This window comes from Mobula birostris, chromosome 3 (genome assembly GCF_030028105.1).
Source record: "Mobula birostris isolate sMobBir1 chromosome 3, sMobBir1.hap1, whole genome shotgun sequence".
NCBI classification, from domain to species: Eukaryota; Metazoa; Chordata; class Chondrichthyes; order Myliobatiformes; family Myliobatidae; genus Mobula; species Mobula birostris.
Genome location: NC_092372.1, coordinates 50,829,548 through 50,965,902, shown reverse-complemented (window position 1 = coordinate 50,965,902; position 136,355 = coordinate 50,829,548). Strand labels below are relative to the sequence as shown.

The 136,355-nt window shown below is 41.3% G+C and overlaps 1 protein-coding gene across 1 annotated transcript; it reads left to right on the top strand.

Moving 5' to 3' along the window:
* The first annotated feature begins 14,750 nt into the window (after positions 1–14,750).
* Positions 14,751–98,730, top strand: LOC140195666 (melatonin receptor type 1A-like). The gene is made up of 3 exons (XM_072254384.1): positions 14,751–14,844; positions 22,888–23,109; positions 97,862–98,730. The coding sequence occupies exons 1-3, from the start codon at positions 14,751–14,753 to the stop codon at positions 98,728–98,730; spliced, it is 1,185 nt and encodes a 394-aa protein (XP_072110485.1).
* Positions 98,731–136,355: the final 37,625 nt, after the last annotated feature.

Here is a 136,355-nt window from a genome sequence, read left to right as displayed (position 1 = left end):
GAGACCAGAACTAGGAAGATCATATGGTTTAGTACGTGGCGAAGGAGTTGGTGCAGGAGGGAGGACATACAGATTTATGGATTTTTGGGCTCTCTTCCAGGGAAATTGGGACCAGTACAGAAGAGACAGTTTGCACCTAAACTGGAGGGCAACTAATATCCTAGCGGGAATGTTTGTTAATGCTGCACAGTAGGGTTTAAACTAGAGTTTCAGGGGCATGGGAACCAGAGTGCCCAAGAAGTTAGTGAAGAGGTTGTGGGGGCAGATGTTGCTAAGACCTCAGAGAAAGTTTGGAATCAAAAGGTTGAGCATGGTACAACTAGTGTTCTGAGCTGCCTATATTTCAATGCAAGAAGTGTCGTTGGAACGACGGATAATAGTGCTGAAGATGAGGTAGCTGGTTTACAAACAGAGGCAATCTGTAGTGAGGAGAGGCTGTTGACAGGGTAATATTGCAGTCAACAGGATGAGTTGCAACATAGAAGATGGACAAAATCAAGAAGGGTGAATACAGGACTGAATGTGTTGTATTCAAAGGTGTGCAGTATACGGAATAATGTAAATGAACTTGCAGCACAGTTGCAGATTGGCAGGTATGATGTTGTAGGCATCACTGAATCATGGCTGAAAGAAGATTATAGCTGGGAGTTTAATCTCCAAGGCTACACATTGTATCAAAAAGACAGCCAGGAAGGGAGAGTGGGCAGTGTTGTTCTGTTGGTAAAAAATGACATCAAATCATTAGAAAGTGGTGACACGAGGAAATTTGCAGATGCTAGAAATTCAAGTTACACACATCAAAGTTGCTGGTGAATGCAGCAGGCCAGGCAGCATCTCTAGGAAGAGGTACAGTCTGAGACCCTTCGTCAGGACATAGGGTTGGAAGGAGTTGAATCATTGTGAGTAGAACTAAGAAACTGTGAGGGTAAAAAGACTCTGATAGTTGTATACAGACACCCAAACGGATGTGACCTACAAATTACAATGGGAGATAGAAAATGCATGCCAAAAAGGCAATGTTGTAATAGTCATGGGAAACTTCAACATGCGGATAGATTGGGAAAGTCATGTTGGTGTTGGATTCCAAGAGGTGGAATTTCTAGAATGCCTACGAGATAGCTTTTTTGAGCCGCTTGTGGTTGAGACCACTAAGGGATCAGCTATACTGGATTGGCTGTTGTGCAATGAACCCCAATTGATTAGAGAACTTAAGGTAAAAAAACCCTCAGGAAAGGTGATCATGAGAGAGGGCATATAATAGAGCAAACATTAATGGGAAGTTAGAGGATTGAGAAGCTTTTAAAAACCAACAGAAGGCAACTAAAAAGACTTTAAGAAGGTAAAGATGGAATATTTTAGTAAGCTAGCCAATAATATTAAAGAAGATACCAAAAGTTTCTTCAGATACATAAAGTGTAAAAGACATGAGAGTGGATATTGGCTCACTGGAAAATTATGTTGGAGAGGTACTAATGGGGGACAATGAAATGGTGGACAAACTGAGTAAGTATTTTGCATCAGACTTCATGGTGGAAGACATTAGCAGTATGGTAGAAGTTCCAGGCATCAGGGGAAATGAAGTGTGTGAAGTTAGCATAACTAGAGAGAAGGTTCTTGGGAAACTGAAAAGTCTGAAGGTAAATAAGTCACCTGAACCAAATGGTGTATGCCACAGAGATCTGAAAGAGGTAGCTGAAGAGATTGTGGGGGCATTAGTAATGATCTTCCAAGAATCACTAGATTCTGGAATGGTTCCAGAAGACTACAAAATTGCAAAGGTCACTCCACTTTTCAAGAAGGGAGAGAGGCAGAAGAAAGCAAACTATAGGCCAATTAGTCTGCTCTCAGTGGTTGGGAAGATGTTGGAGTCGATTATCAAGGATGTGATGGAGTCACATGATAAAATAGGCTGGAATCAGCATGGTTTCCTCAAGGGAAAATTTTGCCAGACAAATCTGTTGGAATTCTTTGAAGAAATAACAAGCAGGATAGACAAAGGAGAATCGGTTAACAATGTGTACTTGAATTTTCAGAAGCCCTTTGACAAGGTGCTGCACATGAGGCTGATTACCAAGCCATGAGTCCATGGTATTACAGGAAAGATTCTAGTATGGATAAAGCAGTGGCTGATTGGCTGATTGGCAGGAAGCAAAGAATGGGATTAACGGGAGCCTTTTCTGTCTGGCTGCCAGTACTAGTGGTGTTCCACAGGGGCCAATGTTTGGACCGATTCTTCTTGCGTTATATGTCAATGATTTAGATGATGGAATTGATGGCTTTCTTACAAAGTTTGCAGATGATATGAAGGTAGGTGGAGGGGCAGGTAGTTTTGAGGAAGTAGAGAGGCTTCTGAAGGATTTCAAAGGTTTCAAAGGTACATTTGATGTCAGAGAAATGTATACAATATACATCCTGAAATGCATTTTCTACACAACCATCCACAAAAACAGAGGACTTAGACAGATTATGAGAATGGGCAAAGAAAGGGCCGATGGAATACATTGTTAGGAAGTGTATGGTCATGCACATTGGGAGAAGAAATTAAAGGGTTAACTATTTTCTAAATGGAAAGAAAATACAAAAGAACTGAGATGCAAACAGACTTGGGAATCATTGTGCAGGATTCCTTAAAGGTTAATTTACAGGTTGAATCTGTGGTGAGGAAGGCAAATGCAATGTTAGCATTCATATCAAGAGGACTAGAATAGAGAAGCAAGAATGTAATGTTGAGACTTTATAAAACTCTGGTGAGCCCTCACTTGAAGTATTGTGAGCAGTTTTGGGCCCCTTATCTTAGAAAGGATGAGCTGAAACTAGAGAAGATTCAAAGAAGGTTCACAAAAATGATTCCAGGATTGAAAGGCTTCTTATATGAAGAGCATTTGATGGCTCTGGGCCTGTATTCACTAGAATTCAGAAGAATGAGGGGTTACCTCATTGAAACCGATCGAATGGTAAAAGGCCTTGGTAGAGTGGATGTGGAAAGGACGTTTCCTGTGGTGGGAGAGTCTAAGGTCAGAAGACACAGCCTCTGAATAGAGGGGTGTCCTTTTAGAACAGAGCTTAGGAAGAATTTCTTTAGCAGAAAGTGCTGAATCTGTGGAATTCTTTGCCATGGGCAGCTGTGGAAGCCAAATTTTCACAAATATTTAAGGCAGATATTGATGGAATCCTGATTGGACAGGGCATGAAGGATATGGGGAGAAGGCAGGAGATTGGAGCTAAGAAGAAAATTGGATCAGTCATGGTGAAATGGCGGAGTAGACTCAATAGGCCAAATAGCCTAATTCTATTCCTATATCTGCAGTGACAGGGGATTTATTACTTAGGGGAACAGACATGAACTGAAACTCACCTGCCAGTGTTCTGCCTTAAAAATAATCAAACTGCTGGAGAGACTCGGCAGGTCAAGCAGCATTCATTGGGAGAGAAGAATTGCTGAAATTTTGTGCCGAGACCCAGCATCAGTCCATAATACAAGCAAAATGCTCAGAATTCTTATCTATTTCTTCTTCCCTTTCACAAATCCATGATAATTTTACCTAATTACCTTGAAATTTTCTATGGTCCTCTAAAGTTTACAGTAGTTTCCCTGTGAAAGAAGCTACATCAATTGTCCCACTGTTTCCTTTTTTATGAAACCTCCTTTTCTTGACTGAGTTTCATTCAGTTATTTCCAACCTAATGGAACATCTGCAAATCTAGAGAATTTTAGAAAATTAGAACTCTCACTGTAGCCATTTTGTTTTCAAAGCATTGGGATGAATTCCACTGGGACCCAAAAAATTGTCATTGCACAATTTACTCAGTGTTACTTCTCTGGAGTTCATATTATTCCTGAGTTTCTCCTAATTTAGCACGATTTCTAGGATGTCATTCATATAGTCTAAGGTGATGACTGATATAAAATATCTGTGAATTCAGCTGCCTTCTCCTTGTTTTCCATCATTAATTCCCCAGACTTACTTTTGGTAGGATCAACACTACTGTACTTTGCTAACTTTTCTCTTGTTGTAACTCTGTTAGAAGTATATACTCAATGGGCAGCCTTATCACGTATTCCTTTTCCTTCTATGTTGGTGAATTGTTTTCTGTCCAACTCTGCTTCCAATCTAAATGCTGGCACACAACCTATACATTTATATCAGGTATTAGTCATTTTTCATTTGACAGAATATTATTATATTTTGTTCTTTCTGCTTTTTCAATTTACTGTTTCTCAACAAAACACTTAATTGTTTCAACACTCACTGAAGGGCGACTCAGAGTGAAGAATGCTTATAAGCTTGGACAATGTTGTTCACCTCCCAAAAATGAAATAAAATTCAAAAAATGAGTTTTCCATCTGTCTGTTACTTCATTTAATTAACGTTATTGAATTTTTGCTACCTTTTGAATCAGACTGTTTATATGGATATTTTTTGTGTGGATCATATATTTATGATCTGATGAGGAACACAATAGACAAAGCCTGACTGATGCTAGAATTGCAACTGAACTTTATTCTTAGGGCATATAATTTAACAAAACAAACCAAATTGATGAAAATCAAAGACAGTTTATGGGATTTTTTTGAGAAACAAACATTAAAATATATTTGCTAAAATAATGGTAATGCATCTTCAGTACCTGAAACTATTTTGTTTTCATTGGTGAATGATGGAGTGAAAACAAAAGTATTTCTTATCGCTGACAAGGTATTTAAAACAGATAGGGAAAATAAATAAAACAGAAAATAGTCTACTTAAGCATGTTAAAGCTCCATCTGTCCTTGGTTCTATTAAAACTGGCTCTCAGATTGCAGGCAATGGATTCCAGGATGCATACAAAATGGATGTGCCACTGGTGTAGGTATTAACATATTTAGAGCAACAAATGCTCAGCTGTAAGAACTCTATAGGTCAAGCAGCATCTGTGGGGAGAAATGAATTGTTCATATTTCATTTTGGGACCTGACACCAGTCCTGATGCAGGGCTTCAACCCAAAATCTTGATCATTCCTTCCCCCTACAGATGCTGCTCAATCTGCTGAGTTCCTCCGGCACATTATTTGTTGCTCTAGATTCCAGCATGTGCAGTCTCTTGCCATACGTCTCCAGGGAACATATTTGCACTGATAGAAGATTGGCTAACTAGGGAAAGGAAAGGAGCAGGCGTGAATACTTTTCTAGTTAGGAAGATGTAACAAGTAGTGTATAACAGGGGCTGGTATTTGAAGAGATCTCAGCTTTTTACAGTTTCCAATGCTTGGATGAAGTCGCTGTGGTTATGGTTGCCAACTTTGTCATTAACACTGAAATATAGGAAAGTAAGCTGTGAAGAGGACATAATGAGATTCCAGAATGGATGCATTCATTGACTTCAGAAACCGGACTGGGTGTGGTGCACAGGCTCCTGTCTACATCAACGGTGTTGAGATTGATAGGGTTGAGAGCTGCTAATTCCTAGGTGTGAACTCCTGGTCCAACCATGTTGATGTCATGGTCAAGAGAGCTTACCAATGCTTCTATTTCCATAGAGTCTGAAGAAATTGGCATGTGCCCATCGACCCTTACCAATTTTGATTGACGCACCACAGAAAGCATCCTACCTGGACACATAACAGCTTGGTATGGCAGCTGCTCTGCACGTGATCACAAGAGACTGCAAAGAGTTGTGGACACAGCTCAGCACATCACGGGAACCTTTGTGGACCCTGCCTATACTTCACGCTGCCTCAGTAAAGCAGCCAGGATAATCAAAGACCTCATCCACCCTGGACATTCTTTTTTCTCTCCTCTCCCATTGGACAGAAGATTCAAAAGTCTGAAAGCGCATAACACCAGGGACACAGACAGCTTCTGTCGTACTGTTATCAGACTCTCGAATTGTTCTCTTGTATAATATCTGGCTTATTATCATCTTGCATTTTATCATTTACCTGCACTGTACTTTTTTTGGTAGCTTTTATACTTTGTTCTTTGTAGTTATTATTTACCTTATTTTACCTCCATGCACTGTATAATGATTTGATCTTTATAAAAAGTATGCAAGATAAGCTTTTCACTGTACCTTGGTACATGTGACAAAAATAAACCAATACCATTATACATAAGTTAAGAGAGTGGGCAAATATAATGTGGGTAAATAGGATTGTGCATTTTGAAAGGAAATATAATAAAGTATTTTATCAAAATGGTGAGAGATTAAACAGTTCAGACATGCAGTGGGAGACTTGTGCTTGAATGCATGGTCCACACAAGACTAGTGTGCAGGTAAAGCAAGTAACAGGATGTAATAGTTTATTGTGAGAGGAAATGAATACAAAAGTATGGATGTTATGCTTTAGTTGTATAGGATATCGCAAGACCGTATCTGGAATAGTATGTACAATATCTCTCTGTTTATTTAAGGAAGAATGTTAATCTGATGGAAACGATTCAAAGAATTCCATGCTTACATGGACTTTGGCAAAGTCTCTGATAATATGAAAAGGCCAGTCCAGTAATTACTTGGAATGGGTAGATTCTCTCATGAGGCCTGAGCAAATGTATTCTCAAAGGTTGTGGGAAGCTGGGAAAGGAATTGTGGGACCTCTGCACTGATAGCCATGGGTGAGGTGCCAGGAGACAGAGGAGTAGCTAATGTTCAGAATCAGGTTTAATATCACTGGCATACTGTATGTGGTGAATTTATTGTCATGTGGCAGCAGTACATTGTAATACATAATAATAAAAACCATCAAGTAAATATAAAAAGTATTTATATAATATAAAAGTATTTATTTAATATAAAAAGTAAGTATATTATATTAAGTAAATATACAAAAATAAATTAAATAAGTGGTGGAAAAAAAGAGGGAAAAGTACTGAGGAAGTGAAAAAGAATCTATTGTTTTCCTGGTTTATATGACGAATAAACTCTTCTCGGGCTTCCAGCCAGTACAGGTATCAATTATATCCAATGTTTTGATGACAATCTCTGCCATTTTCATCAGGAATGATGTTCATGGATTCATTGTCCTTTCAGAGATATGATGGCTGAGGAGAAGTTGTTCCTGAAATGTAGAATGTATGTCTTCAGGCTCCTGTACCTCCTCCTTTATGGTAGCAGTGAAAAGAGGACATGCCCTGAGTGATGGTATTCCTAAGTGATGGATGCCATCGTTTCGAGGCATCACCTTTTGAAGGTGCCCTGGATGCTGGGGAGGATTGTGCCAATGATGGTGGTGATGGAATTTGCATCTTTCTGCAGCTTATTCCGCTCCTGTGCTCTGGCCCCCACCTCCATACCAGGTGATGGTGCAACCAGTGAGAATGCCCTTTATGGTACGTCTGTAGAAATGTGTTTTCCATCAGGAAAGGTTGCAAGAAAAAACCTGGAAATTACAGATCAGTGTGCCTAACATCAAAGAGGGTGAGTTACTGGAGAGAGTTCTGAAAGATAGGATCTACATGTATTTGCAAAAGCAGCGACTGTTTAGGGATAGTCAACATACGGTAGCTTTTTGCATGTGAAATCATGTCTCATGAATCTGGTTGAGTTTTTTATTGATGAGGTGATCAAGAAGGTAGGTAAGGGAAGTGGAGTAGACATTGCCTATATGGACTTTAGCAGGGTATTTGGTAAGGTGACAAGGCCAGTACAATAAATTAAGTCACATGGGATCCAGGGTGAGTTCACAAAATTGTCTTGATGGTAGGAGACAGAGGGCTGAGGTGGAGGGTTGTTCCTAACTGGAGGCCTGTGACCATTGCAATTGATGTTGGCTCCGCTGTTGTTCATCATTTATATTAATGATTCTGAGGAGAAGGGAGGTCGTGTGGTCAGTAAGTTTGCTGAGGACACTGAACTAGGTGGTATAGTGGACAGTGAAGAAAGTTATCTGAAATTACAACAGGATCTTTATCAACTGAGCCAATGGTCTGCAGGATGACAGATGGCATTCAATTCCGATCAATGCACAGTGTTGCAATGTCATAGAACAAACCAGGGCAGAACTTAAGCAGTAAATAGTAGGGCCTTCGGCCATGTTGTAGAACCGAGACACCTGGGGGCAGTTTAATATTTCCACAAAAGTGGCAACATGGATAAACAGAGAGTGAAGAAGACATTTTGACATGCTTGCCTTCATCAGACAGAATGTTCAGTATAGGAATTGGGCTGGCTAGGGACAATTGTATGGCTAGGCTACATTTACAGTATTGCATACAGTTCTGATTGCCGTGTTATAGGAAAAATGTCATTAAACTGGTGAGTGTATGGAATGAGCTCACTGAGGTGAGTACAATTACAATACTTAAAAGATATTTAAACGGGAATGGCTTGGAGTGATATGTGCCAAATGCTGACAAATAGGAATAGCTCTGTTAGGAAACTTGGTTGATGAAGATCAGTTAGGCCAGAGGGCCTGTGTCTGTGCTTATAAATCTATTTCATGACTCTGTGAGGCGAGATTGGATAGAATAGGCTTTACCATTTGAACTTTAACACAGTGAAAGGGGATAATTGAAGCACATAACATCCTCAGGGGTATTGGCAGGGTGGATGTGGAGAAGATGCTTTCCCTTTAGGGAGAATCTAGAACTAAAAATGCTCTTTCCTCATAGAAATGTAGAACATTTTAAGATTAAGGATGAAACATTTTATTCCTCACTCAATCATAGAGTCATACAGCATAGAACAGGCTCTTCAGCACCACTGCCCATGCCAATAGTGTACGCCCACCAGCTAGTCGCATCTGCCTATACTTGGCCCGTAGTCCACTAAACCTCTCATATCATCTACTTATCTAGATGGCTTTTAAATGCTACTAATGTGATCGCTTCCATCAGAATTTGTAGAAGTTCATTCCAAATACACATCACACTTTGCATGAAGAAGCTGCCTCTTAAGTCTGATTTAAATCCTTCATTTCTGATCTTAAACCTATACCCTTTGTTCTAGTGACCCTCCTGGGGTGGGGGTGGAGTGGGGGGAAACTATATACTTTCACCCAGTCACGATCTTATATACAGTACCTCTATCAGGTCACCCCTCCATCTCCTATGTTCCACGGAATAAAGTGAAATTGTGGAGCAGGATGGCCTAATCCTGTTTCTAATTCATATGTTCATACAACTGTATGGTGGCATGGTAGTGTAGTGATTAACACAACGCTTTACAGTATCAGTGGCCTGGGTACGATTCCCACCACTGCCTGTAAGGAGACTGTACATTCTCCCTGTGTCTGTGTCGGTTTCCTCAGGTGTTCCAGTTTCGTCCCATAGTCCAAAGATGTACCAGTTGGTAGGCTAATTGGTCATTGTAAGTTGTTCTGTGATTAGACTAGGATAAAATAGGGGGATTGTTGGATGGCACAGTTCGAAGGCCCAGAAGGTCCTACTCCACACTGTATGTCAATAAATAAATAAAATCCGTTGTGCAAAAAAAACAGAAATAAAAAAAGTAGTGAGGTAATATTCGATGTCCATTTAGAAATCTGATGGCAGAGGGGAAGACGCGGTTCCTAAATCACTGAGTGTGTGCCTTCAGGCTTCTGTACCTCCTTCTCAATGGTAATAATGAGAAGAGGGCATGTCCTGGGTGGTGGAGATTCTGAAGGATGGACGCCACCTTCCAAACGCGCCGCTCCTTGAACATGTCTTGGATACCTCGGAGGCTAGTATTCATCATGGAGCTGACTGATTTTACAAGTTTCTGCAACTTACTTCGATCTTGTGCAGTAGCCCCTCCCCCCCCATACCAGACGGTGATGCAGCTGGTCAGAATGCTCTCCCTTAGAAGTTTTTGAGTGTTTTAGTTTACAAACCAAATCTCCTTAAACTCCTGATGATATATAGCCACTGTCTTGCCTTCTTTATAGCTGCATCAATATGTTGTGTCCAGGTTAGGTTCTCAGAGATATTAACACTCAGGAACTTGAAATTGCTCACTCTCTCCACTTCTGATCCCTTTATCAGGATTGGTATGTGTTTCCTCATCTTACCCTTTCTGAAGTCCACAATCAGCTCTTTGGCCTTACTGACGCTGAGTACAAGATTGTTGCTGCAACATCACTCAGCTAACTGATAAATCTCACTCCTGTACATCCTTTCATCACCATCTAAAATTCTGCCAACAACATAGGTGTAGAGAGAGTAGAGCAGTGGGCGAAGCACACATCCCTGTTGTGAGCCGGTGTCGATTGTCAGCGAGGTAGAGATGTTATTTCCAATCTGCACAGATTATGGTCTGGTTAGGAAGTTGAGGATCCAGTTGCAGAGAGAGGTACAGAGGTCTAGGTTCTGTAATTCTTCCATCAGGACTGTATGAAAGATGGTGTTAAATGCTGAGCTACAGTCAATAAACAGCATCCTGACATAGGTATTTGTATTGCACAGGACTCATTCCACCGAGATGCAACACAGAGCGTCATAGGAAGTCATTCCTGCCTGTGGCCATCAAACTTTACAACTCCTCCCTTGGAGGGTCAGACACCCTGAGCCAATAGGCTGGTCTTGGACTTATTTCATAATTTATTGGCATAATTTACATATTACTATTTAACTATTTATGGTTTTATTATTATTTATTATTTATGGTGCAACTGTAATGAAACCCAATTTCCCCCGGGATCAATGAAGTATGACTATGACTATGACTATCCAAGGCTGTGTGGAGAGCCATTGGGATTGCATCTGCTGTAGACCTATTGTGGCGACAGACAAATTACAGTGGTCCAGCTCCTTCCTGAGACAGGTGTTGTGTCATATAGCTATGACCAACCTCTCAAAGCATTTCACCACCATATATGTTAGTGCTACCGGGCGACAGTCATTGAGGCAGCTCATGCTGCTCTTCTTGGGCACTGGTATAATTGTTGCCCTTTTGAAGCAAAGTGGGAAATTCTAACAGCAATGAGAGAATGAAGATATCCTTAAATATCTCTGTCATTTGGTTGGGACAGGTTTTCAAAGCCTTACCAGGTATTGCAAAGAGCCCTGCCACCTTACAAGGGTTCAACCTCTTGAAAGACAGACTGACATTGACCTCCGAGACAGAGATCGCAGGGTCACAAAATGTGCAGGGATCCTCATAGCTGTGAGTTTATTCTCCTTTTTAAAGTGAGCATAAAAGGTATTGAGCTCATCTGGTAGTGAAGCATCGCTGCCATTCATGATGCTGGGTTCTGCTTTGTAGGAAGTCATAGCCTGCAAACCATACTAGAGATGTTGTGCATCCAAGATTGCCTCCAAACTCTCATGGACTTGTTTCTTGGCTTTTGAAATAGCCCTCCACAAGTCATACTTGGCTTTCTTGTGCAGACCTGGGTCGCCAGACTTAAATGCCACAGCTCTAGCCCTCATCAGACTACGAACCTCCTGGTTCATCCATGGCCTTTGGTTTGGGAATTTACAGTAAGCTTTTGTAGGCACACACTCATCCACACAGGTTTTATTGAAGTCAGTGACAACAGTGGCGTATTCATTCAGACTCGAAGATGACTCCCTGAATACAGTCCAGACTACCAATTCAAAGTTAAAATCCTCCAGAGTGATGGTGAAGGCATCAGGATGTGCTGTTCCATGCCTGTTTATTACATCACTCAATCTGTCTAGAGCCTGACTGACGTAGGCCTGAGGTGGAATGTACACTGCTACTAAAATGATCGCTGAATCTCTTGTGTCGGGTAAAATGACCGGCACTTAATTGCGAGGTATTCTGCTGAGCAATATTGGGATGCCACCAACTCATTAGCACACCACGAGGAGTTGATCATGAGGCATACACCCCCACCTCTGTTTTTGAGAGACTCTTGATGGTGTGTTGTGAACCTGTCAATCTGAATCGTTGCATCCGGAACGGCAGACACCCTTTTGAGAGTAAAAAAGATTTTTCCTATCTACTTTATTATCTATCCGCCTTATAATTTTATATCCCTCTATCAGATTACCCCTCTGCCTCCTCTGCTTCAGCGAAAATGAACCCAGCCTATCCAGTATGTCCTTATAACTGAAATATCCAACCCAGGTAACATTCTTGTAAAGCTTACTTTCACCCTCTGCAGCACAATCACAGCATAACACATCTCAAAATATGGAAACCAGTAGTCCAAGTGTGGCCTCACAAAATGTTTGTTTATGAAGTTGTGGCATGATATCGCAGCTCTTACATTCTATGCCAAGGCCACTGAAGGGCCACATCCCATATACCTTCCTCACCACTTTATCCACCTGTGCTGTCGGAGATCTGTGGGGTTTACCTCATGGCCCCCCTGCTCATCAATCCTCATTAGGGCCTTACCACTTTAATTGTATGTTCTATCATTGTACGGCTTCCCAAAATGCATGCCTCATTTTTTTTTAACATTAAATTCCACTTACCATTTGACCATTCAACTTTCAATTTGATCTGTATCACACTGTTGTCCAAGACAACTTGTTAAACAACATGGCCTGGTCAAAGGAACTGATTGACACTATTTTGGAGATGTTAGCCTTGGAGAGAATGCTGACAATGGTTTTGAAATTGAAATTGAAATTGATTTGGATGGTTTGTAGAAAAACATTTTCGAGGTATTTCTCTAATACTTTGAGTGCCAGCTGTAAATACAAAAAAAAAGACACAGGATATAGAACCTATATCCAACTACTTGGAAATCCCAATGGTTTGATATTTGGCTCACCAGGTGATGCTGGCTGCACTCCCTTCTAACTGATTGTGGCCCTGTTTCCCCTGCTGTATTCTGAGTCCGTGGGGCCTTGGTTCCTGTGCTCCCTTCCAAATATCTAGACCTTTCAAAAGTCATTCTTAGTCTGTGACATGGTGAGAAGCAGGAGGGGGTAATGTCAGAATGGATAATAAATCAAGGTAAAAGAGACAGCAATAGAAAAGTCATAAAAGTGGGACATTGATCTGGAAAATTATAAATGGAAAAGAAAAAGAATTTTGAAGTTGCCAGAAGAAAGTGTGAGCTGGAAATGTGAAAGGATGTAATTGATATGTTAATTATCTGAACTTGTTGTAATTAACATTGTTACTAACGTGCATTTCCTTAAAATTAGCAAGAGCATCCACAAGGGAATAGGTTCAGGAGTAGATATCCTAGGGGCAAGTGTAGATATACTAGGAGCAGGTGTAGATATATTAGGAGAAGGAGCAGATATCTTAGCCCTCTAAATCTAACCCTCCAATCACAGTGATCTTAGCTGCCCTGCCAAAGGCCTCAAATTCCCTTCAGTGTCAGTTCCACATAACCCTCAAAAAAGTACATATGCCTTTTAAAATCCTTCCAGTGCTCTTGCCTCCACAATGCTGTGGAGTAGAGAATTCCAAAGATTCCCCACCCTCTGCAAGAATTTGTTCCTATATGTCTCAGTTTTAAATGACTGCTCCCTTAGCTTGAATCCACATCCCCCTGTTCAAGATTCTCTCACTAGTGGAAACATCTCCATCTCTACTTTGTCACGCTTCCTTAGCATCATATATTTTAACCAGATTTAACCTTCTAAACTCCAATATCCTAACCTTTTAGCCATTCGAGATAGGCCAATCCTTTCATTCTTGGTATTAACCCAATGAATCTCTTCTGGACAGTCTCCAACATCAGTATATCATTTCATAAACAAGAGGACCAGAATAATATCGAGTCCTTCAAGTACAGCCAAATCGTAAGTTATTACAATACTTACTTACTGTACAATTGCACAATTGCAACATCCTAACAATAAAGGCCAACATACAATTTTCCTACTTAATTACCTGTTGAGTATGTATTCCAGCCATTTATGTTCCATTCACAAAGACACCAAGATCACTCTGGTCTCCACTCATTTTCAGTCTTCCTTTTGATTCCACCCATGGAAGTGCATCATTCATTCCTACATTAAACTCCATCTGTCAAGCTTTCGCTCACTCACTCAACTGAGCTGTTCCCTCACAAGCAAATAAAAATCTGCTGGAAAGCCAAGCAACACAAGGAGAGGAAGAAACACAAGGTGATAGGTGAAACCAGGAGTGGGGAGAGCAGAGAGGAGTGAAACGAAGAGCAGGGACGTTGACTGGTGAAAGAGATACAGGACTGGAGAAGGGGAAATCTGGTAGGAGAGGACAGAAGGCCATGGAAGAAAGAAAAGGGAGGTGATGGACAGGTAAGGAGATAAATTTAGAGAGGGAAAAAAGAATGGGGAATTGTGAGGCGGAGGGCATTACTGGAAGTTCGAGAAGTCAATGTTCATGCCATTAGATTGGAGGCTGCCCAGACAGAATATAAAGTGTTGCTCCTCCTCCTGAATGTGGCCTCATCGCAACAGTAGAGGAGGCCGTGGACGGACATGTTGGAATGGGATTCTCCAGCCCTGTATCTCTTTTACCAATCAACTTCCCAGCTCTTTACTTCACCCCTCCCCCTCCCAGTTTCACCTGTCACCTTGTGTTTCTTCTTCCCCTCCCCCCACCTTCTAACTCTGACTCCTCATCTTTTTTTCTCCAGTCCTGATGAAGGGTCTCAGCCCGAAACGTCAACTATACTCTTTTCCACAGATGCCTGGCCGGTGAGTTCCTCTAGTTTTTTTGCGTGTGTTGTTTGAGCTGGTCCCTGTTGGGAAGGTCCACACATCCTCATTGCAGCATGCCCTTGCACCCACATCAGTAAATTTTGGATATATTACACTCCACACATTCCTCCAACTGAATACAGATAAAAAATAACTGATCCTTGAAGTACTCTGTTCATTACATCTGTCCAGTCTGCAAAAAATATCCAATTATTCTGACTCTCTGACCTGCATATGATAACCAGTCTTCACTTCATGATTTATATCGATGATCTGGAGGATGATGCAAAGTGTAAGGTATTCAAGTTTGCCTATATGATGGAAGCAGGTGAGAGCACATGCTGCGATGCTAGCCAGTGGTGTACTGGCATCCACACCAGACTCTGAGGTGAGTGGTCCCGGGTTTGAACCTGGCCAACACCTTGCACACTTTCTATCCGTGCTAGATTGAGCATCAAGCTAGCAACTCAGCCTTGTAAAAAACAAACAAAACATGTAAAGAAATGGCAAGGTTGCCACCCGATGTGCCACAAGGCATGGAAAGGAACAACACCAATGCTGTGATGTGGAAGCATCAACACCACAAAGGGTAACAGAAAGAGTAAGTGAGCAGGTGAAAACTAAGGCAAATGGAGTTTAATGTAGGATCAGGTATTTTATTCAGACAAATATAGTATACACAAGCAATCATCTAAATGGAGAAAGTTTGCAAATGAGCAAAGTGCAAAGGCATTCTTGTACACAGGCTATGGAATGTTAGCAGGCAGATGCAGCAAGTAGCTAGGAAGGCAAATGGGTTATAGGCCTTCATTGCAAAGTGTATAGAGTTTAGAAACAGGGAAGTAATGTTGCAATTGTACAAATGACTAGTGGCACACATTTTAGTCCCCTTGTAAAGAGGATACATAGAACATAGAACAGTACAGTGCAAAAACAGCCCCTTCAGCCTATGATGCCTGCGTTGAACATGATACCAAATTAAACTAAAAGTCTTAGGAATTTAAGGTGGGGGGTTATACGGGAGGCAGGGTTTGAGGGTCGGCACAACAATGTGGGCCGAAGAGCCTGTACCGTGCTGTACTATTCTATGTTCTATGTTCTATGTCTTCTGCTAGCACATGATCCTTATCTCTTCATGCTCTGCAAATCCACGTATCAAACAGCCTCTTAAATGCCGCTAACAAATCTGCTTCCACCACTACCCCTGACAGCCTGTTCCAGACAGCTACCACTCTACATAAAAAAACTTGTCCTGCATATTTCCTTTAAACTTTCTCACTCTCACGTTAAGTACACATCCTGCAGTACTTAATGATTATCCACAAAGAAAAAGATTAATGGATATTTTCCAAGAAGACTTAAAAAGTGTAATATCTCCATCAACCCATAGAAATCACAGGCCCATGACCGCTGAAAATAGTGAAGGGCCATTCAGGATGGCATTGAGCACCACAAGTGCATTTGGTGGTCTCACACAGAAACCACTGGCAGCAGTGGAAGGAGAACCGGCAACATGGAGCCCCGCTACCCACCTGTGTCTGAGCTTGCTGGTTCCACACCTCAAAACCCATAATAAAGGGAAAAAAATTATATTCAGAAGCTGGAAAAATAAAACAAAAATAGAAAAGGCTGGAGAGTCATTGACATCGAGATATAGAGTCCTACAACACAGAAACAGGCCATTCACCCAATTGGTTCATGCTGACCAAGGTTCCCATCTAAACTGTCCCATTTGCCTGTGAATTAGAGGGGAAGCAAAATATCCTCAACTCAGAGGGACTGACGATTCACTCTGTTGTTTCTTCTTATCTACAAACGGCTGAATTGCATGTGTCATGTGAATTCCAGTTCTGGCTACATTTTCAGACCCCTAGGAGGAAGAGTCCTCTTAAAAGATACATGGGATGCACACGATCACACTTCACAGAATAAGGGCTCAGTGCAGAAAGCTAGAACTGCTAGCCTTATTGACAAAAACTTCTTTTTCACAGGCTTAATTTAGTGGTTCTGCAACCTCATTACTTATTGAGCATCTAAAACATGGGACACATTTTCTGTGATCTGTGACGTATGTGTTCTTATGCAGGCAATCCCCATGGGGATGAGATAGGTTGGCCTATCTGTGCTCTGGACATCTGTGCTACCTGGTCAAGCCACACATGGCAGCATGTTTAATACTGGTGTGAACAAAAGAATTGGTACACTTCTGTTGGAATCCACTTAAATAATTTTATCATGAGATTACTCCCTCGATTGCAGCTGGTTTTTGTATAACGTACCAGAAATCAGTCCAGGAAGAGTCCTTGAACAAATACGCAGCCCTCGTGTGAGCACAGCCTATTGTATGTTCATCAGTCTGTTATGGTCCAAGATAGACATTGTCACACAGGTTATAGCATTTGTGCTCCTGGAGTCCAAAGGAACAGTCACAGATTCCTCACCTCTCTGGCTGGGAGTTCCAGATGGGCTCTGCTGCCTCAGTGGTGGATGTTAGCTGCCAGGTAAAAAGTAAGTAAAGGACTTCATTTGATCTGATTTAGGGAATTCTTCTGTTTGAATGTTTTGAAATATGTTTATATGTTTAAACCTTATTTAATGTTGACATTATCTTGAATCGTTGGCAGGTCCTGAGTATTGTGGCAGTCCAAGACACTCACAATTTTTTTTTAGTTAAACAGCAGGTTTGATCACAGGTGAGCTTGGTGGCGGGGTGGGGGGGGTGATGGGTGTGGTTGGAATAGGTTAGAGAATTGGGGGATGTGATGGGATTGGTGCAGGCCAACACATCACGAGTCTCGGTACCCATCTTCTCTCTGCATTTAAGTATATCACACGGCCCTGTAATGGCCTGTATGTCGTTGCTGTGCTGAGGCCTGAGCTCCTGGCAATAGGTGACATGCTGGAGTACACGAGAGGAAGAGTGCATTCCTGGTAGCGGACAGCCAGTGAAGCCTCTGCGAGATTCCCATGCAGATCCTCCTTCATCGAACGCAATGCTGCTTGTCCGGTGTGGAATATCTGGGGAAATATGGAGGGCTATGTGTGAGGGCAGGGTAAGACTGATTTTGGAGGAAATTAAAGGTCAGCATGATATCATGTGCTGAAGGGCCTGTACTGGACTATATACTATATTCTATGTATAAAATCCCCTCAAACCCTATTATGTAGGCCAACCATTAAATGTACCCAACTCTAGAATGTAGATGATTTGCTACAAATTCTACTTCCTGGTTAGTGATGCTTGGCTCAAACAAGTATGACCTCAGCACAAAACACACTTTCCTCAGACGGTCTCCCTTCAAAAGGTGTAAGCTTGTTGCAACTTGGACTGCTGCTCAGCATCAACAGTGGCAAGACAGCAGCACGTCACAACATATTGATCAGACACAAGAAACAGGAGCAGAAGTAGGCGTCAGAGGCTTAGCCTCTGTGTGAGAGTGGAGGGGTAGACTGACATTAGTGGATTGAAGTGGGTGCATGGATAGGAATGGTGGTGCATGGACAGGAAAGGTTTAGGGAGATATGGGTCAAACATGGGCAAGTGGTACTAGCATAGATGGGTATCTTGGTTGGCATGGATGAGTTGGGCCAAATGCCCTATTTCTGTACTGTTATGGTTCTGTGACTCTATGTAACTGATGGTGCAAGAATTGGGGATTGTGAATAGAGTAATGGGTTTTATGGTTAACCATTCACCTGAGTGAGGAATTGTGTCCATGTGTGTGTCTGGACAAATGTGTAAGGTGCAGTAACTTGTAGTAAAATGTTTGTCATTGCTCCATAGCACTGGAGTTTCCACACCTGCAGGAGCAGCCTCTGCTTTGCTCTTATATTAGTGGTGTGACAGGGTCTTCTGCCTGACCAAGGGCGCTTTCTCCCTCCTGGTGTGTGTTTCATGCATCCAGACTTTGCAGAGCCTTTCTTGGAGTTCTCTCCACCGAAAAGGAGCCTTGCAGCTGTCTGACTGCCACAGGCAGTGTGCCTTTAAGAGATGATGCACACGTTTCCCTCATGATTGCACAGTAAAGTGCGGGCAGCTGTGCTCATTTGAAGCTGGTTACCTCTGGAACTCTGTAGGTACCAATGATACTGCTTCTTTCTGGATGCGAACAACCCAAAACTGTTCCCTACTAGTTGATTGACAATTTTGTTCATTGTTTTACGGGAGCCCTATTTAATGTTGGTGCTGCACAAAACAGTGCAACAGAAATAGGTAAAATCTAATTGCATATGCAGGTGAGCTGTATTTCTGCGGGAGATAGGGAGGCTGGAAGCTTCAATCCAATGTGGGATCATGGGTTATTTTGTATTTAGAAACCTTTATACTTCAAACTAAACTTTATTCATAATAATAAATGCCTACAAAGAATAAACAAAGCAAAACCTTTACATTTATGGACAACATTTTCAGTAGTGCTAACTTATTTTTTAACACATAGCACCACTCATAAAAAATTACCATAAGTTATAGAACATAAATAAATAGATCGTTCAAAAGAGGAATAGAGAGATAGTGTACATGGACCTCTTTTAAGGTAGCGTCAATAGGAATGGGTTGTTAAATAAGAATACTATTTAAAATAGAAACAAAATTCTCTTGAGCACCTGTGCTGTTTCATCTGACAGCAATGGGTAGCAGATAAAGATATGTTACCGCTTGTCAAAATAGCAGTTTGCATTTAGTTTTCTGTTTCCTGACTGTGAGGAAACTAACCAGCTTCTGAACAACAAACACAAAACCTGATGGAACTCAGCAACAGAGCACTTAAGGGAGATCTGGAGAGCTAAAAGAAGACATGACAAGGTAAAGGAGAATCCCAGCGGCTTCTTCACATGTATTAAAAGCGAAAGGATAGCAAAGGACAAAATCAATCCTCTTAAAGATCAGTCTGGTCATCAGTGCAGGCCTGGATGGAGGCCCATGACTGGTGGTGTGCCACAGAGATCGGTGCTGTTGTTACCAATAGCAAAGATCTGGATAATAATGTGGTAAACTGCTCATCAGAAAATTTACAGATGACACCAAGACTGGGGGCAAACTGGACAGCAAAGAAAGCTATCAAAGCTAGTATCAGGATCTGGGCTAGCTGGAAAATTAGGCTGAAATTGGCATGTGGGGTTTAACGCAGACAAGTGTGAGGTGTTGCACTTTGGAGGACAAACCTAGGACTTACACAGTGAACTGAGGAGTGTGGTAGAATGGAGGGATCTGAGAATACAGATCCATAAGTCCTTGAAAATTGTGTCACAGGTAGATAGGGTCATAAAGAGAGCTTTTGGCACATTGACCTTTAGAAATCAAAATATTAATACAAAAGTTGGGCTGTTATGTTGAAGTTGTTTAAGATGCTGGTTGGGTCTAATTTGGAGTATTGTGTATAGTTCTGGTCACCTACCTACAGAAAAGATATCAATAAAACTGAAAGAGTGCACAGAAAATTTACAAGGATGTTGCTGGGTTTGAGGACCTGAGCTATAGGAAAAGTTTAAATAAGTTAAGGTTGTGGGTTAAGGATGAAAGGTGAAATGTTTAAGGGAAACACGAAGGGGAACTTCTTCACTTAGAGGACAGTCAGAGTGTGGAATGAGCTGCCAGTGAAAGTGACAGATTCAGGTTTAATTTTAGCATTTAAGAGAAGTTTGGATAGGTACCTGGAAGGGAGCACAATGGATGGCGATAGTCCAAGGGTGGGTCAATGGGACAAGGCAGAATAAAAATTTGGCAGGAGATATGAGCCAAAGGGTTTGTTTCTATGCTCCACGGTGCTATGTCTCCATGATTCTGTGCCAGACATCTGTGAAGGAAATGAACACTGTTGATGTTTCAGGCTGGGATATCTCATCAGGACTGGAAATTGGGGGGGGGGAGGGGAAAAGCAGAAAAATAAGGCAGGGGAGAGGGGATGGAGCACAGGCTGCCAGATGATGAATGAGACCAGGTGAGGGCAAAAGTCAGTCAGAAAGGGGCTATGAAGTGAGAAGCTGGGAGAGCATAGGTGGACCAGGTAAAGGGCCGAAAGAGTAACTTACTTGGAGAGGACAATGGAAGAAAGGGCAGAAGGCAGTCAGAGAGGAATGATGGGTCTCGGCCCGAAATGTCGACTCTACTTTTTTCCATAGATGCTGCCTGGCCTGCTGAGCTCCTTTGTGTGTGTTGCTTGGATTTCCAGCATCTGCAGATTTTCTCTTGTTTGGGAATGATTGGCAGGTGAGGCAAAGAGAAGCAGTAAGATGGTAACCAAAATGAAGAATGGTAAAAGGGAAAAGTATGTGTGCGTGTGTGTGTGTGTGTGTGGGGGGGGTAGAAATTACCAGAAGTTAGAGAAATCAATGTGCATTTTATTAGTTTGAAGACAAACAAAAGATGAGGTGTTGCTCCTCCAACCTGAGAGTAGCCTCTTCGTGACAATAGTGGAAGCCATGGACTGACATGTCAGAATGGGAATGGGAAGTCTAATTGAAATTGGTGGATATCAGGAGATCCTCCGTTTTGCGGCAGTCAATCAAAGGTGCTCAGCAAAGCAGTTCCCCAATCTGCACCGATGTCGATGAACCTGCACCGGGAATACTGGATGCAATTGATGCCTCTGACTACCGCATCACTACCGCAGTTGGTATGCTCTACAAAAGATAATGATTCACTCTATCTGCAGCTGCATGAATTTTTGCAAAAAAAGTTGCTGCAAGGACCTAATCCATTTATTAAGTGTGTGTGTGTGTGTTGGAAATGTGTACATGGACAGGTAAAGAAGAACTTAGGAATTGAACATAAGACTTAACCAAGCAACTTATACACAAATCTCCTGCACAGTAGTTTTGAAGAAAGTTTTTATTTGGATTTCCTGGGCGGAAACAAACTGTTTATTTGGTATCTTTATTTTATGATTTGGTGACTCCAGTTAAAATGGGATCCTTACCAAAATAAATCTGCATAGCATGAAATGGCAACTTGTTCAAAATTAGCGCAGATCGAGTGAATAGTCGAATAAACTAAATTAATATGAAAGGTCCCGATGAAGACCACTAGATCATAAGACATAGAAGTAGAATTAAGCCATTCAGCCCATCGAGTCTGCTCCTCCATTCCATCATGGCTGATCCTGGATCCCACTCAACCCCATACACCTACGCTCTCACCATATCCTTTCATACCCTGACTGATCAGGAAACAATGAACTTCCACTTTAGATATATCCATGGACTTGGCCTCTACTGCAGTCTGTGGCAGAGCATTCCATAGATTCCCTGCTCTCTAGCTAAAACAAAATTTTCCTTACCTCTGTTCTAAAAGTTTGCCCTTCAATTTTGAGGCTGTGCCCTCTAGTTCTGGATACCCTCACCAAAGGAAACATACTCTCCACATCCACCCTGTCTAGTCCTTTCAATATTCGGTAAGTTTCAATGAGATCCCCACGTATTCTTCTAAATTCTAGTGAGTAAAGGCCCGTGGCTGTCAAACATGCCTCATATGTTAACCCCTTTATTCCCAGAATCATCCTCGTGAAGCTCCTCTGGACTCTCTCCAATGATAACACATCCCTTCTGAGATACAGGGCCCAAAACTGTTGACAATACACCAAATGCAGCCTGACTAGTGTCTTATAAAGGCACAGCATTATCTCTTTGCTTTGATATTCTATTCTCCTTGAAATAAATGGTAACATTGCATTTGCGTCCCCCCCCCCCACAGACTCAATCTGTAAATTAACCTTCTGGGAGTCTTGCACGAGGACTCCTAAATCCCTCTGCACTACTGATGTTAGAACCTAATCTAAAGCGTCCAGAGAGATGTTGTTTGACTTGCTGAGATCCCTCCAGTATTCTTTTTGTGTGTTGCTCAAGGTTTCTTCAGAATTTCTTGTGTTTGTGTTATGTTTATTGCCTCGATAAACGAATGGCAATGGAACAAAGGCACTTTTATATGTATGTACATGTATGAATGAACAGCAAATGCAATGAATGAATGAATAGCGAAGGCTGCAGGCTGGGGCAGCGCTGAGCTGTGATCTGTGAATCCTGCAATGTGACCATAAATCGAAGCTGCTCCTTCCCTCCACCACCAAGAGGCGGTCTTTCACACGGCCTCGCCGTAAGAAGCGCGTCACGGGATGAAAGAGCGGCAGCAAACGCGAAAATGCCACTAACTAACATTGTAATGAGGAGACCGAGTGATATAAAAGTCCAGCGTCTTAAAGATTAGGCACTTCCACAAAAAAAAAGTTAGATCGCTCTAGTTTTTAGTTGAAAAAATGTAAGTTGAATCATAATAGAAACAGATGGAGGTTACCTTGATCAATTTCATTGCCGGTGGCCAATTGTGAATCTGAGCCGGACAGGGTTCAGATTGCATGGTTGCCCATTTTCCTCCTAGAATCTGAAATCGTCGTGTCAAGTCAAAATCCAACCAAAATGAATCGGAACATAAGCCGTTTTAACAGTTCTAGCTCGGGACCCGATGCGTTCAATTTCGATCGCCCAGCCTGGGTGGCGAACACTCTAGCCGGACTGCTCATATTTACCATCGTGATTGATATCCTGGGGAATCTACTCGTCATTTTGTCAGTTTACAGGAACAAAAAACTGAGGAACGCCGGTGAGTCGGAAGTTATTAATGCGTTTTCTATTTTAAGTTTTAATTTATATTTTAAAAGAGCCCCGTATGTTGTTTGATCAAAACTGTGCTGCCCATGTTTAGGTGTTTTTTCGGACGGGGAAGTGGGTGTAGATAGTTGGGGTTGGTGTTTGATTAAACAGCGCGCGTTTCCCAGGTACCGGGAACGGCAGCAGTGTTTTATACATTGAAATACTGTACCACAAATCATTACAGAAATGGTAGCAGCCAACTGATGAAACATCACCGTGATGAGCGGATCATCCCGCTGACCCATTCCGACATCAGGGAAATATGAAGTAATATAGCATAGGAAGGATTACCCCGCTGACCCACTCGGACATCAGGGAAACATGCAGAGGAAGAAGCAATTAGCCTTTCCGTATTGGTGCCACCAATTAACCATACTCTCTGGAATTCTCCCCTCCCCTCCCTATCCTCTTGAAAGTTATGAGAGTCGATTTCCACCACATTTTCGAGCGGGATATTTCAGATGTCTTCCGTTTTTAAAGTGAACTTTTCTTTCCAAACTCTTTTCTCTCCCCTCCCCTCCCTCTCTCTATCTATCTATTTATCTATCTCTCCATCTAACTATCCGTCTGTGCGAGTGAGATAGAAAGAACGTTAGGGTAGTGATTGCTTCGGCATTAGATGACACTCCCGAAGTTGCCTCCTCCTCCGTAATATTTCCCTTTTTTCAGTGGTGATGAGATTGATTTTAAAGTTGGGGTTGCAGCTGAGCTTGACTTTGCATCTTTACACCCCAGTCAGTCCAGGCGCAGTAGTTCAGAGTTTGAGCACTGCCTGATAAATGATAAATGAGACCTGTCGTTTCACCGTGTTAAGCACTCAACAGTACACCGGACGTGGTGCGTAATGCCGCGGTTCGGCTCCAGGTTAAACACCTGTTGATGCTGAATAGAACAGTTGATTTCAGGTAATCCCATGACAGAAGTGCTTGTATTGATGGAACAAGCAGCAGGTATCAATAGTAGAGGGCTGTGTTAACGCCCATACTTCTAGCGTCAAGGACCGCGGGTGCGTTTTCGAGCGAGATGTCGGGGGTGGTATGAGTGATGTTCTGGTGTCCTTAAATCTCTTGCACTTCCTAAGGAGAAAAACTGTTATACAGTCAGCTTTGGATCCGGTTGGAAACGATACTAATATATTTCCCTCACCGTGTTATTATCTTCATTGGAACAATTTGTGGGAAACAAAGAAAATTAGCGCACATATTTCAGAATACAAAGGCAGAAAAGTTTAATGACCCGTTCTCCCCGGATCCACAGACTGTACCGTGTTTGGGGAAGGAGCACCGCAAGCAGCATGCCTTCCCGCAGCCTTGCAATGTTTTTGCGGATTTATCCTTATCTATAACTGTTCCGTTTTTATTCACAGATAATGAATGTTGATGGTACTATTTTTACTTTTTCAGTGCAGCTATAAATATTTCTTGAGTAAAATTCTTCCCTGTGGTGATGCTAATCCTTAGTGAAGTTTGTAAAGAATTCATCGGTAAAAACAATACTGCTGTTAAGGAGCACTGCCTCTGGCATATTTCAGCTGACCGTTTCTTGTAAATGCTGTAGTCTGCACCCAGTGCTGTCTTTAATTCAATTATTGGCACAATTAGTAAACAAGTACCTTTAAGAGATTAAGCTGTACAATATAAGGACATGAAATATATCTGGATTAGCCCTGATACTTCAATTTTTATCCAATTATGCTTTGGGGGGGGGGGGGAGGATTTATTTCTGCAAATTATCCAGTAAAAAGGTAATCAAATGAAGGATCTCAGAAGAGACTAAGCAAACTCTTCAGAGTTTGACCAAAATGAATCAGTAAGCTTCTTGAAGACATCACCACATACAGTATATTAGCATCATTCAAACCTAAATTTCACAATTCTTCCCTCTGAGTGGTATGAATATCCTTATGGGCAAAGTGTGATGTCAGGAAGTTACTAAACATCCCAGAATGATCTAATTTTAAGAATTAGTCTTCTAATTTAATATATTTGTAATAAAAAAAACTTATGAATTTTCCAAATTCACTGCTAAACCATACCAATTGGCTCAAGAATGTAGCCTACACAGAGTTCTCTAAGCAACTTATGAAAGAGAAATATACACAGGCTTTGGAAGTGCAGTTAAAATGTTATACATTAATAATGTAAAGAAAAATGCAATGTTCTTTTCAATTTCAGATTTCCTTTAAAGTTCAGTTAAGGCAATTGATGAAAAATTAAATTCGCAGATATATTTGAACAAGCTATGAATACATATTTCATTTTAATATTCCTATGGGTACTTAAAGGTAGACAATAAAAATGAGATACTTTTTTGTTAATGCAAGGAATAACAATCCATAGATTGGACGTTAATGTTTAATGTAATGTGCTTTTAAAAGGAGCTTTGAAAACTCTTCATAAATTTGAAAGAATAATAAGAAACAAGCGTAGATTTTAATCAAAGATCCAGGAGATTGAAAAGTTCGTTTAGGCATGGTAAAGAACTAAGTAATCTAATAATATTATGTTTGTATTATTTGAAGTATATTCTATATCTTGCTTGAGCTTATCTAGTAATTAGAGGTGTAGCAGAGCATATCATACGGGGGAATGCCCGTCTTGACTCCGGATGCTTTCTGTGCTCTGGACAGCCACAAGTGTAAGCATCTCGAGGAGTTTAAACCCTAGGTGACATTAGCACAGTCTACCTTTGATGCAGAATGTTTCATAGATAGAGCTTTTTAAGAGGTATTCCTGCCACATCTCAAGTGAATGCAGGCAGAAAAATAATGCTTAATTCCCAGAAAGATTAAAAAAAAAAGGACAGGCAGGTACTCCTGGAGACTTCTGAGGGCATCATAGATTAAATCCTTGGCATGAATGGGGAGTACACCATTGTACTGGATGTGACACAAATGCACAGGAAGAGAAAAGTGTCAAGAGGTTGATGGATATAGAGCGTACTATAGTTAGTGGAATACATAGGTGTTTCTGTGGTTGCAGAAATAATCCTGGCTCTTGAACCAGAGGTATTCGATCAACTTCACTCATCCGAACATTGTGCCAATTCCGCAACCTAAGAACTTACTTTCAAGAACTCTCCATTTCATGTCCTTGATATTTATTGCTGTTTATTTATTATTATTATTTTGTTTGTTTTTTGTTGTCTTTTTGTTTGTACAGTTTGTTGTCTATTGGACATTGGTCATCTGTCCATCTAGTTTTTCATTGATTCTATTCTGTTTCTTTGTATTTACTGGGATGGTACTTAAAAAAATGAATCTCAGGTTAGTATATGGTGACATATATGTACTAAGGTAATAAATTTACTTTGAAATGTGAACTTTAAACTTTGTTATGTTCCTTGCCTGGTAACATGGTTAAGAATATCACAAAGTGACTAGGGAAAATCTTTGGTGGGCAGTGGAGGAAGGATGAGCAACCGAAAATCATGGTCTACATCATCACAAATGACAAAAGTAGATAAAGAAATCTACCCTGCAAGTAGATTTTATAGAATTATGAAAATGATTAAAAATCAGCATCTCAAACATAGCAATATCCAGATTACTCATTGTGCCAAGCACCAGTGATTTTAGAAATAAGGTTGTTGAGGGTGAGACTTGCAGTGCAAAGGAGGGAGATTTAGGCTAGTTTTTCAGGGAAATGGACAAAAGAAAGTAGAAGTGAAAAGGAGAAAAATGCTGCAAACAATGATCAAGGGAGATAACTAGCACCAGAAGATGAAGCAGGAAGCTTTTACATAGGGTCAAACTGAGCAAAGAGTACAAGGCAGTATAGGGTGTGCTTACTGTGCATGCAGGTAAATGTGAGAAGCATGCGAAACGAGGTTGGTGAGCTGCAAATGGAGTTGACCAAATGGTATTAAAAAGTTGTAATAATAGGAACACAGCTAAAAATGGGGATGACAAGTTCTTCTAAATATTAATGGATGCAATTTATTCAGGGAGGGTAGAGAAAGGGAAAATGCAGTGGCAGAGGCATTGTAGATTAAGGAGAATGTTACAGTACTGGGGAAAGAAGATGTTCTGGAACAATCAAGGACCTAATCTATGTGATTGGAATCAATAACTGAAAGAGATGCAATTATACTATTCCACTACTACACTCAGTGGCCACTTTATTAAGTGGCGGTGGGGGTGGGGGGTTGTTGGGAGGCAACTGCACAGGATCAAAAGAAGCAACAGAAAGTGTAAAATTAGTCAGCTCCATCATGGGTACTAGCCTCCATCATATCCAAGGCATCTTCAAAGAGTGATGCCTCAGAAAGTTGGTGTCCACTATTACATTCCCATCACCCAGGACATGCCCTCTTCTCATTGCTATCATCAGGGAGGAGGTACAGAAGCCTGAAGGCACACACTCAGTGATTCAGGAACAGCTTCTTCCCCTCTGCCATCCAATTTCAGAATGGACATTGAACCCATGAGCACTATCTCACCACTTTTTTATTTCTGTTTTCGCCTTTTTATTTTTAACTATTTATTATACATATACATACTTACTATAAGTCATTTATTTATTTTTTTCTGTTTATCCTGTAGTGCATTGTATTGCTGCTGCTAAGATATCAAATTTCACAACATCAGAATGCCACCGTGATATTAAACCTGACTCTGATTCTGAATTAGAATACAACAAGTGTCATTTCCTTCATAATTGCACAATCATCCATAACTGTTGTATTCAGTCCAGCAGTTTGAAAGCTTCACATAAATCACCTCTCAGGGTACAAACACTTTTAAAGTAATGTGGCACAAGAACAATGACTTAAAGAATAGACCATAAAATATAGAAGCAGAAGTGGGCCATTCGGCCCATCGAGTCTGCTCCGCCATTCAATCATGGGCTGATCCAATTCTTCCAGTCATCCCCACTCAGCTGCCTTCACCCCATACCCTTTGATGCCCTGGCTAATCACAAACCTATCTATCCCTGTCTTAAAAACATGCAACAATTTGGCCTCCACAGCTGCTCGTGGCAACAAATTCAACAGATTTATCACCCTCTGACTAAAGAAATTTCTCCGCATCTCAGTTCAAAAAGGACATCCTTCAATCCCGAAGTCTTGTCCTCTTGTCCTAGAATCCCCTACTATGGAAATATAGGGAATACTATGGAAATGTATACTGTCATGCTATGGAGATAACTTTGCCATATGTAATCTGTTCAGGCCTTTTAACATTCAGAATGTTTCTATGAGATCCCCCTCATTCTCCTGAACTCCAGAGAATACAACCCAAGAGCTGCCAGATGTTCCTCATACGGTAGCCCTTTCATTCCTGGAATCATTCTTGTGAATCTTTTCTGAGCTCTCTCCAATGTCAGTATATCCTTTCTAAAATAAGGAGCCTAAAACTGCACAAAATACTACAAGTGTGGTCTCATGAGTACCTTATGGAGCCTCAACATCACATCCCTGCTCTTATATTCTATTTCTCTAGAAATGAAGGCCAACATTGCATTCGCCTTCTTCACCAATGACTCAACCTTGAGGTTAACCTTTAGGATATCCAGCAGAAGGACTCCCAAGTCCCTTTGCATCTCTGCATTTTGAATTCTCTCCCCACCTAAATAATAGTCTGCCCATTTATTTCTTCCACCAAAGTCATGACCATACACAAGAAGCATGGCAAAGCAGGGAATTCTGAAGTCTATGTAGAACATACAGTGAAGCTGAAAAAAACAGTACATCCCGTGATGAAATAACAGGAGTTCAAGAAATTTTTGATGCATGAACCCAATCGTTTGGCTGCCCTTCTTCTATCTGCATACAGACAGAGGCTAAAGAGCAAAGCTCTAGAGATATGAACAACAAAGAGATGGTAATAGGAGGCAGATGTGCAGCTATGGAATTGCTTCAAGTTAGTGGACTGGGCTGTGTTCAAGGACTCCTCTGTGAATCTATATGAATACACCATGGTTGTCATGTAATATTAAAACAGTTGTAGTTGAGTCAAGATCATTCAGTCTTCCCCAAACAGAAGCCCTGGATGAACCATGAGATCCACAATCAGAGGCATTAAAACCTGGTGACCAAGAAAGTTACAAGAGGTCCAGGTACAATCTTTGGAAAGCCATCTCATGGGTGAAGTGGCAATTCCAAACTAATCTTGAATCAGTGAATAGTTTGTGGCAGGGCTTGAATATTGTCACCTCTTATGCAGTAAAATCAAGTGACATAGGCAACAACAGGGCTTCACTTCCAGATGAGCTGAATGCCTTCTATGCTCACTTTGACCATCAAAATATAGAGGAACCATCTCTAAAACTCCAAACAGCAGCCCCCGACAATCCTGTGATTTCAGTCTCTTAGGCCAACGTGCGAGCGGCCTACAGGAAGATGAACCCACAGGGTATCTGACCTGGTATTACAGACCTGTGCTAGAGTGTTCACGAGTCTCCACTTGGCAGTGTATGGAGTAAGACATTTTTGTCATAGCTCCATCTTTCACAACTTCCTTTCCACTGCTAGTTTCGTTTCAAGTTCGAAGATTTATTATATCTGCTGAAGGACTTACGATTTAATTACAATGGCTGATACTCGATCTGGAACCCAATTAAGAAGTGGCAAAACTCTTCCCGAACCTCAACAAACGAAGAAATCAGAGGAAGTTTTTACTTCAGAAAGAATGCTCTCTTTAATAGAAGCAATTAATGTGAAGATCAGTGTGGTTGATACCGAAATTGATAAATTGTTGAACGCTAATGAAATACTTGAAAAAACCATTCTCGCTGTTCAGGAATCTGTGAAAAATCTGGAAGATCGATATCAGATGCTTAAGCAGAGCACTCATAGAATTGAAGGGGAACTGGAGTTAATGAATCAAACCATTAAAGAGCAGGATTTGAAGATGTCTTTTATGGAAAAGAAAATTAATGAGACTACTTCGGAATTATCAAGAATTAAGAAGAAAACGATTGATTTGGAAAGCAGAAATCGCAGGATGAATTTACGCATACTGGGTTTGCCTGAAAATACAGAAACCGGTGAGCTATTGAAGTTTATTTCAAACACGTTATATTCACTTTTTAGTGACATTCTTGAAGCCTGTCTGATATTGGACAAAGCCCACCGAATTTGACATCCTAAGCCTTCAGCTGAAACTAAACCATGTCCTGTAATTCTGTGTTTGCATTATTTTACAACCAAAAAAGCTATTCTTTGGAATGCAAGGAAAAGGGATAAGCTAATTTACAGCGAAGTTAAGATTTGTATAGTTGAAGATTTTACCCCAGAGATTTATGCTGGAAGAATTAAATATTGGGAAGTGATGATGGAACTTTTTAAAATTAATTGTCGCCCGTCTCTGCATTATCCGGCTCGTCTGATGATTATTCCACCCAATGCTCATCTAAAACGGATTGACTCTGCAGAGATGGTTGGAAATTTATAAAAGAGTTTAAGTCCACTTTGTAAGCAATTTGAAAAGTTGATCCTTACCTGGCAGTTGTTTGTAATGCCGTCGATGAAAGTCCACTCCACGTTTTATAAATGCCCAGACACGGACTTGGCTGACTCATTTAGATCCGTTGTTGTTTGCTTTAACAGTTAATGTAGTTTTAAATTTAACATATATATATATTTACTTATTTTTTTCTTTAATTTGCAAGTCTTTAATATTAGTTGTAGTATATTAGTTGATTGGATTTATCCTTTTTTTGAATACATGGCTGCATTTTTTAAATAGATTTAAGATGGCCATTGTTAATTCGGTCTTAACTATTGTTAGAGATAATATGAAAATACTTGGAATCTGTTTACTTGTTTATGTATTCTTTGTTATGTCTTCTTCGTGATGGTAACGTTTTACTTTGTAAGCAGGGGCTGCTATCTGGAGGCAGGGGTTAAAGGTTATTAGAATAGCATGCTGTCCGCCTGTTGGATGGTTTCTGGGTTTCCGGGGGAGAAAGATGGATCTATTAGACTAGTTTAAAAAAAAAGAAAGAAAAGAAAGAAATAGTGTTCACTAAGATCTTTAACTTTACGCTTCATCAGTCTGAGGTCCCCTGCCACTTCAAGCAGGCTTCAATTATACCGATGCCGAAGAAGGACGTAGTAACTTGCTTCAATGACTATGCCCAGTAGCACTTACATCCACAGTGATAAAGCATTTTGAGAGGTTGGTGATTAAGCATATCAACTCCTACCTGAGAAGTGACTTGCACCTGCTCCAATTTGCCTACTGGAGCAACAGGTCCACAACAGATGCCATCTCATTGGCTCCTCATTCATTCCTGGAACACCTGGACCGCAAAGATGCATACACCAGGATCCTCCTTGTTGAATACAGCTTGCCATTCAGTATGATCATCCCATCAAAGCTAATCAATAACTTCAAAACCTTTTGTGTCTATATATCCTTTTGCAATTGGATCCTCAATTCCCTCACTTGCAGAACCCAGTCCGTTTGGATTTGCAACAACATCTCCTCCATGGTCTCCATCAGCACAGATGCACCAGAAGGCTGTGTGCTTAGCCCCCTGCTCTACTCACTTTACACTTATGACTGTGAGGCTAAGCACAGCTCCTATGCCATATTCCAGTTTGCCGATGTCACCACTGTCATAGGCCAAATCAAAGGTGGTGATGAATCAGCATATAGGAAGGAGATTGAAAATCTGGCTGAGTGGTGCCATAACATCTACACAAGATATTGTCGCAAGAAAGTAGCATCCATCATCAGGGACCCCCATTATCCAAGACATGCTCTCTTCTCACTGCTGCCAATAGGAAGAAGGTACAGGAGCCTCAGGACTTACACCACCAGGTTCAGGAACAGTTATCACCTACCTCTCAGCAAACAGGATCTTGAACCAAAGGGGATAACGTCACTCTACTTCACTTGATCCGTCATTGCAATGTTCCCACAACCCATTGAACTCTTTATTTCATGTTCTCGATATTTATTGCTTATTTATTTACTATTATTGTTTCTTTCTTTTTGTACTTGCACAGTTCGTTGTCTTTTGCACACTGGTAGAACTCCCACGTTGATGTGATCTTTCATTGATTCTATTGTGGTTATTATTCTATTCTGGCCTTATTGGTTTTGTCTGCAAGAAAATGAATCGCAGGGTTGTTTATAGTGACGTATATGTACTTGGATGATAAATTTACCTTGAACTTTGAACTTTTATTCAGCTTCTAAGATGCTTTCTTTGTATTATATCACAATGAAAAACACCTTGTTGCACTGCATATCCTGTTCTGAAATTATCTTTCTTTGTGATAGTATTTCTTGATTATTTGAACTAAGTGTCCCCTCTTTAAGATGGATTAGTGAAAAGGGATGTTTACATTTGTTTTCCAAATTGGATAACATTTACCGTATTGAATGACTGTTTCAAAGTAAAGGAGAGAATTTTAATTTTGTATTTTCATCTTTTGGTGAATGAGCTCAAATTTCAGCCATCTGTATAATTGTTTTTGTTATTTCTGGTAACAGGCTGGGCAGATGAGATTTCAAATAAGCAAGGATAAAAAGTATCTGTAAGTCTACCTGCAGCGCAGCTTCCTATAATTTTGTACTTTTCATGTAATTAAATAATAAAACTTTATAAATGAATGTGATCCTTTGCAAGAACAAAAACATATTTGTATCATAACATTTTTCAACACAGGACCATATAAACTACAGTAAGACAAATCTCACTGAAGAGCTCATTCATAAGTTAATGCAAATATTCATATTAATACTAATCTACTATAGGAAGCTCATATCTGTAAACTAATAAATAGAAAGTACAGATAAACCATTCACATAGCAAGTCACAAAAATTTCAAAACTCACCATTCTTAGTCACCATTTGATTGTTGCTATTGTTGGGGAACTCTGAATTCTGACTCACCGTGAAACCACAAGTGTATCTTTTGTTGGTTGAAGGCAGGTGAAACCAGGAAAGGCACCCCAATAAATACAACTTTGACAAGCACCCATGGAACAGGCAAACACTTTGATCTTTTGTCCCAATACAGCCTGTACTTTTTCAAATACATCCCATGTCCATTAACACAGTGTTCAGCATACCGTCATAGATCAATTACACATTGTGATGGTCACTCCCCATTGTCCTCTAGCACACAGCATTGCTCTGCACTTACAAAAGGACATTAACATCTACACACATAAAAGATAAGCTCGAATGCAGACACTAAGAAAGAATCCATAAACCTAGCTCTCAAAGTGACCAACAGACAGTTATTTACTGAGGGACAATAATGGACCTACTGTGTTTACCTCGTACAGACACTTCACAAATATTACCCACTAACAGACCCCACATGCAGCAAGAACAGAAAGGGCTAAATTGTCATTTTATCCTCCAGACATTCAGCCGATGTCTTACAAAAGTTAATATGACACAGTAAGCCACATCTATCAGCAGCTAGCCCAGGTGTCCTTTTAACTTCAAACAGATTACTGCTTACAATTTAGAGTACATTAAGGCTCAAGGCTGATTCTTACTTACGACAAGAAATTCATCACAGAATATTTGTTAGAAGTTTAACTTTGTCACAAACAATTCTGACCCTTTGGAAAGGTCATGCAGAAAGCTGAGGTTAGCAATAAGCCTCTCGGGCCCTGGAAGGTGAATTTCCATCATAGCAAGAGACTATGTTTTAATATCTGCAGATGGCAAAAGGCAGTATTAATATCATCTGAATAATTTTAAGAGGCTTACTATTAAGTCAATATATTTATCCAGGAAATCCAACAAGCAAAGTGAGATCGCTGAATTTAGTTTTATGGCTTTTATTCAAAATTACTTGTATCTTCAAGACAATGGTGTAACTGTAGTTTAACAGCAAATTTAATATACAAAATACAATGTTGTCCTTGGTATAATTCATAAAAAAGAGATTAATATAAGCATCCAGGGTTGACAAAAATACCTTATCAGATTCCTGATTGCTTTGCAGACTTTTTTTAATAATGCAGTCAATGGCATTTCAAAAGAAGTTTGCTAAATGTAAATCCTATTAATTAATGCATTTGATATTTAACAGATTATCTTGCTGTGATTATAGAATATTGTTTTTGAAAATAAGGGCGATTTGACTTCTTTCTTACACATGTCGTATCAACAATCAATGTAATAATTCTGATTCCACTAATTTTACAAAACCAAATTCATCCAAAGAGTATATCTAGAGAATATCAAGTAAGTTGTTAAACTGAAATATAAATATAACAGTTCACATTTTTCTTTTCTGCTTCCTTTGACAGATGGTATTGAAAAGAAGAATTTCAAAGAATATTAAATGTACTTAATTTTCATGTTTTTTTAGTAACCAACTGATTGTTGGCATTTATTGTCTTTCCTATTTCCTTTGAACTGTGTGATTTGCTGGGCCACAGGACAGTTATGCAGCACCCACATTGTTGGATAAGGGTATTAGATCTCCTTAATTTTTATCTCCATAGGAATATGTAGGTGTTTGTTCTGTATTCCACATTTAATGAATTCCCAACATCCTGTGATGGAATGTAGACTCACGCCTCTAGACTATTATTCTAAGATTCTGTATTAATATCATACACAATATGGTTAATGTCAATCATTCTTATGACTATTGGGAGTTGACATGAGTTAGCAAAGTTGTTAAACAAAGGCTCCATCTAGTTTTTCAGGAGGATGTAAAAGAATCATAACACTATTTTAATGGATAACAGGAGAGTTCACTCAGTGCCCTAGCCAATATATATCCTTCCAACAACGTTATTAAAAGTAAATAGTACAACAGGTTATTATCTCCTTGTTGTTTGTGAGTCTTTGCTATATTGAAGTTTGATTCTTCATTCTATATTACAACATCAAAATGCACTTCTCCAGTTATAAAACACTTCAGAATACCTTGCGGATATGAAAACTAATATGAAATTTATTTTTCCCTTTTAGTACATATTTTCCCACTGTGCCCATTATAATCCACAAAATTAAATATGATGTGTTGCAGAACTTTAAAATGATATGGGGAAACTCAGCAGGTCAGGCAGCCTCTATGGAAAAGATTGAACAATCAATGCATTCATTCTCAGGCAGATGTGCTGGTTGGATAATAAAGAAAAAGTACTCTACGCATTTTGTACTTTGCTTCTGAAATTTATTTCCACTGATTTCACTATCTATGATATTTTTAGTAATTCCAGTCAAAGATGAATCTATACCAAAAAAGAAATGGACATTGGAATATTTAAATCAATATAGAGAGAAACATAAGAAACGGGTTTACAAGAGACAGACAGAAAGAAATTTAGGATGAAATTCCATGTTATTAACTTACTTGAACATTAATCTGCAACAATAGTTAAACCACATTTTTAATGTAACTTAACAGTAATAAAAATGTAAAGGTTAAAAATATCACTTTTATTGAAGAAACTAGATTCTATCATTTTCTCATTTCATAAGTGGGTAACCAGTATGTCAGTACTGTAACTCAATGCTGTTACATGTCTTTCAATGACAAGACCATTAGACAGGTTCAATTATACTGTGGCCTGTTTAGATTATGAGAGTGAGACTTCAGATTTTACTCATTTGACTCGCGTGCATGGATTTTTATTATTGACCATCCCTCCCCCGCAAATGATAATCACAAACTGTTTCTATCGTAAAATCCTGCTTGTTTTGGTCATTTGCTAGGATATTCTTAAAGAATTATAATAGCTTGTTATATCAATTTTTTAAATTCAGTTGGCTATATACTCTGGTAATAGTGGGAAAATAGCTTATTGACAGTGTTCATTTGGTTATTTTTCTGAATATGACTGTACTGCATATGATAATATTGTCATTGCTTTGACAACTACTGTATTTTCTTTAATATATATTTCTTTGCGTCTACAAACTCTAATGGAAATTTGTTAGTCAACTATGCAGTAAACACAGTCTGATATGAAACAAGCAACACACACAAAATGCTGGAGGAACACAGCAGGCTAGGCAGTATCTGTGGAAAAGAGTAAATAGTTCACATTTCAGGCCTAGACCCTTCATCAGGACTGGAGGAAAAAGATGGGAAGTCAGAGTAAGAATGTGGGGGGGGGGGGGAGGGGGAGGAAGAAATACAAGGTGGTAGGTGATAGGTGAAACCAGGAGAGGGGAAGGGGTTAAGTAAAGAGTTGGGAAGTCGATTGGTGAAATGGATAAAGGGCTGAAGAAAGAGGAACCGTATTGCAAATCATGAGAAATTTAATTAGTTTTTTTCCCTTGTCTCTGTGTATCAAAATACTACACTCCATGACAACTATAGCAGAAGGCAGAGTCGTCACCCCGGTTTTGTTTTTAATTAAAACCTAACAGGGGCGTTGCAGAATTGAGACCTTTGTACTGCAAGTTGCTCCTAGCAGTCACCTTAAGCTATCATAACTGAAGTAAGAGACATCTACTGTACTTGGACTCAGAAGATAAAAGGGACAGCTTTCTAGCAGTCAGATAACAGCTACACAGAGAATCTAGGACTAGGTCATTAATTAGTCCAGGGTGTGAAATTCTAGAGATATGATTTTCAATTAATGTATTATTTCATTTTGCTTTGTTATAAAAATAAAATCCAATCACAAGCTCTTTCAAGTGCATTCTCCTTTGGGCAAATAGTTTATTGTGAAGGATAAGTTGCACCAGTGTGTGGCAGCTGCTGTCATTGTTGCAGACCCTACTCAGTTTTGCCTGAAATGGTGTTCATGTCATGTATGTCAGGTTAATGTAATTAAATAATCCTTCAGTGCCACGAAACAGAATGATGCTACCTGCATAAATATTATTCCCCAAGATCACAATTGTGCACTAATTTGATTAATTCCCTTGCTGCTATATTCATCTTGCCCCGATTGAGTGTAAAGTTCATTTGTATGTCTGGGCTCTCATCCACTAGATGTTTTGCTTATAGTTATGGTGGCCCCTTACCATGGTATTTGTGAGATGGGTAACATTTATGATGGAGATTGAAGAATGAGGTAAGGTTTCTGCTCTATATTGCCTTTCTCTCAGAGCACCTATTGTACAGGATGCTGAAAGCAACAGAAATAGGGGAAGGTTAATTGCTTCTGAAAGAATAGAGAATGCCACATCAACCATATCTATGTGTTATAAATTGAGTGAAAATTGGCACTGCTACTTCTGAGCCTTCATTAGTTACGGCCCATTGAATAGGGAAATGGTCAGTTGCTGCAATGGTTTAAAATGGATCTCAATAAATGTCTCGGGGTATTTTACAAGGTTGAATGATCATGAACTTAATTTCCTTAATGTTAGTCCCTCAAGCATCTTTGTTCATTTAACAACAATTCAATAAATATTTTTATGTGTACTCCTGCCTGCCATGTAGCTGAGACAATGGCTGGTTATGACTGACATTGAGCAGCAGTCCAAGCCATTCAAAGTCTTTTGCCCAACCAGAGTGGAACTGATGTGAAATCTGCATTCTATGTGGCTGCCAGAGTACTGCAGCTCATGAGGGAAGAACGGGATCTTGTAGCAAGCCATTTAAATTAAAAGATTGGTAAATCATTTACTGCTGTGTTATTTTCTGAACAGTTGAACTACAAATCAAAATGTAGAGGAATTTCTGTTTGCTTTCCCTCTGGGATACTCTCACTACCTGTGTATACAGCTTATAGGATGATTCAGTAGGTTCCTGATGAAAATTGTCACTCTCTAAGCCCTTGTGGATGTTTCCCTTACTCCTTCACTTTGTACAGAAATTCATCTTCGGATATTCAGCTGGGTTTCGCTCATCCTTCTGCCCCTCATGCAGTGCTATATAACCCTCAAGCTCAGGATCTGCATATTGCCCTTGCGTGGCACTAACCACTGTCTGGACATGCAACATAAAAGTTGAAGTCTTGTCACCTGCTAGGTAGGCAGTGAAAGGCACCTCCAGAATGATGCAAGCAATGAAGTCTTATTTTAAAGAGACCAAAGTTGTTTTCCAACATGATTGGGCTCCTTGATCTCATTGTATTTGTGCTTGGCGGCTGTGGTGTAAGACGAGGAGGTCAAAGCCAGGGCCCATCCCTTTTAATTCATAACATCATTTCCAGTAATGCAATGAACCAGCAGAGTCATTATTGGGGAGTATCTCAGAAGTAAATATTGGAGAAAATACTTTCCCCATAAGTCTCCAGATGTCAGCAGACTGAGATTTGAAAAGCAAAAAGCTAGAACTATGTGTTCCTAATAGGTGTGAGTGAATTGATGACAATCATAGTGTGGAATTTAGCCTCCAATTTATGATGTACTGTATATAGCAAGGGTGTATTAAGCCATAATATTACTCAGTGCATGTCTGACACCAGGAACAGGTCAGCTGTACAAATATGGATCAAAGCAGAAGAGCTTGATAAAATTTTGAGTTGGCATGACTGAAAGGTAAATTCTGCATGAAAGTGAATGTTACACTATTAAAAAAATGGATATGCAATCAATTTTTGTTGACTAAATTGATAATTATAATTCTAAGGTTACTGTTGTTTAAGGCTGCTTAAAATTTTTCTAAGCTTCAGGACACCAGAGCAAATATGTCACAAGGCTCTGAAATACATGACCACCTCAGTTTATTGAAGCTTGTTAACATTTAAAAAAACCAATGATTTAAGGCAGGTAGCTGAAAGCAAAGAAAATAAAAAGATTCGGAAACAGAGTAACTCATAGTGTTCAGGTTACTTGACGAAGGATAAGCATCAAACACTAATCACGATTGTGGGTCTAAATATTTTGCTTCCATGCTGTAATTTCTATGTAGTCTCTTCAGTCTGCTTTCCCCATAACCTTAGTGAAACTCGATAGAATATTTACTTTCTCATTTTCTCCACTAGCCTTCCTGAGCTACTTGTACTCTGCTAGACCTCATGTCAGAAAAAAAAGTGCATTGATACTCATTTCACTTTGGGCTCCAGCAGATGTACAGCTCTTTGGAGCAAAGCCAAATCTCTGCCCTGACTACATGAAACCAGTATTTCTGTATGCTGTTCCACTTAATATTTCCTTACTTCAACATAAATTATTATGGTAAGGTACATTATAGAAGCAACTCATTTTAGTTGCTTACCAGCCATGTAACGAAGTTCTGATTTTCTGAAATTCCAGAGAATCATGAGAATCCCAACAGTACTTCATATGCAGCAGAAGTCAAATCTTCAGTTATTTTACAATATTATTCTTCATGTTAAACACAACTTTATTTTTAATAAAATAATGTACCATCATGCACCACACACATCTGAACTTTTTGAACAAGGTACCAAAGTATAACGTAATTTCTAAGGGTAGAAAACTCAGAGATTTGTGGTGCTATGCTCATTCCACACTAACATATGGAAGTGAATGTTGGGCAATATCAAAGCAAAATGAGGGAAGACACAAAGCTGCAGAAATGTGGTTTTTGAAAAGAATGATGGAAGGGCAGAGTAAAAAATGAGGAAGTGTTGCAAAAAGCCTGAATGAGAAGAGGGCTGATATCATCAATCCGGAAATGGCAGCTAGACTTCCTGGGGCATATACTGAGGAAAGGGAATCACAAACATCATGCAGTGATGGGAAAAACTGATGGAAGAATAAGTCGCAGTCAACAGCACATGACATTCATGAGTTACATTAAGTGACAGACAGGCAAAAGTTTGAAGAGCTTATTAGAACTTTTCTGATTAAGGACAGATGGAAGACCATGATCACCCACATCAAAAAGCACAGCACATAATGACTGACTGACCACCATGCATTTATTGATATTGAGTTTTGCCATTGCTCTTCCATCTCAGCTCTCTTTGGTCTTATTTTGAGTCCTATTTATCACATGGAACATAGATACTCCAGGTTACTAGTGTATACCTTCAATTAGCTGCAATGTTTTTAGTGTTTTTACAAGCAGCCTTCTGTTCTCCAGGATAACAACCACTGATCATAATGAGCTCAAAGCTAATGCAATAAAATCATGTTTTTTTCCTTATTGTGTACCAAACATAAGCATTGTTCCTCACACACTATATCTCCTGCAGGTGTTTCTGAGATGTTATTCCAGAGTATTTTAATCTGTGAAAATTGGAAGGAGAAATATATATAATTTAAAATGTAATATTCTGTTTAACATGAAATTGTTATGCCAGAGAAAAGCTGCCTGATTCTCTAATAACTCTTGATGTTTGATTACATAAAATGAACATTCTGAACATGTCTTGGGGAATGAAAGCATATAAGGAAAAACTGGTTAGAATATCTTTCTTTCACTTCTGGCTGTCAAGAGTAGGGATAGGCTGGAAGGAAGGACTGGATAAAATATTAAACACAAGAGATTCTGCTGATGCTTGAGCAAAACACACAAAATGTTTCACAAACTCAGCAAATCAGGCAGCATCTATGGATGGAATGAACGGTCAAGATTTCGGGCTGAGACCCTTCATCAGGACTGAAAGTAATTGTTTTTCTTGCAATGGTGGAAATGCACCAAGTTAATCCAGTCCTAAAAGAGATCCACAGCATGAACTATTAAGCTCCAGTGGATAACTTGACATTTATTTTCAATAATTGGACAAACAACAGATTGAAAATGTTGTTGGTGTGAGAGCTGTTTAAGGAAATACCCCAGGGAAAATACGCAAACATTGTTTTGTGTAAGGCAGTGAGTTCTGAGCTTTTGCACACATTTGGTGACCATGGAATCATCTGAAGTGATGCACCGTGACTTGAGCCCACTACCACTACAGTGTAAAATAACTTGTTCTGGAAACAAAGGTGAACAATCCTGGAAATGATTGCCAGTTTAGGCAGCATCTGTGGAGGCAACTGGCAATGTACTGTATCTGAGCACTCAGCTTCAAAACTGAACAAGCACAATCCTAACACAAACAGCATCTTAGAAGTAGAACATGAGGGAAGGAAAAGGACAAACAAAAGGCAAGTTAAGAATAGAATATCTGCAATACGCTTGAGTGTGGTATAGAACAGACATAACGTAAATATGAGCTAACAGAAGACTTAAAGAGGGAAAAAAAGATATTATGATTCAGAATATTTAAACAACTTAAGTATTTGAAAACTGATAAGTTGAAGAGGAGCGTAAAAGCCTGACAAAGCTAAGAAGAAATTTCAAAAGCATGCAATGCAAGTTCCTCTTTCCAAGCACTGACCTAATCCATCCCTGGAAATGTCAGCACATCCGTTCTGCATTTCAAAAACTATTTCAAGAGAGAGAAAATGGGATTTTTAATTCAGGCCAGTTTGTTATTAATAATGCTAGAAGGCATTAGAACGTTACTAGAAAAAGTTAATGGATTTTTTCTGAAGCTTGAATTTCACATAATTTGATTAGCGGTGAAATCCAGATGTAGGCAGATCAAATTTAGAATAGGACAGAGAATCATAGAAACATAGAAAATAGGTGCAGGAATAGGCCATTCGGCCCTTCGAGCCTGCACCTCCATTTATTATGATCATGGCTGATCATCCGACTCAGAACCCTGCACCAGCCTTCCCTCCATACCCCCTGATCCCCGTAGTCACAAGGGCCATATCTAACTCCCTCTTAAATATAGCCAATGAACTGGCCTCAACTGTTTCCTGTGGCAGAGAATTCCACAGATTCACCACTCTCTGTGTGAAGAAGTTTTTCCTAATCTCAGTCCTAAAAGGCTTCCCCCTTATCCTCAAACTGTGACCCCTCGTTCTGGACTTCCCCAACATCGGGAACAATCTTCCTGTATCTAGCCTGTCCAATCCCTTTAGGATTTTATACGTTTCAATCAGATCCCCCCTCAATCTTCTAAATTCCAACGAGTACAAGCCCAGTTCATCCAGTCTTTCTTCATATGAAAGTCCTGCCATCCCAGGAATCAATCTGGTGAACCTTCTTTGTACTCCCTCTATGGCAAGGATGTCTTTCCTCAGATTAGGGGACCAAAACTGCACACAATACTCCAGGTGTGGTCTCACCAAGGCCTTGTACAACTGCAGTAGTACCTCCCTGCTCCTGTACTCGAATCCTCTTGCTATAAATGCCAGCATACCATTCGCCTTTTTCACCGCCTGCTGTACCTGCATGCCCACTTTCAATGACTGGTGTATAATGACACCCAGGTCTCGTTGCACCTCCCCTTTTCCTAATTGGCCACCATTCAGATAATAATCTGTTTTCCTATTTTTGCCACCAAAGTGGATAACTTCACATTTATCCACATTAAATTGCATCTGCCATGAACTTGCCCACTCACCCAACCTATCCAAGTCACCCTGCATCCTCTTAGCATCCTCCTCACAGCTAACACTGCCGCCCAGCTTCGTGTCATCCGCAAACTTGGAGATGCTGCATTTAATTCCCTCATCCAAGTCATTAATATATATTGTAAACAACTGGGGTCCCAGCACTGAGCCTTGCGGTACCCCACTAGTCACCGCCTGCCATTCTGAAAAGGTCCCGTTTATTCCCACTCTTTGCTTCCTGTCTGCTAACCAAATCTCTATCCACATCAATACCTTACCCCCAATACCGTGTGCTTTAAGTTTGCACACTAATCTCCTGTGTGGGACCTTGTCAAAAGCCTTTTGAAAATCCAAATATACCACATCCACTGGTTATCCCCTATCCACTCTACTAGTTACATCCTCAAAAAATTCTATGAGATTCGTCAGACATGATTTTCCTTTCACAAATCCATACTGACTTTGTCCGATGATTTCACCGCTTTCCAAATGTGCTGTTTTCACATCTTTGATAACTGACTCCAGCAGTTTCCCCACCACCGACGTTAGGCTAACCGGTCTATAATTCCCTGGTTTCTCTTTCCCTCCTTTTTTAAAAAGTGGGGTTACATTAGCCACCCTCCAATCCTCAGGAACTAGTCCAGAATCTAACGAGTTTTGAAAAATTATCACTAATGCATCCACTATTTCTTGGGCTACTTCCTTAAGCACTCTGGGATGCAGACCATCTGGCCCTGGGGATTTATCTGCCTTTAATCCCTTCAATTTACCTAACACCACTTCCCTACTAACATGTATTTCGCTCAGTTCCTCCATCTCACTGGAATCAAAATGATCCAAAGTTCAGTATCATACTTAGAGACAGAAAAGAGCTACTTCACAACACAATCAGTTGATATGGGGTTGATCACCCCATAAAGGAGGACAACATCCCAATGATTGTGGATTTGTTCTGTATATTACAAAATGAACATTTTTGTGCTTGCATCTGAAAATGCCATTGGGAACGTTGATAGAAGGCTAAGTCATCATAAAATTAAGGTTGCTTGGGACACCTAAATAAGGAAGGGAAATAAATTTGGTGGCTGATGGTACAGTAAATAGTGGGAGGACAAACCATATCATGATTCTCAGCAAGGATGCATGAAGAAGGAAGCACAGGTGATGGTAATGACTCGGATGAGGTCTTGTCTGCTATAAAGATGCAAATTCCTAACATTGGGATAAATGAGCACACTGAAAGCTCTGATACAAAAAGCTTTTCTTAATTTATTTATGATGTACAGGCATTGCTGGTAAGACCATCATTTCTTGTCTATTCCCAGTTACTCTTTATAAAGTGATGAACTTTCTCCTTGAACTGCTGTCGTCTTTTGGTGACCATTGTTTCACAGTGGGCAGGCTGTTCCAGGATTTACACAGACCACCAAGAGAGGAACAATAATATATTTTGATATCATTATTATTAAATTAAAGTCTAATTAGCACATGGTGGTATCCCATGTGCCTGCTGCCCTTCTTGATGGATTGAAATATGCAGTTAGACTAGGCAAGAGCAGTAGCTGATTTATATTTTGTACATGGCATCCACAGTGGAGCCATAGCACTCTTGGAGTCCAAGGGCCTACTGAACTATTTTGGAGGGAATTTTTCACTGTAAGAACAGAAGAATACTTTGGTAATATTACCGCAGATATTGGATTCCTCAGAGCTGCCATGTTAGAGAGATTACTTTAATCATAAAGAGCAAGAATTTGCATATATACAATGTCTTTTATTACCTTAGGTTATTTCAATGCAATGTACAGCAAATGAAGATCTTTTGAAGCATAATACTGTTGTGATGGAACATCAGTAGCTAAATTGCGCAAAGTAAATTCCTAGTTTAATGATAATGAACAGATAAAATACCTGTGTAATGTTGAATGAGGAATAAACATTTGCTGGATACTGCGGATACTTCTCCTGCTTTTCTTTGCGTTAGTACCTTGGAATCACTTACACCCACCTGAGAAGGCACAAAGATTATGATCACAACTGAAAGATAGCATTTCCATTAACGTGTTTATTCAATGCTGCACTGTATCAGTCTAGATTTTTTCTGCACTGCTTTTTAGTCTGCGATTTGAATTCACAACATTTAGTTCCAGAAGCAGACAGAACCATTGCTGGCACAATATGACATTGTGCCATCTAGTACTTCGTCAGCAATGTTCATAATTGCTCATCTCATTTGCAGTTTCTCCAGTTTCCTAGTCATGCCTTTCTGGGAATAATTGTTCATGCATCCGTATTTAAACTCTGCAGGTAAACTTTCATGTGGATTTTGCTGCTTATCTATTGTAATTTAAAAGAATGAGCTAAAATCTTCTTTCAAATTTAACCCATCCAGCCATGGCTTCTGCTATTATTTTGTCAAGGGTACAGGAGATTTCCCTATGGAAATTAATGCCATATTCTTCCTCCCCAACCATTACTGCCTCCATTGAATGTAATGTTTCATATTACTGTGCATAAGATACCCTCTGATATCTTCCTCAATCGATAGGCCTCAATCGATAGGTCATTACGAGTCACATTATAGCAAGTGATAACAAGTGCAACCTTAGCAGCCAGAACTAATCCTGGTGATGAGTTTGGACTGTTAATCTCAGAATGAGTATTAATTTCACTCTGACAGGCTGACAAACTCTGGTGAAATGCCAGAGCTTTACAAGAATATCTTAGGCTATCTTGCACTAAATAAATGCAGATGAGATATTAAAATATCTTGGATGTTGTGTCTCTTTGGTTGGATAAATATTTTCTAAGTGCTGCAGAATATAACTATTTCTGATATGTAAATGAAGTACACTATTTAAAAGGCAAAGGTTCAAAACTAAGTCAGCAAAGGTGGTTTACAAGGCTGATCCTCAATAAATGAAAACTGAGCTACTTAAATGTCAACTTGAAATAATGTGAGAATTAGGAGCAAGATTTTGCCCAACGGCAACCCCACCAAACAAACAATATCATAACTGATCATAAGGTTGGTTCCCTTGACTTCCTTCTTAATCCCTCCAAATCTTGCTTTTGCTATAGTCCAAAAAATGTACCTGTCTCATCCTTAAAGCCAGAATAAGGGGCACAATAACTAGTCAAAGGAATAGTAAATGTGGACTATTCCCGCAATGAGCTCCTGCATGTAAATGAGAGATTTACTGTCAATATCAAGAAAATTTACTTCACGATTAGCATTGTGGGTTGGAAGTGGGACACAGTGAATTGAGAGATGGGTTGAGGGTCAGTATGTATTATTGAATTAAGTAATTAAGCAGTGATAGTATCGGATCACGGTTGTAAAGGGACAAGTGATAAGGACTATTTGGTCATTGGGTTCATGGGGGTAGTAAGGAGGTGGTTTACTCAGCAAATCAATCTACAATAATGGACATGAAAAACCGAGTCAATATCACAGATGGAAGACATAGCAGAAATAGACAGTTCTGATACGGCTTGTAATGTGACCAGATAGTAAATGAGTTGCCATTCCTGAACTTCAGTCTGACCTTATTGTTACAGTGCAAGAGGCCACAGGCAGGCAGACTGGAGTAAGATTGGGTTGGTGTATCAACATGCAGGCACCTGGAAAGGCAGGGTCACTGCTGTGGATTGAGTACAGGTTCTTTACAACGTGGCTCATAAGACCAGAGGATACAGGAGCAGAATGAGGCAATTCTACCCATCAGATCAGCACAACCATTCAATTATGGCTTTTGCAAATTAACTCTGGTCTCTTGTCTTCTGCCTATGACTCCTATTCCTCTCAGCAATCAAGAACCAATCAACCTCTGCCTTAAGTATACCCTGTGACTTGGCTTCCATGCAGGCCAAGGGAACAATAACTCATCTATTGTCTGGGTATACTGCGGCCGTTTCCAAATTCAATTAAATCGCTTTCTCTGTCTGTGTCAGATCTGCTCCTTTTCTGCTCTGACTCGTACATCTGTAACATTGACTCAGTTTTACTCTCTCCATTAATATCTGACCTGTTGGGCATGTCCCTCCATCCTACCATTAGCAACACATTATGCTTTTCAGTTTTATCACTTTCTATCTGCCACCATTAATCCATTTGATTGGATGGCCAATGCAATTCATCTCTATGGCAGCCCTGGTCTTACCCTATCATAGATGCTCCTTGTTTCCTATTCAGCCCTCTCACCAACTTAAAACTATCACTCTTTACGACCTCTTTCCCTTTTCTGAGAAATATCCTTCAATTTGAAACATTAACATGGAGGACCAGAAGTTTGCCAAGGTTTTTGATGACATGCTGAATCTCCGCAGACTCCTGAGGTGCTGTTGTCCTTTCTTCACAATTATATTTATATGATGGGTCCAGGACAGGCCCTCTGTGATAGTGACACCCAGGAATTTAAGGTTACTGATCATGTCCTTCCCTGATCCTCCAATGATTATTAGCTCATGGACCTCTGGTTTGCAAGCAGAATAAGTAGAGCTTTGTGGCAGATTTCTCCAGGTTGGACGGTCGACGCCAGGGAGTGCGTAAAAAGAGCTTGCTTTCGATCAGGAGGATGATTGAGATTTTAAAGGCAGTTTCACAGCAGTTTCTCTGAGTTGAGGAGCAACCAATCGGCAGGAAGTAGTGCAGAAAAAGAGCTACCTTTCAGTCAGGTCCACACTCAAGGTTTAATAAGCAGAGCGTCGAGGCAATTTTCTCTGAGTTGGTAAATCGATATCAGGAAGTGCATAAAAAGAGCTTGCTTTCAATCAGGGCAGTGATCGAGATTTTAAAGGCAGAGCACCTCGGCAGTTTTACTGAGTGACCAATCAGCAAGTGGGATTCATTAGAAAGGGCCAGTAAAAATAGTGTAAGTGCAAGCAGAGCGGCCCCTGGCTGATCAGGCTTTTAAGGTGGCCTTGGCTAATCAAGCTTTCTGTTCATATTTGTTCATCGTTATCTGTTATGGCAGTGGTCTAGTGAGAATGGTCCAGAGACAGTGTTTTGTACTGTATGTGGAATGTCATAAGTCCAGTCTCCCAGATGAACACGCCTGCACCAGGTGCACCAAGCTGCAGCTCCTGAGAGAACGAATTCAGGAAATGGAGCTGCAGCTTGATGACCTTTGACTCATACGAGAGAATGAAGAGGCAATAGACAGGAGCTACAGGGAGGTAGTCACCGCTAGATTGTAGGAGACAGGTAACTAGGTGACTGTTAAGGTAAGGAGGAGAAATACACAGTCAGTGCAGAGTACACCTGTGGCTGATCCACTCAATAATAGAGATACAACTTTGGATACTATTGAGGGGAACGGCCTATCAGGGGAGAGCCACAGATACTAGGTCTCTGCATTGAGGCTGGAGCAATGGTGCAGAAGAACAGAGAGGTGAAGAGGACTGCAGTGTTGGTTGATACAAGATTCCCTAGTCAGAGGAACAGAGATAAAGTTATGAGGGCACAATAGAGACACCCGTATGGTATGTTCCTCCCTAGTGCCAGGATCAGGATGTCTTGGATCAGCCCACGACATTCTCAAGAGGGAGGGTGAGCAGCCAGATGTCTTGGTGCATATTGGCACCAATAACATAGGCAGAAAAGGTGAAGAGGTGCTAAAGAGAGATTTTAGGAAGCTAGGTAGAAAGCTGAGAAACAGGACCTCCAGGGTAGTAATCTCTGGATTGCTGCCGGTGCCATGCTCCAGTGAGTAGGATTAGGATGATTTGGCAGGTGAATGCATGGCTGAGGAACTGATGCAGGAGACAGGGGTTCAGATTTATGGATCACTGGGATCTCTTCTGGGGAAGGAATCACCTGAACAAAAGGAACTGATTGCACCCTATATTGTAGGAGACAGGTAACTCGGTGACTGTCAGGAGAAGGAGGGGAAATGCACATCCAGTGCAGAGTACACCTGTGGCTGTTCCCTTCAAAAATAAATATACAATGTCCAATGTCCTTGCGGGTGGGTTGGCTAGAGTTGTTTGGGTGGGTTTAAGCTAATTTGACAAGGGAATGGGAACTGGAGTGATTGTGCTGAAGATGAGGTTGCTTGTTTACAAACAGAGGCAATGTGTAGTGAGGAGAGGCTGTTGATAGGGCAAAATTGCAGTCAAACTGATAAGTTGCAAAGTAAAAGGTGGACAAAATCGAAAAGGGTGAACACAGGACTGAAGGTGTTGTATCTGAATGTGCGCAGTAAACAGAATAAGGTAGATGAACTTGCAGCACAGTTACAGATGAGCAGGTATGAAGTTGTATGCAACGCTGAATCATGGCTGATGGAAAATTATAGCTTGGAGCTTAATGTCCAAGGATACACATTGCAATGAAAGGATAGGCAGGAAGACAGAGGGAGTGGCATGGCTCTGTTGGTAAAAATTTAAATCAAATCATTAGAAAGAGGTGACATAGGGTCAGAAGGTGCTGAATCATTGTGGATAGAGCAAAGGAAATGTAAGAGTAAAATCTCCCTGATGGGAGTTTTATACAGACCTACAAGTTACAACGGGAGATAGAAAATGCATGCCAAAAGGGCAGTGTTACAATGGTCATGGGGGACTTCAAGATGCAGCTAGATTGGGAAAATCAGATTGGTGCTGGATTCCAGGACAGAGAATTTCTAAAATGCCTATGAGATGGCTTTTTAGAGCAGCTCGTGATTGAGCCCAGTAGGGGATCAGCTATTCCACATTGGGTGTTGAGCAATGAATCAGAATTGATTAGAGAGCTTAAGCTAAAAGAACTCTCAGAGTCAAGTGATAATAATATGATCAAATTCACCCTGAAATCTGTATCAGTATTACAGTGGGAATTACAGAGGCATGAGTGAGGAGTTGGCCAGAATTGACTGGAAAAGAACACTGGCGGGGATAATGGCAGAACAGCGATGGATGGAATTTCTGGAAGCAATTCTGAAGGCGCAGGATATATACATCCTAAAGAGGAAGAAATATACTAAAGGCAAGAAGACACAACCGTGGCTAACAAGAGAAGTCAAAGCCAACATAAAAGCCAAAGAGAGGGCATATAATAGAACAAAAATTAGTGGGAAGTGAGAGGATTGGGAAGCTTTTAGAAACCAACAGAAGGCAATTAAAAAAGTCATTAAGAAGGAAATGATGGAATATGAAAGTGAGCTGGCTAATAATATTAAAGAGGACACCAAAAGTTTCTTCAGATAAATAAAGTGTAAAAGAGAGGCAAAGGTGGATATTGGACCACAGGAAAACAGTGCAGGAGAGATTGTAATGAGGGACAAGAAAATGGTGGATGAATTGCATCAGTCTTCACTGTAGAAGACACTATCAGTATGGTGGAAGGTCCAGGTGGCAAGGGTCACGAAGTGTGTGAAGTTACCATTACTAGAGAGAAGGTTCTTTGGAAACTGAAAGGTCTGAAGATCGATAAGTCACCTGGACCAAATGGTGTACACCCCAGGGTTCTGAAAGAGGTGGCTGAAGAGATTTAAAGCATTAGTAATGCTCTTTCAAGAAATACTAAATTCTGGAATGGTTCCAGAAGACTGGAGAATTGCAAATGTCACTCCATTCTTCAAGAAATGAGAGAGGTAGTAGAAAGAAAATTATACGCCAGTTTTTAAAAAAAATGGCCAACCAACTGGGAGCGAAGGAGCTGAAGACAGTCCGTCAGCTAGCACACTATAAAAGAGTTTTCGTCTAGCGAAGCGGCCATCATCGTAGCGGCCATCGTTGGAGTGGACTGAGTCAGAGTGGGACAGCTTTGGCTCAACAGGCTTCGGTGTAAACAGGCAGAGGCAAGAGCAGGTTACAAATTTCAGTCCTGAGGTGTGACTCTAAACTGCATCCGGTTGGGGACTTTAAGAGCTTTGGGGAAAGTGGAGTTACCCCTTAATCATTCATTGCTCCCAGGGCAACTGTGACCCGGAACGGTAGCATCTGCAAGGGTTCCTGCTCAGGATACGAGCAAAGGCCAATGGCAGATCTGGCAGGTTCAGTAACTGAACTTATGATAGAGAAGGTGGATGAGCTACGACCTCAAATGTCAATGGCTATAGTACAGTATAGGTGGATGAACATTTGGGAAGAGAAATGGCGATTTCTTTAGTTCGCCCAATAACAGGCAATATCAAACCACCATTGCTATTTGCTAAGAAAACCATAGTCAAACTCACAAAATGTGTCACACAAAAACAGCGTCAAGAGGAAATTCAAGACAATTCTGAAGATGTTTTGCTCAGTACAGTTGATTCTGGGCAGCAGGGGATCTCCAACCGTCATCAAGCTACTGCTCATAAAATTCAAGCAACACAAAAGAAAATCCTTTCCACTTGGAATGTAAGAACCCTATATCAAGCAGGAATATTAGACAATGTGATAAATGAAATGGAAAGACTAAAGATTAACATCATGGGAATTAGCAAAGTTCGTTGGATGGGTGCTGGAACATGTCAGATTAGAAATAAAACACTAGTTTATTCTTGTGGAACATCCCATACTAATGGAGTAGGAATTCTTATGGATGAAAACATGGCAAAAAATGTTTTAGGACATTGAGCAATATCAGAAAGAATGCTCCTTGTCAGATTCAGAGGACAATCATTTGATTTAGCAATTATACAGGTATATGCACCAACAACAGATGGAACAAATGAGGATATAGATAAATTCTATGAAGAGCTTGAACAAGCAAAGAATGGATGCAAATCTCAAGATATTGTTATTGTCATGGGAGATCTAAATGCTAAAGTAGGACAAGGTGCTGATGGAAATACCATAGGAAAATTTGGACTAGGGGAAAGAAATGAAAGAGGTGAGAAATGGGTAGAATGGTGCAAGATGAATAATCAGGTCATTATGAATACCTACTTTAAAAACTATCCAAGACGCTTGTGGACCTGGAAAAGTCCAGGTGATAACACCAGAAATCAAATTGACTTTATTACCATAAACCAAAGATTTAGAAACTCAGTGACTCAATGCAAAACATATCCAGGTGCAGACTGTAATAGTGACCATAACCCAGTAGTATGTCGTGTAAAAGTAAAACTTAAAAAACTAAAGGAGCAAAAACCTGAACAATCCCTTGACTACTTGCAATTCAGTAAAGAAGAAAACTTAAGACAAAAATTTATAATTGAAGTAAGGAATAGATTTCAAACTCTAGAAATAGAATCTGTTGAAGATGATAGCAATCATGTAGAAATGAAATTTAACTCTCTAAAGGATGCCCTGGTAGAGTCAGTAAAGTCAATGATTCCTAAAAAAGAAAAGAGCATAAAGAATAAATGGATGACAGATAAAATCAAAAATCTAACGGAAGAAAGGAGACGGAAGAAAGCAAATCCTATAGACTATAAGTCCTTAGATAAAAAAGTTAAAAGCTTATGTCAAAAAGTCAAAGAAGAATGGTTAAACCAGGAACGTGAGCAAATAGAAAGAATCCCTATTACTGATCCAAAAAGGTTACATCAACAAATCAAGAATATCACTGGTAAAAAGCTCCTCTGTTCTTCAGGTGGATGTTTGAAAACAAAGGACGGTACCATTATCATGGAAAAAGATGAGATTATGAACAAATGGACTGAGTATATTCAGAAATTGTTTGAAGATGATTGAGGCGAAAAACCAGAAATTAAGAAAAACACTGAAGGTTCAAGTATTTTAAAATCTGAAGTTCGTAATGCAATAAATAAGATGAAGAAAGGAAAGGCAGCAGGTCCTGATGGATGGAACAAATTATCACCCTTGAAGATTATGGAACTGAAAAACTTACTGATTTAATCAATGACATTTATGAGACTGGAATAATACCAAAAGAGATGAAAAAATCAGTATCTATCGCTCTTCCTAAGAAAGCTGGAGCAATAGAATGTGAATTACATAGGACCATAAGTTTAATGAAACACTCACAACATGCTGGAGGAACTCAGCAGGTCGGGCAGCATCCGTGGAAACGAACAGTCAACGTTGGGTCATATCACCAAGGTACTTCTAAGAATTTTGATGACAAAAGCTAAAAGTAAGATACAAGCTGAAATAGGAAAAGAACAATGTGGTTTTGTGAAAGACAAAGGTACAAGAAATGCAATATTGATGTTAAGGATACTATCAGAATGAGCTATTCAAGTGCAAAAAGATTTGTTAGTTTGTTTTATTGACTACACAAAAGTATTTGATAAAGTGAAGCACAATAAGTTATTTGAAATATAACAGAAAACTCTAGATCTAGATTCGAAAGACCTCCGCCTAATCAGAAATCTGTACTGGGAACAAACTGCCGCTGTAAGAATAGATGGAGAAGTGAGTCAGTTTACGAAAATCAAGAGAGGCGCTAGACAAGGGTGTATTTCCTCCCCTGATTTATTTAATGTGTACAGTGAAACAATATTACAAAAAATAAGAGATGTCTTGGGAATCAACGTTGGCGGTGAAAACATCAATAATTTCAGATATGCAGATGACACTGTGTTAATTGCAAGTACGGAGGAAGAACTACAAACCTTAATTGATATAATTGTTGAAGAAAGTGCAAAAATGGGTCTATCTATCAACTGCAAAAAGACAGAATGTATGGTGATATCCAAAAAGAAGGAGAATCATTTCTGCAGTCTGAGAATAAACGGGGAAGACATAAAACAAGTACAGAACTTTTGCTACTTTGGAAGCTGGGTGACATCAGATGGCAGGTGTGACTTGGACATCAAAAGAAGAATAGGGATGGCAAAAGACACCTTTACGAGAATGAAGAGTATACTGACCAATACTAAACTAGGCATGACAACCCTCCTCAGAGTACTGAAATGTTGCATTTATCCAGTTATGTTATGTGGCTCAGAATGTTGGACAACATCTAGTAACATGAGGAAATGAATTGAAGCAGCAGAGATGTGGTTTTTGAGGAGGGTGCAAAGAATATCATGGACGAAACAAATATCTAACGAGGATGTCATGAACAGAGCAAACACAAAAAGAGAAATAATGTATGAGATCATGAAAAGGCAACGTAACTTCATTGGACATGTGATTAGGAAAGAGGAGTTAGAATGCACGGTAATTATGGGAAAGATTGAAGGAAGAAAGCAAGGGGAAGACAAAAACGTATGATGATGGAGACAGCAGCCAGAGAACTGGAAATGAATACCAATGAATTGATCCACTTGACCCGAAACAGGAGTATGTGGGCCATGGCAGTCAAAGCTCAAACTGGGCATGGCATCTGATGATGATGATAAGCCAGTTAGTCTGACCTCTGTGGTTGGGAGCATGCTGGAGTCGATTATAAACTATGAGGTCTCAGGTTACTTGGAGGCACATGATAAAATAGGCCGTAGTCAGCATGGTTTCCTCAAGGGAAAATCTTGCCAGACAAATCTGAATTTTTGAAAAAATGACAAGCAGGATAGACAAAAGGGAATCCATTGATGTTGTGTACTTGGATTTTCAGAAGGTCTTTGAAAAGACGCCACATATGAGGCTGCTTAACAAGCTGTGATTCCATAGTATTACAGTAAATATTCTGGCATGGATAAAGTAGGGAGTGATTGGCAGAAGGTAAAGAGTGGGAATAAAGAGAGCCTTTTCTGGTTGGTTGCCAGTGACCAGGGGTGATCCACAGGGGTTTGGGTTGGGACCAATTTTTTTATGTTATATATCAATAGTTTGGATGATAGAATTGATGGCTTTTTTGCAAAGTTTGCAGACAATATGAAGATAAGTAGATGGGAAGGTAGTTATGAGGAAGTAGTGAGGCTACAGAAGGACTTAGACAGATTAGGAGAATGGGCAAAGAAGTGGCAGATGGAATACAGTGTCAGGAAGTGCATGGTCATACACATTGGTGGAAGAAATGAAAGGGTTGACTATTTTCTGAATGGAGAAAAATATATAAAAACTGAGGTGCAAAGGGACTTGGGAGTTCTTGTGCAGGATTCCCTGAAGTTAATTTGAGTGTTGAGTCTATGGTGAAGAAGGTGAATGCTATGTTAGCATTAATTTCAAGAGGACTAGAATATAAAAGCAAGGATCTAATGTTAAGACATTATAAAGCACCGGTGAGGCCTCACTTGGAGTATTGTGAGCAATTTTGGGCCCTTGTCTTAGAAAGGATAGAACATAGAACATAGAAATTTACAGCACATTATAGACCCTTCAGCCCACAATGTTGTGCCAACCGTGTAACCTACTCTAGAGACTGCCTAGAATTTCCCTAGCACATAGACCACTAATTTTCTAAGCTCCATGTATCTGTCTAAGAGACTCTTAAAAGTCCATATTGTAACCAAATATATCAGATGTGCTGAAACTGAAGAAGGTTCTTGAAAATGGTTCCAGGATTGAATGGCTTCTCATATAAAGACTGTTTGATAGCTCTGGGTCTGTATTCACTGGAATTCAGAAGAATGAGGAGTGACTCATTAAAACCTGTGGATTGGTGAAAGACCTTGATAGGGTGGACGTGGAGAGGACGTTTCCAATGGTGGGAGAGTCTAAGACCAGAAGACATAAGCTCAGAATAGAGGGGCTTTTAAGAATAGAGGGGCTTTTAGAGTGGAGATGAGGAGGAACTTCTTTAGCCAGAGAATAGTGAATCTGTAATTCTTTGCCACAAGTGGGTGTATACTGAAGGCAGAAATTGATAAATTCTTGATTGGTCAGGGCATAATGAGATACAGGGAGAAGGCAGGAGATTGGGACTGAGAGGAAAATTGTATTAGCTATGGTGAAATGGCCTAATTCTGCTCTTATATCTTATGGTCTCATGGGCTTATGTTGTGCAATTATATGGGGAAATGAATTATTATCAATTGGTACATGGTGTTTTATTGATTATCTTTGACTAATTCTAGCTGTTTTGGTTACAGTAACTTCCCGATAGCTAACAAAGTTACATTCAAGGTGTTTAACTGATATGAGTTGACTGAGCAGTCACTGGAATTGCTGGGCCATGTGCTGATGGCTCACACTTTTGGCTGCAAGGCACTGAGTTGACCTGAACACATGCTAACTTCACTTTCTAAAGCCTTGACCTAAATATTAGACCATCCTCCATCATCAAATTTATATTTATCCTGACAATTCCCTTAATATCTTGAAAAGTTCAAACAGCACCATTATTCAGGGACTGTAATCCTTGTCTGTGAGTTCTGTCCTTAAAATTCAATGGTAGGCTGGTATATTTTCTCACCCTCCTCATGCCTGAACAGAAGAGTACTTCTAGTGGTAGACTAAGACAACTGCACTGTTCCGAAGAATGCTATAGAGGCCATTCTTACCCTCGGCCATTAGGCTCTATAATGAGTCAAACTATAGCCAAGGAAGTGATGATCCCCTCCTGTTAGACTGTTTGAAGGTAGTATATTTTGTATTCTTTCTTACTTCTCTTCTAATATTTGTATATCTGTGCACTCGTAATTCTACCATGACACTGTAATTTCCTTTGAGATCAATAGCGTATCTATATATCTCTCTCCTTCCTGACAGCACCAATAAGAAAAGGTTATGTCCTGGGTGGTGGATATCCTTAATGATGGACAGCATCTTTCTGAGGCACCGCTCCTTGGAAATGTCTTGGATACTACGGAGGCTGGTACACATGATAGAGCTGACTAATTTTCCCACTCTCTGCAGTTTACTTCAATCCTGTGCAGTAGACTCCCCCTACTAAAACACTCCTTCCCCCATACCAGAAGACATCCAAGAGCTCGAAATTGCTCACTCCCTCCACTTCTGATCCCTATTAATTATAGTAATTAAATAATAAATTCGAACTATTAATTTGCTCTCTTCCTTTTGCTTGTTGCATAGTTATCATAACCTCTATTTATATCATGCTTACTTTGATTTATTGGTTCATTTTTATTACTGTTGTCACATGTCGTATTATCACAGTTGAAAGCTTGTCTTGCATACGGTTCAAACAGATTCAATTATTAAGCAGTGCGTTGAGGCAGAAGGTAAAACAATAACAGAATACAGAAGAAAGTGTAACAGCTAGAGAGAAGGTGCAATATAGATAAAATATAAGGTAAGATCATAACATGGTAGATTATGATGTCAAAAGCCCATCGGGTACCTGTTTATTGTCTTATGACAGTAGCATAGAAGCTGTTCTTGAGCCTGCTGGTACACACTTTCAGATTTTGTATCTTCTGCCTAATACAAGAGGGGAAAAGACAGACTATCCAGCGAGGGTGGGGCCATTGATTATGCTGGCTACCCTACTGAGGCAGTGAGAAGCATAGAAAGAGTCCATTGAGGTGAGGATGTTTTCTGTGTGTTCACAGCTCTTTGCAGTTTCTTTCGTTCATTTACAGAAGAGTTGCTGTACTAAGCCATTTTGCATCCAGACAGAATGCTTTCTACGGTATATTGATAAAAATTGGTGGAGTCGAGGGGGACATGCCAAATTTCTTTTGCCTCCTGAAGAAATAGAGGCTTGCATGGCCGTGACAGTTGTGTGGTTGGGCTAAGACAGACTATTGGTGAGGTTCACACTCAAGAACTGGAATCTCTCAACCTCAACAATGTTGTTGCAGACAGGAAGGTGTGCACTGTCTCCACTTTCTGAGGTCAGTGACCAGCTCTTTTGTTTCGCTGTCTTTGAGGGAAAGGTTCTCATCATGACACCATGATACTAAGGTTTCTTCCTTTCTGCACTCAGACTCATTGTTATATGAGATATGCCCCATTACGGTGATATCATCTGCAATCCCCTTCCCCACACGAAACCACCACAGTGGGCTTCACAGCTCTACAGGTGCGAAGACAGCTGACACGTCTCAACCCAAGCAAGGCTGCAGGACCGGATGGTGTCAGTACCAGGGTGCTCAAAGCCTGTGCCCCTCAGCTATGTGGAGTACTTCACCATGTCTTCAAACTGAGCCTGAGGCTCCGGAGGGTTCCTGTATTGTGGAAGATGTCCTGCCTCGTCCCTGTGCCGAAGACGCTGCACCCCAGCGGCCTCAATGACTACAGACCGGTGGCATTGACCTCCCACATCATGAAGACCCTGGAGAGACTTGTTCTGGAGCTGCTCCGGCCTATGGTCAGGCCACATTTAGATCCCCTCCAGTTCGCCTACCAGCTCCGACTAGGAGTTGAGGATGCCATTGTCTTCCTGCTGAACCGTGTCTACGCCCACCTGGACAAGCCAGCGAGCACTGTGAGGGTCATGTTTTTTGATTTCTCCAGTGCGTTTGACACCATCCGCCCTGCTCTGCTGGGGGAGAAGCTGACAGTGATGCAGGTGGATGCTTCCCTGGTGTTATGGATTCTTGATTACCTGACTAGCAGACCACAGTACGTGTGCTTGCAACACTGTGTGTCTGACAGAGTGATCAGCAGCACTGGAGCTCCACAGGGGACTGTCTTGTCTCCCTTTCTCTTCACCATTTACACCTCGGACTTCAACTACTGCACAGAGTCTTGTCATCTTCAGAAGTTTTCAAATGACTCTACCATAGTTGGATGCATCAGCAAGGGAGATGAGGCTGAGTACAGGGCTACGGTAGGAAACTTTGTCACATGGTGTGAGCAGAATTATCTGCAGCTTAATGTGAAAAAGACTAAGGAGCTGGTGGGGTAGACCTGAGGAGAGCTAAGGTACCAGTGACCCCTGTTTCCATCCAGGGGGTCAGTGTGGACATGGTGGAGGATTACAAATACCTGGGGATATGAATTGACAATAAACTGGACTGGTCAAAGAACACTGAGGCTGTCTACAAGAAGGGTCAGAGCCGCCTCTATTTCCTGAGGAGACTGAGGTCCTTTAACATCTGCCGGACGATGCTGAGGATGTTTTACGAGTCTGTGGTGGCCAGTGCTATCATGTTTGCTGCTGTGTGCTGGGGCAGCAGGCTGAGGGTGGCAGACACCAACAGAATCAACAAACTCATTCGTAAGGCCAGTGATGTTGTGGGGATGGAACTGGACTCTCTCACGGTGGTGTCTGAAAAGAGGATGCTGTCTAAGTTGCATGCCATCTTGGTCAATGTCTCCCATCCACTACATAATGTACTGGGTGGGCACAGGAGTACAATCAGCCAGAGACTCATTCCACCGAGATGTGGCACTGAGCATCATAGGAAGTCATTCCTGCCTGAGGCCATCAAACTTTACAACTCCTCCCTTGGAGGGTCAGACACCCTGAGCCAATAGGCTGGTCCTGGACTTATTTCATAATTTACTGGCATAATTTACATATTACTATTTAACTATTTATGGTTCTAGTACTATTTATTATTTATGGAGCAACTGTAACGAAATCCAATTTCCCCCAGGATTAATAAAGTATGACTATGACTATGCCTAATCATGTAAATGGTGATAGAGCAGAATCTGGCCACACAGTCATGAGCTCACAGGGATCAGAGTATGGGGCTGAAGATGCAGCCTTGAGAAGCACCAGTGTTTAGAATAATTTTGGTGAAGGTGTTGCTGCCTATCCTTATGGATTGCAGCCTGTTGGTTAGGAAGTTGATATTAAAGTTCCACTATTTTAGTTTTTCAAAGATTTCAAGTCTGTTTATTTTTTTTATTCTTTTCTTGACTTGTCCATGACATTTCAATGATCCATGGCCTTGCATCTCCAAGCCTCAGCTTTCAACCATTTGGAGTATTTGTTTATGTCCAAATTATTGATTCTCCCATCTCCCTTTTCCCCAGCTGAGTCCCTTCCAGCTGAAATGTTGACGGAGTATTCTGTCACCTTAAGTCATTGCACACACTCATCCATCCAACAGCTGCATGTGCTAACCATGTTATATTTATTATGTGCTTGATGTACTTAGATTGAATAATTCATATTTCACAATGATTTGAAGAGCACTCCCTGTGCCATCAGTTCTCAATGAAAAGTGAACCCTCACATTTAAATCTTGTTATAAACCATATTTTGATTTCCTCAACTGGAAACTTCTGAATTGTTTCCAAATTAAATAATGACTGAACATTCTGCTTGAGTTCTACTTTCTAGATCATAACCGAGAAACTACTTCATCTGCACTAATGGATGAATAATTTAACCACTAACTAACATTACTTGTTTATTATTTCAGTTTAGTATTAATTCACTTCAAATAGCTATGAGAACTGTCATACAAAGAAGTTAAATAGCTGTCCATCATGAATGCTTATACAAACAATGTTGCAGAGTTTCTTGTACCATAAGCAATATCAATAAAGAAGCCTTTTTGTTTTTTGTTAATGCTGATTAATTATCAAACTATTGGGGTAGATATAAGGGAAGTGCATATTCTCGGCGGGGGGGGGGACTTAATAAAATGGGAACTAGGACATATAGGTTTAGCAGATTATGGAATGAAGGTGGAGAGGGCCAGTAGCTTTAATTTCCACGGCGTTAGTATTCCAAAGGATTTGTCCTAGGACTGGCAGATAAGTGTCATCATAAAGAAGGCACAAGAGAACCTCTGTTTTCTCAGAAGTTTGCGTAGATCCATCATATCACCAGGAACTTTGACAAGCTTCTATAGGTGCAGAGTGGAGAATATCCTAACTGGTTACATCACAGCCTGGTATGGAAACACCAATACCTAGGAACAGAAAAGGCTACAGAAAGTAGAGGACACAGCCCAGCCCATCGCAGGCAAAGCCCTCCCACCAATGACTACATTTACACGGAATACTATGTAAACAGCATCTATCATCTATCCCCCACAATCCAAGTCATGCCCTCTTCTCGCTGCTACCATTGAGTAGTAGATTCAGAAGCCATATGCTCCACATCATCAGGTTCAGGAACAATTATTACCCTACAACCATCAGGCTCCTGAACCTGTGTGGATAACTTCATTCACCACTACTGTAACCTATACGAGTCTGTGGTGGCCAGTGCTATCATGTTTGCTGTTGTGTGCCGGGGCAGCAGGCTGAGGGTAGCAGACACCAACAGAATCAACAAACTCATTCGTAAGGCCAGTGACGTTGTGGGGATGGAACTGGACTCTCTGACGGTGGTGTCTGAAAAGAGGATGCTGTCCAAATTGCATGCCATCTTGGACAATGTCTCCCACTACATAATGTACTGGTTGGGCACAGGAGTACATTCAGCCAGAGACTGAGATGCAACACAGAGCGTCATAGGAAGTCTCATTCCTGCCTGTGGCCATCAAACTTTACAACTCCTCCCTTGGAGAGTCAGACACCCTGAGCCAATAGGCTGGTCCTGGACTTATTTCCTGGCATAATTTACATATTACTATTGAACTATTTATGGTTTTATTACTACTTAATTATTTATGGTGCAACTGTAACGAAAACCAGTTTCCCCCGGGATCAATAAAGTATGACTCTGACTACGACTACTCACTTTCAAGGAATCTTTACAAATTATGTCGTCAGTATACATGAGGAATTCTGCAGATGCTGGAAATTCAAGCAACACACATCAAAGTTGCTGGTGAACGCAGCGGGCCAGGCAGCATCTCTAGGAAGAGGTACAGTCGACGTTTCGGGCCGAGACCCTTCGTCAAAACTAATTGAAAGAAGAGCTAGTAAGAGATTTGAAAGTGGGAGGGGGAGGGGAGATCCAAAATGATAGGAGAAGACAGGAGGGGGAGGGATGGAGCCAAGAGCTGGACAGGTGATTGGCAAAAGGGATATGAGAGGATCATGGGACAGGAGGCCCAGGGAGAAAGAAAAGGGGGAGGGGGGGAAAACCCAGAGGATGGGCAAGGGGTATAGTGAGAGGGACAGAGGGAGAAAAAGGAGAGAGAGAGAATGAATGTGTGTATATAAATAAATAACGGATGGGGTACGAGGGGGGGTGGGACATTAGCGGAAGTTTGAGAAGTCGATGTTCATGCCATCAGGTTGGAGGCTACCCAGACAGAATATAAGGTGTTGTTTTTCCAACCGGAGTGTGGCTTCCTCTTTACAGTAGAGGAGGCCGTGGACAGACATATCAGAATGGGAATGGGACGTAGAACTAAAATGTGTGGCCACTGGGAGAATGTGTTGTCAGTATTATTTTTATTTGCACAGATTATCTTCTTTTGCACAATGCTTGTTTGTTAGTCTTTGTCTGTTTTTGTCTAGTTTTGCATTAAAAGCTATTGAATTATATCATCTAAATTCCTGCAAGAAAATGAATCGTAAGGTAGCGTATGTGCTGTCATAATAAATTTACTTTAAACTTTGATTTAGATGGGAAATCAGAAAGTGTTTTGTCATCAAAATCATAATAGAAATCTAGCAGTATTTCCACCAGTACATTGTTATTGATGGGAAAGCATTCAAGGTTTAGAATCATAAATTTCTATTGAGCAAGGTCCCTATGGTGCAAACATGATTAAGTATCTAAGTATTGATCAACCACTATCTGACTGAAAGTGGTTTGCAGGGCTGAATGGCCCACACTGCTCCTGTGATTGGTAGATGTTTGATAAATGCAAGAAGTTGTTAAATAGAGCATAATAAGTTAGTCTCCCAGTGAAAGCTATGTCATCTGTATTTTGAAAGCACTTAGAAATCTTAGCAAATTGTAAAACAGCTGTCAGTAGACCAAAGCACTTTCCCTAACACTGAGAAAGCTTTTTTTTGGTGCAGCAAAAAGGTAGTGCTCCCATGATAGAACCTTAACTATTTTCACTGTCCAAAGATGGAATAGTTGTCTCAGGATCAAACAAAATATTTTAAGCACAAAGACATTTTTTTTTACCTCCAAAAACTAATTGAAAGAAAAACAGAGGAGCTGGGATGAACTTGTCTAAGCAACACACAAAATGCGTGAGGAAACCAAGCAGCATCCATGGAAAAGAGTATAGAAGACTTTTTGGGCTGAGACTCTTTATCAGGACTGGAGAAAATAAGATGAGGAGTCAGAGTTAGAAGGTGGGGGAGAGGAGGAAGAGATGCAAAGTGATAGCTGAAACTGGGAAGAGAGGAGAGGTGAAGTAAAGAGCTGGGAAGTTGATTGGTGAAAGAGGCACGGGGGGAGAAGGGGGAATCTGATCGCAGAGGACAGAAGGCCATGGAGGAAAGAAAAGGGGGAGAAGCACCAGTGGGAGGTGATGTGCAGGTAAGGAGATAAGGTGAGAGAGGGAAAAGAGAATGGGAATGGTGACATGTGGGGGGAATTACTGGAAATTCAAGAAATCAATGTTCATGCCATCAGGTTGGAGGTTACCCAGACAGGATATAAGATGGTGTTCCTTCAACCTAAGTGTGGCCTCATCACAACACCTTATATTCTGTCTAGGTAGCCTCCAACCTGATGGCATGAACATCAATTTCTTGAATTTACGGTAGTGCTCCTCCCCCTTACTCTTGTGGGATAACTCCTTTCCTGACTGGGTTGTGGGGGTGGGGGGGTCACTGTACTTGTCAGGTGAGACTTTTGACTGTGAAACAATCGCAGTTTCTGAGGTCTCCTCTGTAGTGGTTGTAAGAGTTGACTCTGGGACTGCAGGAAGTGGTTCTGACAGCTCTGGCCACCTTTCTTTCCAACTATTGACTCTGCTCTCCTCAACTGATTGATGTGTTGTCTCTAGGTGACATCAGATGCAATCTCCACTGTGTAGGAAAGTGGTCCAGTTCTGTCCTTAATCTTATCAAGTACCCACTTTTGATCATCTCTGTAGTGCCTCACCAGGACTGCTTGCCCAGGAGTGAAACAGTAAACCTCTTTGTTTGAGGAGCCCTCAATTTGTCTCAGATGTTTGCCTTGCATACTCCTTCCGAGATTGGGTTTCTTGAGATCCATGCAGGAGCACAAGGGATAATCCAGGAACAACATAGCTGGTGAGTTGTCGGTTGTGCAGTGTGTTTCATTGTGAAATGCAGAAAGGAAACTGGCGAACTTCTGAGTCACTGTAGTGTGTTCTGCTGACATTGCTCACAGTACATCCTTTAGCATCTAGACAAAGCCTTTTTGCCAAGTCATTTGCAGCAGGGTGGTACAGTACAGATGTAAAATGTTTTATTCTATTCATTTTCAGGCATAACTGAAAATATTCTGCAACAAACAATGGTGCATTGTCACTGACTAAGTGTTCTGGAGTGCCAGCCCTTGAGAAGAGGCTTCTCAACACATCAAGAATATCCGAAGCTATAGTGGAGGCTATAGGGAGAACTTCTGGGCACTTTGTAGCTACATCCACTACCACCAAGAAATTTGTGCCCATAAGTAGTCCAGCAAAATGTACATGAATCCTCTGCCAGGACAACGCAGGCCGTTCCCAAAGATGGAGAGGCACTGCTCTTGGCATGGCAAGGTGCTCAATCTGCTAAACTAAGCCAGGCCACTATACAAAGCTTCAAGTTAATGTTTTCATTATATGACCAACATGTAGCTCCTTCAACACTTTAGCTCTCAGCTTGGATGATACAACAACTCTCAATCCCCACATAGGGCCACCACATCAAGGGCAATTTCATCTCAGTGCTGGTATAAATGGGGGACCTAGAATTTCTTCTGTGCATTCCAGTCATTTTGTGTTGCCATGTAGACCTGAGTCAGTGTGATATCTTTTCTGCTTTCCCTTTGGATCATCTTTGCCATAATAGGGAGACTTTCAAGTTGCATTACGGAGAATATATCAAGAGGAGTGTCCACCTTTGAATTTTTCAGTTATTTCCTTTTCCAAGGGTTATTGCAATAATCCATCAGCATTTCCATGATTAGTTGCCCTTTTGAATTCAATCTTGTAATTGTGTCCTCCAAGAAGTAGAGCCCATCTTTGTATTCGTTCTCCTGCTATTAGTGGAATACCCTTCTGTGGATTGAAAATGGACACCAGAGGTTGATAATCAATAATGAGGGTAAACTCCCTCCCACACATTGTGCTGTGAGCCCATAATCTTCTAATCTTTTTAACACTGTTTTAAGATTTTGAAGATATTCTTTGTCATTGTCACTGGTAACAATGACGTCATCCAGGTAACACTGAGTGCCCTGTTGCACTTGGTCTTTAGCTTTCTGCCAGAGTGTAGGTGCAGATGCAACTCCAGAAATAAGCCTATTATAGCAATAAAGCTCTTTGTGAGTATTTGTGGTTAAAAAAAAAAGCACTTTGGACTCTTCTGTCGGTAGGCCTCAGCTAAGTACACATCGCTGAAGTCTTTCCCTCCAGAAAGGTTTGCAAAGATATCTTCTATCCTGGGCAGAGAGTGTTGATCTACTTTCAGTACTGGGTTGATGGTGACCTTAAAATTACCACAGATCCTGACAGACCCATCCTTGTTGGTTACTGAGACCACCAGCATTGCACATCGGCTCTACTCAACCTTGGAAAGAATTCCCTCAGCTCCATGCAGACTGGTCCCATTTGCCGGCATTTGGCCCACAACCCTCTAAATCTTTCCTATCCCTGTACCTATGTCTAAATGACTCTTAAGTGTCATAATTGTACCTGTCCAAACACTTCCCTTGGCAATTACCCACAGCCTACTGTGTAGGAAACCTTCTCCCTCAGGCCATTTTAAAATCATTCCTCTCTCATCCGAAACCTTTGTTCTCTAGTTTTAGGCTGCCCTACCCTACAAAAATGACAGTGACCATCCATTTTATCTTCATGATTTTATCAGTCTATATGAGTTCGCCCCTCAACCTCCTTCACTCCTGAGAAATGAGAACCAGTCACTCCTTATAACTCACAGTCTCCTGGCCCAGCAACAACCTTCTGGATCATTTCTGCATCCTCTCTAGCTAAGTCATATTCTTCCTATAGTATGATGAGCAGAACTGCACACAGTTCTCAAGGTCCCATCTCACTATCACCTTGTACATCGACATCTCCTATAGAACTGCTGGGGCGAGAGTTCCAAATTTTAGTCCCAGTGGTAATACACTTATGAAGGCTTTTGAACCTGAAATATCGAGTGTTTCATAGACACTGCCTGTCCAGCTGAGTGTTCTGGCATTTTTAGTTTTACTTAAGATTTCCACCATCTGCATTTTTTAAAGTTTCCTTGTTAATCTATACCTCTTCTCAATCCCCAGTCCATTTGCAGAGAGAATAATAAGTGTTTAAATCTACTCATTACAAGAAGGTTGTGATTGAACAAGAGAGAAATCAAAGGGGATTTGCAAAGATATTATCAGGATTAGAAAATGTTAATTATGACAATGGTTTGGAAAGGCAAGAGATGTTTTATTTGGAGCTGTAGAAGTTAGGGTAAGTCTTAACAAAGAAACATAGAAACATAGAAAATAGGTGCAGGAGTAGGCCATTCGGCCCTTCGAGCCTGCACCACCATTTATTATGATCATGGCTGATCATCCAACTCAGAACACCACCCCAGCCTTCCCTCCATACCCCCTGACCCCCGTAGCCACAAGGGCCATATCTAACTCCCTCTTAAATATAGCCAATGAACTGGCCTCAACTGTTTCCTGTGGCAGAGAATTCCACAGATTCACCACTCTCTGTGTGAAGAAGTTTTTCCTAATCTCGGTCCTAAAAGGCTTCCCCTCTATCCTCAAACTGTGACCCCTCGTTCTGGACTTCCCCAACATCGGGAACAATCTTCCTGGATCTAGCCTGTCCAATCCCTTTAGGATCTTATACGTTTCAATCAGATCTCCCTTCAATCTTCTAAATTCCAACGAGTACAAGCCCAGTTCATCCAGTCTTTCTTCATATGAAAGCCCTGCCATCCCAGGAATCAATCTGGTGAACCTTCTTTGTACTCCCTCTATGGCAAGGATGTCTTTCCTCAGATTAGGGGACCAAAACTGCACACAATACTCCAGGTGTGGTCTCACCAAGGCCTTGTGCAACTGCAGTAGTACCTCCCTGCTCCTGTACTCGAATCCTCTCGCTATAAATGCCAGCATACCATTCGCCTTTTTCACCACCTGCTGTACCTGCATGCCCACTTTCAATGACTGGTGTATAATGACACCCAGGTCTCGTTGCACCTCCCGTTTTCCTAATCGGCCACCATTCAGATAATAATCTGCTTTCCTATTTTTGCCACCAAAGTGGATAACTTCACATTTATCCACATTAAATTGCATCTGCCATGAATTTGCCCACTCACCCAACCTATCCAAGTCACCCTGCATCCTCTTAGCATCCTCCTCACAGCTAACATTGCCACCCAGCTTCGTGTCATCCGCAAACTTGGAGATGCTGCATTTAATTCCCTCATCCAAGTCATTAATATATATTGTAAACAACTGGGGTCCCAGCACTGAGCCTTGCGGTACCCCACTAGTCACCGCCTGCCATTCTGAAAAGGTCCCGTTTATTCCCACTCTTTGCTTCCTGTCTGCTAACCAACTCTCCACCCACACCAATACCTTACCCCCAATACCGTGTGCTTTAAGTTTGCACACTAATCTCCTGTGTGGGACCTTGTCAAAAGCCTTCTGAAAATCCAAATATACCACATCCACTGGTTCTCCCCTATCCACTCTACTAGTTACATCCTCAAAAAATTCTATGAGATTCGTCAGACATGATTTTCCTTTCACAAATCCATGCTGACTTTGTCCGATCATTTCACCGCTTTCCAAATGTGCTGTTATCACATCCTTGATAACTGACTCCAGCAGTTTCCCCACCACCGACATTAGGCTAACCGGTCTATAATTCCCCGGTTTCTCTCTCCCTCCTTTTTTAAAAAGTGGAGTTACATTAGCCACCCTCCAATCCTCAGGAACTAGTCCAGAATCTAACGAGTTTTGAAAAATTATCACTAATGCATCCACTATTTCTTGGGCTACTTCCTTAAGCACCCTGGGATGCAGACCATCTGGCCCTGGGGATTTATCTGCCTTCAATCCCTTCAATTTACCTAACACCACTTCCCTACTAATATGTATTTCGCTCAGTTCCTCCATCTCACTGGACCCTCTGTCCCCTACTATTTCTGGAAGATTATTTATGTCCTCCTTAGTGAAGACAGAACCAAAGTAAGTAATTAAAGGAAAATAAATTTGTGAGGGCATGGATTAAATGACTAGCCTTTCATAGTTAAGTTATTAATTAGGGAGCACAGATTTACTGCAAGGTCATGGGCACAAAAATTATCAGGAACCCGAGGGAAATATTTCACTGAAAGAAAGGTCAAAGTGAGTGGAATTCATTGCCTGAAAGAATGGTAGAGACAGAAACGTGACCTACAATTAAAAAGTACTTGGACATGCATTTGAAGTCCTGTGAATTACTAGGCAATGGAGTGAAAGCTGGGGTGCATTTGGCTGGTCTCTATTCCTTATTAGCTGACAAAGACATACAAAGCTGAATGGAAACCAGCAGTACTGTGAATGTCAACGATTCTAGCCTAGCAGTGTCTTGCTATTGAACTTTCAAGGGGAGCATTTTACAATGGAGTGTAATATGCAACATCAGTGTAGATAGCTGCCAGATTCAATGAAACTACATTTATTAATACTTTATTAATACTTAATACTTTATACTTTATTGTTGCCAAACAACTGATACTAGAGTTTACAATCATCACAGTGATATTTGATTCTGCGCTTCGCACTCCCTGGAGTACAAAAACTCGATAGTAAATATTAAAAATTTAAATTATAAATCATAAATAGAAAATAGAAAAGGGAAAGTAAGGTAGTGAAAAAAAAACGAGAGGCAGGTCTGGATATTTGGAGGGTATGGCACAGATCTGGGTCAGGATCCATTCAGCAGTTTTATCACAGTTGGAAAGAAGCTGTTCGCTAATCTGGCCGTACGAGTCTTCAAGCTCCTGAGCCTTCTCCTGGAGGGGTGAGTGATGAAAGGTGTGTTGGCTGGGTGGGTCGTGTCCTTGATTATCCTGGCAGCACTGCTCCGACAGCATGCGGTGTAAAGTGAGTCCAAGGATGGAAGGTTAGTTTGTGTGATGTGCTGGGCTGTGTTCACAATCTTCTGCAGCTTCTTCCGGTCTTGGACAGGACAACTTCCATACCAGGTTGTGATGCACCCTAGAAGAATGCTTTCTACGGTGCACCTATAAAAATTAGTGAGAGTTTTAGTGGACAGGCCAAATTTCCTTAGCTTTCTCAGGAAGTAAAGGCACTGATGGGCCTTCTTGGCAGTGGACTCTGCTTGGTTGGACCAAGTCAGGTCATTTGTGATATTGACCCCGAGGAACTTAAAGCTTTTGACCTGTTCCACTTGCGCACCACTGATGTAAATTGGGTTGTGCAGTCCGCTACTCCTTCTGCAGTCAACAAGCAATTCCTTCGTCTTGCTGACATTGAGGGATAGGTTATTGTCTTCGCCACCAGGTCATGCCACCATGTTCTTAATTTCCCCTCCGTACTCAAACTCATCATTACCCAAGATTGTGGTGTCATCAGCAAACTTGTATATTGAGTTTGATGGAAACTTGGCTACACAATCATGGGTGTACAGTGAGTACAGCAGGGGGCTGAGTACACAGCCTTGTGGGGCACTGGTGCTCAGAGTGATTGTAGAGGAGAGCTTGTCCCCTATTTTTACAGCCTGGGTCCTGTCTGTGAGGAAGCTGAAGATCCAACTGCAGATCTGAGTGCTAAGGCCCAGGTTCCGGAGCTTAGGAATCAGTTTATTTGGAATGATGGTATTAAAGGCAGAGCTGTAGTCAATGAAAAGGAGCCTCACATATGCGTCTTTATTCTCCAGGTGTTCTAAGGAGGAACGTAGGGCCAGAGAGATGGCATCTGCCGTTGACCTGTTGCTCCGGTAGGTGAATTGCAAAGCGTCGAGGTTGACCTGTAGGCTGTGGTTGATGTGTGCCATAACCAATCTCTCGAAGCACTTCATAGCAATTGATGTCAGAGCCACAAGTTGATAGTCATTCAGGCATGCCATCTTGCTCTTCTTCGGCGCCAGGATTATCATTGCCTTCTTAAAACACGAGCGGATCTTAGACAGAAGCAAGGAGCAGCTGAAGATGTCAGCAAACACTCCAGCTAGCTTGCTTGCATAGGCCCGGAGAACCCATCCCGAGACACCATCTGGACCCATCGCCTTCCTTGGATTTATCTTCAGGAAGGCCCTTCTAACGTCCTCCTCGGTGACGATGAATCTCGATGCCACCAGGTCCGGTTCATCCGGAGGGAGCGGGACGCTCCTGTTCGAATCTTGCATAGAATTCATTAAGTTCGTCAGGAAGAGAAGCGCCACAGTTATTGATATTTCCAGCCTTTTCTTTGCGCCCAGTGATCTCATTTAGACCCTGCCATAATCTACTGGCATCCCTCTGGTTAGCCTGGGCTTCCAACTTAGCTTGATATTGCCTTTTGTTGCCCTTAATGGCTTTCTGGAGTTCACGCCTGGATTCCGTGTAGCGACCATATCCCCAGACCTAAAAGCCTCAGTTCTAGCCTTCAAAAGGGACTTGACCTCATAATTCATCCAAGGTGTCCAATTAGGGAATACCTGGATCATCTTGCAAGACACACAGTCTTCTGTGCATTTCCAGGTAAAGTCCGTGACAGCTGAGGCATACTCATCGAGGTTAGCTGCCGAGTCCTTGAATACTAACCAGTCCACCAATTCAAAGCAGTCACAGAGGATCTCATCCATTTCCTCCATCCAACACGACACTACTTTTGACACCGTGACCTCTCACTTCAGTTTATTATCAAAGAATGTATAAATTATGCAACCTTGAGATTAGTTTGCTTACAGACAGCCACAAAGCAAGAAATCCGAAAGAACCCAATTAAAAAAAAGACCAACCCCTATGCAGAGAAAGAGAAAAATAAACACAAATCATGCAAACAATATAAGCAAGCAAAAACAACAGCATCCTGCACCTAACTAAGTCCTTAGATCAAAATCCCTGGAGTTGTTCTATGGTATATTGTTCTTCCTTACAGTGTAGGGAAGCGTATTGTCATGCACTTTGGTAGAAGGAATAAAAGTGTAGAATACTTTCTAACTGGGGAATTAATTCAGAAATTGGATATGCAAAGGGACTTGGGAATCAAGGTGCAGCATTCACTGAAGGTTAACTTGCAGGTTGAGCTGGCAATAAGGAAGACAAATACAATGTTAGTATTCATTTCAAGAGGACTAGAATATAAAAGCAAGGATATAATGGTGAGGGCTTAGAAACTTTGGGCCCCATATCTAAGAAAGAATATCCTGGTATTGGAGAGGGTCCAGAGAATGTTTATGCAGATAACGCAGATAAGGGTTAATGTATGAAGAGTGTTTGATGGCTCTGAGACTGTACTCACTGGAGTTTAGAAGAATGAAGGGGATCTATCTAATACTGAGGGCTTACAAGGCTTTGGTCAGACCATATGTGGAATATTATGTGTAGTTTGGGCCCATATCTAAGAAATAATTTGCTAGTATTGCAGAGGGTCTAGAGGCGAATTATGAGAATAATGCTGGGCATAAAAAGGGTTAACATATGAGAAGCACTTGATGGCTCTGGGCTTGTACTGACAAGCGTTTAGAAGAATGAGGGGACATCTATTTGAAACCAAACAAATGGTGAAAGGCGTAGATTAGTGGACTTGCAGAGGATGTTTCCAGGAGTGAGAGAGGCTTGAATCGAAGGGCACAGCCTCAGAACAGGATATTTTTATAGTACTGAGATGAGGAGGAATTTCTTTAATCAGAGAGTAGTGCATCTCTGGAATTCATTACCACAGGTAGCTGTGGGTCCAAGTCATTGAGTATACTTAACGCAGAGGTTGATAGCTTCTTGATCAGTCAGATGGTCAAAGGTTGCGGGGAGAAGACTGAAGAATGGATTTGATTTGGATAATAAATCAGCTATTATGAAATGTCAGAGCAGACTTGATGGGCCAAATAGCCTAATTCAGCTCCTATGAATTATGGTATTATGGTCTTATTTAGTGAAGGTATCACAGGTTACAGGGAGAAGCCAAGAAAATGGAGTGGAGAGGAAAAATAAATCAGCTGTGATCAAATGGAAGAGCAGACACAATGGGCTGAATGGCCTAATTCTGTTCCCATGTCTTATTGCCTTATGGAAATCACCAGAAAAGGGAAAAAATAGATGAATTATGGCAATCAATTCAATATCATTCAACTAGAGCAAAAATTACATAATTGAACCCATCAGAATTGTTTGATTTCTCCTTTTATCTCTAAGCATGTCAACAGCCTTATGGAATATACACAGCCAGCTTTTACTTTCCATTATATTTATTGGAAGGAGATAGTGATGTACTACTTTCTTGAACTACTGTAACTCTTCTGATGAATGTACTCCCATAGTGCTGCCAGGGTAGATGTTCAGGATTTCGTCCGGTGAAGGACTGGCGATATATTTCTAAGTCAGGATGACTGTGACTGGGAGGAAATGGGAGAAGGCAGTAATTTATGTGTAAGCACAACTACATGGTATGGGTTGAGACTCTATCGAACTGACATAAGTAGGTAAATCAGTACAAGTTGTAACAGGTACATTTGTTGTTTGTCCATCGTTGACGTCGAAGAGGACCTCGACACCATAGACTAGCACGTGATTTGGATTTAAGTGAGGGAGAGCTGCGCAGCGTCAGCCTCACTCTCTCTTCCCAATTCCCATCTGGATCCAGTGGCAAGACAGAGTCTAGACGGCTGGAGATGGGACTAGGCGCAGTGGATGACCAGGACGTTTTCTGTGTCTTGTCCTGCTCTACACGTTCCACGACGCTTGCAGAGACTGCCTTCTTGACCATTGGACCTTCCGCTGGTCTCGTCCACTCATCCGCCAGAGTCTGTCTTCACATGCTGGGATAGACAACTCCCTATCTCACCGAGGGTTTGAGACCCGTCGGCTACCCTCACCTGGTTTAGCCGGCTTGTCGAAGCCGTTGCCCGGGGTGTGGCCGCTGTCGCATGCAAACAGCTACGGGGAGCCACAGGTGAGAGCTGAGTGCCAGGTGGGGACCAAAGGTGGACTAACCGCCCTGAAAAGGACGCGACATGTTCCCCCACCAGAGGTGCTACCCCTCCCTGACACCCCATATACCCCAACAGGTACATACAGTGACAGCTGTGGAGAAAATGATTGTTCAGGGTTTAGCATAGGGTGCCAGTCAAATTGGCTGTTTTGTTGTGGATGATGGCTAGTTTCTTGAGTGCTTTTGTGGAAACAAGAATGGTTCCTGAGCATCACACTCACATAATTGTCCCCCTTGCACCGTCTCCTCTGGACACCATCTCAATTTTGAGTATAACTTATGTAACGCGCTGTAAGGTTTCACTGCTAATATAATAGCCTCTCTATAAAGTTTCATTGCTAAGGTAATGGTTTCTCTGTAGCAGCAATGTTTGGGTTATAACTAGAGATAACAGCGGCTTTGGAATGTATGCTAGCCAATGAGTGGCATGATGTTCTTTCTTGTGGGGCTGGGAGCAGGTACTTGGTGGCCTTTTGTCGGGGAGAGATGAAGAGAGGAGACACAAATGGAAAGAGTTGGTGGCACGGCGGACGGAGTGGACTCAGGGCGAGGGTCCGACGGTCAGCGATGCTCGGAGGAGGTTGATGGGGAATGAGTGGACGAACCTGTGAGCTCCAATGTGCACATTAGATTGGTCCATTAAAATGGGCCCTTTTTCTTTTTATTTTCTTTACTCACCCTATAGTCAGATTAAAATTTATAAAGTTCAGTCGTTTAATTGCATAAAGTGTACTGTCTGATATTTTTCCTCTCCACTCCATTTTCTTGGCTTCTCCCTGTAACCTGTGATACCTTTACTAAGTAAGACCATAATACCATAATTCATAGGAGCTGAATTAGGCTATTTGGCCCATCAAGTCTGCTCTGACATTTCATAATAGCTGATTTATTATCCAAATCAAATCCATTCTTCAGTCTTCTCCCCGCAACCTTTGACCACCTGACTGATCAAGAAGCTATCAACCTCTGCTTTAAGTATACTCAATGACTTGGACCCACAGGCATCTGTGCGGTTACCCTCCCTTGGGGAAGAAAGGAAGGGGGAGAAATGGGCAGGAGGTGGAGAGTATCTTAGCCCGTCGGAGCCCTTTGGACCAAAGTGGATGCAAAATATGAAGATGCCTTTCAGTCGTTGAAGGAGCTGCTGACTCAGGCGCCGGTGCTGGCTTTTGCGGACCCCCGATTGCCGTATGTACTGCACATGGGCACCAGTCGAGAGGGCCTGGAGGGGCATCCTGTCTCAGGATCAGGTTGAGACCCATTGCATTTGTCAACTGGAGTCTGTCACCCTCCGAGAAAAACTATCCCACGCACAAGTTGGAGTTTCTGGCGTTGAAATGGGCTGTGGTGGATAAACTGAGTGACCACCTCTAAGGGGCCAAGTTTGAGGTGAGGAAGGACAACAACCCACTAACTTATATCCTTACCATGAGGGACTGGTCAGGGATGAGGAGTGGGAGGGTGTTCCTGCCCCGGGGGTGAAGGCCATGTGTCAGTTTGCCATCACTGTGAGGGCAGAGGGAAAGGAGGGGCAGGATCAAGTGGTGGATCAATTAGGAGCTTCTGATGACGCCAACCCCCAATTTTACTCTAACCTGACTGCTCTGAAGACAAATCAGCTGCCGGAATCGAGCTCTGGGGAAATGGCAGCTGCTCAGCGAGATGATCTGGGCATTGGTACCATTTGGTCAGCAGTCCAAAAGGGAGACATGGCTCAGGCAGAGAAGGCGAAACACGCGTCGGTGCCTCCATTAGTGAGAGAATGTTCTCAGTTGGAGTTGCGGAACCAGATCTTATACCCGGTCACGTCATCCCCAGACTGACCTCGGCGTTGCCAGCTGGTTCTGCTGGAGAAGTACTGGAAGATTGTATTGAAGTCACTTCATGATGATTCTGGACATTTAGGGGTAGAAAAGACCTATGGATTGCTCAGAGACCAGTTTTATTGGCCCCAGATGAAGTCGGAGATCGAAGAATACTGCAAGTCGTGCATTTGATGCATATGGTGGAAGACACTGCCTATGCGGGCAGCTCCCTGGTCCTACCTTCAGAGTGTGGGGCCTCTGGACCTGGTGTATATGGATTTCCTGTCAATAGAACCTGATGCCAGCAACTCGGCAAATGTCTCAGTCATCATGGACCTCTACACCAGATATGCTCAGGCTTTTCCTACCAAGGACCAGAGGGTGTCGACAGTGGCCAAAGTGTTATGGGAGAAGTATTTCATTTATTATGGCCTCTCCAGGTGGATACATAGTGATCAGGGATGGGGTTTCAAGAGCAGACTCATCCACGAGTTACTGGGTATGCTTGGAGTTGAGAAGGCGAGGACCACGCCCTATCACCCGCAGGGTGATCCCCAGCCCGAGAGGATTAATCGGACCTTGCTAGACATGCTCAGGACCCTGGAGATCAGCAAGAAGAGCAGGTGGAGTCAATATATTGGACATCTGGTTCACAGTTACTACTGTACTCAAAATGATGCCACTGGGTACTCGCCATATTATCTGATGTTCGGGCGCGAGGCGAGGTTGCCCATTGACCTTTGTTTTGGGACTGACGAGGATAATCTACCACTGAAGACTTATCTGAAGTATGTGTGTGACATGAGAAGAGAGCTGAAAAAGGCTTATGAATTAGCTGGGGTCGTGGAGAGGAGGTATGATCAAAAGGTGAGGTTCTCCCAACTCCTGCCAAGAGACCGGGTCCTCATAAGGAATTTGGGGCTACCTGGGAAACATAAGTTGGCGGACCGCTGAGCGACTAAGCCCTCTGTGGTGGAGAGTCAAATGCCAAACCTACCAGTTTTCTGGGTGAAACCAAAGGATGGGAATGGGCCTGTCAAAATTCTCCACTGGAACCACCTGCTGCCCCTGAGACAAGAGGTGCTGGTAGACCCAGAGCCCGACTTGGAGCCTACACCTAGTAAGAGGACTCTGTGGAAATGTGGGGCAACTACAGAGCCCACAGCAGGAGAGGTTAGGCCAGCCCCCACCCCTGAGAGCGATACTGATTCAGAGGATGAGGACCTGGATAAGTGGTAGATGCTGCCTTTTGCTAACTCCCCATTGATTGAGGAAGAGACTTCCAGTCCTTCTCCCACTGAGTCAGGTGAAGTGGGGGAACAGCCTGTGTTGCAGCGGGACCCTGCAAGGAATGAAGCGGGACTTGGCTACGGGACAGAGGGGTCCAAGTTGCAGCTGAGCATGAGTGATAGGTCGGGAGAGTCATCACCAGGTAGACCTGAAGTATCCCCAGTAGTGTCAGAACCTGAAGAGTTAGGTGAGGGGGTACAGAGGTTGCAGAGAATTGCCATTAAACGAATGAACTTTCTAAATCTTAATCTGACTATAGGGTTAGCAAAGAAAATAAATAGAAAAAGGGCCCACTTTAATGAACCAGTCTAATGCGCATGCTGGCACTCACGGATTCGTCCATTCGTTCCCCATCGACCTCCTCTGAGTGTCGTTGATCATCAGACCCTTGCTCCCAGTCCACTCCGTCCGCTGGTCTACCAACTCTTTCCATTCGCATTTTCTCTCTTCATCGCTCGCCAACAAAAGGCCACCAAATCCCTGCTCCCAACCCCACAAGAAAGAGCAACATGCCTCTCGTTGGATAGTGCACATTCCAAAACCCCCATTATCTCTAGTCATAACCCAAACATTGCTGCTACAGAGAAACCATTACCTTAGCAGTGAAACATTACAGAGAGGCCATCACATTAGCAGCGAAACCTTACAGTGCATTACACTCTCCCCCCACCAACTTTAGTCATGTCCTCATGATATTGAGATAATTCATCAACCCTTCCTGCAAAACACAAAGTCCAACCCAGGTGTAAAAGGCAGTGACGTAGCTCCCCAAAACAGTATGGGTCACACTTTGTTCCCCTGGCGCTACGTAGGCCAGCCTTTCTGACGCACTACTCCCTAAGTTTATTCAACTTATTTCTACCTTGTGTAGTAGCAACACCACTCCCCCCCCACTCCATACCAGGTAGTGATACAGCCAAGCAGAATGCTCTCCACAGTACATTTATAGAAGTTTTCAAGTGTCTTAGTTGAAAAACTAAATCTCCTCAAACTCTGAGTGAAATACAGCCGCTGCCTTGCCTTGTTTATAGCTGCAGGTCCTCAGAGATACTGACACCCAGGAACTTGAAATTCCTCACTTTCTCCACTTCTGATCCCTCTATGAGGATTGGTTTGTGTTCCATCATCTTACCCTTTCTGAAGTTCAAAATCAGCTCATTAGTCTTGCTGATGTTGAGTGCAAGGTTGTTGCTACAGCACGACTTAATTAACTGGTATATCTCACTCCTGTATTCCCTTTTGACACCATCTGAAATTCTGCCAAGAGTAGTTGTATCATTACCAAAATAATAGATGCTGTTTGAGCTGTGCCTAGCCACAGTGTCATGGGTGTTGAGGGAGTAGAGCAGTGGGCTAAGCACACAATCCTGTGAGCGCCAGGGATGCTGGAGATTGCCAGAGAGGTGGAGATGTTATTTCCAATCCACACAGATTGTGGTCATCCAGTTAGGAAGTCGAGGATCCAATTGCTTGGAAGTACAGACCCTGGGTTCTGTAGCTTTTTGATCAGGACTGTAGGAGTGACAGTGTTAAATGCCGAGCTATAGTTAATGTCTAGGTGATCCAAGGCTGCGTGGAAAGCCATTGAGATCATGTCTGCTGTAGACCTTATTGCAGGGATAGGCAAACTGCAGTGGGTCCAAGTTCTTCCTGAGACAGGGGTTGATTCTAGCCATAACAAACCTCTCAAAGCATTTTATGACTATTGATGTAAGTAGTACTGGACATTAGTCATTGAGGCAGCTCATGCTGCTCTTCTTGGGCACTGGTATAGAACATAGAACATAGAATAGTACAGCACAGTACAGGCCCTTTGGCTCACAATGTTGTGCCGACCCTCAAACCCTGCATCCCATATAAGACCCCACCTTAAATTCCTCCATATACCTGTCTAGTAGTCTCTTAAACTTCACTAGTGTATCTGCCTCCACCACTGACTCAGGCAGTGCATTCCATGCACCAACCACTCTCTGAGTAAAAAACCTTCCTCTAATATCCCCCTTGAACTTCCCACCCCTTACCTTAAAGCCATGTCCTCTTGTATTGAGCAGTGGTGTCCTGGGGAAGAGGCGCTGGCTATCCACTCTATCTATTCCTCTTAATATCTTGTATACCTCTATCATGTCTCCTCTCATCCTCCTTCTCTCCAAAGAGTAAAGCCCTAGCTCCCTTAGTCTCTGATCATAATGCATACTTTCTAAACCAGGCAGCATCCTGGTAAATCTCCTCTGTACCCTTTCCAATGCTTCCACATCCTTCCTATAGTGAAGTGACCAGAACTGGACACAGTACTCCAAGTGTGGCCTAACCAGAGTTTTATAGAGCTGCATCATTACATCGCGACTCTTAAACTCTATCCCTCGACTTATGAAAGCTAACACCCCATAGGCTTTCTTAACTACCCTATCCACCTGTGAGGCAACTTTCAGGGATCTGTGGACATGTACCCCGAGATCCCTCTGCTCCTCCACACTACCAAGTATCCTGCCATTTACTTTGTACTCTGCCTTGGAGTTTGTCCTTCCTAAGTGTACCACCGCACACTTCTCCGGGTTGAGCTCCATCTGCCACTTCTCAGCCCACTTCCGCATCCTATCAATGTCTCTCTGCAATCTTTGACAATTCTCTACACTATCTACAACACCACCAACCTTTGTGTCATCTGCAAACTTGCCAACCCACCCTTCTACCCCCACATGCAGGTTGTTAATAAAAATCACGAAAAGTAGAGGTCCCAGAACAGATCCTTGTGGGACACCACTAGTCACAATCCTCCAATCTGAATGTACTCCCTCCACCACCACCCTCTGCCTTCTGCAGGCAAGCCAATTCTGAATCCACCTGGCCAAACTTCCCTGGATCCCATGCCTTCTGACTTTCTGAATAAGCCTACCATGTGGAACCTTGTCAAATGCCTTACTAAAATCCATATAGATCACATCCACTGCACTACCCTCATCTATATGCCTGGTCACCTCCTCAAAGAACTCTATCAGGCTTGTTAGACATGATCTGCCCTTCACAAAGCCATGCTGACTGTCCCTGATCAGACCATGATTCTCTAAATGCCTATAGATCCTATCTCTAAGAATCTTTTCCAACAGCTTTCCCACCACAGACGTAAGGCTCACTGGTCTATAATTACCCGGACTATCCTTACTACCTTTTTTGAACAAGGGGACAACATTCGCCTCCCTCCAATCCTCCGGTACCATTCCCGTGAACAACGAGAACATAAAGATCCTAGCCAGAGGCTCAGCAATCTCTTCCCTCGCCTCGTGGAGGAGCCTAGGGAATATTCCGTCAGGCCCTGGGGACTTATCTGTCCTAATGTATTTTAACAACTCCAACACCTCCTCTCCCTTAATATCAACATGCTCCAGAACATCAACCTCACTCATACTGTCCTCACCATCATCAAGTTCCCTCTCATTGGTGAATACCAAAGAGAAGTATTCATTGAGGAGCTTGCTCACTTCCACAGCCTCCAGGCACATCTTCCCACCTTTATCTCTAATCGGTCCTACCTTCACTCCTGTCATCCTTTTTTTCTTCACATAATTGAAGAATGCCTTGGGGTTTCCCTTAACCCTACTTGCCAAGGCCTTCTCATGCCCCCTTCTTGCTCTTCTCAGCCCCTTCTTAAGCTCCTTTCTTGCTTCCCTATATTCCTCAATAGATCTATCTGATCCTTGCTTCCTAAACCTCATGTATGCTGCCTTCTTCCACCTGACTAGATCTTCCACCTCATTTGTCACCCATGGTTCCTTCACCCTACCATTCTTTATCTTCCTCACCGGGACAAATTTATCCCTAACATCCCGCAAGAGATCTCTAAACATTGACCGCATGCCCATAGTACATTTCCCTGCAAAAACATCATCACAATTCACACCCGCAAGTTCTAGCCTTATAGCCTCATAGTTTGACTTTCCCCAATTAAAAATTTTCCTGTCCTCTCTGATTCTATCCTTTTCCATGATAATTGTTGCCTTTTTGTAGTTGGTGGGAACTTCTGACTGTAGCAGTGAGAGATTGAAAATGTCCTTGAGTAGTCCTGCCAGTTGGTTGGCACAGGTTTTCAGAGCCTTACCAGGTACTCCATCGGGGCCTGCTGCCTTGCAAGGGTTCACCCTCTTAAAAGACAATTTGATGTCAGCTTCCAAGACAGAGATCACAGGGTCAACAGATGCTACAGGGAACCGTATAGCTGTGGTTTTATTCTCCGTTTCAAAGTAAGCATAGAAGGCATTGAACTTGTCTGGTAGTGAAGCATCACTTCCATTCATAATGTTAGGTTTTGCTTTGTAGGAAGTAATGGCCTGCAAACTCTATCAGAGTTGACGTGTGTCTGGTGCCACTGCTAACCTTATTTGCTATGAATGTGTTTTGACATTAATTCCCACAGTTTCAAACTTTTCTAGCACGACTCTTTTAGACAATCTTTATTTAAGAAAAAAAAATTAGTAAAATATTATTCAAGTTTATTTAAATTGAAGATCCAGAAAATGGATTTTCTTTGTTCAAATACTTCAATTTATTCCTGATAGCTGCTGCAACATTTTACTTTGTGTAGAACTAGGACTGAGAAGTGGTAACACTAATTGGTATGTTTCCGGCTTGTAAAACTTGCATTCACTTTTTCCTCATCCTCATCTGACCTATTACTGCACTTTCTGTGAGATATTGCTTTCTTACAGGACTTGGAATATAGAACTGTTTAGCACAATACAGGCTCATGATGTTATGCTAACTTTTTAACTGGCTCCAAGATCAATCTAATGTTTCCCTCCCACATAGGTCTTCATTTTATTTATTTATTTATTTATTTTGTTATTGAGGTACATCGTGGAATCAGCCCTTCAAGCCACACTGCCTGGCAGTCCCCCAATTTAATCCTAGCCTAAGCATGGGACAATTTGCAATGCCCACTTAACCAACCAACCCAAAGGTCTTCGCACTATGAATGGGAACTGGAGCACCCGGAGGAAACCCCTATGGTCATGGGGAGAATGTACAAGCTTCCTAAAGGCAGCAGTGGGAATTGAACCCGTGTCTCTGGTACTGCAAAGCGTTGTGCCAACAACAACACAACTGTGCCTATTTAAGAGTCTCTTAAATCTCTGTAACCACCAGCCCAGGTAGTGCATTCCACGCACTTACAGCTCAAAGCAGTGGTGGAACTGGGCCTTCAGCTGTGACCTTTATCTTTAACTGTGCCTTTATCTTTGGTCTCAAACTGCAGGTACATTTCCCTGGCACAATCTAACATTCATATTTCTTTCTCAGCTTCCACTCATTGGTATCTTTGAACTTTTTCACTCCTTATTAACTTGTTAGTGAAAACCATGGATTTGTGACCAATGACAAACTCACAGGCTTCTGGAACTACGTTGACCACATCCTCTCCTGTTTTGCTTCTTGTAAAGACTCCTTTCTGTTTTTCTAGTGTTACTGGTTCCATCATATCAGTTCTGGAGACCACTTCCACTCCAGTGCTTCCAACAAGTCTTCTCTTCTCTTCTCTTCGGCTGTAACTTTCCCTCCTGTCTGGCTGACAGGATTCTGAATGGCATGTTCATTTCACTGTACTTCTACTCACAGTTCCACTTTGCCCAGCAAGAACAAGAACAGGGTTCCTCTTGTCCTTATCATCTACCCAACAAGTCTCCACATTCAGTGGATTAACTGTAATTTTCACCACCTCTAATAGGATGCCAGCATCAGGTAATCCATTTCTCCCCTCCCCATACCATCCATCTGTGTTTCATTAGTTCACTTTTCCACTCTTAATAATGCCGACTCCAGTTCTCAATGGTCCTTCCCACGTAATCAAAAGAGATGTAGCATCTCTCCTTTTACCTGTGCCCACCATTCATAGACCTGGAGAATCCTCCCAGGTGAAGCAATAATCCTTCTTTTCCTTATAATACCGTGTCTCTCCATTGTCATGGTGAGGTCAAACACAAACCAGGACAGCACTTGGGTAGCCTACATTGTGTTTTCCAGTTTCAGGTAAGCAAGATTCCCTCTGTTTTTCCTACTTCCACGAGTCCACCGGAATTCACAATTCACATCTATCATCCATCCCCCAACCTCGTTTACAAGACTCATTACTGTCATTCACCTGGTTCCATATCACTATCACCCATATACATATCCATCTGGGATCCTCCTACCTGAACTACCCTTCCTATTCTCTTCCCCCTCTTGTTTGATCTGCCCAACCTCCGCTTCTCTACATTACTCCTTTTCCTCATCATTTTCTCCAATCTCATCGCCATCACCTCCAATGTCATATTCAGATTTGCTGATACTACCACTATCAAAGGCTGAATCAAAGGTGGAGATGAATCAGCATGTAGGAGAGAGATTGACAATCTGGCTGAATGGTGCCACAGCAACAACCTCTCACTCAATCTCAGCAAGACCAAGCAGCTGATTATTGACTTCAGGAGAAGGAAACCAGAGGTCCATGAGCCAGTTCTCATCAGAGGTGGAGAGGGTCAGCAACTTTAAATTCCTTGATGTTATTATTTCGGAGAACATGTGCTGGGCCGAGCACATAAGTGCAATTATGAAGAAAACACAGCAGTACCCCTACTTTCTTAGGAGTTTGCAAAGATTCAAAATGACATCTAAAACTGTGGCAAACTTCCATAGATGCGTAATGGAGAGTATATGGACAGGCTGCATCACAGCCTGATATGGAAGCACTAATGCCCTTGAATGGAAATTTCTCCAAAATGTAATGGATACAGCCCCAGTTATCTCGAGTAAAGCCCTCCCCACCATTGAGAACAATCTATGCAAAATACTGTCGCAGGAAAGCAGCATCCATCATCAGAGACCCCCACCACGCAGGGCATGCTCTCTTCTTACTGCTGCCATGAGCAAGAAGGTACAGGAGCCTCAGGACTGACAACACCAGGTTCAGGAGTAGTTATTACCCCTCAGCCATCAGGCTCTTGAGCCAAAGGGGATAACTTCACTCAATTTCACCTGCCCTATCATTGAAATGTTCCCACAACCTATAGATTTACTTTTAAGGTCGCTTCATCTCCTGTGATCTTTATTGCTTAATAATTCATCATTATTATTATTATTATTATTATTATTTCTTTCTTTTATATTTGCACATTTTGTTGTATTTTGCACACTGGTTGAACACCCAAGTTGTTGTGCTTTTTGACTAATTCTTTTATGGTTCTATGGATCTATTGAGTATGCCCCCAAGAAAATGAATCTCAGAGCTGAATATGGTGACCTGTATGTACTTTGATAATGAATTTACTTAGAATTTTGATCATCTCAGTTGTTAAATGGGTACATTACAGTCCTCATGTTTCCACATTGAATTCAACAATTTCAGATAAGCAGCTTTTCCAGTACTGCCAACCATCACAGACAGTAGATCATCAACCATATTATTCCCTCCACAGATTCTTCACGAACTGTTGAATATCTCCAGTATTTATTTATATTTCAGATTTCTAGCAATTGTGCCATTTTCTATTCCTCTGTCCCAGCATTTAAAAAAAAAATTCTGTCTTTTGTTGTCAGTCATTTTTATCTGTTTTTATCTCCTCCAAGCAGATTATTTACAATTAATAAATCTTCACACACTTTCTCATCTGATGATATGGCACATGTATCATGTATTTTCTTCTTGGTATTACAATGCAATACATGATAAATAAATCGAGAAAAAAACTGAGTTACATTAAGTATACATATGTCTATTAAATAGTTATGTCACAGATATTCTCTTTGTTCTCTCCAAAAACCTGTCCCCACATGACCCCAGCCCTTGGTGCAACTCAGCATCGCACTGAGACTTTCTATTGTTTCCTAATTCTGGTGCAAAGTCATCAACCAAAAATTTTAACACTGCTTCACACTCTACAGGTGCTGCCTGACATGTTGAGTAATCCCAGAATTTTCAGTTTCTCTTGCTAATTACCTAGACTTTGCTTTATATTGGTCAATTTCTTCATTGTTGTCTTCTTCGAGATTGATCTTAGCCCATTTCCATTATCTTGATACATTCTTCCTTTAGTAAACTTCTTCAGTTACTGTTAAGAATCACTTCACTTATCTCTTTTTTAAAGAACTTATGAAAGTCATGGACCACATAATTTACGGATAAATTGTTTTCATCTTATTTTTGCTTCGTCATTATTTTCAGTCCGAGATATCCCGCTTACACAGCACTTTACATTAAATGGTGCTCCACATGATCAATTCAGAAAGAACGTCTTTGCATTTCTCTTGAGGTCCTCTTCCCTGTACTTTCTCCATCACAGCCAGATTTATGTTGAATAAAGGAAGTTGGCTTATAGGTAGACTATTGTCAGCTGTTTTGAAAATGTCCGCTTCTTCAATAGTTTGTCTTTTCAAAGTTTGAAATCACAAGAGTCATAATGGGGGTGGGTCAGTTTAAGATCTAGTCACCCCTATAGTGATAGGCTATTTAATTAATTTACTTTATACTTTATTGTCGCCAAACAATTGGTACTAGAATGTACAATCATCACAGCGATATTTGATTCTGTGCTTCACACTCCCTGGATTACAAATATTAAATATCATAGATATTAAAAATAGTTAAAATTAGTAAAGATTAAACATTTAAATTATAAATCATAAATAGAAAATAGAAAAATGGGAAGTAAGGTAGTGCAAAAAAACAGAGAGGCAGGTCCGGATATTTGGAGGGTACGGCCCAGATCCGGGTCAGGATCCGTTCAGCAGTCTTATCACAGTTGGAAAGAAGCTGTTCCCAAATCTGGCTGTACAAGTCTTCAAGCTCCAGAACTTTCTCCCAGAGGGAAGAGGGACAAAAAGTCTGTTGGCTGGGTGGGTCATGTCCTTGATTATCCTGGCAGCACTGCTCCGACAGCGTGCGGTGTAAAGTGAGTCCACGGACGGAAGATTGGTTTGTGTGATGTGCTGCGCCGTGTTCATGATCTTCTGCAGCTTCTTTCGGTCTTGGACAGGACAACTTCCATACCAGGTTGTGGTGCACCCTAGAAGAATGCTTTCTACGGTGCATCTATAAAAATTAGTGAGGGTTTTAGGGGACAGGCCAAATTTCTTTAGTTTTCTCAGGAAGTAAGGGCACTGGTGGGCCTTCTTGGCAGTGAACTCTGTTTGGTTGGACCAAGTCAGGTCATTTGTGATATTGACCCCAAGGAGCTTAAAGCTTTTGACCTGTTCCACTTGCGCACCACCGATGTAATTTGGGTCGTGCGGTCCGCTACTCCATCTGAAGTCAACAACCAATTCCTTCGTCTTGCTGACGTTAAGGGATAGGTTATTGTCTTCACAATATGCCACCAGGTTCTTAATTTCCTCTCTGTACTCAAACCCATCATTACCCGAGATATGGCCTACAATTGTTGTGTCATCAGCAAACTTGTATATTGAGTTTGATAGAAACTTGGCTACACAATCGTGGGCGTACAGTGAGTACAGCAGGGGGCCGAGTACACAGCCTTGTGGGGCACCGGTGCTCAGAGTGATCGTAGAGGAGAGCTTGTCCCCTATTTTTACAGCCTGTGTCCTGTCTGTGAGGAAGTTGAATATCCAGCTGTAGATCTGAGTGCTAAGGCCCAGGTGCCAGAGCTTCGGAATCAGTTTATTTGGAATGATGGTATTAAAGGCAGAGCTGTAGTCAATGAAAAGGAGCCTTACCTATGCGTCTATATTCTCCAGATGTTCTAAGGAGGAATGTAGGGCTAGAGAGATGGCATCTGCCGTTGACCTGTTGCTCTGTAGGCGAATTGCAAAGCGTCGGGGTTGACCTGTAGGCTGTGGTTGATGTGTGCCATAACCAATCTCTCGAAGCACTTCATAGCAATTGATGTCAGAGCCACAGGTCGATAGTCATTCAGACATGCCACCTTGCTCTTCTTCGGCACTGGGATTATCGTTGCCTTCTTAAAACACGAGGGGATCTTAGACTGAAGCAAGGAGCAGTTGAAGATGTCAGCAAACACTCCAGCTAGCTCACTTGCACAGGCGTGGAGAACCTGTCCCGGGACACCATCTGGGTCCGTCACCTTCCTTGGATTTATCTTCAGAAACGTCCTTCTAACGTCCTCCTCGGTGATGATGAATCTCGATGCCACCAGGTCCGGTTCATCCGGAGGGAACGGGACGCTCCTCTTCTGTTCGAATCTTGCGTAGAATACGTTAAGTTCGTCAGGAAGAGAAGCGCCACAGTTATTGATTTTCCTAGCCTTTTCTGTGCACCCAGTGATCTCAATTAGACCCTGCCATAGTCTACTGGCATCCCTTTGGTTAGCCTGGGCTTCCAACTTGGCTCAATACTGCCTCTTGGCGCCCTTAATGGCTTTCCGGAGTGCATGCCTGGATTTCGTGTAGCGACTGGTATCCCTGGACCTAAAAGCCGCAGCTCTAGCCTTTAAAAGGGACTTGACCTCATAATTCATCCAAGGTTTCCAGTTAGGGAATACCCGGATTGTCCTGTGAGACACACAGTCCTCCGTGCATTTCCAAATAAAGTCCGTGACAGTTGAGGCATACTCATCGAGGTTAGCTGCTGAGTCCTTGAATACTAACCAGTCCACCGATTCAAAGCAGTCACAGAGGACTTCATCCGTTTCCTCCGTCCAACACGACACTACTTTTGACACCGTGACCTCCCGCTTCAGTTTCTGTTTGTAAGCCGGGAGGAGGAGTACGGTCTGATGGTCCAATTTTCCAAAGTGAGGTCGTGGGACGGAACGGTAGGCATCCTTGACTGCTGTGTAGCAGTGGTCAAGTATATTCGGGCCTCTAGTGGGGCAGGAGACATGTTGGTATTACTTTGGCAGTGCCTTTCTGAGGTTGGCCTGGTTAAAGTTCCCGGCTGCAATGAGCAAAGCCTCCGGAGACCTGGTCTCAAGTTCACTGATGTTGGCATACAGTATGTTCAGAGCACACTCAACGTCCACCTGGGGGGGAATGTAGACCGCTGTCAGTATGACCGAGGTGAATTCCCGTGGCAGATAGTATGATGAAACTGCATACCTCATCCTAAGCCTGTCTGCCATGTACAGGTATAACCCTGATTGTCTAGGTTTCCTGGGCCTACTCTTGTGGAAGGATAAACACCTTTAAGGCAATACATGGACTAGAGGAGCAAGAGTGATTTAGCCTAACTCCCAAACATACCTTTGCATTCAAAAATCACTTCACAACACCACTCAATTCCACCTTTTCAGGTGTCCTCCGCTTTTCGAACGTTCATTTTACGAAACCTCACTGTTACGAAAGACCTACATTAGTACCCTGTTTTCGCTGTTACGAAAAAAAATCAGCGCGCGATAAAAGGCAGCGTGCCCCAAGCAGCCGCTCTCCCCTGGATTGGGAACTGCTTTGCTTTAACACGTGCCTGTGAGCAGCCGTTTGCAAGATGAGTTCTATGGTATCGGAAAAGCCTGAAAGAGCTCGTAAGGGTGTTACACTTACGGTAAAACTAGACATAGTTAAGCATTTTGATCATGGTGAACGAAGTAAGGACAACGTGAGTTTGGCTCGTGGAAGCTGACGAACATGGTGTTGAAGAGGTTTTGGCATCCCATGACCAAGAACTGACAGATGAAGAGCTGATGCATTTGGAAGAAAAAAAGATAACAATCGAAACCGAATGAGTGTACGACATTAATTTTGAAAGGGTACGTAGGTTTAGGGTATATTTGCAGGATGGTTTGAGTCCTTATTAAAGAACTGTGTGATAGAAAAATGCGCGAGGCTCAGCAGTCAAGCAAGCCTTCCACATCAGCCACAGCAGACGACGAACCTCAACCTTTGACAGCGAGGCGGGCAGAGATAGAGGATGAGCTGCCTGCTCTAATGGAAACAGATGATGAGATGACACCCCAGTGTCCCACCACCCCAACCCCCAGGCCACGGACAGATACCGATTCGCGGAGAATGCAAAGGTAGCCGGGAGGCACACAGCACATCTTTAAGAAAAAAGCCGAAATAAACATACTAATTAATTAGGTGCCGCCGAATCGTAATTGTCGGCCCAGATCAGAAACGACGCAATCGGAAATCAGTACTAATCTGCCCTGACAATTACGGGCGGCACCTAATTAATTAGCATGTTTGTTTCAGCTTTTTTCTTAAAGATGTGCTGTGTACCTCCCAGCTACCGCTGTCCCCCTGCGTTCTTTGCGGCAATGTATCGCTCAGCGGCCTGGAGGGTGGGGGGCCACTGCATCACCCAAACTCCGACGACTCAGTCTAACACACCATCATCAGTGTGCTTGCTGTCTTCCCGATTCCGGTAACTGATACTACACTGTACATACATTATTTCTACTTTATATAGGCTGTGTATTTTTACGTGTTATTTGGTATGATTTGGCAGCTTCATAGCTTAAAGGTTACTGCAGAGTGTTCTTGCCAACAGCGCTTGTGTGAGATTTTTTGCCGACAGTGCTTGCGCGAGATTTTCTGCCGACGGAGTTTGCGCGAGATTTTCGCTACGGAGAACAGTTCAGCAATGATTGTGGTAAAGTATTTCTACTTTATATAGGCTGCGTATTTATCATATCGTTCCTGCTTTTACTATATGTTACTGTTATTTTAGGTTTTATGTGTCATTTGGCATGATTTGGTAGGTTATTTTTTGGTCCGCGAACGCTCACAAAATTTTCCCATATAAATAAATGGTAATTGCTTCTTCCCTTTACGACATTTCGGCTTACGAACCATTTCCTAGGAACGCTCTACCTTTGGATGGCGGGGGAAACCTGTATTACTATACTGTTATCGTATCAGTCTTCTCTCTTAGGGATTGAGGATCAGACTGCCTCTTCAGAATTGAACCGCCTCAACTCACAATCTCACCTCTTTTCCCTCTAATGTTCCCTGTTCAACAGCAAAGACAGTCTTATAAAGTTAAGTCAGCTCATTAACTCCCTTCTCTCCATGTTACCAGCACCCCCACTGTCCTTCCCAGGAACGCAACCCACTCAACTCATTATGAAGTATTAATTCCACTATTTTTTTTAACTCTTATTTCAAGTTAGGGGAAATCAATGTGAGAAAGTAATACTTCATTAAGAAGCACTTACATTCCACGTCTGGTGTGGGCCTTGTTGAGTAATGCATCTGGTGGGAAGAGGTATGTGCTGGTGTGATAGCTGTGCTGTGCTGGCCAGAGTACAACTAAGCCCAAAGGTTTCTACAGAAAGGATCCAAAAAAGAGCTAATCCATCAGTTCTCCTGTTGTCACATAAATAATCCAGAGCTTTAAATATAAAAAGCCATAATGTACAAAATGTTAAGACGATGTTTAATCAGAGTCAAACACTTTTCTCTGGACAGATAGCTGTGAAAGGGATATTTTGTTGCATACATCACTCAACACATAACTCGAATTGCACATCCCTGGTGATGCTCAATGAAATCTAGAAGAAATTGATTTCCCTTTTACCCCGATCTTAGTGCATTGGTGGAGCATTATTTAATTTCCCTTTAATCTTTAGTCCCTGGGGAAACTGTGTGCCATAAGGACGCAAAGACTGAGGTAATCCATTTTGCATAGGATCTTTAGAAATTGTACTCAGTGGACCATGCATTAAATTCTAAAAACAAGTCCAAATACTTCATTGTCATATACTGTATTGGGCAGACAAAAAAACTGCAAAATTAGGAGGACTCTTCAAAAGCTTGGTCAAAGAGATGGATTCTCAGGAAAACCTTTCAAGAAAAGTTGTTAAGGGAACGGTCTGCATTCTCTATTCCTTGGCTGTGCAGGCATCTTTTTAAATGCCTTTTAAATGTTGCTATGATATCTGCACCTAACACATTCACTGGCTGTGCCAATCTCTGAGGAAGAAAAAAATACTTGCCTCATAAATCTTTTAGGATCTTCTCTAGCACCTCGTGCCTCAGAAAAGGTAATCCAATTTTGTTCAAACTCTCCTTATTGTGAATACTCTTTCATCCAGACAACATCCTGGTGAACCACTTCTGTAACCTCTCCCAAATCATAACATCCTTCATGTAATGTGGCAACCAGAACTCCACATAGTACTGCAAATGTCACCTAACCAATATTTTAGACTCAATGTTTGGTCTATTGAAGGAAACCCTGGATTTGCACCCCAAGATCCCTCTATATGTTAGTGCTTCTAAGAATGCTGCCATTTTCTGTATATTTTTGTCATACATTTGATCTCTTGAAGTGCAAGACCTTTCACTTATTCTGTGTAAACTGCCTTTACCTTTTCTCTACACAACTCCACAAATAGTTCTGCTTTCTGAAAACTTACAAGTACCTTACCTACATTTTTATCTAAGTTATATCAGATGCAACAGAAATCCCAGAACCACTGGTCCCAGATCTTCCAAGAGAATAACACCCCTCCACTACTAGCCCCTGTCTTCTATGACCAATCTAGTTATTGTATCCAATCTATTGTCACCATGGGTTCCATATATTGAATCTTCTGTATTAGCCTACCATGAAGGACTTGTCAAAAGGTTTACTAATGTCTGTATTTATAACATCCAGTGCATTACCTCATCATCCTGGTCACCTTCTCAAAAACTCAATCAAATTTTTAGGACATGATCTTCCCTGCACAATTCCAGTTTGACTATATAACAAATCTATTGAAATATGTGTAGAATTGTCTCCAATAATTTCCCCACCATAGATGTAAGACTCACTGGCTTACAATTTCTTGGTTTGCCTCTATTGCCCTTTTTACACAGAGGAGCAACACCAGCTATTCCCCAGTCCTCTGGGACTTCATTTGTGGCCAAATACCACTGTCTATTCTCTTCTCTTGCCTCTTTCATTAAGCTGGGATAGATTCTATCAGTGGCTGGGAATTTTAATGTTCTTCAAGAGATCCAGCATCTCTTTCTTGATATCAACATACCATAGAATATCAGCATAACCCTTTCTGATCTCATTATTTCAATAGCTAAAGTACAAATGCCATTCTTGTGGAATGGCATGCAGTGCAATGTACCATTTATGAAATATGCTGCTATTCCCATAGCACATCTCAAGCCCACACACTTTGCCACCAAGAAGGACAAGGGCAAAAAAAGCATTGGAACATTACCATTTACAGCCTATTCAAGTCTCATATTATTTTGACTTAGAAATTTGTCCCTTTCATCATCACTGCATCTAAATCCTGGAGCTCCCAATCCAATGGTTCTTCACCATAATAAGCACAGAGGTTCAGATCTGATTGAAATTTATTACCACCTTCTCAAGGGCAATTAGATATGTCAATGAATTTGCCCTTGCTTGCAACGTAACAGTCCTGAAAATAAATTATTTAAAAAAATGAAATTCTCATGGGCATTAGGACACACTGTGATTTAGTGGGATGGAAAGGCATGTAAAACAAAGATTATGTTAATAATCAATCTAAAACGAACAAAGGGGAAGTAGAATTTATACTCCAGGCAGGGCAGATAAAGAGTTAACTACAAAGTACAGAGTACAGGGATAATTCTAAGAAATGTGAATTATGCTCTTCAGGAAAATATCAAAAGGCAAGTCTGCTGTGAAAATAATACTGGATAGGACATAATAGAAACGATCTTTTTCAAGCGCATGAGGGAGAATAGATTAGAGGCTTACGTTGATAGATTTAAGTGGAAGGAGACTTGGGTGGAGCATAAACGCAATATGCACTGGTTGGTTTCCTTCAATCCTACCATGTAATCTCATATAATTAAATTTTGAGAGAAAAATAAGAAGTATGTGGGTAACAAAAGCACTAAATTTAGATTATTCCTGAAGAAAGCAATGCATTCTGAGATGTACTACTTACAGCTTTCTAAATAACCATTACTGTTACCAATGTACTAGCGGTCCAATCATAAATAGCTAAGGAAATTAGATCTATATTCTTTGGAATTAAAAAGAATGAGGGGTGATCTCATTGAAACATATAAGATCCAAATAGGGCATGATAGTGTAGATGTCAAGCTGTTTCCACCATTGGGAGACTCGTGAATGATGAGACATGATTACAAATTAGAGGGTGATCATTTAAGCTGAGGTTTACGGGAACATCTCATAGAAGATGGTAAATCTCTGGAATTCTTTACCCTAGAGAATTGTAAAGACTAGATCATTGAGCGCATTTAAGAAGGAAGTTGATACATTTTTGAAAGATGAATGAATTGAGACAATGTGTAATTATAACCAAAGAGGATATGACGTTTGGGGCAGATCGATCATAACCATAATTCATAGTGGTGCAGACTTGACCAGCTGAGTGGTTTAGTGCTGCTCCTGTTTTCTTGTATTCCTATGTATGATAGATTTGATGATAAAATGGCATCATTGTTGAGGGAGAATAAAAGAGACCAGCAGACAAAAATACTTATAAATATGGAATTAAGAAATAGAAAATTATTTAACACAGGAGCAAAAAATTGTGTCTGGGCTTCTCTAGCAGTTATAAGGTGCAATAATGCACGAGCAGGGAGTAAAGTCAAATCTGCCTACAAATTCATCCTCTATTGATAGCACTGAAAGCTCTATATTGTTGCATTTCTGCATTATACACTCCCTTTAATGCTCATTACATTGACGTCAGTGCACTGACCCTGGCTCTGCCTCATGGTCCTCTCTCTATTAGCCCCACTGTCATGCTGAAGTTTTGTGACCACATGGCCTTAAGCGCAGACCTGCAGAGCTGCGGAGCTGCTGTGACACTTCCGTGAGGCTCAGCAGGCAGCAAGCGACAGCCTGGATTCATGCAGCAGAGATAAAGGCCACGTCTACCTTATGCTGACCTCCTAAATGATTGTGCTGTTCCAGGTCTTTTCACTGTTTCTATATGTCTCCGGTTGTTAGAGGTATTGAAAAATAACTTTTAAATGATAAATTTACATAAAAGCACATAAAACCTCTGCGCATTAATTGAAAAACATAAACAAACAGTGAAATTAAGAAAAGCTGAATTCAAACCATAAAACCATATGACATAGGAGAATTAGAGACATTTGGTGTACTGGGTCTGTCCACCATTCAATCATAGCTGATTTATTTTCGCCCTCTCTGTAATCTTTGACCTCTTCCCTTGTACCATCTATGACTTTGGTAAAGCTGAAGGTTCTGATACGAGGCATATCCATTTTCTCAGATCAGCGTCTTAAGGAACATCCATAGACCAAATGATGAGTGCCAGAGACCAACTGTGTCATCTAACCTCCAGTAAGCTCCTGAATTCTGTGCTGTGGTGCACAGGCATGGACTTTTGGGAGGTGCTGCCACAGGATATGTAGCTTGCTGGTTCTTCTCTGTGGATATTATTAACAGGATGTCAGCATGTTTCAGACCAAAGGAAATGAATTGCATTAGAGCAGAGAACTCACTGAAGCAAATACACAGGATTTCTACTGCTAACATTCAGATTGAATTAGTAGAGAAATAGATTTGACTTTGATGTAGATCAGATTAAGAAGACTAACTCATGGCATAAATCTTGTGAGGACCTTAAGGACTCTCGTCACACAAAAAGATGAACAGAAGGACTTCAGTAGGATGGTCGGAGAAAAGGTGAAATTATTTTCACTTAGAGGATCATGAGTCTTGGGAATTATGCTTTCAGTGGACAATGGAAGTATTAAGCTCTGGCTATTTTGCTTCTTGGAGAGCAGGAACTTTGTTAAAAACGTGGGTTATGACCTTTAATTTAACCAAAGAAAAAAAATCGCTGGAGCCACTTAGAACTTTAGTACACGAGTGTTTATTAGCTGCATCAAAGATTAGCAAAAATAGTGAAAAAAATGCCAATATTTACAAAAGGTTTTCTACAAGAAACACAATAATAGCTTGGTATTTATTCTTGTCCGGTGTGTACTCCTGGTAGTCCCTATCTCTCTCCCTCACTGAGGGTGCTGAGATCCTTTTATAGGCACTAGGACAAATTGTCTTTAGTTACTATCAAAGTTAACTTTGCACATGAATTAACTGCACATGATTTAGAATATGATGCACTCCACAACATAATTACAATCATATGTCTACATTAAATATAGCATACAAAACAATATATACACGTTTATATACCCCCATTACTAAAGAAATGGAATATTGTGCCATATACGGTGGGAGAGGTACCATAGAGTATCCTGAGTGCATTAGCTCAGTTTAAGACCCAGCAAATGTCACGGAACTGCATGAAACAGCAGAATGCTCAACACAATTGTTTATCTTACAGTTAAGTACAAATAAAAAATGAAATTAAACATCTTCGGTGTTTGACTGAATGTAAGTAGCAATGTAGAGTGAAAACAGTGGGTTAATTATGAATATACTAGGGAAGACATTGAAATGCATCCACTCCCCACAATGGTGTGTGTGTGTGTGTGTGTGTGTGTGTGTGTGTGTGTGTGTGTGTATGTGTATGTGTGTGCATGTGTGCGTGTGCGTGTGTGTGTGTATGAATGCGTGTGAGTAAAGAGAGTGTTTACCGAGTGCGCTCTGTCATATTACCACCCTCCTCTCATGTGGTGATAACTTTCGACAGCCAAGACATAGTAACAGTCTGTGGTAACATTTCCTTTCCCTGTTTTTTTGCGGGACATAGAATTTGAAGGCTGGAGCTCCAGGTACCACTGTGTCACTCTGACATTATAGTCCTTCATTGTCTGAATGTATGTCAGCGTCGGCGGTTGGTGTAAATGTTAAAACTCCTTGCCAATGAGGTACTATGGGAGGCTGTCAAAAGCCCATTTAATGTCCAGACACTCCCTTTCAATAGTGGAAAACCAGATTTCCCTTGGGAGGAGTTTTCAGCTCAGGTAAAGGACAGGTCCCTCATCTCCAGGTTCTCCTTGGGCCAGCACTGCTTCAGTACCTACTCCTGAGCATCCACCAGGACAAGGAACCATTTGTCAAAGTCTGGGCTCAGTAGGACAGGTGAAGAACACATGTGGGCTTTCAGGGCTTGAAAAACATTGTCATATTCACTTGTCCATGTCATTGGGTTGCTTACAAGCTTCCCAGTAGGATTAGTCAGAGGTGTGGCCAGAGTGGTGAATTGGGGAATGAGCCTGTGACACCACCCTACCAGACCCGAAGGATTTCACTTCCTTCTTGGTTTGAGGTCGAGGACTGTTGCAGATCACTTCCACTTTGTCCAGCTATGCTCAAGCCTCTCCATGTCCATATTTAGCCAAGATATTTGGTTTCCCTTTTTGCCTACTCATAGTTTTGTAGATTAAGGATGAGACCGGCAGGATGAAAATTCCCCAGGATCTGCGCATATGGTCCAGATGTTCTGACCACATCTGGCTGTAGATGACCATGTCATCTAGGTAGGCCGCACTGCAGTCCACACAGCCTTGGGGGACCCAGTCCATCAGTTGCAGGAAGGTTGTTGGTGCATATGAAGATGAAAGGGCATCACAGTGAACTGAAACAGACTCAGGGATGTGCAGAAGGCACTGAAGGCTTTGAAAGGTCATCTAGGGGAACCAACCAGTAGCCCTTGCAAAGGTCCAGTGTAGTAATGTACTTTGCCCATCCAATCCTTTCTAGTAGATCATCAATGCAGGGCTCAGGCTGGGTGATAGCCTCAATAGATATCCACAGGCTTTGGAATTCCTTTCTAAAAGCATTATCTCTCTTCTACTGGGCAGACAAAAAATCTCTGAATAGTTTTTCCAGGAAGGGTTCAGAGGTGGTGACACTTAAAGGCCATTCTGCTTCTGCCTTGAGTTTGGCCCTGGGCTGAAGTTCTTCCTCCTCTGTGGTCCTCATTGTTTCCGGACATCTGCTTCACTTTTAGCCTGGGAGGTTTCCTGACTTGGGATTGCAATCCCACTCTTCCTCAAGTTGAATGCACCCCTTTGCAATTGGCCATCCCACCGCTGCCACCAGATGTTACAAAGGTCGGTTATGACCTTTAATTTTACCAAAAAAAATTGGCTGCAGTCACTTAGCTCTTTAGTACTCAGGTGTTTAATAGATGTGTCAAAAATCAAACTTACAAAAATTTGTGAAAATAGTGAAAAAATGGCAATATTTACAAAAATGGTATCTACAGGAAACACTTACTGTAGCTCTGTATTTATTCTCGTCCAGTGAGAATTCCTCGCAGACCCTATTTCTCCTTCATACTGAGGGCAATAAGATCCTTTCATAGGTACTAGGTTATACCATTTTTAATCACCAACAAAGTTAACTTAAGACTACACATGAAATAGAATATGTTGTGCCCCACAGTGTAGTTATAACTCTATAACAAAATAAACAGAAGTATCTACATTAAATACAGTATACAAACAACATATGCACATTTACAGATCCCCAATACTAAAGAAAAGGAATATTCCATCATGTATGGCAAGAAAGGCACCTTAAAGCCAACCTGAGCACATTAGCTCAATCTAGGACCCAGCGATAGCCACAGAACTCCCAGGATTCAATAGCATGAAACAGCAGAGCGCTCCATACAATGGCACACCCGGGGACAAATAAAAAATGAAATTAAACTAAACTTTGGCGTCTGACTCTGAATGTATGTAGCAATATGGGGGTGGGCGGGAAGTGGGGTGAGAACAGTGGCTTAATTATGAGAATATATCAGGGAAGACATTGAAGTTTGTCTACTCACCGCAATGACGGCAGAATGACAGGGCAAACACGAGGAATTCTGCAGATGCTGGAAATTCAAGCAACACACATCAAAGTTGCTGGTGAACGCAGCAGGCCAGGCAGCGTCTCTAGGAAGAGGTACAGTCGTCGTTTCGGGCCGAGACCCTTCGTCAGGACTAACTGAAGGAAGAGCTAGTAAGAGAGCAATGTTTTTGTGCGTGTGAGTAAGGAGTACTCTTCATGATAATCTTGGAGTGTGATACCCTGGAATCCTATTGGTAGACTAGGTTTTCAGGAAAGGAACAATTCTCTTCCCTTTTGAATCCTTTGGCCAGTCTACCCTCCCTTGGGGTCCTTTCTTGTTCTTGGTCATGTAAACATAAACCTATCACTGCACTGATATTAAATCAAGGTTACTCCGTTTCCATTAACCAGTTCTGAAACTAGTTGCTGCTGTACCACCATGGCCATGCATCAAAAATCACTTGTGCCTGACTCCTCAAGGCAGGTACAATGATTCATTTAATATGAGTATATTGCCTTGACATTGGCAGGGAGATGTAAGCAACCTCTAACATTTAGCAACAACAGCAATCTTTATGAACAGTTTAGAAGTTACAGACAATTGTTACTTGTTCCCAGCTGTACTCCAACATTGGGTTCCTCATAGGATGCATCAATGGAACAGGAGCTGTAATAATTCATAAACACGTACAGTGGGGAATCTACTCAAACAACTTGCACCAGGTCCAAGAGCTTACCATCCACTTCAACCATGTGCTTAATTTAAATCTGAATGTTTTAATAGTTTCAACTGTTTTAATAGCTTAGTTTTATCCCTTATTAAATGTTTCTGAAGATCTGAAAAATTAATGGATACTTTTCAGCTTCCTGCAGGCATGAATTGCTCTGCCCCCAGCAATATTGGGGAAGACAGTGTCAATGTCTTCAAAACAGAATCAAGTTTGCTTCAAGCAGCTTCAGTTTGAGAACTGCACTAAATGTATGTGAACCTCCATCACGTGGGTAGCTCAGGATCCGTTGCAAATCCAGGGCCTGTGAATAGTCCCTGACCTTTCCCTTGGGAGAAATACATGATAGAATTTCACAGGGAGGATGGCAAAGAAGCACTGCATGGTCACTTGCAGCAGAGACACTGGAGACAGGCAAGAGTCAGTAAGATTTTAGGAAGCCATGCAAGGATGCTGTTTTCACTTGGTCTGTGTGATGTATGACCCAATATGGAGGTTTAAGATACAAGCACTAACTCATTCTATTTTCACCTTCTATTATTGTAAATTGTAGCTTCTGACAGTTTAATGTTTGAAATGCATAGAATATTGATCAACAACTGAAAGAGGAAAATTGATTGACATCTGGTTTAATAACCCTATTAGAACTTGGTTCTAAGATTTTATTCCAAAGAGAGTATTCTCTGGTATCCGTTGAGTATTTAAGCTTGAATCAATATCAATAAAAGAAAATTAACTGGGCATTATCACTTTGCTATGTGTGGAACCTTCTGTTTGCAAATTGCCATTGCCTGCTGTGTTTTCAAGATTATAACAAAGATTAGAGTTTAAAAATGGATTTTGTTGGCTGTAAAGTTTATTGGGATGCAAAACAAAAATATTTCTCATTCATTTATGTTTAATAGTATAAAATCAGTCATAGATATTTTTTAAGAAATGTTCATCAAATCTGCTTGTGGTTTAATATAAAAGCAAAGTACAGTGGATGTCAGTAAAGTAAAAACAGTGGAAATTTTCAGCCTCTGGGGAACAAGACAGAAGTTTTGGAGTGATGACCTTTTATCAAAATTGTTTATCTGTTTTTCTCTTTTTAGCTGCTATCTGACATGCTGCATATCTCCCACAACTTTTGTATGTTATTTAGTTAATTAATTTGTAATATTCTAACAGTACTTATAATTGTCAAATGAATAACTATTCACAGCCTTACATAAATCTCTTTCTTTGTTTAAACAGGAAATATATTTGTTGTCAGCCTGGCCATTGCAGATCTTGTAGTGGCAATTTATCCATATCCCATGGTCTTGACATCAATATTTCATAATGGCTGGAACCTGGGCTATCTGCATTGCCAAATCAGTGGTTTCCTGATGGGTTTAAGTGTGATTGGATCAATTTTTAACATCACCGGCATTGCCATCAATCGATACTGCTACATTTGTCACAGCCTGAAGTACGACAAGCTCTACAGTGATAAGAATTCTTTGTGCTTTGTAATCCTCATCTGGGCCCTGACATTTATAGCTATCGTCCCAAACCTGTTTGTGGAATCTTTACAATATGACCCGAGAGTCTACTCTTGCACTTTTGTGCAATCTGTGAGCTCTGCCTACACTGTGTCAGTGGTCTTTTTTCACTTCATTCTTCCCATCTCTATTGTCACCTTTTGCTACCTGAGAATATGGGTCCTTGTCATCCAGGTTAGAAGACGAGTGAAGCCGGACATGAGACCAAAATTGAAGCCTCATGATTTGCGAAATTTTGTGACAATGTTTGTGGTTTTTGTGCTCTTTGCTGTCTGTTGGGCACCGCTTAATATTATTGGTCTTGCAGTTGCCGTGAATCCAGATACAATTGCCCCACGAATTCCAGAATGGCTATTTGTTGCCAGTTATTTCATGGCATATTTCAACAGCTGCCTTAATGCGATAATCTATGGACTTTTGAATCAGAATTTCAGGAGAGAGTACAAGAGGATTATTATCTCAGTGTGCACGGCACGGATTTTCTTCCTTGAGAGTTCCAATGATGCTCCTGACAGAATGAAAAGTAAACCTTCTCCTTTAATGACAAACAATAATCAAGTAAAAGTAGATTCTGTCTGAATGGTTTTTGCATTCACTCTATGTGCCAGTCAAAGAAGCTACAGAGAAAAGCACATTATACAGAATCGATGGAGCATATAAAATGTATATTCAAAGTTGCTAAACATAGGATTGCATTTATCAAGCGTGTTAAAGTATGAAGAAAACAATTCATTTATACACAGAACTAATATTCAAGAGAAAGTCTTCATTTGATTATAGTCATATTCCTACAGAAATGCTGTATATAAGGAGAAAGATTATTTTTAATAACTAACAAATCCTTAAAAAGGCTTAGCCTGCATGTAATGGAACTTGAAATATAACATTTGGCAATTTACTAATTTTAAAAATGAAAATGAGATAATATTTTATTGGCAAAATATACAGTATCTTTAAAGAAACTTGAAAAGGTAAATTGCTTAGCCCTAGCACATAGGGTGGACTATACATTATCTTGGATAGGGTGCATGCTCTCCTTATATACAAATACAAACTTATTTTTCTAACAGTGCTTTCATGGTGCTTGGTATGATATCTTTGGTTTCAATGTAAAGATATGTGAAGCTCTACAACTTGCATAATGCTATTGATTTTGAAAATCAAGAGTCTATGAATGTGAATGTTTACAGATCAACTTATCCCATGTGTAACAATTGAGCTAAAGCATTTAATTCAGAAGTTAATTATATGGATAACTGAATGATTGGCAGAATTGTGTCTATGTTGTGCAAGATTAGAACTTTGCTTTTTATGTGTCAATCATCCTGAATATATCACTTTGCTTAATGATATTTTACCAGTACTTATGGTAATTATGTCAAACGATTTTCAACTAATTTGCTTTTAAGAGATTAACTGTTCTTTATTTAATTAGAAACATGCAGGATAAAAATTCAGCAGTGTTCTCTTTGAAGTCTATCACATTGCAAGGTAGCTGCACCCTCCCATATTGAAGAATTGCTGCATGAGCAGCTGTGATTGATAACTATGACCTTGAAGCTGGATCTGAAGCTTCTCTATTAGATAAATAACTACTATAACTGTAAAGATTAAGTTAAAATTCTGAGGTTTCCCCCAGTGATTTCCAGTCAGAAGAGAAACATGCATTCATAGATCTTCAACTCCAATAAAAACCAAAACTCTAGCAGTGTAAAGTGATTCACTTCATGTTGGATTGGAAGCTCGTGAGCAGAGTCAGGAACTTTTCCTCGATGAGAGCTCTGGTTTTGTTGTCTAAGCAGTTAATTCTACAGTGGTTTGGCATTACTTCTAGACATGCCTCTGAAGTATTTCATGATAGCCAAACTTATAATTAAGGAGTAGAATAAAGATGAAAACTGGTTCTACACAAGTGCTCCAAAGTCACCCAGTAAGACATAGATCTATGCTGGGCCAGAACAATTTTTTTCTTCCATTTATGGATCTAAAAAGTGATTTAGTCATGCTTAGAGTCCAATGCTTTAAAATTAGCATCGTGTATCCACAGAATAAATTACGGGGCATTTGTCATGTCTTACTTTTACAAACCAATGTCATTTATTTAGAATTATCAGTAGAAATAATGCTGTTACAGAAAACATCAAATTGCATTATAATAAAATCATATAAAGCTGAATATACTATGTACCACAGGCAGCATCTGCGGAAAGAAAAACAGAGTTCAGGGGTTTGAATTGATTCAGGATGATTTGTTGTGATCAAGGCATTTTGACCAGAAATATGTACAGTTGCTACCAAAACACCTCAGTACGACCAGAATTTTTTTTTATTTTGTTTCAGAATTCCAGCATCCCCAGTGATTTATTTGCATTTGAAATAATATTACACAAATGGTTTTCATATTTTAAAGTTATTTACTCACTGAACTTGGATAATATTAAATGCAGTACATATTGCCTTAATTATGCATATCACACTAACATTTTTGTTAAAGTCCTTATCATCAAGTGGCATCATAAAACCCACTAGAGATAAGTAGCATTGTCTAATTTCCTTCTCTGTAGAAACATGTTTCCCTCATTGGAGGACAGATAGTCTTGTGTGTATTGTTTTCAACCAGGTGCATTGTGACTAAAATTGTAGTTGTTTTCATTGGTATTGTATACCCATATACTCATTATTTACCTTACACTGGGTAAACAAGCATCATTAGGACTATATTTAGTGTGCAGTATACACCTGTATTTCTAGAATAAATAGCTCAGTACATATGGGATTGTGTCTTTCTTATCCATTCAATTATTATGGGAGAGATTATGACTTGATAATTTATGAATAGTAAGGTTGACTTAAAAATATGCCAAATTGTAGGTTTCAACTAAGTGGCCAGCCATTTTTTTCTTGTTTTAAGTATATGTTGATGAATTCACAAGTGAACTCTGTCTCCAACCATTCAGAACATGCCCGTATTCTTTTTCACTTTTCACAGAAAGGCATTGGTATGAGGTGAAACCAATTTTGCCTCTGGCGTGGGGCTGATTACCACAATTTTAATTCAGGTCAGGAGTCACGTGAACAAAGTGAACAACTATCTGTTAAGAGTGTCAGATATAAAGTTCAATAGATCCCAGCAAAGCAAGCAACATGTCTCCTATTTTATTAAACAGATAAGATGCCTGGGGAGATGGATTGAAAATAAATCTAAAGAGGATTCAGCCATTTACTCCAACCTTTGTTATCTGCTTCAACTTCCTTTGGGTTGAAAAGTGGCTGATGAGACTGTGTCACAACAATAACGAGTATGTTTAAAGAAATATTGGAAACGAAATTGCATGAATTTTGTGTAAATTTTGGATAGGTTGTATGAGTTTCTTATATTCAAAGATGTATTTAATTTAACTGATCATATTTTAGCAGTGTTTGACATGATATGTTTGGCTTTTGTGCAATCATAAGCAAAGTTCGGTATTGTTTGCACAGTGCAATTTATTCTGAAAGTCAAGTTTATGAACATGAATGTCTAACGCATTTTATACACTGTGTACAGAAATGTAGAAATGCCCCAAGGAATATCTGCCCCCAGATCTATTTCAATTTCAGTGTCCTTTCTGCTGCAATAATTATAAATATGACCTTCATGCTTAAAAGTGATTTTCCCCCATCTGTTAGATTCCTAAGCAGTTCCTGCAAATTGTTGGCATTTGGTTTTATCTTATTTTTGTAGTTAGGAAGAACAATCTAATTCACCAGTGGCGTTGCCAATCATATCAGCCAATGCATAAGGATACGAGAAGCAGGAACAGAAGGCCAAGCTCCCTCGAGCCCTCTCTGCCATTCAAATGGGCCACTAATGGTGTTCCTCTTCAGCTCCACACGCTGTCCCATTGTACACCCTTTAAGACCCTTAGCACCTAAAAATGCGTCTCTCCCAACAATGAACAAACTCGATGACCAAGCACCGACTTGGTTAAAGAACTTCAAATATTCACACCTTTCTAAATGAAGAGGTTCTGTCCATATTCATTTGTATGTTTTCAGTGTCATCTTGAGATCATGACTCCCAGCTTTAGGCACGTCAGCCAGGGAAAGCCTCTTACCAAGTAACCATAATTCCCCGCAAAAATCTCAATTGTTTCAATGACAACATCTCTTGCTCTTTTAAACTCATGACAATACAGATCTGTGAGTCTTAGAACAACTACTTCATCCCAGGAATTATCCTGAGCCTTTCCTGCACTCCTTTTGAGAAAAGGCCCCCTTTATTCACACTACTTGCCTCCTGCCACTCAACCAATCATCTATCAATGGTAGTATATTTCCTGCAATACCAGGGGCTCTAATTTAGCATCCTCGTGTGTGGCACCTTGTCAAATGCCTTCTGAAAATTCAAAATAGACAACATCCACTGACTCCCCTTTGTCTACTCTGCCAGTTATTTCCTCTATGAATTCCAACAGATTTCTCAGGCAAGATTTCCCCTTAAGAAAACCATGCTGACTTTTTCCTATTTTATTATATAACCTGAATCTTCATCTTTAATAATGGACTCCAACATCTTACCAACCACAGAACCCAGGTGAACGGGCCTATAATTATCCTGTTTTTCTCCCTTCTTAGAGAGTAGAGTGAGATTTGCAATTTTCCAGTCCTCCGGAATCAGTCCGATATCCACCCTCACCATTCTTTTACTCTATCTATCTGAAAGATTTAGTTGCCTTCTGTTGGTTTTGAAAAGCTTCCTAATCCTTTAGCTTCATACTAATTTTTACAAGATTATATGCCCTCTTCTTTTGCTTTTATGCTGTCTTTGACTTCCCTTGTCAGCCACAGTTGCCTCATCCTCTCTTTAGAATACTACTTTTTCTTTTGGATGTATCTATCTTGTGCCTTCCAAATTGTACCCAGATACTCCAGCCACTGCTCTTCTGCCATCATCCCAGCTACTGCCCCTTTCTATCAACCTTGGCCAGTTCCTCTCTCAGGCCTCTATAATTCCTCTTACTCCACTGTAACACTGATACACCTGACTGCATCCTCTCCCTCCCATTATGATGACTAACTCCTAAGTGTTACTTTACCTTAAGCTGCCTAATCAAATTTGGTTCATTACACAACACCTGCTCCAGAATTGCTTTTCCCCTCGTGGGGCCAGCCATAAGTTGCTCTAAACACCATCTCATAGGCATTCTACAAATTTCATCTCTTGGGATCCTGCACCAACTTAATTTTCCAAATCTATCTGCATATTGAAATCCCCCATGACTATCATAATAATGCCCTTTTTACATGCCTTTTCTGTCTCCCATTGTGTTTTATATTCCACATCCAGGCTACTATTTTAAAGGCCTGTATATAACTCCCATCAGGATATTTTTACCCTTGTAGCTTTTTAACTCGATCCACAAGGATGCAACATCCTCTGATCTTATGTCACCTTTTTTTCTAAGGATTTGATTTTAATTTTTACCAACAAATCTACCCTATCCACCCTGACTGATAAGTCTCGGCCCGTAATGTCAACTGTTTACTCTTTTCCATGGATACTGCCTGGCCTGCTGAGTTGCTCCAGCATTTTGTGCATGTTACTTGGATTTCCAGCACCTACAGATCTTCTTGTGTTTGTCACTCTGCCTACCAGTCTTTTAGATGCAATATGTAGCCTTGGATGTTCAGATCCCAACAGTGATCTTCTTTCAGCCATGACTTAGTGATACCCTCAACATCATACCTGCCAATCTCTAATTACGCAACAAGATCATTTACCTTATTCTGTAAATAGGACTCCTTCAGTCCTGTATTCATCACCCTTTTCAATTTGCGCCTGTGTTTCATGATGTTAAATTTTTATCCCTTTCTAAATTTTTTGTCTTTTTATTCATCCCGGAGACTTACATAATCTTTCCTCCAATCCCATTCCCTTTTACTTTACCCTCACTTTTCCAAATTGATAAACTGTTTAACATACTATTTAGTTTAAAGACACACTTCAATCCATCCCACTGACTGTAATTTTGCCCAATCATCAGCCTGTCCTTCCTCACAGTCTTATTACACACTGCACCTACTTGTATGCCAACTACTCCATCCTCTGCTCTATCACTCCAGTTCCCATCCTCCTGCCAAATTAGTTTAAACCCTCCCAAAAGCTCTAACAAACCTTCCCGCAAGGATATTATTCTCTCTAGAGTTCAGGTGTAACCCATACTTTTTATACAGGTCTAATCGACAGCTGATTATTACTTCAATATTCGTTTCTCGATCGAACTTGAATTTATAGCACAAGCCCCTCCCTCATAAATAGCTGAAGCCCAAACACTGATCATTGCAGGATTCTATTAGTTACCTTCTGATCTGCCATCAGGAAATGATGCATTTGTTTTTTCTTCTGTTCTGTTCTTCAACCAATGACCAAACCATCCTGTTATCTCTGCTCTCATCCTGTGATCCCCAAGTATGCAAAAAAACCTGTGCAAAACCTTGCCTTGTTAAAATCAAAATAGACTAAGCTATTTATACTGTCAGTAACACCCCTCAACATAAATAAAAATCAGCAGAAACTACAGATGCTGGAAATCTGAAAGAGTAACCAGAAGACAGAGACATAACAGATTCTGGAATCCAGAGCAAACAGAAACACTGTTGGGGGAATTCAGAAGGTCAAGCTGCACCTTTCCAGTTAAAGAGACGGTAAGCATTTCAGATTCAGGCTCTGCACCAGGATTGAGAGTGCAGCGAGGAAATAGCTAGCATTTAGAATTGAGAGGGAGGGGTGAGAGAGGGACTGGTAGGTATTAGGTGGAACCCAGTGAAGGGTAGGGATGCTGGACAGATGAAGTCAGGTGAAGGAGGACGAGGTAAGGAAGCACAGAGGCTGCTGGGTGACAGGTGGGAGCAGATAAAGATCTCACCCGCATTTCCTCCATTTCCCGCACCGGCCCTCACCCCATCCTCCCGCCACCACAACAGGGACAGAGTTCCCCTTGTCCTCACCTACCACCCCACCAGCTTCCAGATCCAGCACATTATCCTCTGCAACTTCCGCCACCTTCAACAGGACCCCACCACTAAGCACATCTTTCCCTCTCCACCCCTCTCCGTTTTCCGCAGGGACCGATCCCTCTGCGACTCCCTGATCCACACATCCCTCCCCACGGATCTCCCACCCGGCACTTATCCTTGTAAGCGTAAGTGCTACACCTGTCCCTACACCTCCCCTCTTGCCACCATTCAGGGCCCCAAACAGTACTTCCAGGTGAAGCAACACTTCACTTGTGAGTCTGTTGGGGTCATCTATTGCATCCGGTGCTCCCGGTGTGGCCTCCTCTACATCGGTGAAACCCGACACAGATTGGGGGACCGCTTCGTCGAGCACCTCTATTCCATCCGCCAAAACAGACAGGATCTCCCAGTAGCCACCCACTTCAACTCTGCTTCCCATTTCCATTCAGATATGTCCATACATGGCCTCCTCTACTGCCATGATGAGGCTAAACTCAGGTTGGAGGAGCAACACCTCATATACTGTCTAGGGGTCTCCAGCCCCTTGGTATGAACATAGAATTCTCCAACTTCTGGTAATTCCCTCCCCCCCCCCACTTCCCCTATCCCTATTTCACTCTGCCCCCTCCCCCAGCTGCCTATCACCTCCCTCATGGTTCCGCCTCCTTCAACTACCCATGGTGTTTTCCCCTATTCTTTCTTCACCTTTCCTGCCTATCACCCCCCTGCCTCCCCTCCCCCACCCCTTTATCTTTCCCCTTACTGGTTTTTCACCCGGAACCTACCAGCCTTCTCCTTCCCACCCTCTCCCCCCCCCCAACCTTCTTTATAGGGCCTCTGCCCCTTCCCCCTACAGTCCTGACGAAGGGTTCCGGCCCGAAACATCGACTCATCGTTTCCACGATTGCTGCCCAACCTGCTGAGTTCCTCCAGCATGTTGTGAGTGTTGATTTGTTCATCAGGTGGTAGTGAGGAGGGACAAAGATGGAATGAATGGAATGGTCTAAAGGAGGGATAATGGATCAGGTTGACGATAGGTAGGGAAGGTAAGCCAAGGGAGAAGAAGCCCAGGTGGATAGGTTTGTGGGTGATATACAGATAGAAACAAGTGGGGGAAGATAGCAAGTATGGGTAACAAGGATGGGGGATTGAAAAGTTAACAGAAAATGCTGGGATTACTTAGCTAGTCAGGCAGCATCTGTGCAAAGAATAAAAGGGCTCTATTTTATGTCGGAGATCCTCATCAGAACTTAAAGATCTTTTTACCAAAATGTTATGTCAGCTTCCTCTTCCACAGATGTTGCTTGATTTGCTGAGTATTTCCAGCATTTTCCATTTTCAATCACACCATCAAATAGGAATATAATGTGGAAAAATTTTAAATTGTTCATTTTGGTAAAGGTAGGTTGTCATGGACTGGTTTAATATGTTCTGAGTGACCCTAACATGTCAGGTCACTTGTCTGAGTGCGACAGGTACCATGTAACCCAGCACTACCTGTCGCATGGGTGGGTGGTCGGCGACTAAACCGGCTCCCCCACCAAGCTTGCCTGGTGAGGAGGGTGGCTAGACACCCGGCAGGATGGAAAACAAGACCTGTCAAAGGGTGGATGAACCCTCTCGTGGGGTCAACGGCCATCTAGCAAACACGTGGCATGAAGCACGGAAAGGGCATCCCTTGCATCGAAGCTTGGTCTGGCTGTGCACTGCAAACGAACCTCCCCCAGCCGCCTTGGACCCCACCATGCCGCTGGATCCGGGAGGGGATGTCGAGAGGGTGGGTCTGGACCTGTGCAACCCCCTACTCACCTAAAATCCATTCACGCACACGCTGTTCCTTCCTGAGGAGTGGGGTATAAATCCCACTAACTGACTGAAAGGAACCATCCTATGAGATGGATAGCCAGAAAGAAAGATGTTCTGAATTCATTATTTTGTTTTATAAGACAATATTTACTCATTTCTCTGAAGCCACGTTATTTAATCTCTCCTGGGAGGCAGCACTATCAAGTCATTTGCCAGTGCAGTCTGAGAGAAAGGAAACTAGCTGAGCCTCAGTGGAGCTGGAATGTGGCCTGTTGTCTTCTTTCCCCGGTGCATCAACAGAGAGACGTCCTACTCTTCCCAGACCTTTAAATGTAAAGACTTCTGAGTATTTTTTAAATATCAAGTGTAAGTCTCTTGAAAAGCCATCGTGTCGCCACTTGTGCCTGCTGGAGTTCAGCAGAGACACGTCTCAAACAAACAAAAACGACAATAAAAGTGTCAAGGTTCCATCTCATACAGATATAGATTTCTGACAGTGTCAGTCAAAATATGACCAGTCATTTAAAGGATGGTTTGACAATCTATTACACTAATGTTATGTGATCTTGTGCTCTGGCCCTTTATAGTCTTTGTTTCCAAGTAGATGTCAAGTTCCTATTTAAAAGATTCCCATTTAAAAGTTCCTATTACTTAGAAAGGAAGACATAATGAGCAGCCTAGTAGAACAGTCCATACACCAGTCACTACACCAGTCCATATTTTTTGGCAAAACAGTTAATGTTTGGGATGATGACTTGGAAAATAAAAGCTCTGTAGAAAGGTCATTAGACCAAAATATTACTTTTATTTTTCTCTCCACAGATACCTGTTACATGTCTCCAGCACAATTAGTTTTTAACTCAGATTTCAAGCATCTGCAGTTTTTTGGTTTTGTACAATCAGGGACTATAATGTGTTTTAACTCCTTCTCCTTTTTATCATTCAAGAACCAAACACACCATCCACAATTATTTCCAAGCCCTTTTTGACATCAGCCTCTAACACTTAGCCCATGCTGTCAGAAGTTCTCCTATCCTTGAACCATCAGAAAGAGTGCTTTGTCCTGTCAAAGAAGCATGCATCCAATGTGATTACAAGGTTTTTGTATTTGGTTATTTTTGCATTTGTATATATTTGTATGATAAAAAAAAGACTCAGTTTGTTGTCCCAGTGACCTTGCTGCAAAAGGAGTTTGGAAGCAAATGAAAACACTTTTTCTGCTGGTGCTTCTCCACCCTCTGACTGACTGTGAATCTTTGGAACTGATGTTATGTGAAGATAGCATCTTGCTGATGAAGGAAAAGTGATGTCCTCCAGGTATATGTAGTAATTTGACTTCTATACAGTGTTACAGCACATGGTTTGGAACACTTGGAAGTTGAGTTTATTCTGTGAATAACACATTGAATTTGAAAATGAATATGAAAATATGAATATGCTTTTTTTTTCTAAAAGAATCAGCCTATACCATAGTGATAAAGTGCCCTTTTCCAACATACGAAGCAGATATTTGTCCATTTGAAAATGCAAAGAATGGAGCTTACACCTGTCTCTCATTCTTGCTGTGGATTTGGTTGGAAATGGTAGGCAGCAATCCCCTAACAGCCTCCACTATTCTATCCAATCTCCAACTAAACCCTTCTAAACATCTTCTTCATTTACCTGAAAGAGGACAGTGGATGTATGGTGCCCTTTGGCATCGTATCACTGTCAAGAAAATTGCTTCTGAGCAACATCCTCCTTTGAAGGTGATATATACTCAACTAACCACAGAGGCTGAGGCAGCAAGATATTAAATTTATACCATAAGCTACACCTAGGTCTTACAGGTCCATATGCTCTCAATATACGAGTTCTGATTTTTTGTGAAAGATAGGTGCATGACTTCCCACAGATAAAAGATACCAGAATGCTGGGAGATCCCAGCAGGTTCAGCAGCGGCTGTCAAGGCTGGGAGCTGATATGTGAAAAAGTAGCTGGAAAAGTTTCGTTCCATTAAATTATACTGTTGCCATTGCTCTCGGTGCAGATGTGCCCATGAGCTCCAGACTTTTCTGTGTCTCTTATCCATCTGATAAGTGGTCTTTTCGGGTGGAGCCTGTGCACCCTACAGCATGTGCGATTCCAAGATTCTGTCCCTGTCCATCGGTGGAGAAAGAAACGTAGAATGAGGCTGAACTCATAGAACTTAGAACATAGAAGAGTGCAGCTCAGGATGTTGCACCAAATTAATTAAACTAATAATTAAATGCCTAACTAAACTAATTCCTTCTGCCTACAAAATATCCATCTCCTTCAATTCTCTGCATATTCATGTGCCCAGTTCAAATGCCTTTATTGTATTTGCCTGCACTACCACTCCTGGCAGAAATTCCACTCTCTGTATAAAAGAACTTGCTCCACATATCTTTTAAACTTACTCCTTCGCATCTTAAATGTATGCCCTCTGGCATTAGATATTTTAACCTTGGGATAAAGATACTGAGGACCTAGTTGTTCTATGCCTCTCATTATCGTATAATCTTCTATCAAGATTCCCTTCAGTCTCTGACATTCCAGAGAAAACAACCCAAGTTTGTCCAACCTCTTATTATAGTGCATGGCCTTTATTCTAGGCAGCATCAGGTAGACCTCTCCAAAGCCTCTCCATCCTTCCAATAATTGGATAACCAGAAATGAAAGCAATACTCCAGATACAACTAAGCCAGTGCTTTAGAAAGCTTCAACATTAGTTTCTTGAACTCAATGCCTCAAATAATAAAAGCAGGCATGCCATATGCCTCATTTACTAGCCACTTTCAGAGACTAATGCACTTGGTCCCAAGATCCCTTTGTACATCAATACTGTTCAGGGTTCTGCTATTAACCGTGTACGATCCCTTTACGTTTGATATCCTGAAGTGCCACACCTCCCACTTGGTCCGATTAAACTCCCTCTGCCATTTGCTGCCCAAATATACAATTGAGCTATATCCTTTGATGATCTTCTACACTATCCACAACATAACCAATCTTTGTATTATCTGGAAACTAACTAACACACTCATCCCCATTTTCATCAAAATCATCAGATTAGCTATGATCTTGCAGCAAGTTCAAATGCAATATGCTCTATTCCTGTTCCCAATGTGACTCAGTGCAATGGATGCCAATGATTGCAAGTGCCTGCTTTTGGCCCTCAAAGAAAAGACAACTAGACCCATCTGTTGCCACTGGTAAACCAACATTTCATCACTCCCTTAATCTGGAAATCCTTTCTGCATTGTTCCTCAACATCCATCTGAATCCACCTTAAAGAAAAATGCTTGAGGTAACCATGTTACACATTCTGCACAATAAAGACTCGTTTGTAGCAGTATCAATGTGTATGCTGAATAAAGAGACTGTTAAACTACTGTCAACAATCACAGGACAGTAAATCTAATTTAACGTTCCATCACTTTGCTCTCTGATTTCAATGCACGGAAGTTATCTCCACAGTCATTTCCTTTCTCCTTGTCTTTTTCACTTGATGTGATCAAAAACAACTGTCCAGCAGTAGCCTTCTTCAGGGGTCTGCATTATCCTGCACTCTGCCTATTCAATAATCCAACAGGACTAAAAGTTGCACCTTTCAACCAATGTCTCTAATCTAGAATCATACCTGTTGACTGTTCTTTTTCTGTTCTTGGTTGCAGATGCTAAATGTGTAACAGAAAGATTTGAGTTAAGATGCCCTGTAAAGATTTTAACCAAATCATCATGATAGATCTTTTCTGTGATTCTTGACATTCATGAATTCACATGCATTTTTTTTTACATCCCTGTCTCTACGACAAGTAATTGTACTGCATTCCTTTTCTCCTGCGTGAACGAATTGTTCTGTTCTCAGAATTTCATCAGGACTTCAACACTATAGTTTGCTGTCAGAGCATCTCCACCTCATTCTTGTATAGAGTAAATTGCTGTGACCTCTCATACTCTTGCATGTCACCAACATATGCTCCTTGTCCATTACCAACGCTCTGGCTGAGAAGCCCTGTCCTTTTTTCCCCTCACCCTTGACTACTGCCCTACTACTTTCCCAACTGCAACATCCTAAACTTATTGCCAATGCACACTCTGTAAGTTCTTCCAAGAAGGACAAATAAAAAGGATACACCTTTGAATTAAACATCCTTTATGAGGACAAACAGCATTCAACTGACAACAGTGGCTGATATAACAGTGCATCAAAATCCATTCCACGCTGTAGACACAGAGCTTAAATATGCACGAGATATGCACTGCAACATGATCATCCAGCTCATACGGCTTAGTTTTAGGCTTACATGTGCAGAAAGGTAGCACACACCATCAACGACACAGGAGGCTTAGCAATCTGCAATTTTTAATTTTATTAGAAGTTTTTTTCGTATCTTGTGATACAAACATCCAGGAAATCCTGCCTTCTACGTCCCCACATTTCCCTTAATCATAAACCAAACAAATCACTATTTAGCGAACTAGGCACTATTTCCCGGCTTTCCTGTCGTCAGCTAGACTTCACTCCATGAAAACCTGGTTCAATCATCTGGTGTTGTCTTTATTCACTCTGAGATGCTGGAAGTCAGTACACAACATCACAATGAAGTCTCGGGAATCAGGTTCTCCCAAATAAGACAAATAGTCCTCCTGCCACCATCAGTTCCACCTTTTGATTAAAAGCAAGCTTGAGCTGCTTCATTTTACAACGTCTTAGTTTAAAACAAAGCACTGGTAAAACATATTGGCAATATTCAGAAAAAGTATTTATAAATTTTGATGAAATGTGACTAATAACTGTAAAGCATTTAGCATTCTTAGTATATAAAAAATAATATAGATGCTCAAAATCTGGAGGGAACACACTAAAAAGGCTGGGGGAATGAACAATCAACATTTCGGGCCAAAACCTATCCTAATGAAGGGTCTCAGCCCAAAACATCGACTGCTCATTCTCCTCCATAGATACTGCTTGACCAACTGCTGACTTCCAACATTTTGCATGTATTGATCTAGCATTCTTGATATTGCCCTTTTCAAACAAGAGTTCATAATTTACGGAAGAAAATGCTTAGTTTTGCAGTCAAAAAGTCTCAAATAACTTGTTTTTTTTTAAAGCCATATTTTAAAATAACTTTAAAGCTGGAATAATTGGATGTGAAGCAGAGCAGGTTGTTTTCTTTCAAGAGAGAAGCTTTTAATTTCTGATTTCTAATTTGTCCCTTATACTTTGTGGATTATTGTAGATATTTTTCCATGCTGAGATGTTACTAAAGACTTTAAGGGTAAAGATTGATAGTGTAACTCTCGGTTCAGCTAGCGGATTAATCTAGGGGAAGACAGCCCTCGGACCGGCCAAACTTAAGAAATCTTGTTTGGGTGTATGCTGTGTCCCCTGTTACAAATCAGTACCATGAAATAACAAACAGCACACAATATGCAATCAAACAATTGAGCTTTATAATTCTTAATTTGACTATATGGTTAGTAAAGAACAGAAAAAGAAAAGGGCCCATTTTCATGAAACAGTTTAATGTGCAACATTGGAGCTCACGGTTCAGTCCACTGGTTTCCCGTTGACCTCCTCCGAGTGTAGCCGACCCTCGGACCCCCGCTCCAAGTCCACTCCATCCAGCAGTCTACCAACTCTCTCATTCGTGTCTTCTCTCCTCATCTCTCCCTGGCAAAAGACCACGAAATCCCTGATCCCAGACCCACAAGAAAGAACAACATCCCCCTCATTGGGTAGCCCCACATTCCAAAGCCCCGTTATCTCTAGTCATAACCCAAACATTGCTGCTACAGAGAAACCTTTACATTAGCAGTGAAACATTACAGTGCATTACAATATGAATGCCAATGTTTTCACAATGTAACTTTATATATGGCAAAACATAGTTTTCTGTTCATTGCAATGAACCATATCTCCACAAGTATGGTGATAAATCACACAATTTAGTAACTAAAAAGCACATATCTATGACAAAAAAACTTATCTCCAATGGTACCTTAAAAGAGATTATAGAGAATCAATGGCTTACAGAGGTGCTGAGGATGCTGGAAAATATGAAATATTCAATAACTGATAGATTAACATTTTAGATCAAAGAACTTTTATTAGAAGTTAACAGTTCATATTATATTTTAGACCTGCTCTGATTATTTACTTTATGGCCTGTTCACCCTCCTGCAACTGCTTATTTTTCTGAGGAAATTAAGAGTTTCAATTGAATGTATTATATTTTTCTCAAGAAAATATGCTTGCACTTGTTTTGATAGTGAAAAATAAATCAGTGTAGCATAAAAGTAATATTTTTCTTGATTTCCTGCTGTGCTGAATTTAAATTGTATAAACCATGGATTAAGCCTGCTTTCTATTATTCATAACAAACATGAACTACCAGAGATTTTTAGCTATCACTCTTTTTGCAAAAATAAAACAATTTTCCGATGTGTTATATTTGATGTAATTTAATTGAGGGAAAGCTTTTTCTGCAGCGAGATGAACATCTTGGTCCTGATATTGTCAAAAAAACTGCCAATGTAGTAAAATGGAGGCTACAGATTAACATGTATAGTTATATAATGTTTGAGAATTCATTAATCTACAGAATCTGTAAATACTGTACATATCTGGCTAAAACATGTCACCTTGAATGTATATGAAACATTACAATAAAATGTTAATACATTTAACGAATGTATCCCAATACTTTCAGTTTATGCATATAATTTATATATATGATGACACAAAAAAAAGCCTTAAATGGTAAGCCTTTCTGTTTGCCTTTGATAAGTGCATATTATGACTCATATTATACTTTCTGTAAGCTTGTTGTTCAATCTTTCATCAATCCACAAAGTCTTCAGGATAATAGAAACATAGAAACATAGAAAATAGGTGCAGGAGTAGGCCATTCGGCCCTTCGAGCCTGCACCGCCATTTATTATGATCATGGCTGATCATCCAACTCAGAACCTTGCCCCAGCCTTCCCTCCATACCCCCTGATCCCCGTAGCCACAAGGGCCATATCTAATTCCCTCTTAAATATAGCCAATGAACTGGCCTCAACTGTTTCCTGTGGCAGAGAATTCCACAGATTCACCACTCTCTGTGTGAAGAAGTTTTTCCTAATCTCGGTCCTAAAAGGCTTCCCCTTTATCCTCAAACTGTGACCCCTCGTTCTGGACTTCCCCAACATCGGGAACAATCTTCCTGCATCTAGCCTGTCCAATCCCTTTAGGATTTTATACGTTTCAATCAGATCCCCCCTCAATCTTCTAAATTCCAACGAGTACAAGCCCAGTTCATCCAGTCTTTCTTCATATGAAAGTCCTGCCATCCCAGGAATCAATCTGGTGAACCTTCTTTGTACTCCCTCTATGGCAAGGATGTCTTTCCTCAGATTAGGGGACCAAATCTGCACACAATACTCCAGGTGTGGTCTCACCAAGGCCTTGTACAACTGCAGTAGTACCTCCCTGCTCCTGTACTCGAATCCTCTCGCTATAAATGCCAGCATACCATTCGCCTTTTTCACCGCCTGCTGTACCTGCATGCCCACTTTCAATGACTGGTGTATAATCACACCCAGGTCTCGTTGCACCTCCCCTTTTCCTAATCGGCCACCATTCAGATAATAATCTGTTTTCCTATTTTTGCCACCAAAGTGGATAACTTCACATTTATCCACATTAAATTGCATCTGCCATGAATTTGCCCACTCACCCAACCTATCCAAGTCACCCTGCATCCTCTTAGCATCCTCCTCACAGCTAACACTGCCACCCAGCTTCATGTCATCCGCAAACTTGGAGATGCTGCATTTAATTCCCTCATCCTAGTCATTAATATATATTGTAAACAACTGGGGTCCCAGCACTGAGCCTTGCGGTACCCCACTAGTCACCGCCTGCCATTCTGAAAAGGTCCCGTTTATTCCCACTCTTTGCTTCCAGTCTGCTAACCAATTCTCTATCCACATCAATACCTTACCCCCAATACCGTGTGCTTTAAGTTTGCACACTAATCTCCTGTGTGGGACCTTGTCAAAAGACTTTTGAAAATCCAAATATACCACATCCACTGGCTCTCCCCCATCCACTCTACTAGTTACATCCTCAAAAAATTCTATGAGATTCGTCAGACATGATTTTCCTTTCACAAATCCATGCTGATTTTGTCCGATGATTTCACCGCTTTCCAAATGTGCTGTTATCACATCTTTGATAACTGACTCCAGCAGTCTCCCCACCACCGACGTTAGGCTATAATTCCCCGGTTTCTCTCTCCCTCCTTTTTTAAAAAGTGGGGTTACATTAGCCACCCTCCAATCCTCAGGAACTAGTCCAGAATCTAACGAGTTTTGAAAAATTATCACTAATGCATCCACTATTTCTTGGGCTACTTCCTTAAGCACTCTGGGATGCAAACTCATAGAAGCAGCATAGCACATTGGAGACAGGAGAGACTGCAGATGCTGGAAATCTGGAGCAGCAGACACAAAATGCTGGAGTAACTCAGCAGAACAAATATTATCTACAGAGGGAAATGAACAGTCAACGTTTCAGGTTGATTCTCCATCTGGACTGGAAAGAAAGAGGACAGAAGCCAGAATAAAAGGATGGGATGAAGGAGAGGAGCATGAGTTGGAGGGTCATGAGTGAATTCAAGTGGCAGGGGGAGGAAATGGGAACGATGTGAGAAGCTGGGAGGTGATAGGTGGAAAAGGCAAAGTTGGAATCTGAAAGGAAAGGAGAGTTGAAAATGAAGAGAAGTAAGGATGTGGGTAACCAGAAGAGGAACATGTGGTTGATGGGTAGTTTGTGAGGACAGGAGAGAGAAAATACAAAGGCAAAAGGGATTAGAAGGATAAAAGAAAACAAAGGGGGAGTTGGTGAGGAACAGAGGGAAGTGATTACCTAAAGTTAGAGAAATTGATGTTGATGCCGTCAGATTGGAAGCAACTAAGATGGAATATGTGATGCTGTTCCTCTGAACTCAACATTTAAATGTTTGCTTCCAAAGGAAAGGACAATAAATTGCAGAGGTCATTTGAAGGGCTACTGGTAGATCAAAGGAATAGAGGAATAGAAATTTTACAAGAACTAGCAGAAATAGACTTATAAAGGAGGGGATTGATTATGAATATAAACTAGTAATATCAAAGCAAATAGGAAGAGCTTCCATGAATACAACAAAAGGAAGAAGGTAGCTAAAGGGAGTGGGTGAAGTCAATAAGAGCTATTAATAACATGAAATAAGTGCCTGGCAGATAAGGTCAATCAGCACTTTGTGTCTGTCTCATGGTACACAACACTATGCATACAGTACATGTAGCTATCACAATCGTGGGGTGAAAGTACAGGAAAATACATTTTCTCTGTTCTCTTTCAACATTATTTACATCCTTCCTGTAGATAGGTAACCAAAACTGCACATAATACTCCAAATTAGACCTTACCAGTGTCTTATACAACTTCAACATAACATCCCATCTCCTGTACCCAATACTTTGATGTACGAAGGCCAATCTGTCAAAGGCTTTCTTTATGACCCTATTTGTGACATCATTTTCAATGAATTATGGACCTGTATTCCCAGATCCCTTTGTTCTAGGACACTTCTCAGTGCCCTACCATTCATTGTGTAACACCTACGCTGGTTCGCCTTGCTGAAGTGCAACACCTTGCACTTGTCTGCATTAAAATCTTTCTGCCTTTTATTCAGCCCATTTTCCCAGCTGGACCAGATTCCTCTGCAAGCCATGATAGTCTTCCTTGTTCTCCTCTACACTTCTAATCTTGGTGTCATCTGCAAATTTGCTGATCTAGTTAATCACATTACCATCGAGATCATTGGTATAGATGACACACAACAAAGGACCCAGCACCGATCCCTGTGGCACACCACTAGTCACAGGCCTCCAGTCAGAGAGACAGCTATCTACTACCAATACCTGACTCCTTCCACAAAATCAACTTACTACATCATCTTGAATACTGAGCAAGGAGAGTGGTGATGTCATTAACATATATAAGATGACAGGATAGATGTCAAAATATTTCTACTTGTGAAAGAATCTCAAACAATGAGACATGGGATAAGATTAGCAGCTGGTCATTTAAAGCTTCTATTTAGAGCAGGTGCTGAATCTCTGGAATTGTCTACCCTAGAACATTGCAGAGGCTGTATCATTGAGAGTATTTAAACCGAAAGTCGATAGATTTTTGAAGGAACAGGGAAGTGAATCTGTTATGAATTGACACAGAAGAGGAAGTAAGGCCTGGTAAAGAACAGCTAGGATCATACTGAATGGCCGGGCGGGCATGAGGGGATAAGCAGCTTGATTCTGCTTCTTTCTTCTTAGGTTCTTGTTCAGCTTACTGGTGTCCAAATTTAGCAGGGATTTCCCACTTTTCTAAATGAGGCCTGAACTCCCTCCCACATGTACTTCAAGGAATTTGAAAGATATCACAGTCTTTCTCCCATAACATCCCTGCAAAATCCTTCAACCTCACTGGAATAAAATTAAACCAACATCAGCAATCTCTCCTACCTGTTATCCCTAGTATAGTCATTGCTCTATTGTCCTTCTGTGTGACACTAGACTCTTGAAATAGAAACTCCACTCTACAGGCCCTGTCAGAGGAAGGGATGACCAGGAAGACAGATCAAAAGAGTCAAGGACTGTTTAAAGCCAGTGATGAAACTCTGCAATATTCTCATTGGTTCCAGAGAATCACCAGTGCATGACAACACAAAATAGAGAAATAGCATTCTAGATGGTATTGTAGCCATGCATTTAGAACACATAGAAGCCTTGTGTTAATAGTTTAAAGAGCACACCATCTCAGAAACCACCCACCTATTCAACCTTTGGATTTCTCCCCGTCTGTGGAAGAGTCTGCAGTTCCCACAGATCCGGAGTTCCTCATCAGTCACTTAAATCTCACAGAATCAGAGTGAAAATGAGTCATCCTTAATCCCGATGAAGGGGAGTACCATGAACCTGTGTTAAGTTTAACATTTACGGTTGAAATTTAGAAATGAATTGATTTTGATGCATTTGAATTAGGTAGAGTTTTTGCGACAATTATGCTGAAATAAGAAGTGTGGTATAGAATATATAGAAGTAGATGTATATGAAATGTATTTGTAGAAGAAAATCCTGGGAAGTATTAGCAATTGCAGCAGAGGGTTATGGGCTGAGTGCAGGTCCGTGGGACTAGGTGAGAGTAAGAGTTCGGCACAGACTAGAAGGGCCGAGATGGCCTGTTTCTGTGCTGTAATCGTTATATGGTTATATGGTTATATGGATACTGTAGAGATGTTAAGTTTAAAGCACAGGGCAGAATTTTTAGTTGAAAAGACTTAATTGTGTGTTAGTTATATACAGTATGAGTAGTATAATTTCATAAGTAAAAGAAAACTGATAATATAATTTAATCTATATAAATAAATGATGGTTTCCATGGGCCCGTCACTTTTTAGAGGCCGTGTAGTAGGGTAGTGCAGTGCCAATATTATTGGATTAGTAACCCAGAGACTGAAATCCAAATCCCATCACAGCAATTGTGAAATATAAATTCAGCTAACTATCTAGAACTGTGGAAAAAAAACAGCTAGTTGCAGAAAAACTGAGGTTGTAATGCTGAGGATTTATAAAGTACTGGTGAAGCCTTACTTGGAGTATTGTGAGCAGCTTTGGGTCCCTTATCAATGAAAGGATGTGCTGCCACTGGAGAAGTTCACACAAGAATTATTCTGGGAAATAAAGTGTTATGGTACGAGGAGCATTTGACAGCTCTGGGCCTGTGCTCACTAGAACTTAGAAGAATGAGGAGGATATATGAAATCTATCATTGAAACCTATCAAAGATTGAAAGGCCTAGGTAGAGTGGATTGAGGGTGAGTCTAGGACTGGAGGGCACAACTCAGAATAGAGGGACTTCCATTTAGAATGGAGGTGAGGAGGAATTCCTTTAACTAGAAGGTGGTGAGCCTGTGGAACTTGTTGCCACCGGTGGCTATGGAAACCAGGTGATCGGGTGTATTTAAGGTGGAGGTTGTTAGGTTCTTAATTAGTCAGGGTGTGAAAGGCAGAAAGCAGGAGAATAGGGTTGAAAGGAAAATGAATCAGCCATAATGAAATGGCAGAATAGACTTGACGGGCCAAATGGCCTAATTCTGCTCCTATATTACCAAATTGCATTAAAGGTGATCAAGCTCAACAGTAATCTTCAAGAGTGGAAATCTGCTCTGGCCTATTGTGATTCTAGACTATCCCTTGTGATTGACTTTAGCATGGACTGGATGGGCCAAAGGGCCCGTTTCTTCCTGTAATACTCTACACTGTGGCTAGAGAACCACTCTGTTGTACCATCATCACCATGCTCAAAGATGGATGGAACAAGACTAGATGAACAACTAGGCATCAACCTAAGCTCCAAATTCAAACTTGACAGTGTTACAAGGTTGCTTTTGCCTAGCCAGCCCAGCACTATCTTCATCATGAACAGCTAGCTATTGGTGTATAGAAACATAGAAACATAGAAAATAGGTGCAGGAGTAGGCCATTCGGCCCTTCGAGCCTGCACCGCCATTTATTATGATCATGGCTGATCATCCAATTCAGAACCCTGCCCCAGCCTTCCCTCCATACCCCCTGACCCCCGTAGCCACAAGGGCCATATCTAACTCCCTCTTAAATATAGCCAATGAACTGGCCTCAACTGTTTCCTGTGGCAGAGAAATCCACAGATTCACCACTCTCTGTGTGAAGAAGTTTTTCCTAATTTCGGTCCTAAAAGGCTTCCCCTTTATCCTCAAACTGTGACCCCTTGTTCTGGTCTTCCCCAACATCGGGAACAATCTTCCTGCATCTAGCCTGTCCAATCCCTTTAGGATTTTATACGTTTCAATCAGATCCCCCCTCAAACTTCTAAATTCCAATGAGTACAAGCCCAGTTCATCCAGTCTTTCTTCATATGAAAGTCCTGCCATCCCAGGAATCAATCTGGTGAACCTTCTTTGTACTCCCTCTATGGCAAGGATGTCTTTCCTCAGATTAGGGGACCAAAACTGCACACAATACTCCAGGTGTGGTCTCACCAAGGCCTTGTACAACTGCAGTAGTACCTCCCTGCTCCTGTACTTGAATCCTCTCACTATAAGTGCCAGCATACCATTTGCCTTTTTCACCGCCTGCTGTACCTGCATGCCCACTTTCAATGACTGGTGCATAATCACACCCAGGTCTCGTTGCACCTCCCCTTTTCCTAATCGGCCACCATTCAGATAATAATCTGTTTTCCTATTTTTGCCACCAAAGTGGACAACTTCACATTTATCCACATTAAATTGCATCTGCCATGAATTTGCCCACTCACCCAACCTATCCAAGTCACCCTGCATCCTCTTAGCATCTTCCTCACAGCTAACACTGCCGCCCAGCTTCGTGTCGTCCGCAAACTTGGAGATGCTGCATTTAATTCCCTCATCCAAGTCATTAATATATATTGTAAACAACTGGGGTCCCAGCACTGAGCCTTGCAGTACCCCACTAGTCACCGCCTGCCATTCTGAAAAGGTCCCGTTTATTCTCACTCTTTGCTTCCTGTCTGCTAACCAATTCTCCATCCACATCAATACCTTACCCCCAATACCGTGTGCTTTAAGTTTGCACACTAATCTCCTGTGTGGGACCTTGTCAAAAGCCTTTTGAAAATCCAAATATACCACATCCACTGGTTCTCCCCTATCCACTCTACTATACTGTATATAGTGAGAGAACTGCCCCACTGATCAGTCAAGCAACAGACTGACGGTCTTGCAAATACATACCTGATAGACAGCATGCCAGATTCTCCATCATAATCCTAGTACCAAGAGGTACCAGAGGCAGAAGGCACAGTGTAACGCAGACAGAAAGGTTAAGCCATAGAGTCCTAAATCCTGAATCTACTTCCTATTAAATATTCATGGCATCAGGTCAATCATGGACAAGGACACCTCTTCTTCATCATTAGCTATTACCTTCCCACAGTTCATAAAACATAGAACAATACAGCACAGGAACAACCTCATCCAGGTTGGTGACCAGTGGTGTGTCTCAGGGATCTGTTCTGGGACCTTTTCTCTTCATGATTTTTATAACTGACCTCAATGAGGAAATGGAGGTATGGGTTAGTAAATTTGCTGATGACACAAAGGTTGGGGGTATGGTGGATAGTGTGGAGGGCTGTCAGAGGTTACAGCGGGACATCAATAGGATGCAAAACTGGGCTGAGAAGTGGAAGATGGAGTTCAACCCTGATAAGTATGAAGTGGTTCATTTTAGTAGGTCAAATATGATGGCGGAATATAGTATTAATGGTAAGAATCTTGGCAGTGTGGAGGATCAGAGGGATCATGGGGTCCAAGTCCATAGGACACTCAAAGCTGATGCACAACTAGACTGTGTGGTTAAAAAGGCGTACGGTGTATTGGTCTTCACCGACCGTGGGATTGAGTTCAAGAACCGAGAGATAATGTTAAGCTTGAGAAGTTAGATGTACAGCATAACAAGTGTAGACAGGACGGTAGTTCAGGCAATGAAATGCTCTTCCTATAAGATGTGGGATTTCAGGGTACCTGTCAGTCTCCCTTGACTACATCTGCAGGAAGTGCATCCAGCTGCAGCTCCTGACTGACAAGCCAAGGAAATAAAGCTGGAGCTGAATGTACTCAGGACCATCCATGAGGCAGAAAACATCATAGATGAGACTTTTACGGATGTGGTCACACCCAAAGTGCAGGCTTCAGTTAGTAGATCATTGACAACCAGGACAAGCAGAGGGAGAAATAGTCAGTGTAAAGTTCCCCTATGGATATTCCCCATAGCAACAAGTATATCCATTTGGATTCTGCTGGTGGGGTGCGGGTGTGATGACCTATCGAGGCACAGCAGTAGCAGCCAGGCCTGCGGCACTGTTACCAGCTCTAAGGCTTAGCAGGGAAGAGTAAAGTCAGGCAGAGTGATAGTGATGGAAACTCGATAGTTATGTGAATGAACAAGAGATTATGTGGTTATGAAAAAGATGCCAGGATGGTGTGTTGTCTCACAGGTGCTAGGGTGCTAAATCTTCTGGAGTAAATTGAGAAGGCGCAGGATAGATATATCTCAAAGCTGCAGAAGATTCTCGCGGTGTGGGGCGGGGTGTGGTGGTGAACAGCCAGAGGTTGTGGTGCTCATTGGCACCAATTATATAACTAGAAAGCAGGAAGAGATCCTACACAATGGGTATAGGGGTTATGAAAGAGGGTGAAGAGCAGGACGTCCAACGCAGCAATCTCTGGATTACTCCCAGCACTACATGCTATTCAGGGCAGGAATAGGATAATAGTACAGATAAATGAGTGGCTGTGGAACTGGTGCAGGGGTAAAGGTTTCAGATTTCTGGATCATTGGGATCTCCTCTGGGGAAGGTATGACCTGTACAAAAAGGATGGGTTACACCTGAACCCAATGGAGACCAATAGATAGGTTTGTTAGAACTGTTGAGGAGAGTTTAAGCTATTTAGGACTGAGGACAGGGTAGTTGCTTTACAAGCCGATGCATTGCGTAATGGGACTGTGAGAAAGGAGATGCAGATATGAGGGCAAAATTGCAGTCAGCGGGATAAGATGAAGTGCAATGTGGGCGCAAAATTGAAAAGGGTGATGAATGTAGGACTGAGGTGTTATATTTGAATGCACACAATATATGGAATAAAGTAGATGATCTTGTAGTACTATTAGCAATTAGCAGGTATGATGTTGCAGATATCACTGTGTTGTGGATGAAAGAAGATCATAGCTGGGAGCTTAACATACAGGGATACACATTGTATGAAAATGGCAGGCAGTTAGGTATTGAGGGTGGGGTGGCTCTGTAGGTAAAAAATTAAATCAAATCCTTAGAAAGAGGTGACATCAGATCGGAAGATGTGGGATCCCTGTGGGAACTGTTAAGAAATTGCAACGGTAAAAGACTCTGATGGGAATTATATACAGACCTTTGAACAGTAGTCACAGAATACTATGGGAAATGGAAAAGGCGTGTATAAAGCGCAATGTTAAATTAGTCATGGTGGATTTCATTATGTAGGTGGATATTGTTGGTTGGTGCTGGACCCCAAGAGACGGAATTTGTAGAATAGCTATGAGATGACGTTTTAGAGCTTATGGTTGAACTAACTAGGGGTTGGGTGTTTTGTAATGAACCAGATTTGATCAGGTCACTCGTCTGAGTGCTACTGGAACCATGTAACCCAGTACTACCTAACGCATGGACGGGTTGTTGGCGATTAAACCGTCTCCCCCACCAGGCTTGCCTAGTGAGGAGGGTGGCTAGACACGCTGCAGGATGAAAAACAAGACCTGTCAAAGGGTGGATGAACCCTCTCGTAGGGTCAACGAGCATCTAGCAAACACGTGCCATGAAGCATGGAAAGGGCATCCCTTGCATCGAAGCATGGTCTGGCCATTTACTGCAACAGAACTTCCCCCATCCGTCTTGGACCCCACCATGCTGCTGGATCCGGGAGGGGATGTCGAGAGGGTGGGTCTGGATCTGTGCAACCCCCTACTCACCTAAAATCCACTCACACACATGCTGTTCCTTTCTGAGGAGCGGGGTACCACCCCACTAACTGACTGAAAGGAACCATCATCATCCTATGGGATGGAAGCCAGAGAGAGATTTGATGATGGAGCTGAAGGTAAAGAAACCCTTAGGAGATAGTGATCATAATATGATAGGATTCACCTTGCAGTTGGAGAAGGAGAAGATGAAGTCAGATTTATCAATATTACAGTGGAGTAAAGGGAATTACAGATGTATGAGAAGGGAACTGGTCAAGGTTGATTGGAAAGGGATACTATCAAGGATGATGGAAGAACAGCAATGGCTGGAGTTTCTGGGGGCAATTCAAAGTTGCAAGATAGATATATCCCAAAGAGAAATATTCTAAAGGAAATATGAGACATATAATGTGGCAAAAATTAGTGGGAAGTTAATAGATTGGGAAGCTTTTAAAAACCAATAGAAGGCAACTAAAAAAGCTGTAGGAAGAGAAAAGATGAAATATGAAGGTAAGCTTGCTAATAATATAAAAGAGAATTCCAAAGCTTTCTTGCAGTTATATAAAGAGTACGAGAGAGGTGAGAGTGGATATCGGACTATTGGAAAATGATGCTGGAGAAATAGTAATGGGTGACAAAGAAATAGCAATGAACTTAACAAGAATTTTTCATCTGTCTTCACTGTAGAAGAGACCAGAACTATGTCAGACATTTGCAAGTCTCAGTGAGCAGAAGTGAATGTAGTTGTTATTACTAAGGAGAAGGTACTTCGGAAGCTAAAAGGGCTGAAGGTAGATAAGTCACCTGGGCCAGAAGGAATACAGTCCAGGGTTCTGAAAGAGGTAGCTGAGGAGATTATGGAGGCATTAGTAATGACTTTTCAAGGATCACTAGATTCTGGAATGGTTTTAGAGTATTGGAAAATTGCAGATGTCACTCCATTCTTTAGAAAGGGAGGGAGGCAGAAGAAAGGATTACCCTGACTTCTCTGGTTGGGAAAATGTTGGAATCCATTATTAAGGATGAGGTTTTGGGGTACCTGGAGGCACATGGTAAAATAGGCCAGTCAGTATGGTTTCCTTCAGGGGGAATCTTGCAAGAGAAATCTGTTGGAATCCTTTGAGGAAGTAACAAGCAAGATGGATATGGATAGTCAGTGGATGTTGTTTACTTGGATTTTCAAAAAACCTCGGATAAGGTGCTACACATGAGGCTGCTTAGCAAGATAAGAGCCCATGGTATTACAAGAAACATACTTGCATAGATGGAAGGTTGGATGACACACAGGAGGCAACGAGTGGGAATAAAGGGGGACTTTTCTGGTTGGCTGAGCTTTCACATTATAGTCAACAATTTGTGTCGAATATTGAAAGGCATAGATAGAGTGGATGTGGAGAAGATGTTTCCTATAATGAGAGTGTCTAGAACCAAAGGGTACAGCCACAGAATAGAAGGACATCCATTTAGAACAGAGATGAAGAAGAAATTGTTTAGCCAGGGGTTGGTGAATCTGTGGAATTCATTGTCATGGATAGCTGTGGAGGCCAAGTCATTAAGTATATTTAAAACAGAGATTGATAGGGGTTGAGAGGGATAATAAATCAGCCATGATGGAATGGCAGAGCAGACTCAATAGGGCATATGGCCTAATTCTTCTCCTATGTCTCATGGACATGGTCCTATTCACGTATCTTTCTAAATGTCTCCCAAATGTTGCTGTCATATCTGCTTCCACCATTTATCCTGGCAAGATATTCTAGACTCCTACCACTTTAGTATGTTAGTAAAAATTCCTAGCAAATCTTTAAACTCCATTACTTAACAGCTTCCCACTAGGATAAAAGACTGTGACAGCGCTTCTTTCACCTCAGACGATTGAGGAAGTTTGTCATGGGCCCCCAGATCCTAAGAACTTTCTACAGGGGCACAATTGAGAACATCCTGACTGGCTGCAACACTGCCTGGAATGGGAACTGTACCTCCTTTAATCGCAGGTCTCTGCAGAGAGTGGTGCGGACAGCCCAGTGCATCTGTAGTTGTGAACTTCCCATGATTCAGGACATTTACAAGGGCAGGTGTGTAAAAAGGGCCCATAGGATCATTGGGGACCCGAGTCACCCCAGCCACAATCTATTCCATTTGCTACCATCGGGAAGCAGTACCGGAGGATGTAAGCCAGGACTAACAGGCTCCGGGACAGCTTCTTCCACCAGGCCATCAGACTGATTAACTCACGCTGATTTGAGTGTACTCTACGTTACATTGACTGTTCTATTTATTATAAATTACTATGATTGCACATTGCACATTTAGATGGAGATTTAACATAAAAGATTTTTACTCATGTATGTGAAGGATGTAAGAAATAAAGTCAATTCAATTCAATTCAATATTTTAAATAAAGGGGCAATAAAACAGCACCACCTGTAGGTTGCCCTCCACACTACCCTGACATGGAAATATATCAGTGGCCCTCCAGTGTTGATTTTATTTATATTTATTTTATTTAGAGTAACAGGCCATTCAATGAGCCCACATCACCCAGTTGCACCCACGTGACCAATTCATCTACTAAACCATACATCTTTGGAATGTGGGTGGAAACTGGAGCACCAGTTGGAAACCCATGCAGTCACAGGGAGAATGCACAAACTCCCCACAAACTGCAGCAGAAATGAACTTAGGTGGCTGGTACTATAATAATGTTATATTAAAAAGATGCAGTTAATTGTTGGGTATTCCTTCACTACAGTACTGTGGGAGCACCATGAACTGAAAGGACCACAGCAGTTCAAGATGGTGGCACACAACCACCTTCTTAGTGACAATTAGGGACAAACAACAAGTAAAGGCTTTGCTAATAATCCCAATTGTACAACAATTAATTCTAAATTTTATTTCATTGTGTTAGTACTTCTATTAAAAATTAAATAGCATATATTAAAATGATGGTTGATCTATTGTTATGAAGACCACAGTTGTTAGTTGGGACATGACTGCTTTCAATAGAGGATGTTCAGTTGCAGTGCTACAAAAAGTATTCATCCTTGGATGTTTTAATGTTTTATTGTTTTACAACATTGAATCGCTGTGGATTTAATTAGGCTTTTATTGATACTAATCAACAGAAAAAGACTCTTTCATGTCACAGTGAAAACAGATCTCTACAAAGTGATCTAAATTAATTACAAATATAAAACACAAAATAATTGATGGCATAAGTATTCGCCCCCTTTGATATGACACACCAAATCATCACTGGTATAGCCAATTGGTTTTAGAATTCACATAATTAATTAAATGGAGATCTGTTTTTGGAGACCTGTGTGCAGTCAGGGTGTTTCAAATGATTGTAGTAAAAACACAGCAGTATCTGGAAGGTCCAAATGCTGGTGAGTCAGTATCCTGGCAAAAAACTATGCCATGAAGGCAAAACACTCCAAGCAACTCCAGGAAAAGGTTATTGAAAAGCACAAATTAGGAGATGGATACAAGAAAATTTCCAAATCACTGGTTATCCCTTGGAGTATAGTTAAGTCAACCTTCAAGAAAGGGAAAGCATATGCCACAGCTGTAGGTTTGCCCAGAGGAGGCCGTATTCAAAAACTGATTGACCGTGCTAGAAGGGGACTAGTGAGGGAGGTAACCAAGAGACCTATGACAACTCTGGAGGAGTTACAAGCTTCAGTGGCTAGATGGGAGAGACTGTGCATATAACAATTGTTGCCCAGGTGCTTCACCAGTTGCAGCTTTATTGGAGAGTGGCAAAGAGAAAGCCACTGTTGAAAAAAAACTCAGCTAGAGTTTGCCAGAAGGCATGTAGGAGACTTTGAAGTCAGCTGGAAGAAAGTTCTGTGGTCTGATGAAATCAAAATTGAGCTCTTTGGCCATCAGACTAAATGCTATGCTTGGCGTAAGCCAAAAACCATACATCATCAAAAACACACCATCCTTACTGTGAAGCATGATGGTGGCTGTGAAGGTAGAGGGTAAAATGAATGCAGCAAAATACAGGGAAATCCTGGAGGAAAACCTGATGCTGTCTGCAAGAGAACGATGACTTGGGAGAAGATTTGTTTTTCAGCAAGACAATGAACCCAAGCATAAGCAGCACAGGAATGGCTTAAAAACAATAAAGTTAATGTCCTGGAGTGACTGTCAGATTCTAGAGCTCAATCCAATTGAGAATTTGTGGCTGGATTTGAAAAGGGCTTTTCACTCAAAATCCCCATGCAATCTGACAGCACTTGAGCAGTTTTGTAAAGAAGAATGGGGAGAAATTGCAGTGTCCAGATATGCAAAGCTGATAAAGACCTATCCACACAGACTCAAGGCTGTAATTGTTGCCAAAGGTGCATCTACTAAATACTGACTTGAATGGGGTGAGTAATTATGCAATCAATTATCTTTAGTAACTGCAATAAATTTAGACCCATTTATAAAAATTTGTTTTCACTTTGACATGAGTCTTTTCTGTCGATCAGTATGAAAAAGGCCAAATTAAATCCACTGTGATTCAATGTTTTAAAACAATAAAACATGAAAACTTCAAAGGGAGGTGAATACTTTTTATAAGAACCGTAAATGCTCTGCTTCTGTTACCTGCTTCATTAAGTATCAGTACTAAATGACTGATGGACATGACAGTCACGGGTGAATTTTGCTGAGTCAAACACAACATCAAAAATGACAGTTGATCCTCTATTCTATTCTACTGCCATCGCAGTCCATTGTTTGTAGTAGACTGCAATGCTTAGGCCTGTCAATTTCCATAATTGAGAATGTGCCCTCTGTTTACTTTGATACCCTTCAGGCTGAAACCTTCAGGTACAACAGTGACTGCAGCTATCACAAAACCTCTATTTACATAACACCTTTAACTGCTCAGAATTAAATCCAATATGAGGAAAGTTAAGTTCCCTTCTGTATCTGTACACATTTGGCAACATGATCAGGCCAAGTTTATTAAATCTTGGGCTCTTTCCTGGAATATTATGGAAAAACACCCCATTGATGCTGGCTTGTTGTATAAATTAATCTGTGTTAATACCTGCATTAAAATAGCACAGAACTTGCCACAATGAAGACCAGAATTAACAGCACTAATTCTAATATCTGTATGTACCACCCACAAGTGGGATCTGAAAGAGCTCGCAAACACTGAATATCCAAGATTTCTTTTAAACCTGATACTTTGATTTTACCCTTCATTATAAAAGCTGCTGTTCTCTGCACTGTAACCTGGGGGGAAAAGCTGTCTGATTCTCCACTTCACATGCCTGTCCACCAATTCATACTGTAGCTCATTCCACTGTTGTTTTACTCAGTCAGTGCTGATGCAGAATCAGCAGTCAGAAAGACTCATTGGGACACGATCTTGGGTCCTGTTGTGACCCCATCTTGGATGTATACAAAATCTTAAACTCTCACTGGAACCAAACTTGTGTTGCTGAGCCCATCTAATATATATACTCCCACACATAAAGATAGCTCTGGCAACTCAATGACAAATTTCATCCTGTTAATTATTTTAACCTCCCACCCTCCAAATCAATTGGCCAATACTGGGCTGATTGGTCACAATGATCCTTCAGCCCTGTCATAAGACTGATTCAATCAAGCTGATGTGAATTCATTCTTAAGCAGTGAGCCTGGGAGATGACTGAAGGAAAAGGAGTTGAACAGATTTGAGGGATTCCATACAGGAGAATAGTATGTTGTGTACTGTACTGTGGAGTGACATTCTAAAGCCATGGGAATTATCGGAAGGGCATGACCACACATGAGTGGGGATATATAGTGAAGCTGTGAGCTTATGTTTGAAATGTGAATAGAAAATAAAATTTTAATTGATAGAGGAGGTGTACAGGATCATAAGAGGCATAGGTAGAGAGACATAACTCTCCTTTTTCCCAGGCCAGCAATGGCTATTACCAGAGGACATATGTTCTAAGAGAGTGGAGGAAAGTTTAGAGAAATGTCAGAAGAAGGTTTTGACACAGCAAGTGATAAGTGCCTGGAATACACTGCTGGGAGGTAGTTGTACAGGCTAGTACCTCAGGAAAATTTGTAGATAGGTACATAAATGAAAGTAAAAAGGTATGGACTATGTAAGAGGGAGGGGTCAGATTAATCTTGGAGTGAATGAAAAGGTTGGCATAACATTGTGGGCCAAAGGACTCATACTATGCTGCACTGTTCTATATTCTATGTTCTAACCGAGACAGTAGTAGACCCTAAGTAATGAAGGCAACCAGTTTAATCCTTTAGTTAAGATCTGTTTCTGCAGTGAGGCTGGTATCAACAGCAAAAAAAAATTTACTCAGTCAAATACTTAACAATTTTATAAATGTGTTTGCCTGGCAAGCTCTGTGTAGAAATGGAAATATAAATATATTTTACCTCTGTAAATTATATATTTTTTGTGTGTGTGTGTGTGTGTGTGTGTGTGTGTGTGTGTATGTTTGTTTGTTCGTTCAAAAAGCAGTGATTTTTGTCACTGATAGCTGGCAAAAAATAACCAGTAAGACAATTCAAGACTGTTTTGCTCACTGCGGTTTCAAGCATTCAGGCTTGGAGATGCCAGAAATGTTGTGAGTGAAAATAAAACGATGTCTTTACTTCTACAAGTTAGGAACTACGAATAATTTGAAAATGTCAACTATCAACTTGAATGTTACAATGAAAGTGATGACTTGGAGAATCCAATTGTCAATAGCATTGTATGAAGGTAGTCCATCATCTGCACTGTGTGCTGATCTTGTTCATTGCGTACATTGGATGAATTGCTCCATCATTAACTATCAGTTTTATAGTACTTTAGTAGTATTGGTAGTGTTCTAACTGGTTCTGTATTTTATTTAAGTACATAATTTGTTACTCATTTTGTCTATTTTTATTTTTTTAACTATTTCCATGAAACATTAGCTAATTGGGACAGCTGCTTAATTGGGCCAGAATGTATCAATATATAGATTTATATTTTTTATATATACTCTGTGTATGTGTGTACACACACATTTCAAAGTGTTTCACTAATCTGTCACCAAACATTTCACCAAATGTCCAGGTCAATGTTCCTTAGATTTACCGTATATCTGTATTTCTAATGCCATATGTCAATTGGTCAAGGTAATCCATGTCAGGTGGCAGAAGTACTCCTTACAAACAACACCCAGCTGATACTCAATGACCAAGGACGTTGCCCGGTGGCGTTTCTGAAGCCTTAGATCCTGTGTTCAGCTAGAGGTCTGGAAGACTTGGTAATTGGCAGAACATGAATAGAGACCTAGGTTGCATTTAAAATCAGCAATTAACTAAAGCTGGGGGGGGGGGAAATCACCTCGTTTTCACATGTAAAGATGGTACTGGTGACACAGCATCATTTTCTGGGCTTCACGTAAAACTTCTAGATACACCTCTTTTGAGCTACTACTGCTGCAATCTGCAGCCAGTATTTTCCCCTTAAGTTAAAAACTTTTAAACTGAATTAACAAACTAGCAATTTTACAATATCCTAAATGACTCATTGGAATAGACTCTTGGGAATACAGATAAGGTACTGTATATTGCCATGGCCAGAAGAGAGGGAGGAGAGGAAGATTCCAAGCAGACTAAAATGCCAAGTTGTAAAACTTCCTCTACCCAGTATCTTTTAGCAAATGTACTATCACTGGACAAAAAGGCAAAGGATCTAAGGGCAAGCTTGCTGCATTGGGGGGAAATGAGAGATTGCTGTGTTCTGTATTTCATGAAGACATGGCTCATTTTGGTTACTGAGATACATTGGCAAGACCTGAGGGCTCCTTGATACACCAGATTGACTGGGCTGCTGATTCAAGGAGGACAAAAGATGGGGGATCTCTCTTTGATGAGAAAGTCCTTGTGGTGCTTGGATGTAGCGATCCTGTTGCACTTTTGTTCCCCCATCTTGGAATGACTAAGTGCCACCTATTCTACTTGCCAAGAGAGTTCTCCTCTGTGATCCTGACTGCAGTTTACATACTACCAATGGCCAATATTAAGCAAGCACTCAAGGTATTGTGCAGCGATAAGGAAACGAAAAACAGCCTACTCCAACACCTTTCAAATCATTGCTGGGGACTTCAATCAGGCTTGTTTGAAGAAATCTCTTGAAATATGTTTGAAGAAATCAACATATCACCTGCAGCACAATTCGTTCCAACACACATGATCATTGTTATGCTAGAATTCGGAATGCCTACTGTCCACCCCCAGAGGGCATTTCAGGAAATCTGACCATCTGGCTGTCCTCCTTCTGCCTGCGTAAAGGCTAACTGCAAGTCTCCAAAAGCAAGAACAATGAAAAATTGCTCAGGAGAGGAAATGGAACGGCTACAGGAGGGCTTTGAGTCAGTGGACTGGGCCACATTCAAGGACTTGCCAAGAGGATCTGACGAATAGGCCCCAGTTGTCACAGACCTCATAAAGCCAGTCGTGAACAAATGGGTCCCCACAACATCATTTAGTCTTCCCCAATCAGGAACCCTAGATGAACCAAGAGATCTATAATCTGCTGAGGGTCACATCCGTGGCGTTAAGATCTAGTGACCATGTAGAGTACAACAGATCTAGGTATCACATTCAGACAGTCATCTCAGAAGCAAAGTGGCAAATCCAGACTAAACTGGAATCACAGAAAAATGCCCAGCAGTGGTGACAGGGCTTGAATGCTCTCACGTCCCACAAAGTAAAATGCTCTCTTCTCACTTCTGCTATCAGGAAGGACATGCAGGAGTCTCAGGACCCACACCACCAGTTTCAGGAACAGCTATTACCCCTCAACCATCAGGCTCATGAACCAGAGGGGATAACTTCACTCAACTTCACACCCTAGCACCGAACTGTGCCCACAACCAAATGACTCACTTTCAAGGATTCTTCATCTCATGTTCTTAATATTTATTGTTTATCTATTTTTTTCTCTTTTTATATTTGCACAGTTTGTTGTCTTTTGCACACCGGTTTGTCTGTCTTGGGTGCAGTTTTCATTGATTCTATTGTGTTTCTTTGTATTTACTGAAGATGCCTGCAGGAAAATGAATCTCAGAATTGCATATGGTGACATATATGTACTTTGATAAATTTACTTTGAACTTTGAATTTTAAACTTTGTCTGTCAGAGAAGGAAGCTTTCTGTCCTCATCCGGTCTGGCTTATATATGATTGCAGGTTACTGACATGATTGACTATCAAAAAATCACTCTTTTCAGGGATTAGTCAGAATTGTAAAATTTATTTTTTAGGAATGATCAATGAATGCTTAGCTTGCCAACTGGAAAAATGAACATGTAAATTACCTACAGTGCACAGCTACAGTACTGTGGGCTGGAATTTCTGACACTCTTTGTCAATGTCACCTATCCCCAGTGGCACGCCAGATATTTCTGGCAGGCTTGATGTCATGGTCACCCAGCACTGTGCCTCACAATATAAATGTCACTGTGACCCAACTACCCTGTGAAAGACATTCGTAAATGGTGGTGGACTCGTGTTGATGAAACATGTTAGCAGAGAGTCAAGAGAATGAGTCAAATCCTTCTCATTTCTTAACTGCTTGTACTTTCAAACAGAATGTTAATATACTGAAAAGGCTTGTTCTAATAGCTTTGCAGATAAGCTAACCTCAGCCAGCACTTGCGATTCATAAATTGAGGTACAATAGATTCTGCAGATACTGAATACCTTGAGCAAAACACAACAAAGTGCTGGAAGAATTAAGCAGGTGAGGCAGCTTAGAGTCATGGAAAATTGCAGCAAAGAAGTAGGCCCTTTGGTCCATCTTTTGGAGGGAATTTGGAGTTGGAGTTGACGTTTCTGTCCAAGTCCCTTCATCAGGACTTGAAAGGAAAGACTCAGGAGCCATAATAAAAGGGTAGGGAGAGGGTGAGGAGACAAGTTGGCACGTAATAGGTGAGTCTAGGTGAGGGGGGAAGGCAGGTGGGTAGGGTATTGGAGTGGGGAGAAATCATCCTTCTTTAGCCCTTTGCCCTGCTGTTCTCTCCTGTCAGAATTGTTCTTCAGCTTTGTCTCTTCCCCTATCACCTCCTAGATTCTCACATCATTTTCCTTCATTTCCCCCTGACCACCACCCATCTACTCTCTTCCCTCACTTGGACTCACATATGTCCTGCAAGTTTATTCACTCTTACTTTAAAATACCTCAATAACAATTGTTTATCACTGACTATGATTCTTGGAACTTCCTTCCAACTACACTGCCAGGATCCATGTTCTAGCTTCCTATCATTAGCAAACTTACAGTTGCAGAACTTTAAAGTGGCTGCAAACCTTTGATTTCTTGAAATTTTAAAGGAATGATGGGTGATCTTATTGAAATAAATAAATCTTAAAGGGGCTTTACAGATTACAGATCAAGATGTTTTCACCAGTTTTCATTAGTTCTTCAGTCAATCCTGGGTTATCCTGGACAGCAACGATGCATACGTAAGGATGCTTTCTATTGACTACAGCTCAGCATTCAATACCACCACCCCTTCAAAGCTAACCAAATAAGCCTCAAGACCTTGGCCTCAATATCTCCTTGTGCAATTGGATCCTTGATTTCCTCACATGCAGGCCCCATTCAGTTCAGATTGGCAACAACATGCTCTCCACAATCTCCATCAGCACAGGAGCACCCCCCATGCTAGCCCCCTGCTCTACTCAATTTATATTTATGGCTGTGGGTTAAGCACAGCTCTAATGCTTTATTCAAGTTTGCTGATGACACCACTGTCATCGGCCAAATCAAAAGCAGTGACAAATCAGCATATAGGAGCCAAATTGAAAGTCCAGCTGAGTGGTGCCACAGCAATATATATGTATAAGATGATGAGAGGCATTGATCATGTGGATAATCAGAGGCTTTTTCCCAGGGCGGAAATGGCTAGCACGAGAGGGCACAGTTTTAAGGTGCTTGGCAGTAGGTACAGAGGAGCTGTCAGGGGTAAATATTTTTTATGCAGAGAGTGGTAAGTGCATGGACTGGGCTGCCAGTGATGGTGGTGGAAGTGGATACGATAGGGTCTTTTAAGAGACTCCTGGACAGGTACATGGAGCTTAGAAAAATAGAGGGCTATAGGTAACCCTAGGTAATTTCTAAGATAAGGACATGTTCGGCACAGCTTTTAGGGCTGAAGGGCCTGTTTTGTGCCGTAGGTTTTCTCTGTTTTTATGTTTCTAATAACCTCTCATTCAATATCAGCAAGACCAAGGAGCTGATTATTGACTTAAGGAGGATGAAACCAGAGGTCCATGAGGCAGTCCTCATCGGGGAAATCACCGGTGGAAAGGTTCAGTAAATTTAAATTGTTCAGTGGTATAATTTCAGAGGATTGTCACTGGGCCCAGCACGTAAGTGTAATTATGAAGAAAGCACAGAATGACATATAAAACTTTGACAAAGTTCTGTGTCAAATGGGTCAGATTTGCGGTGCAGAGTATATTAACTGGTTGCATCACAGCCTGATATGGAATCACAATTGCCCTTGATTGGAAAATCCTGCAAAAGGTAATGGAGACTGCCCATTCCATCACGGGTGAAGGGCTCTCCACCACTGAGCACATTCATATAGAGCACTGTCACAGGAAAGCAGCATCCATCATCAAGGACCCCACCACCCCAAGCCTTGCTTTCCTTTCACTGCCGCCATCAGGAATAAGGTACAGGGCCCTCAGAACCAACACGATCAGTTTCAGGAACATTTATTATCCCTCAAACTCAGGCTCTTGAGGGGATAACTGCACTCAACTTCACTAGCCCCATTGCCTAGCCTTTCCCACAATCTATGGACTCACTTTCAAGGACACTTCATCTCATGTTAATTAATATTTATTGTTTATTCATCTATCTACTTTTTTTGTATTTGCACAGTTTGTTGTCTCTTGCACATTGGTTGTCTGACTATCCTGTTGGGTGCGGTCTTTCATTGGTTTTGTTGTGTTTCTTGGATTTACTGTAAATGCCCCCAAGAAAATGAACCTTGGGGTTTTATATGGTGACATATATGTAATTTGATAATAAATTTACTTTGAACTTTGAACTAGTCAAGGTATCTTCAATGAAAGGTCATAGGTTCAAGAAAAAGGAAAAATCATTTAAGACTGCGGTATGTAGAAACTTCTTCTCTCAAAATGTAGTTAATCTCTGGAATTCTCTCCTTCAGAGAGTAGTGTCGCTAATTAGAGGTATTTAAAGTGAAGGTGGATATTTTTTGAAAGATTGTGGTATTAAGAACTGAAGCAAAAGAAGTGGACAGGCCCAGGGAAGATCAGCTGTGATTACACTGAATGTAAGCATGCTTGAGAGCCAGGTGATCTACACTTACTTTCTTGTACGTTCCTGTGTTATCTGTTCTGGTTCACTCTGAACACATTTTTCCTATGATGAAGAGGATTAACAAGTGTTGCTTTGAAGATCCCCCAGAACACTGTTGTCAGAACAATAATAGGACAGAGGCAATTATCTAACTTTTTTGTCATACCTTCTCCAATCCAAATTGCTTTTAACAAGTATTGAAGTACTTGTGCTATAAACCCTATTATCACAGCAGCTGATGTGTGTTGGCCAATCTTCCATAAATCGGGATAAAATAAGCAGTCAGCTTACAATGTTCTTAGATAAAGCTTGAGTGATAAATCCTGACAAGGGCATGCTGAATCTTCCCATTTCTTCAAACATATTACTCTGTTAGATGCCATCAGTATTCAGTACCTAAATGGCAGCCCGGGCTGAGTCACTCCATTCTGACCCAAATTGTTTCACT

What these genes read in the sequence shown, in the direction of transcription:
- LOC140195666 (XM_072254384.1), top strand. Translation starts at nt 14,751, where the DNA reads ATGATAACCAGTCTTCACTTCATGATTTATATCGATGATCTGGAGGAT. An exon ending in TGCCTATATGATGGAAGCAG is followed by an intron (nt 14,845 to 22,887) that starts GTGAGAGCACAT and finishes TTTTCCTCCTAG; the next exon opens with AATCTGAAATCGTCGTGTCA. An exon ending in CAAAAAACTGAGGAACGCCG is followed by an intron (nt 23,110 to 97,861) that starts GTGAGTCGGAAG and finishes TTGTTTAAACAG; the next exon opens with GAAATATATTTGTTGTCAGC.